Here is a 121,896-nt window from a genome sequence, read left to right on the forward strand (position 1 = left end):
GTAATTGAACTCTAAAGTCTCTTCCAAGTCCAACAGTTCTAGATTCTGAGGGCTTTCTAGCTATAATGTTAAGATTCTTTGATGATCCTTCAAAGAAAAACTTTGTTTTATAGTGAAGTAGCCACACATATACACCTCCCTCCCTCTTCCTCCCTTTCCCTCCCCCTCCTTCCTTCTTCCTCTCTCCCCCTCCCTCTCCCTTCCTCTTCCCCCCCCCCTCTCTCCCTTTCTCTCCCTCTCTCTCTCCCTCCCTCCCTGTCTCTTCTCTCTCTCTCTCTTTTATCTATCTAGTCATATATATCTATATCTATAGAGTAGATGCATATATCTATAGATATACAATGCTCATGGACTCGGTTACAAATTCTTGATCTGGTTTGACACCTGCATTTTATGGAGAAGGAACCTGAAACTCAGAGAAGGAAATTAACTAGGATCAGATAATTTATAAGTGGTAGAGCTAAAATTTGAATCTAGGCCTCTTGAATTAAAACCCAGTATTTTATCCACCCCTCTACACTATCCTAAATAACTTTAAAATATTGTGATTCTATAGCTTTTACTTGCTGCTAATGTAACCCCATTTTCAGGTAATATTAGTCATTGAAAACAGCTCAGGAATTGTGACAGGAGAGAGAAAACACACATTAATGGGGTTAATTAGACTGTTCTTTAATGAGTTTTAGCTTTGGTAAATCTGCCACTTTCCAGAAATGGCTGAGCCTATTGGATGGGACCCAGGACACCCATAATTGAATTCCTTTAGTCCAAGCTCATGCTAGAATGCTTTAACAGAATCCGTTAAGCTACAACTCAGCCAAACATTCCCCAAACTCAGTGACTTCACATGGTGTCACACCCATTGTGGGTCAGGAGGCCACTGCTGAAGTCAGTTGAAGATAAAATAATGTCAATAGAGAATATTCAGTATTGAATTATACAGATAGGATTTCCAGACTCATATGCAATGGAATAGACTTGAAACCCATATTATCTGGGGATACTTCACTATAAAACAGTTTTTCTTTGAAGGATCTCAAAGTTCTATAGAAACATTAGAGAATCTTAGCATGTTATAGCTAGAAAGTTTTTAGAATCTAGGACTGTTAGATTTGGAAGGTACCTTAGAAGTCAATTATCCAGACCAACCTTTGATTTTTACATAGGAGGACTGAGTCTCAGTGAGAAGAAGTGATATGGTCAAACTCACACAGTCAGAATTAGTTTCCTGGGTCCTCTGCCAATGTACTCTTCAAAATACCATCTCTCCTTCCTCTCCATCCCCACTTCCATATCCTATTACTCCTTCAGTTCCTTCAGACCTCCTGAATGCCTGCATGGATTTCAGTTCTTCCACTCTGCTTTGCCCTGAAGGACTTGTATCCTCTAAATTTCCAGTTATTTACTTGAATTTTTCTTCTGATGGTTTCCCCCAACTCCCACCCTTCCCCCAACATTGTCACATACTCTTTCCTCTGTCCTGGCTCTTCATCTCAATATTATGTTTCCCTCAATCTGCTGCCCCCCACTCCCACAGTCTGGCATGATATTTGTATAATGCCTACTCTTCTTTTCATCCAGCTCTCACCTGTGGCTCCAGAAGCTGTAATAGGGACAACGGCTCCATCCCAGTAAACTTTCTAGGCAGACAAACTAAACCAGGTTTAGGGTAACCAACAGACCCCAAAGCTATTGATGAGATAGATAGATGTCTCCCCGAAGTCTGTGAAGCCTCCCCTTTCCCTCTCCCTGATGTGGAAGGGCAGATGAAAACAACTTGTTCCAATAGCTATGAAGGTGGCTGAAACAGCACTTAGAGTTTGGTCATAAAGTGAAAACACCACAATCACAAACTGCATCCAGTTGCCTTGACTTTTGTCCTGCCACTGAACTTCAGTGATTCAGTAAGAAAGAGTGAGGCAAATAACTTTGTGCAACTCTTTCATAAATCCAATTCACCTGCACTTCAAGACATTATCCATGACGTCATTGATCCTCTTTGAAAAAGAAGGATGAGGGCAGCTATATGGCACAGTGGATAGAGCACCAACCCTGAAGTTCGGAAGACCTGAGTTCACATCTGGTCTTAAACATTTAATACTTAATGTTAGTTGTATGATCCTGGGCAAGTCCCAATTGCCTCTCAAAAAAAAACAAAAAAACAAAAAAACAAAAAAACAAAAACAAAAAAGAAGAAGAAGAAGAAAAGAAAAGAAAAAAAAAGAATGATGTACACCAAGCTTTAATCACAAGGTATAAAATGGAGGTAGGGCAATCTAGCAATGGAGATAAGAAGTCATAAGCTATTGCCAATAGATACTCCCCAACTCTGAAGAGCTGCTTATAGGGAGTATAAAAAATAATCTCAGTCTGAATCTTCAGACCCATTTTTACTATAATGGCATAACTGTGTGCATAGAAAGATAAGAATAAAGGAAGGAAGCAAGGAAGGAAGGAAGAGAGAGAAGAAGGGAAAAAAGGGAGAGAGGGAGGGAAAGTGGAAAGGAGGGAGAGAGGAAAGAAGGAAGAAGGAAGAAAAGGAAGGAAGGAGGGAGGGAGGGAAAGAGGAAGGGAAAACAGAGAAGCAGAGACAGAGAGAAAGAAGGTGGAGAGAAAGAGAGAGAGCTCTGTGATACCTTAATACAGTGAAGTTTTGGTAATGTGATGTTTTGGACATAGGAAACACTAGAGGAATGGGTGACAAAGCTTTTCTACCATATAATCAGTAAGAGTTACATCCTTGACAAAATTTTCCCTACTCAGGCAGATCTAAATTAAATATTGTAGAACTCTGTTTATCATAGGCCATAGAGCCCCCAAACTCCCTTTTTTCCATCTTGAATGTATCTCAAATAAACAAAATTACTGAAAATGAATAAAGTAGTAGTGGATACAAATGAATAAAAGAAGCATTTTTTTAGGCATTTAATATGTCCCCATATTGTTTAAGTAAAAGATAGCTTTCTTTGTCAAGAGTTCACATTCCAAGAGAAAAGACTATAAAAGAGATCAGCTACTAGAGAAGTGGAAAGATCCAGTGGTCCTAAGCATGTAGTGGCAAAGTAACTGATGGTAGGGATTAAAGGAGAGATGAGGAAAATGTACAAACACATCTTCTTTAGAGTCATTTTACATTTGAGGAAACTGAGACCCAGTGAGCTGGAATGACTTCTTCAAGTCAGAGGTGGAATTTTAATCTAAATCACTTGATTCTAGAGTCTGCGCTCTTTCTGCATTTGGCAAACTTCAAAATATTATATAAATGCTATATGTTGTTGTTGTTGTTGTTGTTGTTATATACCAATAGATGAGTTTGGGTAACAGTTTAAAAGTGAATCATGGAGACATGATAAGGCAATGATCATGAATATCAGTTAATCTGAACATCTGTTGGAGCTCTCTTTGCCAAACACAGCTGATAAATTCTTGGCTTGCATTAATAACAATTTCATCTTTTAAAACATGGAAGAAATAATAATAAGGGGAACTATCCATCTGGATCTGATGCAGATGTTTAAAGAAGAACTTGTTGCTGAAGGAGAAATGATGGGAATGTTGGGTGAAATTATCTGCTATAACTTAGAATTCCTAATAGGGAGGAGAAGGAAATTTGGACACAGTCTCACATGAACCCTAGATTTAGGGAGAGATATTTAGAGGTCATAGAAAGAATAGGTAGCATTTCACAGCATAAAATTTTATGAAAGGGATGTTCTCAAGGATGAAATTTTTTAGGTGCAAACTAGCAAGAAAAGGGACATAACCTAAAGAGACTGATAAGTATGCCCAGGGGATAAATCTCCCAACTTTGATTTGTTTTTAAGATGTGGAAAATGCAAGCAAGAGCAAGAAACATTGGACGGATGTAAAAATGTTATGGTCCAATGAGCACAATAAAGTTCAGAGGGAATTGAAGCTGGTAATGAATGCTAAGGTCAACAAAAATGACTTTTCAAAAAGAAACTTTGGGGGAAAGAGGCAGTTCAAAGAAAAAAGATAGCCTTTTTCCAATGGGAGACTGTAATGATAAAACAAGACATAAAAAGAAGAAAGGACAATGGAATTCTTCTCTTGTCCCTTTAAGTTCTGCAGATAAGAATTATCTTTGAACTGGAAAGGATAGAATAAAAAGGATATTCACGACCTGAAATCTAAGTGAGGGATAGAGATGGTAAAGACCATCTAGGTGTTTTTGATGAGGTCATGTTATCAAGTCTGGCCGAACTCAAAACAAGAATGGTGAAAGATTTGGAAGACATGATCACTGACCCACTCTTTATAATCTTTGAGAGTTTATGGATAACGAGAGAGGTTCCACAGGAATGGGGAAAGCTGAATGCTGTCTTGTTTCAAAAAAAAAAAGTGGGGGAATCAAACAGATTGCAAACTCTAGATCAGAGGATTTACCTTAAATTACTGGAAAAATCTCAGAATTTATCATTAAAGGGATAGTTTGCAAACATCTAAAACAAAGAAGTGGGAAACATTAAGAATCAGTATGGCTTCATCAAGAATACTTAGACTAGACTCACTTCATTCCCTTTTCAAAGAAGGGAACTATATTAGTTAGATGAGAAAGTTATTGATATTTTACTTGGATTTATCAAAGCATTTTTAAATTTTTATTGATTTCTTTGGACTTTATATTTTTTAAACTCCCAAATACAGTTTCCTTCTCCTGACCTCAGTCATCCATTGTAGCAAAAAAATTTAAAAAGAAAGGAAAAATAAATAATTTGATATAAAATAAAAAGATAAATCCAGACAATATATTAACAGAGCATTGGAATATATGCAATTTTTCATAGCCATACTCTGCTACCTCAGCTCAGAAAGGAGTAGATACATTTCCCCCGCTTTATTCTTAGGATCTAAGTTTATTCATTAGGATTACACAGTGCTCAGTTTTGTTTAATTTTCATTTTTTCCATTTACATTGTTGTATTCATTGATTTAATTGTTTTATGGTTAGAATTATTTCACTCTGCATTACATGTTTCTCTAATTTCTTTATATTCATAATTCCTTACAGTGCTGTAACAGTTTATTATATTCATATACCACAATTCTTTAGCCCTTCCTCAAAGGATAGGCCTTTATTTTATTTTCATACCACTGCTGACACAATCTTTCAGACATTAAATAGAATTGTTCATGTTATTTTTTGTGGACAAGATGGAGAGATGTGGTCAAGATAATATTACTTTTAATTGGGTTTGGAATTTTTTGCATGAATAGAGGCAAATTAGTCAATAATGAGTTAATATCAATTTAAAGAAATTATCTCTGGTGTCGAGGCTCTACACTGTCCAACATTTTCATTCAGGAAGTGGATGGAGGGATAAATAGAACATGGTACACTTATCAAATTTGCAAATAACACAACATTAGAAACCATCATTATTATACTAAGTGACAGAGGTATGCTCCAAAAGATCTTTGACAAATAGGAATATTAAATCGAATCTAATAAGAAAAAGTTCAGGAGAAATAAATTTAGTCTTATGCTTGGATTAAAAAAATCAATTCCATAAGTATAAGATAAAGGGGTATGATTAGATAGTGATGATAAGCAACCATTTATACAAGTCATTGATGAAAATATTGAACAATACAGAACCAAGCATGGAGTCCTTTCTTTACCAGAGATTTTCTTTTAAACTGCTATCAATCCAGTATTGACTTTTCTGGGTCTATTCATATAACAAATTCCAAACTCACCTTGATATGTAACATCATCTAGTCCATGTCTCTATATCTTGTCCCCAAAGATAGTGTAAGAAATTTTGTCAAATGCTTAAATATTGGGGATAGCAAAGATTTGGAATTTTTATTACATGAAAAAGATCTAGGGATTATGGCACATTACTGGCTCATTAGGAACCAAAAGTGAATCATGACAACCATTAAAGCTGATATAATTATACTGAGCTGAGAAACAGAGGACTGTCCAGATAAGAGAAGTGATAATTTTGTTGCATTCTGAAAGGTCAAGCTTTTTCATAAACAGTTCAGTTCCTCATATTATATTTTTTAATGAGTTTTCTGTGGGAAAAATGTATATACATGCACACAATAGATATACATACATATATACATATACAAAAAGACAGAGACAGAGATAGAGAGAAAGAGAGATAGACACAGAAAGACAAAGACAGAGAAAAGAAGCAGAGGCAAGGGAATTGTTCACTATCGTGTTCAGACATTGAACTACGATTACTACTAGGCTATGATTTTTCAATATTTTTACTGCATCCTTTAATGACCTTAGTGAAAGTATAATTAGCATTTTAGTATGGTCTGTAAATATTCATTCTTTCCTTGATCCTATCTAAGGCCTTTTAGAGATAATTAAATGTGCAACTCTATTAGAAAAAACTCTGTATTCTGTTGTGCACCCTAGTTTTCAGATTTTAAAAAGTTCAGAGGTAGGATCCAATGGTCTAATTTTGGGAGGGTTAAGTGACCTGCCCAGGGTCACACAGTTACTACATGTTTGAGTTTGGTCTTGAATTCAGGCGCTACTGACTCTAGGTTTGGTGCTTTAACTACTATACCATCTAGCTGCTGCTCAGTAATATGTTTTGAAGGGAAAGTTAGCATAGAAAGGATGGAAAGCATTTAAGACTGAAATGCTAATGACATAAACAGAAATTAGTCCATTCAGAATGAAGAAAAGCAAAGCTGCCAAAGGAGAGACAAGGGATTCAGATAAACTCCTATTTTAAAAGATATTATTAGGAAATGGAAGCAATTATAATTAATTAGGAATGACTATAAATGTAGTGCTGGAGGAATTGTGTCAGGAATGCTAAAATTCAGGATGATCTGCAGCTAATGAGGAATGCTGAGGGCAATAAGCATGGGGGATTTTGTTTTTTAAAACTATTAAAAGGAAGAACAAATAAGGTTGATTAAGGAGAGATTGATGGGGATGATGATAATTCATTGCAGTGAGAAGGGTGAAAAGGTTAATCCTTCTTTTACTTCTGTTTTTCTCCTCTAATAAGACTATTGTTTTTGTTCCAGGTATAAAATTAAAATAGTCAGGAGCAAACCCTGAGGGGTGAGACATCATCAGATTGTTTTTCAGTGGTCTACCATCAATCAATCAATCAAGTCTTTCAGTTAGTGAATGTTTGCACCTGCCAGTTATTGAAATAGTGCTTGGAATAGGAAGAAGGAAAAGACAGTTCCTATCCTCTAAAGAGGGGCACAGCATGCAAAGAATTATTTATAAACCAGCTACATATAAGACAAATAGGAAATAATCAACAGAGACAAGACATTCGAAGTGAAAGGGATTGGGGAAAAGTTTCCTGTAAAAAGGTGGAATTTAAACTGGGACCTGAATGAAGTCAAGGAAGTCAGAAAGCAAAGGTGAGGAAAGAGAGCCTTCCAGACATAAGGGACAATGAAAGTGCCTGGAATTGGGAAGTGCAATATTTATTAAAGTGAGAAGAATGTGAAATGATAGGGCCTATGCTTCAAAAGAATCCATTCATTTAAAAAAATGGAAAAAGATCCACATATATAAAAACGTTTATAGCAGTTCTCTTTATGGTGGCACAGAATTGGAAAATGAAGAGATACCCATAATTGGGGAATGGCTGAACTGGTTGTTGAACATGAATATAATAAAATACTGTTGTGCTATAAGAAGTGATAAGCAGGCAGATTTCAGAAAAATCTGGAAAGACTTATATGAACTGATGCTGAATGAAGCGAACAAACCAAGAGAACATTGTATACAGACACAGCAACATGGTATGATGATCAATTATGATAGAATTAGTTTTCTTTAGTAATGCAAAGTGAAAAGACAATCCAAAGTATCCATGATAGAAAACACTATCTATCTTCAGAGAAAGAACTATGAAGTCTAAATGCAGATAGAAGCATACTATTTTCACTTTTGTTTTCTTTCTTGTGTTTTTTCCTTATTGTTTGGATTTTTTTTCACATCATGATTAATGTGGGAAAATGTTTATACATGTATAAGTTATATCAGATTGCTTGGTGTCTTGGGGAGGGGGGGAGAGAAAAATGTGGAACTCAGAATCTTATAAAAGTGAATGCTAAAAACTTTATTTGCTTGTAATTGGAAAAAATAGAATTCTGTAAAATAGGATGGGGGAGAAAAATCCCTTTGGCAGCTGGTGGAGGATGGTAGAAGGTGGGGAGAAAATTGTGACAGACAAACCACCAATAGGCTATTATTGAGATGAGGACCTGTAGGCTATATGGATGAGGAGGGTGCAGGTTATATAAAAAAAACACTAAAAATGGTGAATATTGAGTTGATACACTTTTCCACAAACAGCAAATAGAAATTAGAGAAATTATACAGATTAGAATGTATTAGAAAATATATGAGTGAATGAGTTCTTTTATTTTTTTTTAAAGAGCAAGATGAGATATAAACTCAATCAAGAAAGAGGACTCAATCTCACCTGAGAGGAAATCCATAGTCTTTAAATGAGACAAAGTGGAAATCAGGGGAAGAGCCAGTTTCCCCTACTTACCTCTTACTTTCAAAACCTCCCTGTGCTATTTCTATTTACTCCTTTCTTCCTCTCCCTCCAGCTTTATTTTTATCTCCCCTCACCAAAAGAATACTCTCTTCTCCAAAGCTTTTACACCAATCCTACCTTTTCATACTCACACAACCTTATGTCAACATTCTCTTTACCAATCTAGAGGCATGTCTAAGTGACAGTATGCAAAATGCACCAGGATTAGCTGGAAACCAAAATGATATGAAGATGACACTTTCACCATCTGCCATCTTTTGTTACCAAAATACATCTTAGTACCTTTCAGGTACAACAATTTTGACTTAAAACAGATATATTTTACTGTCAGCATTATCCTTAGGTAAAAATTATATCTCTTACGTAAATTTCTGTAGGAATCTTAGGTTTTTGTACACTTTTGTACACTTCTCCATCTCTTTCTTTTCCATCTCATTCTCCTTTATCTTCTTCAAAATTCACTGAGCATCTCATATAGTCAGGCCCTACACTGAGTATACTCAAGGACCTTAGGGTCTAGTTGAGGGAAGCAGGCAGAGTGGGGACAAACTATACTTGAGCTCTGGACAAAGGCTGAAATTTGTGTCCTTTCTGTCCCCTGTGTCTTATAGTCCTCTGAAGGGCTTTGAAAAACTTTCACCTCAATACATGAGACTTTGCTTGTGCCAATATCTATCCCTAAAGGCCATGAAGAAGAGAATGTTCTGGCATGAAAATATGTGTAAGGGGGCCAGGGACTTTTTGCTGGGATAAAAGAAACACGGGGGCAAAGGCTACAATTCCTCTCCCTCTTCCTCCATGGTTGCTACATGCCTTCTTGAGCCTTATCAAAACATTAGGACAATTGGCATATACCCTGGTTCTAGGTGCCAAGGGCATGAAAGAGTCAAGAGGGGGTTAAAAATTAAGATATATGTGTGTATATTCCACACCCAGAAAGACATCCCAGAATGGGCATATAACCTAAACTCTGGGGAGGGGGAGAGGTCATTTAAAGTTATTACTTTTTTTGACCCAGTAAGGAGTGAAGGATGAAAACCTTTCTATGAGGAAGGTGCTTAAAAATAGGTTGGGTATAGTGTAAGTCTGGTTAACAAGTAACCTGAAAATATATTGATTAGCGCTAAGGCTTGTTGGTTGAGGATTATTTATGATGATATATTATTTATCAAAAATAGTCATCATATTCCTCCCTGGCCCAAGGAAGGAGAAACTGCCACAGAAGCAAATGACAGTTTAAGCAAGATAGCAACAGAAAATGGAAGCAGAGGGCTATGGGTGAAGGACAGAGCTTCAGTGAATGAATAACTGCCAAAGTAAGTTAGAGTCATAGTAGCAAAAGAGCAGATGAGTATGTCAAGGGAACTGTAAGAAACAAAATGGCAAAGTGATGCTACAAATGTATTTTAGATATTATGTAATACTCCCAAGCAGAAATTTCTCAAGAGATTGTTCCTTTCCTCATTGGCTTGGTGTTTCAGGAGAGATTACAGTATTTTTATGTTTTGAAAGAGGAGGATGAAATGATTTTAGTGACTGATTTTCTCTGCTATCCACTCTTAATGAAATGCATTGTTCTTTAGATTTATAAGAGTATTGCAATTTTGAACTATTTACACCTTTTTTTTTTCTCCCACTGGGAATAAGTTCCTCTAATCCATCTCATCAGAAAACTTGCTTTGAACATTCCTGGAGGAAAGATGACAAGCCACAGAACCAAACATCCCAGTTTTGTTCCAGACAACAAAATGGTCCTGTGACTCGTAGCTTGAGAGACAGAAGGAAAGCTCCAAATTCAGTTTAGCTCCGCCTTTTGGGACATCTATTCAAAATTAAGGAATCACGACTATCAGATTGTTTTTCAGTTTGACTTTGATCCCAACAGGAAAACCCCTGACCATTTTAGACCAGGGCTCAAACCTTGAACATTTTTATATTTCTATATCCTTAAACTAAATAGTGTTCTTTCTTCCTGTAGCCTCTGTTTATTAAGAACATTGATGATGCAGTTAAAGTAGGTCAGATTTTATCTTTAGTGAGACAGCTTTTAAAAGCAGTATTTAACAGCTCTTAAAAACATTATTTAAACAATTTTAAAGTACAGGAAAAGATCTGCATTATATAACCATCCTTTTGGACAGAAAGAAAAGAAAGATGGCACAAAGCTAATTTTCCGATTGAATGAATTCTCAGCCAGGGGTCAATTCATCAGTAACTGGACAATTCCCATACCGGCCATAGCTGTTCCTTCTGTCTTCTGGAAAAGGTGTTGGTTGCCTGGGCTCTCCTTTCTCAGTATAACATATTGCTCCATCAGAAAGACCCATGACACAATACAAAGAGTTTAAGGGGTCTCAAACTATGGCCCGTGGGTCAGATGCAGCAGTTGAGGACGTTTATCCCCCTCACCCAGGGCTGTGAAGTTTCTTTATTTAAAGGCCCACAAAACAAAGTTTTTGTTTTTACTATATTCTGGCCCTCCAGCAGTCTGAGGGACAGTGAACTGGCCCCCTACTTAAAAAGTTTGAGGACCCCTTGATCCTTTAAGCTTTATCTTGTAGAGCAGAGATTCTTAAACTGTTCCCATCTGCAACCCCTTTTCCCCTGAGAACTTTTTATGTGATCCTAGGTACATGGGTATATACAAATTATACAAATGAAATATTACCGGTTAAGAAATCACAATTTTAAGACCTCCACGTTCAGTTACGTGACCCCAACATGGAATCATGACCCAAAGTTTAAGAAACTAAATTGAAGAGCAATATTGTCAAATTCAAATAGAAACAGGGCCACTAAATGCTAAATAAGAATCTCTGATGGCCACACATTGACTTAAGAAAACCACATATTAACATTACGTATGCTTTGTTGTTTTTTAATTTATTTTTATTAAATATTTCCCAATTACATTTTTATCTGATATAAGTATACTGCAGAATACAATGGGTCTCTGTGGAAGACAATAGGAAGCCACCAAAGACTGAATAGGGAAGTAAGGTAGGTATAACAATTTTGCAGAAAGCAATTCTGACATTTGTGGGTAGAATGGATTATAGGATTATTGGGGGCAAGGAAACAATTTAGAAAGCTGCTACTTATTTAGTACAGGCCTTATGAAGAGAATGGGCAGCTAACTAACACAAGTGATAGAGCATTGGGCTTGGAATCAGAAAGACTTCTTTTTGTGAGCTCAAATCCAGCCTCACTTGCTAGCTGTGGGACCCTGGACAAGTCACTTAACCCTATTTGCGTCAGTTTCCTTTTTTTGTAAAATGAACTAGAGAAGAAAATGACAAACCAATCTAGTATTATTGTCAAGAAAGCCCCCAAATTGGGTCATGTGTGTGACCAAGTAGTTCTATTCTCTCTGTTAGGTTCCTCATCTACATCTGTCAATCAAAAAAAAAAATTAAGTTCCTACTATGTGCTAAGTTCTGTGTGCTGAACATTGGGGAATCAAAGAAAAGCAAAAAACAATTGCTGCCCTCAAGGAGATCCTGGTCTGATGAGCAAAACAACATGCAAACAAGCTACATACAGGCTACACTGGGGATAGTCAACAGAGGAAAGGTAGTACTAGCATTAAAGGAGAACAGAAAAGGCTTCCTGTATGATCTGGGACTTCAAGAAATCCAGGGAAGCCAGGAGACAGAGATAAGGAGGGAGAGAATTAATTCCAGGCACGAGGGACAACCAGTGAAAATGACCAGGCCTGGGAGATGGAGTGTGAAGAGCAACAAAGAAGCTCATTTTAATAGTTGAACAGAAAATGGATTGGATTAGGGAGAGACACAATGGGATTATTGTGAGGAAACACTTAAAGATCAATCCCAGAGAAGAAACTCCCTGTACCAATGGAAATTAGCATTTGCCTTGAAGCTTACAAGATCAATGTTCATAACTGGTATTATGAACCACTGACACTTTTTTACATATGTATATTTTTAATACAAGAAAATTTGGCTTTCCATGGCAAGTTGGCATATATCTGGTGTTGTCAAGTTGTATTATGCTTTGTTGGGAGAATATGGGTAGAGCTAAATTTATAATAGTGAAGAAAAGCAGGCTTAATCAAGAATGCATTTTGTCCATTGAATATTGTTCATTGTAGATACCTCAGCAAAATTACAGTGTTTTTTTTTTTTTTTTTTTCTGATGCCTTTCCCCAGTGTGCAGGATCTTCTTTCTCCCTTCACTTTTTAGACTTCCTTGTTTCCTTTAAAAGCAGCTCACTTTCAGAAGGGAAACTTTCCCACTTCATGCTCCCTCTCCACTTCCACTCTATAAGTGTACTAGCAGTTACTCAATATGTAATTTCTGTCCACACATGAAGTTGTATGTTGTCACCCTATTCAAATATAAGCACCTGGAGAGCAGGAACTGATTACTTTTTTTGCATTCTCTTTGCTAGATATAATATTTGATATATAATAAGCACTTAATACATGATTATTAATGAAATGATTGATAGTATCCCAAGATTATAAAGTCAGAATTAACTTTAGAGACCATAGAGTACAACTCTTCTGTTTTACAGATGAGGAAACTGAGGTTTCTGGATATTAAGTGGTTTGCCCAGAATTACACAGGTCTGAAGCAGAATTTGAATCCCACTTAATCCCAGAACTTCCATTTTAAAGCCTTCCCCCCAAGTCAGCCATTTTTATTCTATTTCTTTCTGAAGCCATTTCCTGACCCTTCAGAAGTATTTTCCCTCACTCTGCCTCCCAGTTTTGTATGTTACCTTACCCATTAGAAATTAAGTTCCTTGAGAAAATATTTTTTTTTGCTTCTGTTTCTATCCCTGAAGCATGTATAATATGTAATACAAAGTAAGTACTTCATAAATGCTTCTTATCTTGACTTGATGGCTTCTGTCTCTGGGTTCAGTGTTCTAGCTACTATATTACTTCAAAGTGCTATAAAATAAGCTATTCTTATCATCATTACTATTGCAATTCCTCTGTTCCTTTCAATGACTTGATTGATTGGTGTACACTGGTGTCCATGAGATCACAGCAGCTGTGGAGATCAACAGATGTCCACACTGAGTTCGAGTTTGCAAAGAGACCCCAGCCAGAGGCCTGGGGAATAAAATATCATTTGTCAAGTGGATTTTCAACTTAAAATAATGTGAGTCCAGTCTGGTCAAATCTGCAGAATCAAAGTATGAGAATTGTGCATTCATTTTACCACAAAAAATAAACACTTGAACTTTCCAACAAGCAGCTGAATAAATGTTTGTATCAAGAGCACAAAAATCTTTCCTACATTTAGATCTCTGAAGTCATGTTCTTCCGGCTCCAACTAAGTGGATTTTTTCCCCCTATATCTGAATTCACAGAGTTGGATTTATTTATTTATTTATTTTTGTTGGTGAGGTCAACTTTTTCTTGATTTCCTTCCTTCCCCCCCCTTCTCCCTTCCTCCTGTGAACCTTCACTGATCTCTGGGTCTGTCCTGTACTTTGTCCCTTCTCCCTCTATAATCTCTCCCCATGGTAAACTCATCTACTTTTATAAATTCAATCATCACCTCTAGGTATATCTACCTAGATATAACCTTAAGAGCCTCTGTTTCTAGAGCCAATCTCTCCATTCCACATCATTCACTGCCTGATGGGCATCTCCATTTCATGTTAATGTTTTAAATGACCAAAATGGAACCCAACTTCTTTCCTGACACAATTCCTACCCCTTAATTTCCCAGTTTCTGATGAATGTAATCTTTGATCCACAGTCTTAAAAAAAGTTTTCTCTCTCCATGACTGTCATCTCCAGCAATATTCAATAGATCCCGTAGTTTCTTTTCCCATAGTACTTTTCATATCTACAGTTTCTCCTCTACTCATGCAATAGGCTAAACCACTTAACATAGTGCTTGGCATATAGTAGGCATTTAATAATGTTTATTGACTGATTATTTGATTCACTAATTTCCTAAAAATATTTCACCAGCACCATAACAGGTCTCTTCCCTTGCCTATCTAACTGTTATAGTGTATAAGGTAATCTTCCCAAGGCCTTAGTTTGCATTAACTTCCCAGCTGTTTCTGAACTATGTTTAGATTCGCCAGCTTTCTAGTTTTGTAGATTTTTAGCTAACCTTATTTTTTTTTAAAGGTGAGAAATCCCAAAGCCTAAGAACTGTTTGGTGTTTATTAAACAAACGACTACTGTCTTGTTGGCTGGGTCTACAGAAATAATAACTAACATTTATAAAGCAACTATCATATGTCAGGTATTGTATGAAGCACTTTATATATAATAACTCATTTGCTCTCACAGCACCTTATGAAGAAAGTAGTATTATTATCAATCCTATTTTACAAATGAGAAAATGGATGAAAATGGAGCTTATGTGACTAGCCCAGCATCATAGAAATCCAAAGCCATAGTTGAACTTAAGACTTCCAGACTCTAGGTCATAGATGTGTGAGGCCGTATTTGAAAGCAAGAGTTCCTCACTCCAGAGCTATAGTTCTATACTCAAAATCACCTAGTTGCCTTGGAAAATGTACTAGATGGTCATCGTAAATTAGTGTGAAGTCTTTCACCAAAGGGACCTAGACCTACTTTATTGTATCTTGATTTCTCATAAAGTCATTAGCTTCCATTTGGCCAGTTTTGCTTTTTAAGGCATTCTTCTCCTTATTAATTTTTTGTATTTCCTTTTGCACCATTTTCAATTCTCTTCCTAGTTTTTCCTCTATCTCTCTTATTTTATTTTCAAAATCCATTTTGAGATCTTCCATAGCCTGAGCCTAATTCTTATTTTTCTTGAAGGCTTTAGATATAGGAGCTTTAACTTTGTTGTTATCTTCTTTTGAGTGTGTGTTTTGATCTTTCTTATCACTATGGTAACTTCCTATAATCAGAATCTTTTTCTGTTGTCTGCTTATTTTCCAGTCTATTACTTGACTTTTAACTCTTTGTTAAAGTAGAGCTCCATTTCCAGGGTGAAGAGTGCACTGTACCAAGTTTTAGGGGTTTTGTATAGCTGTTTAAAGAAATTCTTCAGGGACCTGACCACAAGCAGTACTCTTTTCTGTTCTGGAATTGTTAGCAGTGTCCCCACCCCACTGTATCTGTAAGATCTAGGGTGCTAAAGCAACAGGGACCTTCCTCCATTTTAGTAAAGAGACCTCCTGTGAGTTGAGGCCTCAAGAAGCTGCAATTGCCACCACTGTCCACACCAATCCTGGTAGGCTGGTTTCCCAAAGCTCTCTCATCCTACTGAGAAACCAGACCTTCCAAGTTGTCTTTGGTATCTCTGAGCGGAGAGGTTTGGAAGCCACCAGTACTGCTGCCTATTCAGAGGTCCCTAAACAACTCCCTGCTTTGCTGACACTGGAGCTGGGGCTGCCCTCCTTGGTGTAGCCTGCACTGGAATTGCATGCTGGACTCCCACCTCAGTGCCACAGATCTTTCCTGCTAATCTTCTATGTTGCTTCAGCTGGAAAATTGTTCTACTCTATGTTTTGTGTATTCTGATGCTCAAAATTTTGTTTAGAATTATTATTTAAAGGAATTTGTAGTGGTTTGGAAGAGAGCATAACAAGTTCCTGCCTTTACTCCACCATCTTGCCTTTACCTCAGGAATCTAGCTCTGAATCAGGAAGAGTTGTCAAATGGGAGAAAAGATGCAAATCCATCCTCCTTCTTGGGAAGTGGCAACCTCAGAACTGAGGTTTTGAAAGTGCAGAATGAGAAAGGCTTCTGCTAGTTGTAAACTAGAGTTTCTGCTTTTTCTGAATGAGCATTGTAGCATCCAGCTGAAAAATCATGGTAGAGTTCAGCACAGTATAAGCCTCAAGCTAGATATGGTGAAGACCATTGCTATTTGTCCAATATCAATTCCAAGGAGTCCAGTAGTTCAGCCTACCCAGCCAGGACTCTGTGCTTAGGAACAAGCTCAACCTAGCAGCAGAACAACTCCCCGATCTACAATATTGACTTCCTTTTCCCTTTTCCATCTCTTTCCTTCCTTCCCAGAAGGCCATGGATGCCACTAAGTTTCCTATCTGTGTATTACCTTGGCCACATATATTTTCTCACAGCAGAAAAGAAAGCTAACCATGAATTCTAGGAAGAACTAGCTCTAGCTCTCAAAAGTTAAACAGCAAAGAAGAACAGAGATGATTTGCTTATGGGGAAGAAAACGGGCACTTTTTGTGGAAAGAAAGGACATTAGGGTCCTGCAGTATCAATTGTGTAAGTTGCTGTGGTCATGTGTATTTTCTACATATATACCTTGGGACCATTTTATTCTGTGCTCATATGACCCACAGATGTATATTTGTGTATATATAATATATATTTATATATATATGTGTTCTAGATTTGGAGGGGGCATATTTTCTAACAGCTGTTCCTATTTTACCATCATCTCATGAAAAAGCATTGCTTTTTTGCTAATTACATTTGAATTAATTAAAGGTAATCTCACTGAGAAGTCTCATGAATTATAGTTTATGAGTACATATCTACAGGATACCTTAGAATTTATGAGAGTAAATCTCTCTCTCTCTCTCTCTCTCTCTGTCTCTCTCTCTCTCTCTCTCTCTCACACACACACACACACACACACACACACACAATCAGTCCTAATTTGGAGGAGTAACAGAGTTCTCTTTGTCTCTCTCTCTCTCTCTCTCTACATACACATATGTAGATGTACAGGAAGTCATGACTTTATATAAGTCTGTACTGTAAGGGTTCAGGATCCAAGGGATTTGGGGAGAGAAAAGAATGGGGACTGGAATCTAGAAGGTTTCTCTCTAGTGCTCTGTCAGTTTATTTAACTTAAGGAATAGCAGAGGTTAGGAAGTGATATTGAAAGTTCCCTTTCTCCATGCAAGTGGGCACATTGTTTGCAACTTGTAGTGGTATAGAATAGCTTTGATCACTGAGAGACTGAATGACTTCCCCAACATGTGTTAGAATCGGGATTGAAGCTAGCTCTCTATGGTATTGATGTTCCTGTGATACCATGGCTGACTGGGATAGCCTTATATGAGCTAAGTACAATATTACATGGAGAAGTCAATGGAATCTGAGAAAAATTTATTTGATGGATTTCTCTATATCCATAGATATGGAATCCTGCCAATCATAAGTCATGGAACTCCTTACTGGCTTCTTTCTTCTCTTTACTACCACCTGAAAAATCATTGACATATTCAGGTAGTGAATAATTATTTCCTGTACTGCTCTCTCCCCCATCCCTACCCATAAGCTAGCTACCAAGGGTCCTCAAACTTTTTAAATAGGGGGCCAGTTCACTGTCCCTCAGACTGTTGGAGGGCCGGACTATAGCAAAAACAAAAACTTTGTTTTGTGCGTCTTTAAATAAAGAAACTTCATAGCCCTGGGTGAAGTGAATAATAGTCCTCAGCTGCCTCATCTGGCCGCGGCCATAGTTCGAGGACCCCTGATACCCTGTGCCTTGCTTATGCTGACTAAATAGCGTAGTTATAAGATATATTTCTGTGGATGATAGCAGTGTCTTTTCAAATGGGATTCAATATGGAGACAAGAATCCCCCTTTTGATGCCTCCTTGTGATATGTCTATGTTGTTACTGTTTGTTCTTTATTCTCAAAGGGGATTTGATATCAAGAATATGATACAATGATTTTCAAGTGAGTTGAATTTGAGGGAGGAAGGATTGGGCAAAGTCATCAGTCTTACTCTCTCCTCTGAATCCATTTAGTTCCAGTGGCAAGATAGAGGTCCACAGAATACAAGCTTTTTCAAGTCCTACCAAACTGGAAATGCTAAAAAAAAAAAAAAAAAAAAAAGCTAGTGTTGGATTCGATTTGTTGTTCATGGACTAGCCTACCTTAGCATAGAGAGATTCATCACCAAAAACTGGCCACCAAGTGAAGTAACTTTTCAGCCAGAACAAGTAATGATAGCCACTCAATAAATCATGCCAGGGTTGGGATCTGTGTTTGGCAGGAAGCAGGGGAAAGTCTATACTAGAAAAATTACAAATTTTTGAAGTATTTAAAGAAAATAATAACTTTCAACTATAATTTACATTCAATTAGTATTAAAGCAGAAATAATCAGCATTTTCCCCCTTAGAAGTAAATGTTCTCTAGTACTTAAATAAAATGGGACTCTAAGGTAATAAATTTGAAAAAAAACATTATTTTAGATCAGCTTAGGAGCCAAGAAATGTGAAGAAAAGTGTGTTATTTTATGACTCATAAATGTTAACTGTGCTTTATTGGATGAAAGTTTTCAACTGAAAAGCATCACTGAACTCTAATTAATGACTGGTTTGTGCCTTCTGGCTCATAGGTTAATGGAATTGGGAGTGGGGAGACTGTACACAATAGATTTCAAAATCTCTGCTTTTAAAAAAAAATAAAGAAAAGTCTACTCCCTCTTTCATATGGCAACTTTTCAAATCCTTGAAGAAAAGCTATCATGTCCTCTATGAATCTTAGATTAAATGTCTTATTTTTTCAACTGGCTTTTCTAAAATATGAACTTATATAACCATCTTATTGCCCTTCCTTAGATCCTCTCCAATTTACCAATAACATTATTAAACTGTAGTGCCCAGAACTAAATCCAATATTCAAGAAGTAGTTTGACCAAAATCTAGAAGGATTATCACCACCTGGAGATGGTGGCCTTCTTACTGTAGTCCAGCACTGCTATATAATTACTGTAAAACACTGATGACCCATGTTGAGTTTGCAGTTCACTAATATGCCTAGATATTTTTTAAAAGCCTTCTGTATAACTATGTTCCCTCATTTTGTACTAATGATGTTTATTTTTTGAACCCACATATAAGGCTTTACATTTATTCCTATTAGGTATCATTTAATTCAATACATTTAATTCTCTAGTTTGTCAAAAATCATCTTGGATCTCCGACTTTCTCATCTATATTACTTATGTCTCCCAGATTCATGTTATCTGCAATTTGTTGAGCATTTCCAAGTCTCTGATAAAAGTGATTAAAAACTATAGAGCCACACATAGACCCCAGGGATACTCAGCCAGAGATTTCTTGCCTCAGTAACATTGAATATTTACAACTATACTTTAAATGAATCTATCAAATTATACTACCATCTAATTCATTTGTCTCTAGTTTCTCAATAAGAATGATAGGCAATCAGAAGTTTTTGCATAACTTAGGTAATCTAAATTAAGCAAAGAAATAATTTTAAGTGGGAATATGAAGGAAACCTTCATTGAAGAGGCAACATCTAAGTTGGGTCTGGAGGGAAGAAAAGAATTCAAAAGGAAGAGGTGTGAAAAGGATCTATTCAAGATGTGGGAGGGAATGGCATGTGAAAGGAAAAGAAGATTTTGAGGGAATATAAGTAAACGTGTTTTACTGGAATGGAAACCATATGAAAGGGAAATTTTTAAATGTAGATGTAGTAAGCTACATGACAAAATCTATTATTGTTAATAGATTCATAAAAGGTACCAGAAGACACACAGCAGATGAAAACATTAAGGGTTTTTTAAGTCATTAGTATCCTATCTCTCAAGCTTGTCTTCCTCTGTGTTTAGTTTGATGATTAATTAGTACTACTCTCTACTTTCCAGAGAGAGTCAAATGACTATCTTCTTGGTTTTCTGCTATGTAAAAACCAGGCCTAGTTAGATTTGTAGCACTGTGACTGACAAGATTTGTGTCTTCAAGATCCATCTCTGCATCTCTGGATGGCAAGAATTACCATGTGGTGGCTCATAAATAGCTGTGATTCCAAAATTACTCTAAAAGATGCCGCCAGCCACAAGTCACTCTGTGTGGAGAAGTGCTTGTGTCAAAGTACATCCAATCCTTCTCTCCCATCATGAACTTTTATGTCATACCTAAAAACCTCAGCTATCAGGGATGACTTAATTAAGATTATGTATACACCTACTCAGTCTCATTCCTTCTTCATCCATTCATTGAACAGAGTCATAAATAGCTGTGATTCCAAAATTACTCTAAAGGATGCTGTCAGCCACAAGCCACTCCATGTGGAGAGGTGCTTGTGTAAAAGTACATCCATCCCTTCTCTTCCAATACTTACTTTTATGTCATAGATAATGACCCTCAGCTATCAGGGATGGTTTAATTAGGATAGTGCATCTATATGTTCGGTTTCATTCATTTTTCATTCCTTTACTGAACAAGAGTCATAAAGGTCATGCTTGATTCAGACCCTGGGGTTGATGTCCTCAAAAGAAGTCTGATTTCATTGCTATGGTTCTCCTATTCACTGAAGATGATAAGCATAAACTTTTCTCAATTTCACTAGGCTAGTTCCTCCATGATGGACAATTAATCCCTCAAGAAGTCTGGGCTCAATTCAATTGAATTCATCATGTATTTATTAAGCACCTACCATGTCAGGAACTGCCTAGGAGTTGATCATAATGTTTGAAGCCTTTCCACCTTGACAGTATCTGATAGTTTATGCTCTGGCATAAGAATCAATTCTTTAGGCATTAGAATCAATTTTGAGCAGTAGCTAGAGGGGATATCAGTATAAGGTATAGTCCCTATTCTCATGGAATTTATAGTCTTAGAAGGAAGATAACACATGAACATAGACACATGAAAAGTAGAATATATTCAAGACTATGAAGAAAGCACAATGTATTGAAGGGAATCATAGGAGGGGAAGAGACAAGTCCTATCAAGGGGAATTGAAAGAATCTTCATGGAACAGGCAACATTTAATCTAGATCTGGAAGAAGGAAAATTGGGGAAGAGAAGATGTAAAATAAGGGCATTTTGAGTTGATGGAGTAGTGCAGTCTAAGGCAAATTATGCACAGAATACTTGGAGAAATTGGCAAATACTCTGTCTTGATAATAGATTTGTGAAGCTGATTCAACAAACATTTATTAAGTACTTACTATTAGGGATGGAGGGAGAGTGAGTGAACTTGACTCTCATCAGAATTGGCTCAAAGAGGGAATAACAAACACTCAATTGAGTATAGAAATCTATATTACCCAATAGGAAAATAGAAGGGGAAGGAGGTAATAGAAGAGGGAAAGATAAAAAGGAGGACAGATTGGAGAGGGGGTTAGACAGAAGCAAAATACTTTTGAAAAAGGACAAGGTGAAAGGAGAGAGGCAATAGAATAAACTATGGTATACAGGATGGAGGGAAACAAAGTTAGAAATATAAACTATGAAGCTTTTTTGATAAAGGCTTTGTTTCTCAAATATATAGAGAATTGAGTCAAATTTATTAAAAAAAAAAAACTAGAGCTATCCTTTTTGTAATGTAAAGGAACTGGAAACTTAGTAGATGCCCATTAATTGGAGAATGGTTGAATAAGTTATGATACATAAATGTTATGGAATATTATATAAGAAACAATCAGCAATGAATCAACAGTAGAATCAATGTTCTATAAGAAACAATCAGCAAGATGATTTTAGAATGGCCTGGAGAGACTTATAAGAACTTATGCTAAGTGAAGTAAATAGAACCAAGAGAACATTGTACACAGAAACAACAAGATTATGTGACAATCAACTCTGATGGACTTTGCTCTTTTCAACAATGAGTTGATTCAAACTAGTTTCAATAGACTTGTGATAGAAAAAGGCATCTGTATCCAGAAAGGGGGCTGTGGAGATTGAATATGGATCACAACATAGTATTTTCACTTTTTTGTTGTTATTTGCTTGCTTTTTTTCCCCTCATTTTTTTCCTTTTGATCTGATTTTTCTTGTGCAGCAGATAAATGTGGAAATATGTATAGAAGAATTGCACGTGTCTGACATATGTTGGATTGCTTGCTGTCTGGGGGAGGGAGTGGAGGAAAGGGAGAAAGAAATTTGCAACACAGGATTTTGCAGAAGTGAATGTTGAAAACTGTCTTTGCATATATTTTGAAAATCAAAAGCTATTATTAAAAAACACTAGAGCCATTCCCCAGTTGATAAATGATCAAAAGATATGAAATTTTCAGAAGAAGTAAATTAAAGCTATATTAAAAATATTCTAGCTTATTGGAGAAATTGATTAGAGGAATGCAAATTAAAACATTCTGCAGTATTCACTCATACCTATTAGTTTAGCTAATAGGACAGAAAAGGAAATGACAAGTGTTGGAGGGGATATGGGGGAAATGAGCCATTAATGCCCTGTTGGTAGTGTTGTGAATGGATTCAACCATTCTGTAGAGCAATGTGGAACTATGCCCAAAGGGCTATCAAAAAGAGTATGCATACCCTTTGATTTAGCAATACCACTCTAGTTCTATATCCTAAAAGAGATAAGTAAATAAAAAGGAAAAGGACCTATATGTACTAAAATGAACTCAGGCCTTCGTGACTCCAGGCTCTGTGTTATATTCACTGGATACCTCACTCCCTCATTCCAGGATGGTCTTCATGCCAGAAACAGTCCATCACCAAGCCTAGTTATGAAGCCTTTTTACCTTGGAAGAACCAGTCAGATTATGTTCTCCTACAGAGCCTTAAAGAAGTAAGGATCATCTCCATGACACAAAGACATTAGAGAGAGATTGGATGGAAAGAATAGTCAGAATTATTAAAAACATAATAGAAAGAACTGATTCATAAGTTTATGTATTCTCCATTCCATTAAGATTCAGTAGAAGATGAACACACTTGTTGGGGATATTATAAAAAGGATTTCTGTTCGAGAATAGGTCAGACTAGATGACCTCTGAATATCTATTCATTCAGTTCTGGTTTTCCTCGACTCTGATTTTCTGGATTTGGTTAACCTATACAAGCAGATCTGGACACGATCAGCTTTCATGGTGCTTTCTAGCAAATTTAGATATACTTGGCCTGATCAAGTTGAGACTCATTTTTATTTTTGCCCACAACATATGAGACTATCAATTTAGAAAGATCACTTTCACACATTCTATAAAACTATGAGGTAAAATTTGGAGAAAGAATGGAACATGTTCCAATAATCACATTAACAAATTTGAGTTGGTGTTGTGCCTTTCGATTTTAAGTATTTGGCAAGTAGTGAATTAGAGCCTCTTTGTATCTAACTCTCAGGTTCAGCCAGGAGGTTCCAGTTGATGGATTATTCTCATCGACTCCCATGTCTGTTGCTTAGGCACTTTATAAATATTTGGCTCTTTCTTTTTATTTTACATACTCAGCCTATAGAACTTGGTACAAACTCTGCTTCTGACTCTGACTAGTGTTGATACATCTGGTTAATCCATCTGTTCAAGAACTGCCTAAACTGGTTCAAAGCAAGGGTTATGCACTCAGGGAGGTCTTAGAAGTAGCATACACAAATGGAACACATAGCAAAGTGGACACACAGCACCTGTCACCCTCTAAAATATTAAGTCATTTAGTAAATGTTTTTTCAAATCCTTGTTTTTGGTTGCTATAGCATGGGTGTACTGATGCTATTTGATGATAAATCTATCAATCAGCTGGTATCAATCAGTGAATGATGTAAGAAAGAAGTACAATAATCACAGAATCTGGAACTGGAAGAACCTTTAGTTCCAGAAACTGCTTGGTACAGTAGAAAGAGCCCTGGGCTAGCAATTAGAAGGCTTGAGTTTTAGCTCTGCCATTAATTCCATGTTTAGTTTTGAGTACACCAATTGTTCCCTCAAAGATCTCAGCTTCCTTTTGCATAAAATTATATTTTAAGTAGAAAGCCTTTAAGGTTTCTTCTCACTTTGACAGACTTCTGTGTTAGAAGAACAAGCTCATTTATAGTGACCTTTTAAATAAAACTATCTAAAAGAGTAGTATTATCCTTTTTTCTGTCTGAGCTTATAATTGCATTGGAAAAGTAAGGAATCTCTTACCAATGAATTATTACCTTAGACCAGGAAAACCTTTAGATTTCTCAAATCTATTAAGACGCTTTAACATCTATCTCTGCATTCTTTATCTATTACTCCCTTAACTCACACAACACTACATGCAGATCATGGTTCCATCTGTCACAAAGTTACAGATCAATTACTAGTCTACTCTGGGCCTCAGTTTCCCCATCCATCAAATAAAGTTTCTATAGAGAAATGAGTTCTTAGGCTTTTTTTAGCTTTATGATTTCCACATCTGAAGAACACAATCACTGCAAAAGAGACTGGAAAGCTATGTGAGCTGCCATTCCCACACAACTAAGGGTCAATGAGTGTGTCGATCAATCAGTCAAGCACCATCTATTTATTAAGACCCTACCATATGCCAAACACTGGATACAAAAACACATATGAAACAATTCTTTTTCTCAAGGATCCTCCATTCTATTGAGGGAGACTATGTAATACATATGTGGGCAGCTAGGTGTCTCAATGGATAGAGTGTTGGGGTCAGAAAAGATCTGAGTTCAAATCCAGTTTCAGACACTCACTAGCTGTATGACCCTGGGAAATCACATAAACTCTGTTTGCCTTAATTCATTGAAGAAGAAAATGGAAAACCACTGCAGTATCTTTGCCAAGAAAACCCCATGGACAGCATTGGTGTGCTAAGATCCAAGAGGTCACAAAGTTTCAGACAGGACTGTATAACAACAATAATCAATGGTATGTATGTATGTATGTACGTATATGCAGAATAAATGCAAAATAAATATAAAATAATTTCAGAGGATATTAAAAGGCAGGAGTATTAGGAAAGGTTCTTATGCCCAAAAAGTTATCAAACTGTGCACATCCTTTGATCCAGCAGTGTTTCTACTGGGCTTATACCCCAAAGAGATACTAAAGAAGGGAAAGGGACCTGTATGTGCCAAAATGTTTGTGGCAGCCCTCTTTATAGTGGCCAGAAGCTGGAAAATGAATGGATGCCCATCAATTGGAGAATGGTTGAGTAAATTGTGGTATATGAATGTTATGGAATATTATTGTTCTGTACGAAATGACCAGTAGGACAAATACAGAGAGGCTTATAGAGACTTACATGAACTGATGCTGAGTGAAATGAGCAGAACCAGGAGGTCATTATATACCTCAACAACAATACTGTATGAGGATGTATTCTAATGGAAGTGGATTTCTTCAACAAAGAGAAGATCTAACTCAGTTTCAACTGATCAAGGATGGGCAGAAGCAGCTACACCCAAAGAAAGAACACTAGGAAATGAATGTAAACTGCTTGTATTTTTGTTCTCCTTCCCGGGTTATTTATACCTTCTAAATCCTATTCTCCCTGAGCAACAAGAGAACTGTTAGGTTCTGCGCACATATATTGTATCCAAGATCTACTGTAACCTATTTAACATGTATAGGACTGCTTGCCATCTTGGGGAGAGGGTGGAGGGAGGGAGGGGAAAAATCGGAACAGAAGTGACTGCAAGGGATAATGTTGTAAAAAATTACCCTGGGATGGGTTCTGTCAATAAAAAATTATTTAAAAAAGGATGGACAGATAGGAGAGATAAAAATAACTATGCAAGATGGAGGAAAATATTTAGCAATTGTTATCTGTGAAAAAAAATTGAAACATTTCTCTGATAAAGATTTTATTTCTCAAATAAAAAAAGGAAAGGTTCTGTGTAGAAGGTGGAATTTAACTCAAATCTAGAAGGAAGAAAGGAATCACAAGAGACAGGGGTAAAGAAGGAGAATTTTCTGAGGGTGGCAGTTAGCCCATATAAAGTCATTTGGGCTTTGGGAGATGGAGCAGGTAGAATATTAGACTTGGATTTAAGAAGGTATAAGTTCAAATCTTTCCTTGTGAGAACCCCAACAAGAGAATACAACATTTTAGAGAAGAATATTACACTTTTCAATGGTTTAGTGATCCAAGGCAATCCCAATAAACTTTGTATAAAAAAATTCCATCTTCATCCAGAAGGGAAATATGGAGATTGAATGTAAGTGAAGACATGCTATGTTCACTTTTTTTGTTGTTTTTTTCCCTCCTGTTATGATTTTTCTCTCCCAACATGATTCAAAAAGAAATGTACATTTAAAAAGTTAATATATACATGTAACCAGAAAAATAAAAGTTAATAAATGAAAAAAAGGGAAAAAATGATGGCATTGGACTGGATTGCTCCTAAGTTATTTTTCAGCTCTCAATCTTATATTGTGTGATCATCCTTCTTGCCCTCCCATTTTTTTTCCTCTTTCATTTCTAAACCTTATATCATATGATCATCCTCTCCTGGCTTCCCATTTTTCCCCCTTTCATTCAATGATAGTTATTCATTTTTCTACTTTTAATAAAAATTCTTCTCTGGTATTGTGAACCACATGTTTCAGGTGGGGAATCAGTCTTAAAATATTGGGGAATAAGTACCATGAAGATTTCCACAATTTTCTTTGGTAGACTTATCCACAAGAGAAATGGGAAAATCAAGGGAAGTAGATTTGGTCTGTTTGTGTTACTAAAGTCTGCCACAAAGATCAAACATATAAGATTCTGAGAAAGCAATAATTCCTATTTCTACATTGACTTACTTTTTTGATATTCTTTACAAGTGTTATTTCATTAGATACTAGACCAACTTTGGAGAAGGGAATAGTGCTCAGCCTGATAAGAATTATTATGCTGACTGTGAAGAAGCTGATGTCCAGAAAATAAAGACATTTGTACAAGGTCGCAAAGCTAGTATAAGTCAAACTCAAATGCTAACCTAGTTTTTTGCCTCCAAATCCACTCAATTTACTTTCTTAAGATGGTCTACTGGCTTTGTTATTAGTAAAAAAAAATTTTTCAGATTTCCAAAGTTGAATCCAGCATTTGGATGAAAGGAGGGGTGTTGGGTGGGAGGTTGCTTGCTGTTTACAGGGTGGTACCCAGCTTCATCCTCAGGAATGAGTCTTCATGAATTCCATACAGAGTAGCCATGCTCTGCCTCTTCCTTCCAAGAAGATGAGGAAATCACATAAATCTCCTCTCATAAATTATACTGGCTTCACAAATATGTAAGCAGTTTGTCAGCTTTCTCTAATCAGCAACTAACTCCTGTCTTTATCTTTGTGACTAATTCAGCAATATGAGGTGAAGACTTGAACATTTATCCAAGGGATTCATGTAGATATACAATCTGGCCAACATAAGCCCAAGTTCGTGGATTTTTCTTGACAACTGACTCAGCCTTGTCACATAAATTGCAAAGAATGAAAATCTGGGAGATATCCTAGAAGCACAGCAATCATTGTGGTTTGCCTCAATTAATTTCAATTCAAAAAACATTTATTAAAAATTTTATGTATCAAGCACTGTACAAAGCACTGAAAATAAAAATATGAAAATGAAAATAGTTCTTGTCTGCAAGGTGCTTAAAAGAGAAAAGTTTCCTATTGATAATGATTTCTCTGAATTTTTCTATTTTAGACAGCTAGGTGGCTCAGTGGATAGAGGGCCATCAGTCCTAGAGTCAGGAAGACCTGAGTTCCAATCCAGATGCAGATTGTGTACACTAATTGTGTAATCCTGAGCAAGTCACAATCCCATCAGTTTCCTCATCTGCAAAATAAACTGGAAAAAAAAATAGGAAACCACTCTAGTATCTTTACCAAGATAATCCCAAATGGTGCCATTAAGAGTTAAACACAACTAAGGCTAATAAATATCTTCTTATTTACAAATGACTCCACTTTTTCGGAACAGAATTATGATTTCATTAACCAACTCCCATTGAGGAAACTTCCTTGACTAAAGAAGATTGGTATTTGCTCAGAGAACAGATTGACTCTTTAAAGGTCACACAACCAGCAGGTATCAGTGCCAGCATTTGAACTGTCTTCCTGCCTCTGAGGATCTTTTCTCTCCAACACATTGCACTGGAGTGTGCCAAATAAATATATTAAGTATCAAGTTCTTCTCAATGAAATCAATAGTAATGAGAATGAAAATGCTGTAATTACAGAATTGCCATCAAATTCAACCAGTCGCTGAAAAAATATTCCTTAAAGAATACTTTTAAAAATTAGACAGTTTTTCTTGAGAGTATTCTTGGAAGGAAAGCATTTTGTTGGTCTTAAACTATAATGTAAACATAATTTTTAAAATTATTTTTCATAAGCCACTAAATGTACTCTTTTCTCCTCTCCACCCCACTGATATTAGCTTCTTCCAAAAGAGGCTAAGATATTCAGTGTTAGATATTTACTCTTTGCTTAAAGCAATATAATGTTCACAAGTCTCCTTCTCTAAGACAGATTTGAGTACTTTAAGGACCAGAAACAATTTTTATGAACCAGTAACACTTTGACATGAATTAGCTTGTTACTTGCCAGGTAAATTGAATCTAGGAGTTAGGAAGTCCAATGCCCTCTCTGATTATGACACTAAGTAGCTGCATTGAGTAGAATACTACTGTACCTTTGGGGTATAAGTTTCTTTATGTGTCTGTATTCTTCCTCTTCCTCAAGACATGGCTGAACAGGAGCCTGAAACTGGGCCCACAGGAGGATACTTCATTTTGAGGTTGGCACATGGACATGACATATTATCTTGGAAAGAACTGAGCTCTAACTATAGTGTGTTTCTAAATGTCTATTCAAGACTTGAGCAAACATTTAGTGGTTTTAGTGGACTGAGTCAACATTGTGATATGTGGGTCAAAAATGCTAATGTAATCTTAGGCTGTAAAAAGAGGGGTATGTAATGCAGACCCAGGGAGGTGAGAGTCCCACTGTGTTCTGCACTAGTGAGAGTACAACTAGAATGCTTGGTTCAGTTCTGAGTACCATATATTAAGAATAACAATATTAAATTATATAGTGTCAATTAACCCAGTCCAAAAGTAAAATGGCATCTCCCTTATGGTACTCTTCTTCCTTTGAGTTATATTCATACAAATTTATCACCTAGTCCAGATCTTAGCGGTCTTATCTACCAACTTCTAGAACATTGTCCTTCTAGGATACACTGTGACATATTTAACATGTATAGGAATGCTTGCCATCTGGGGGAGGGGATAGAGGGAGGGAGGGGAAAAGTCAGAACAGAAGTGAATGCAAGGGGTAATGTTGTAAAAAATTACTCAGTCATGGGTTCTGTCAACAAAAAGTTACAATTAAAAAAATAAAATAAGGGGGCTGTATTTGATGGCCTCTAAGGTTCTTTCCAGATTGAAATGATGCTTCTATATCCAAAATCCCCCCACTATTATCTATATATTAAGTTTAAAAGTTTTTGTACAAACAAAACCAATGCAGACAAGATTAGAAGGGAAGCAATACACTGAGGAAAAAATTTTACATCTAAGGGTTCTGATAAAGACCTCATTTCTTTTTTTCTTTTTTTTAAAATAACTTTTTATTGACAGAACATATGCCTGGGTAATTTTTTACATTAACCCTTGCACTGCCTTCTCTTCCATCCCCTCTCCTAGATGGCAGGCAGTCTTATACATGTTAAATATGTTATAGTATATACTAGATACAATATATGTGTGCAGAACTGAACAGTTCTGTTGTTGCACAGGGAGAGTTGGATTAAGAAGGTAAAAATAGCCTGGGAAGAAAAACAAAAATGCAAACAGTTTGCACTCATTTCCCAGTGTTCCTTCTCTGCATGATCTGCTGGATCAAAGGGTATGCACAGTTTGATATCGTTTTGGGCATAATTCCAGATTACTCTCCAGAATGGTTGGATTCATTCACAACTCCACCAACAATGCATCAGTGTCCCAGTTTTCCTGCATCCCCTCCAACATTCATCATTATTTTTTCCTGTCATCTTAGCCAATCTGACAGGTGTGTAGTGATATCTCAGATTTGTCTTAATTTGCATATCTCTGATCAATAGTGATTTGGAGCATTTTCATATGAGTGGAAATAATTTCAATTTCATCATCTGAAATTTGTCTGTTCATATCCTTTGACCATTTATCAATTGGAGAATGGCTTGATTTCTTATAGAGTCAATTCTCTCTATATTTTGGAAATGTAAGGTCCTCATTTCTATAACATAGAGAATTGACTCAAATTTGTAAGAATATAAGCCATTCTCCAATTGATAAATGGATAAAGGATATGAATGAAAAATCTTCAGGTGAAGAAATTAACACCATTTCTAGTCATATGAAAAAATACTCTAAATCACTATTGACCAGAGAAATGCATTTCTGAGATACTACTACATACCGCTCAGATTGAGTAAGGTGACAGGAAAAGATAATGATAGATGTTGGAGGGGATTGAGAAAACTGGGAAACTAATACACTGTTAGTGAAGTTGTGAACTGATCCAAACATTTTGGAGAGTTATATGGAATTATGGTCAAAAGGTTATCAAACTATGTATAACCTTTGGTCCAGCAGTGTTTCTGCTGGGCTTGTATCCCAAAGAGATCTTAAAGGACCCACATGTGCAAAAAAGTTTATAGCAGCCCTTTTTGTAGTGACAAGGAACTGAAAACTGAGTGGGTGCCCATCAGTGGGAGAATGAATAAGTTATGTTATATGAATGTTAGGGAATATTATTGTTCTGTAAGAAATGATCAACAAGATGATTTCAGAAAGGTCTGGGCAGAATTACATGAACTGATACTAAGTGAAATGAGTAGACCAAGAAAAAATTATTCACAGCAACAAAATCATGTGATGATCAATTCTGAGGTTCTGAGGAATTCAGGCCAATTCCAATTGACTTGTGATAGAGAAAGCCATCTGCTTTCAGAAAAAGGACTACGTTGTGAATGTGAATCACAACATAGTATTTTCACCTTTTCAGTGGTTTGCTTGTTTTTTTTTTTACTTTCTCAATTTTTCCCTTTTTGATCTGATTTCTCTTATGCAGCATGATAATTGTGGAAATATGTGTGGAAGAATTGCAATGTTTGACATATATTGGATTATTTGCTGTCTGTGGGAGGGGATGGAAGGAAGGGAGAGAGAAAAAAGTTGGAACACAAGGTTTTGCGGGGGTGAATGTTGAAAACTCCACATAAATTTTTAAAATAAAAAGGTAAAAAAAGAACTTATTATCTATCTCTGCCTTTGTTCAAGCCCTCCTTTTTGCCAAACTTCTCAATTGATGTTGAAGGTATCAGATTTTTCTTGGGTACCCAGGTTTGGAATCTTGATGGCAACCCAGATTCCTCATTCTTGCTTAACCCACATATCTTGCTTAACCCACCCAAATCTTGACTTGCCTACCTTCACAACATCTTTTTGTGTATTTTCTCCTCTCTTCTCCTATAGTTACTACTCTACTTCAGGCCCTCATCATTTCTCAAATTAATTACTGCAATAGTCTTCTATCTGGTCTGTTTATAGCAAGTCTTTTCTCATTCTAATCCATCCTTCTTCAGCTGCCAAGGTTATTTTTCTATAATATATGCCTGACCACATCACTTCTCCAATTAATAAACTCCATTTGCTCCTCTTTTTTACCTTCAGAATATAATATAAAATCCTCTATTTGGCAGTTAAAATTCCTCCCCCTCTTTCCAAACTTATTCCTCTTTACTCCCTCAAACTCAATTCAGGGTCAGTCAATCAACAAATATTAAGCATCTACTGTGTGCCAGGAACAGTGCCAAGTAAACATGCTGTATGCTAAGAAATATCCAGAAAATGGAATAAATTATTATAAAGCAACATGCTACTTATTGCCTGGGCCTCTGATCCCCTTGGTGCCACTTCCCTGATGGCTTGATTTAATTTTTCAGCTGAACTCTGCATATTTCATTGGGGTGGAAAAACCCCAGACTGGTTGGAGGTTTGGTTAAGATAATCATCCATATGTCTGCACACTTATCAAAAGCATATGAAAACTTTCTGAGGCTCCCTGGTCTCACTGTGTCCTGGAACCACATAGGTTCTGGTGGTTCTCCATGTCTGCTGACAAGAATCACGTTTGTCTTTTCCTTTCTGAGGTTACCCTTTCTATGGGAGAAGTCCTACCACTTTCTCTAGGGACTGAGATAGTTTTAATCCTGTGCTTTTGACCCAAAGTCCCTATTAAATTTTTAAAGTTTAAATTCTAACCAATGTTATTACATTGTTTTTTTTTTTTTTTTTTTTTGCTAATTGAAGAGGTAGAAAAGACAGGAATCTGGGAGGTATTCAAATTCATCTTAAAACTGTTCCTACTAAGGAAGGAAAAGATAGACAGACTCTAACATGTACCTTATGATAACAGACATTTTCATAGTGCTTGAAAATTTTCAAGGCAGTTTCTCATTTAAGCCTAACAGCAACTTTGTGAGATAGGTACTACAGATTTTAATACCTCTGTTTTATATAGATTAGGCAAGTTGTTACTTTGTGCGTTGTCATCCCCATTAGATTGGAAGCTCTTTGAGGGCAGAGATTGGCTTTCTTTTTCTTATTTGTAGCCTCAGTGCTTTATACAGTGCCTGACACAGGATAGGCTCTTAATAAATGTTTATTGAATTGAATCTATAGCCATGTAGTCAGTAAGTATCAAAGGTAGGATTTCTTCTTTTCTTTGGTGAGTCAATTGGGGTTAAGTGATTTGTCCAGGATCATATAACTAGTACGTGTTAAGTATCTGAGGTCAGATTTAAACTCAGGTCCCCCTGACTTCAGGACCGGTGCTCTGTCCATTGTACCATCTAGTTGCCCCAAAAGAGAGGATATCACCCCAGATCCTACCAGCCCCAGTTCTACTATTCTACCCACTAAACCATACTGGTTTTCCAATTGGGGAAAGCAAATTTCAGAGAGTTGTGAGTAAAGATTGGCAGGATCCAATATTTGACCTATTTTAATGAATTTTTATTGATGTATTTTTATATAATCTAAATTTCCCCTTGAATACTTCCCACCTTCAAAATCCCCCTCCTAGAGAGCCATTCCTTATAACACATAATTTTCAAAAATTAAAAAATTCAGCAAAACTAATCAATACATTAAAAATATGTTATGGGCAAATTTTTACATTTATAAACCTTTCACTCCTGCAAAGGAGAGAAGGGATGTGTCTTCTCATCTCCGGTCTATTTTTTAATAGAAGAACTTAGTTTAAAAGGGATGAGAACAGAGATGTGATGATAAATTTTCAAAAATCCCACAAGGCACTTTTAATTTTAGTCTGTATTATTAACATTTTTTCCTATCACTTTCTTGAACCTAGATAATCAAATATGTAATTCTGAGGAAAATTAAACTTCTTTTAACATTTAAATCATTGCTTCTCTGATAAATTGAATGTATTGATTATAACTAATTATATATCCATTATACATTATATATACATATAATTGATTGTAATATTGATGTACAGACTTTAGTAGCTCAAGGTCTCAGTTCAAAGCCCAGTTCTTCTGATCACGGCAATCATTCAAGAAAATTTCAAAGGACTTATGAAGAAAAATACTATCCACTTCCAGAGAAAGAACTATTAGAGACTGACTGCAGATTGCAACATAATTTTTTCATTTACTTTATTTTTCTTGTTTTTTTTTTCAACATGGCTGCTATGGAAATATATTTTACATAATTTTCATTTGTATAATTGATATCACATTTTTTGCCTTCACAATAGAAAAGGGGAAGGGTGGAAGGAAGGTAGAGAATTTGTAACTCAATTTTAAAAAAATGGTAAAATGAATAAATAAAATGAAAAAAATTCTTTTAAAAATATTTTTTTAATTGGAAGAGTTAAATAAGAATGGATGGTAAAGTGCTTTGAAAAATCCACCATATCATGCATACCTGCAAGGCATCAACACGAAGGATCTCACAATACTATTGTGAATAGTGATGATATCATGTCTGAAAAGAGGATGTATTCTTTGGAGCTGGGCCATTGTTTAGACTGAAACCATCATCCAAAAGAAAAAGGTAAACACACCTTAGTACCAAATTCTTACTTTTTTTATACAATTTGTCTAGAATTGACTTCATTCCTTCCTCAAAACATCCTGTAGCTACATTCAAGGGCCCATTTGGTTCTCTATAAACTGTATTATTCAAGAAATTTTTTAAAGATCCATTGTGAAATACACTCTGAAATTGCCTCCTTCAACATGTAGACCCCAGCTGCTCCCTCTCCAGTGGGCCTGCCTCTCTCAGGGCCATGTAAGTAAGGCCTGGGGATTTATAAGCCTCAACTAGGCAATATCCCAACTAGGCCAAGGGAGCAATGCTGTCAGTGAGTCAGTGTGGGCTATGTCATCACCCAGGCATTTCCTAAATACTCTGTACCTTGTACAGTTAATAGATGGACCCTATACTATTAGTGGGAAGAAGAAGAGGAAATGTCAAAGTTTGAGGCTTCTGATGATAGCTGAGGCTGGCTGATGGCAGAATTTCCTCCTGTCGAATAGGAGTCTTGGACTTGGCTTTCAGTCACCAAATGTGGTAGCTGAATTGAAAGTCAGAAATCTAAACCCAACATTGAAAAAAACTCCAATTAGAATTGCCAAGGCAAATAGTTATGTTATGGTAGAAAGTTATATTATAGTAGAAAGAACACTGCTTTTGCAATCCAAGGCCTGCACTCAAATCCTGGCTCTGTCATTTATAAGCTTGGCAGTTTCGGGCATGTCACAAACCTTCTCTAAGTGTGAGCCTTATTTTCTTCACACCAAATGAAGTGGAGCACACTGAAACCAGATCTAATTGGCCTATTCAAAGATGATAGTTAAATTTTCAGTGTAAACATTAACACCTTGAAAAATCAGCAAAGGCTACCAATCAGGATTTAATTTGTTGTTTTGTTGATTGTCTAGATTTAAGAAAGTGATGGAGAAAAATATTAATGATTTAGGGTTAAACATAAAAATGGATCATAAAAATATTTCTTTTCAGAGAGCCAGTTGTTAAACATTTATCTATTCCTAAACTAGAAGATCTCACTTAGCATTACTTGGAATAAGATAAATGTTTAAATACTTGTTTATTAATTAATGTCTGACTCCTCTTTGTAAAATTTAAATAAAAAGTATTGTTAGATTTTTTTCTATATTTAGGCAATGTGGAATGTTGGGAGACAATGAAGGGTTTAAAGTCACAGTACAAGGTTCATAACCTGACTAGATAGCTTCTGTGGAAGTTTTCTACCTGCTAGGGTCTCTTGATCCAAGGTTATTCCCATTTTGGCAGCATCTGAATGAAATAACTGGTCCCCAAATCCAGATCCTGAATTCAATAAAGATAATGTAATGATCTGCTCAAAGGGAAGAAAGATTATTTAATATTTAAGGTCTTCTATGATTTGCCCCCACATTTCACTGCTCCCCTTCATCCACACTGTCCTCCAGTCAACATGGATTACTCCCCATCTATAGAATAGCAGAAGCTCCAAGTTGGAATTTCAGAGGATATTTTGTTCAACTTATATAACTAATATCTATAGATCTGTAGACCTACATATAGATCTCCTCTAGATCATTAATGGTCAATGGCCACTAGTTATTGAACTCTAGAAACAGACAACTTACTACCTCCATTCCAGTTCTGGAGGAAGGAGGAAGGAAGCTTTTCCCCTCATGTCTTCCTCTCTATCATTTCTATTCCTATTATTCCTAGCTCTGCCCCAGAACAAAACTAATCTCTCTTTCCCTAACTCATTCCAAGCTCTTCCCCCACTTCATTTGTGTGCCCACTGTTCCTTCCACTTAGAATACATTTCTCCTATAGCCCCCCCTTATATTTCCATCCATGGACATCATATTTATGTTCCCATTCTTTGAAACCTAAATCAACAGCTACCTCCTCTATGAAGTGTTTATAATCATACCTACCCGCTACAGTTAGAAGTGTTCTCTCACCTATCTCTCTGATTGTTCCAAATCCAAGGAAAGCCTACTTTCCTAGGCAGAAAAGGCTAGAGGAGAACAGGATATGAAGAAGAGTCTCATTTATGTATCTGAAGGGATTAGTATGAGACAAGGCTGGAAAGGTATATTGAGGCTATTTTGAATGTCAATATCAGATTATGATTTATTCATCCATTTAATTCATCAGCAAGAACATTTTAAGCACCTGTAGTGTGAACATTGTACCTGGCCCTGAGAAATATACAAAGATGATTAAATCCCTGCTTTCAGAGATTTTAAAATCTAGTTAAGAAGATGTCTCCTATATAGGTTTCGATAACCATAAATAGAATGCAAAGGTGCCCCACTTATGCCACCCCGCATGCTTGGAATGAACTTTCCTCTATAACTCCACCTACTGAAATTTTCCTCTTCCTTCAAAACTCAGTTAAGGATCTCTATTCTACCTGAACATACTATCTCCTTTATTGAATCAATTTCTCAAATATCAGCTTACCTAGAACTGTCCTTTATACTCTTCTCACTATCTCTTATGTTATGATTATTTCTGTACATGCTTAACCTTCCCCCTAGTACATTAATTTGTTTATACATTCCCAGGCAAGGTCTGGGTTGAATCTTGATTGGGTACACAATATATTCTTAGCACATAGACATTTGTTAACATTTAACAAATGTTGACAGACATTTGTTGAATTTGATTAAATGAATTAATGTTATCTGTCACTGTCATTTTCATGTAATTCCTTTGATAATAAATAATACTGACCTAGTTCTAGTAGGTTAGAGCACATCTCTAAGGACTGTTGTAAGGATTGTTGTAGGATCATAGAATTAGAAGATAATTTAAAAAAAATTATAACTTTTTATTGACAGAACCCATGCCTGGGTAATTTTTTACAACATTATCCTTTGCACTCACTTCTGTTCTGACTTTTCCCCTCCCTCCCTCCACCCTCTCCCTGAGATGGCAAGCAGTCCTATACAAGTTAAATATGTCACGGTGTATCCTAGATACAATATATGTGTGCAGAACCGAACAGTTCTCTTGTTGCACAGGAAGAATTGGATTCAGAAGGTAAAAATAACCCGGAAAGAAAAACAAAAATGCAAACAGTTTACCTTCATTTCCCAGTGTTCTTTTTTTGGGTATAGCTGCTATCAGAAGATAATTTAAACACCCCTATGAAGAAACTGAAGCTTAAAGCAACTTGCATAAGTAATAAAAATCAGGATTTGTACCCATGGAGAAGGAAATGGCAACCATTCCAGTGTCTTTACCAAGAAAACCTAAATGAGGTCATGAAAAGTTGGAAAATGACTAAAGGGGGAAAAAACCCAACTTCTGTCAACTCTTTCTCTTTTCTATTGTATCACACACTGCTATGGACCAGAACTCTGAAACAAGGATTCTTACAAGATGTTAAGTCAGTGGAATTAATGATACAATGGTTGTCTAGTTTAGCATGGTGCCTAATAGTTCTCTAAGTTCAGTATGATTGATTTAATCTTACAACAACTAATGGTTTCCTAGTGATATAATGATTGGTTTATACTCAGTGTAGAGATTATAAGATGGGACTCAGAGCCAGAGAGGACAGGAGGAATGGAGGCAGGAGCTCAAGCTCTTGGAGCCAAGGAGAGCCAGATTCATTCACTCCATCTCACACCATGGTGGTGGCAGGCCTGTCCTACTTAGTTTATTCACTGAAACCAAGACTCCAGAAGGCCTCTAAGAAAACTAGCCGGGGTCCCAGGCAAGGAAACTAGATTGTGAAGGAGATAATAAAGGATTTGGACTTTAATACCTGGCTATTCTCATGGTGATTTCTCTGCTAAAAAGAAGGCTATGCCAGAAGTCTCTAGAAAACCCACCAAGAACATTATAACACACCACTTCTCAGTGGGTTGAAAAGAACATTTTTTTCTCTGTTAATTAGTGAATTATCTATCTCAGCAATTGCAGTTCTTATAGAGACTCACAAAGTAAGTATTGTAAAGCTATTCCTCTTCTCTCTGAACTATTCCCTTTCTTTAGAGTAGACAAAGATTGGCAAAAATCAAGATTGGCAAAAATCAGGAGTACCTAAAGTACAAGGAAGCCACTCATACCCAGTTCTCTCTCCCACATAGCCCTGACAGGAAAGTCCATGGACAATATCATTCCAGAAACCTTGTTTCTAATTGGAGGAACAGATTTCTGCTTGTTGTGATCATGAAATATATACTCTTAATTAGAAAGGAGATTTATCAATACTAGTCTTATGAGCTTCTATAAGAGTAATATCAAGTTTGAGAATTAGGGAAACTGGTTTTTAGAAAAGAGAAGAACTCTGATGAACTAACTCTTAAAGAGAAAAAAAAATCACCTAGGTGATAACCAATCCCTCTTTCCCATAGCTGAACTCAAATCATGATATGGGGGAACAAAAGATTTTGCTGTTCTGGATTCAGGGGAGAAAAATGGGTGCCAATTCCACCCTAACATTTTTTAGCTGAGTGTTCTGGCTAAATCATTTCATTTCTAGAGGTTTCAATTTCCTCGTCTTCAGACTAAGAGGACTGGATAAATAGTTTCTAAGATTCCTTCTAGGTCTCAATATAACCTATAGACCTATATTTGGTGATCTTATTATATTACTGAGAATTATTTACTCAACTTAGGAAAGAAGTCTATCTATGTACCACATCTAAAGTATGTTTTCATTCGAGAAGGATTCCAAACTTCCAGGTAGTAGGATGTATCTGGAGGAGACTACATGGAATCTATGGAAGAGATAGGGATTTACTCAAATGCCAAGGTATTGTTCCATTGGTGATCCCAAAATGTTTTCTTCTGAAGGGAATGTAAATCATAGAGTGATCTTGAGTTGGAAGGACTTAGAACCTTTGTGGAAAATGTCCTATACCAGAGAGGGAAGAGAAATAGATTGTTTATGGACAACTGTGAACAAGTGTTTTTTCTCTATCTGGGTTTTGGCTCTCATGAATCATTTTCAATTTTTTTTCCACAGTTTTTCCTGCAATATGAAGAGGTTGGACAGCATCTAAAGTCTATTTTAACTCTATGACCCACAATTTCCACAACGGTCCTTTGAAATATGATCTGGTCTGAAAGCATCTATAATGTGACATTATTAAAGGAATTCTTTATTAAAGAAATTACAGAAGATGACAGTGACAGATTAATAGACTAATTTAGTTAAGCAAATGTCTTTTGAGTACCTCCTGTGTGCTAGGTTTTTTGCAACAGTGCAATTTTTTGGAGTCAAAGAAAAACAATCCTTTGCATAATATGTATTTGTTACCTTAAGTGTTTATGTACAAACTTGAAACTGATACTTTTAGGAAAACGCGGAAATAGCTATAAGTAAATAACTAAATCTCCATATTTGGAGATTTCTCAAAGGAAATTGTGATGGAAGCATAACAGAGGGGAAAGAATTGGACTTTTTTTGAGGAGTTTCTCAAAATTTCACTCAACTCATGTAAATTCAGAATGTAGGATCTCATAAATCAAGTTTGCACTGAGGAAGGAAATGGAAAAGATATCCTATACAGAGAAGATCAGCCAAGTTAAAAATTGAATTGGTGATTAAGCTATATTGAAATAGATAGAATGAACTAAATGTGTTTAGTTTAGAGAAGACTTAATAAAAAACATGATATCTGTGTTCAAGTTTTTGAAAAACATTTTATATTTGTGCCTGTCAAAGATGGATTAGACTGGTTCTTCTTTACTCCAGAATATAGATGCCAAAGCAATTTGTAGATTCTATAGAAAGGTGCATTTTTGTAAAGAAATCTTTTTTAACAATTAGAGTTATCTAAGAATGGAGTGATTTATCCTAACAGGTTTGTGTTTCCCTTTAATTATGTCTTAATTATACTTTCTTCAAGATTCGATGAGCACTTGGAAATGTAGGAAAAAAAAAAGTTTTCTTAAGATATAGGTTGGACTAATCTAATTCAGATACTTTGATTCTGCCAAGAGTGGTGCTCTTTTTACCTCACCACACACTATAGTTTATTCAACTTCTCCCTAATTATTTCTTCCCCATTTACATCCACAAGGCTGAAAATATCAAGGAAGTATAAGTTAGACTGTGTATTTGATTTACATTTATTCTTTAGATCAACTTTCATTGGCTTTAGCTCTCACTATTGTGTACAGAACACTTTGGTTGGATTTCTCTGTCTTGGATCAGAAAAAGATATTTCCTGTGACTCTCAGCATGAATGAATTTTGTTCATATGTTATTTGAGATCTTATATTGGTATTTCTTTTTAAGCTTTGAGAAATCAGTCATTTCCGGATATACCCACCCAACTACCATTCATGAGGCTTCTCTTCCAACAAAGAAAAACAGTTAAGCAACTAACCAATTTATCTTTCCAAAGAAAAGGGGGTGGGTGGTACATTTCTTCACTTAAAGACTTTACCAAGATTGGTCATTACAATTACATGGTGTTTTGCTTTGATTTGGTGTAATTTTCATTTGCATTATTATAGTTATTGTATATATTGTTTTCTTGGTTCTGTTCCTCTCACTTTACATCAGCACATTCAAGTCTTCTCATATTTTTCTGAATTCCTCAATTTCATTGTTTCTATTTTTCTATCATTTATTTAGCAATTTATGGATATCCATTTTGCTTCCAGATTTTCATTACCACAAAAGAGCTGTTCTTAATATTTTAATATATGTGGGATCTTTCCATTATTGACTTCAGGATTCTTATAGATAACTGTTTCTAAAATTCTCAGCATATATATATGTATATATATGTATATATGTGTGTATGTATGTATACATATACACACATGTATACTTAAATGTATGTGTGTTTGTGTGTACTACATTCACAGGAGTCTTAAGGAGCATCGAGTTTAGATACTTCATTTTATTGGTGAGAAATTGAGATCCAGAGAGAGAAGTAACTTTCCCAGGATGATTGAGCAAACTCAGAATTTGAATGGAGGACCTCTGTTTCTTAGTCCAAAGTTCTTTCATGCTAATTTAGTTTTTACAGAGAACTGAATACAAATACAAAGATTTTATGATGTGATCTCCATAGAGATGAATCATTGTCATAGAAGGAATGGCTTACTGGATAGAAGAGACATTATAAGCTATTTTCATAGAAATGCTGAGCCACCAATCCTATCTTTTTTTTTTTTTTTTTTGCTAAGGCAACTGGGGTTAAGTGAGTTGCTCAGGGTCACACAGCTAGGAAGTGTCAAGTGTCTGAGGCCAGATTTGGGTCCTCCTGAGTTCAGGGCTGGTGCTCTACCCACTGTGCCACCTAGCTGCCCCATATCAATCCTATCTTGAGTAATTCTTTGCAAACATTGATTAAGCGTTATTTTTGGTTCAACAGAAATTGGAAATCAAAACCAGATGCTGAGGTTTGAGGGTCTTGTCATAGAAAATAACTCAGAACAGCAGGCTGATCATCTAAACACATTCAGTGCCCACATTTCCCCTTTTTAGAAACATAGAGCCCAAATATCTTATCCATTTCTAATCTAAGGAATTATCTCCTCAACATTCTCATCTAACCTTTGTTTGAAAGCTTTTAGTGACAGAGAACTCAATACCTGCTGAATCAGCTTGCTTTACTTTTGGGCAGTTATTACTAAGCCTGACTTACTTTTAACTTGATTAATGCCTAATAGCCACTCATCCTTCCTGTAATTTCTTAAGGCTTAGATAATGACTATATCATTTACCTGCACTAAAAATAAATATAGACAGATAGACAGATTGATGTATAGACAGAGAGATAGAGTGATAGATAGATAGATAGATAGATATAGATGTGTTTTTTTTTTTTTTTTTTTTTTTAATGCAAGGGCTTTCCATTTCCTGCAGGAGAAAATACAAATCTCTGTTTTAAAAGATCAAATATTCTAAATTTCTTGAAAGTCAGATATCCTTTTTATGCAACAGGAACAATAGAGGTTTCTGAATGACTAACCCTGCGTGAAGAAGTACACACTTATTCCACAGAGATTTCATTGTGACGATCAAACATGTGTTCTATTGGGGAAATTCCCAGCCTTATACAAACACAAAGATCCATAATAAATTAATTTCTATATGATAAAAATAGAATCCCTAACCATAACTTTAAATATGATGCACATAATTATTTATGAAATGAATATAGAAATGGATTGCCTCTCCCAAACCAAATGGTCCTATTCTGACATGAGACCACACAGACTTTCCCAAGTCTTAACAGGGAGAGAAACAGAGAGAAAAACAGAGCAGAAAAAAGAAAGACTAAGTTATTTGGTTCTGTACTCAACATATATACATATGTGTGTGTATGTGTGTGTGTATATATATATATATATATATTATACATAGTATACTTCTTACTTAGTATACTTAGTATACATAAACTACATATTCTTCCGGGATGTAGTGTTCAATTTTTGCTTCCCTTATGTTTTCTCTGCCAAGGAGGATGACTTATATACTAGAAATAACAGAACAAAAATAATTAAGGGGAAGTCAAAACCCATAAATAAAGAGATAGGAAGAAATCCTTGAACTGCCTTTGACTGGTTCAGACCTAGATGAAACAATAATAACAACAATAATAATAGTTAGTATTTGTATATCAATTTAAGTTTTGCAATTATGTAAGTGAACAATTTGTTCTAATGGCCATGAAGGCAGCTAAAACAGGTGCCATGGAGCATGAGATCAGTCAGACATTGAAGATATCAAGATCATTCACTGCATCCGAGATCAACTCAGTTGTCTTGATTTTTATCCTGTTATTGCACTTCACTGACTCTAGAAGAGAGAGTGATGCTGACAACTTTGTAAAATTCTGCCTCATTTAAATCCAGTTCACAAAAGAGTCAAGATATCATGTGAAATGTTAGTCCTTTCCAAAAACAAAGTTTGATCAACAAGTTTTGCAAAGTAATTTACAAATATTGTTTCATTTTATATTCACAACAACTCTGGGAGACGGAGGTTGTTATTAATTCTTATTTTACAGATAAGGAAATTGAGGCAGATAGTGTTTAAATATAGATAGAGGCAGATAGAGTATTCTTTTATTTTATCCAGGTCCAGTGCTCTATCCATTATACCACCTAGCTACCTTCAAGAACTTGGTTATTGGGGAAAACGAACACCAAAAAAAAGCCCAAAAGATGTGATTGAAGAGACACTAAAAACTGTTTTTGAAAGAATATGGAAAGCAGAAGTGCTACAAGTTTGGACAAGGGCAAATGTCCCAATTTTCAGAAAAACAAAATCTCAGAGACAGAATTTACAAACTATAATCCAACAAGCTTGACTCAATTCTTGGGAATATTTTGGAATGGATCATTACAGAAATGGACATTTCTGGAAAGGAAATGTGATTACAAAGACTCAGTGGGGCTTCATTAATAAGAGGTCATGCCAGACTAACCTGTTTTCTTATTTTGACAGGATTACTCAATAATTAAATGAAGGAAATGGTATGTAGTACTAGTATAGGTAAAGAAACTAGGTTTTAGGAAAGTTTTTTTAATCAGATATTTCATATTATTCTTGTAGAGAAGAAGAGATACAGATCAGATAATGACATTATAAGATAGATTCAGAATTGGCTAGATAGCCAGAATTCAAAGAAAACTACCTAATTTCAATGTCAACATGGTAATAAGTATCCAGTGTAGTATCTTAAGGGCCTATATTTGGTCTTATGCTGTGTAATGCTACTTTCGTTGGTGACTTGGATAAAGGAATAGACAGCACGTGTATCAGATCTATAGATGACACAAAGCTGAATGGAGTATATACTCCATACAGGATGTACAGGATGACAGAAAAAGGATACAAATAGAACTTGAAAGGCTAAAGAGTTAGGTTAAATCTAGTAGAATGAAGTTCAATAGGAATAACTGTAAAGTGTCATACTTGGGTATAAAAATAATTATTGTTAAAGGATAAAGTAAGGGCGGCATGGTTAGCAATTATTCTAAAAAAAAGTCTGAGAACTTTAATTATATTAGAACGTGTAAGTTAAATATTTATTTAATATAAAACCCACAAAACTAATATTCTTTTTATTTTCCTGAGTCAGTTGGGGTTAAGTGACCTGACCAGGGTCACACAGCTAGGAATTGTGAAGCATCTGAGGTCAGATTGGAAGTCAGGTCCTCCTGATTTCAGGGCTGGTGCTCTATCCCCTGCACCACCTAACTGCCCCAAAGCTATTATTCTTAAGGGAGGTATGACTTCCATCAATAAGGAGATGGTAATTCATCTGTCTTCAGTCTTTGTCCATCTGTTTTGGGCACCACAGTTTAAGAGTAGATACTGATAAGCTGGAAATTATTGAGAGGCCAACCAAGTTGGTGAAGGGCCTTGGGTCAATTTTAGACGAGTATCACTTGGAGGAATTGGGGATGGGGAATTGAAGACTCTGAATGTACACGATAGCTATTTACCACATGGAAGAAAGATTAGACTTCTCCTATGTGACCACAGGAACTATGGAGAAAAAAATTGCAAAGAGATCAATTTAGGCTTGATTTCAGAAAAGCTTCCTGACAATTAGAGTTGTCCAAAACTGTTAATGGCCTGATTTTGAGAATTAGTAAAATGCTAGATAGTCACTTTTGTGGATTAGATTAAATAACTACTGAAGCCCCTCTCAAATGTTGTGAGTTGGGGTGATTCTGAGTGAGATTCAAGAAATCAGACTGTCAGTAGAATAGAATACCAGAAGGGCAGTAATTTGAAAGGGAAACCAGATGAGATTAGGAAGTCTATAAAGACATACAAAAGAATTTGCATTTTATTCTTGAGGCAGAGAGCCACTAATGGTCTCTTAAGTAGGTGAGGAGACATAATTAAATGTAAACTTTAGGAAGATAATTTGGGCAGAACTCCCTAATGCCTTAGGGAGGCATTAAAGGCTGAAAAAGCAGAAGCAAGGAGACAATTACAAAATCACTGACATAGTCTAAGAAGGATGGAGGAACTGATCACTGGTGGAGGCTGGATAAGTGGAGAGAATATGAATGTGACAGATATGGTAGAAATACAATCCATGAATCTTGGCAATTTATGGGATGAAGAATAGGGCAAGAAAAAGTGAAAAATTGGGGAAGACAGAATGAAAATCTGGATAACCAGAATCAGATTGTTATACTCAAAAGAAATAAGGGAAGTTATGTAAGATTTTCTCTGTGCAGAACCTATTTCTTTGGACAGAAAGTCTTTGTATTGTATATACACATATGAATATGTATATATAATATGCAAAAGTACATATGTGCACATATATTTAATATGAAAATATATGATATTCCAAAAGTAAGCATAGTTTTAAGCTTTAATATAATACACATATACATATGTATACATATATATGTATATACAAATGTAAATATAAGGAAAGATATATTTTGGATTGCCAAGTGGCAAGTAGACAGCGTGCTGGACCCAAAGTCAGGAAAACTCATCTTCATGAATTCAAATCCAATCTCAGATACTTATGTGCTGTGTGAACCTGGGCAAGTCCTGTTTGCCTCAGTTTCCTCATCTGTAAAATGAGCAGGAGGAGATAACAAACTACATCAATATCTTTGCCAAAAAAAAAAAAAACCTCACATGAAGTCACAAGGAGTTAGATGAAACTAAAAAACAACTGAATAACAAATATGTATTGTATAGGGCAGCTAGATGTCATATTGGCTAGAGCCTGGAATTAGGAATTTAAGTTCAAATCTTTCCTCAGACACTTATTAGCTGTGTCACCCTGGGAAAATCACTTAACTCTTCCTCAGCTTCCTCATCTATAAAAAATGAGCTGAAGAAGGAAGAAAATGATAAACTATTCCAGCATAACTGCCAAGAAAACCCCAAATAGGATAATAAAGAGTCAGATATGCTGAAAAAGAACAATAAAAATGTACTTTATAATATACATATTAGACATATATATACTACCTAATACTATACCTATACCTGATGCTATAATATGTATACTATGTTATATACTATATATAGCTATATACCAAAAATACTATATAATAATGCTATAACTATATATTCTATATAATATATATACCATGTAATATATAGTGTGCATTATATATGATACTGTATATACTATGTAATATGTAATGCATGTATGTGTGTGTGTATGTATACACACATACACTTTACTAGGAAATTCAACTGAAGGCAATAATTTGTATTAGCAAAGTTGGAATTAACTAATTTTCATTCTATTAGCTTTGAACTCCAATAACATTTTTAAAATGTTTATTGTGTGCAACTCACTGTTTGCTGGAGATTAAAAAATTCAGGTAAGACATTTCCAGTGTCCTAAGATGTAGTTTGCCTAGACCCCATGACTTGAACTGATCAAAGGCATCTATATGCTCTTTAAATATGTTTTCATTTCTCTTGCATTGAAACTCCCTCTCCCCCCTTAACCCTCTTTATTCTATCCAAATCCTTTCTTTGCTCCTTCATAGCAAAGAAAACACTTTTTGAAAGAGAAGTCTCGATTTCCTCATTTGTAAAATGGGAACCATAATAATGCTGGCATTCTTTACCAGATGAAAATTGTTGGTTTCAAATAAGGAAATAGCTATAAAGGCATTATAGAAGTGTCAGCTACTACAGTTCTCATTATCTCATCTCATAACCTAATCTCTAAAAATCCAAGGACTCCACAAAAGTCTTTGCCAAGTGGGCAGAGTCTTGAGGGTCCAGCAGGAGAGTGATGTCACGGGAAGAAGGAGCAAAACCCAAGTACTTTGTGGTTTGGGAGAGCCAAGGAAAATCTAAATCTGTATGACAGAGCATCATAATGAGAGGTCAGTCTGCCAAGATTCATTTAACAAATTTATGCCATAGATTCATGAGCATAAATGGAAGCTCAGCATAGGCTGTTCTTCACAGAGCCAGAAAGAGAACCATATAGTGTTTTAGTTACCTCTTCTAACCCTCTCACAATTTCATCATTGTTAAGAAATCCCAGTGAGAAAACTACCTCTACCAATACAGCTTTCCTACAAGTTCTATATAATCTTAGAGAGTGCCTAGGGCAATTGAAATGTTATGTAACTTGTCCAGGGTCATACCATCAATAGTATCAGGCCTAAGACTTGAAATCGAGATTTTTTGGCCTTGAAAGTCTCTTTCCACTATGCTTATGTTGTCTTTAATTTTACAAAGGAGTAAACAAGACAGGCGAAAGGGGAAATGACTTGTCAAATAACTAAGAATTAGTGAGTGACAGAATCAAGTCTTCACATCTCATCTGGTGTAACCTATAGAGAATTCTATCATCTTCCCTTAAACATATAGCTGGCTCATATTAATCAATAACTATGTAGTGCTTTAAAGTTTATGAATCACTTTCTCTAGATTATCTCATTCACAAAGAAAACAATTTTTAAAGAAAAGCCATAATTTCCTCATTTGTAAAATGGGAACATAATACTGGCATCCTCTACCAGATGAAAATTGTCACAAAAACACTGTGGGGTAGATGCTATTTTTCCCACTTTACAGATAAGGAAATGGAGGTGGAGAGAAGTTAAGGGACTTGTTAAGGGCTCCATAGCTAGTAAAGTGTCTGAGTGAGAATTCAAACTCATGTCATTCAGTGCTCTACTCGTTATACCATCTCTTGGCTGAGACAAGTTGATCTAAATTAATTAATTAATTAAATTAATATAAATTAATTAAGCTGATTTATTTAATTATCTAATCTATTTTTTTTTTTTTTTTTTTTTTTTTTTTGCTGAGGCAATTGGGGTTAAGTGACTTGCTCAGGGTCACACATCTAGGAAGTGTTAAGTATTTGAGACCAGATTTGAACTCCTGAATTCAGGGCTGGTGCTCTATCCATTGCACCACCTAGCTGCCCATTCATTTACTTTTTTGACAGGGCAATTTGATTAGTAAATTGGGGGAAATTATGTAGATACTGAATCTCAGCCAAGCATTTGACATGTCTCATACTATACTTAAGGACAAGGCAGAGCGATATCTTCTACTTGGGTAAATTACTACATTCAATGTGTAGTCATTAATGGTTTGCCATCAACTAAGAGTGAGGTTTGGAGTATCTATTTTTTAAAAATTAAAAGATAGAGAAGATATGCTTTCTGATCTGCACAATTAAAACTGCAGGTGAAAAAATAGGATCTAAAAGGATATTAATGGTTTAAAACAATGGCTATATCAAATAAGATTAAATTTAATGATATGGATATAAAGCCATACCCTTGGGTTCAACTTTATGAATGGGAAAGGAATAGCTGGACAACAGCTCATGGGGAAAAGATCTGGAGGTCTTAATTGATTGCAAGTTTAACTTGTCTTAAATATGATATGACAGCCAGAGAGGCTAATACTGTCCATTGATGCCATTAAGAGTGAGAGAGGGACGTTGTTCAGCATTGGTGAGATAATGGAGCCTTTGTATTCTGCCTTGATTAGACCTCTGACTCCAGAGAGATTTACTTTGTTTGGTTCTGGGTGCCATAGTTTAGGAAGGCGATTGATAAACTGGGATGTATCCAGGTTACCAGGATGATAGATCAGAACTGGAGATAATGGCATATGAAGACTGCTGAAAGGAATAAGGAGATGTAAAATATAGAAGAGAAGCCTTCAGGGACATGAAAGTGATGTTCAGGATTATTATGTGGATGATGGATAGAACTTTTTTTTTTTTTTGACGTGGTATTAGTGATAGCTAGAGAGAGGCAGATCTAGGTTAATTATAAGAAAAATGTCCTAATGAACAAAGCTCACTGATTATCATGATTAATGTTCTTTCCCCTAAATCAAAGTTTTGCTAAGGACTGACTCTACTCCTCTCCAAGGACAGAGGCATCTTGTAAAATGAGATTCAACCTTTGAAATGAATAAAGCTTCAAACTTGAAGCAGTGATGGCTCTGTTTGCATAGTATAGGGACAGATCTGCAATCTGATCTCTGAATAGTTGGTGTCATATAGACAAAACAGATAGGACTAAGAGCTTGATTGATAGATATTTGGCAGATACTGCCTATATTAGTAGCAGAGAGTACTGTGCTGGACAAGTAACTTTAGTTTGGGTAGCTTCATCTTTATACTCATTCATTTATCCATTTGTGAAGTTATACATTAATTCATTCAATAAATATTTATAAAGAACTTACTATATATGATATAATATACTAGAAACTAAGAGGGATACCAAAATAAATTAGATATACTCCCTGATATTAAAGAATTTATAAGCTAGAGTTTTTTTTTTTGTTTGTTTGTTTTTGGTGCTCCTATTTAGGGTTTGTTTTTTTTTTGACAAAGATGTCCAAAATGGCAAAAATGGCAAATGTGTTTGCTACTTCCTTCCTTCTCTGCTTCATTTTACATTTGAGGAAACTGAAGTAAATAGGGTTAAGTGATATGTTCAGGATCACATGGCTAAGCAGGGTTTGAACTCAGGAAGATGAATTTTTCTGACTCCAGAGTTAGCATTCTAGTAGTTTCTTCTTAGAGATGATTAAAAATAGCTTGCTGAAGTCAGGTCTTCAAAGGTGAATAGGATGTTAAGATTATAAATCTAGGAAATAGCATGGATAAAGGTGGAGAGGTGGGAAAGAATAACATATGTATAGGACATGGGAAGTATTTCAGTTTGGCTGAAGGATAAGGTATGTTAAAGTGAATTGTTAAGGCTAAAAAGATAGATTAAAACTAGATTATGGAGGACCTTGAATGCTAGGTTGAGGGATCTGAATTTTTGATAATAACTAATAGAGAACCACAGAAGATTTTTGAGCAAGAGAATGATACGATCAGATCCATGCATTAAGAAACTTGATTGAGCAGCAATGTGTAGAATTGATTAAACAGAGAGAAAGTGGAGGCAGGAAGACCAGTTAGATGTGTATTGTAATTTTCTAGGAGAGATTGCTTGAATTCAGATAGCGGCTCTTATAGGAGGACACCAACATGAGGGATATTTTGAATCTATATGTGTAATAGATTTTATGTTCTGCCTTACTGTAAATTTTAACAATATAGAAAAATAGCTGAATGATGTGGTGGGGCTTATTATGAAGATTTTAGAAAAAAGGTCTTCTCTTCTGATCCCCTTTATGCCATGGAAGTGTCCTTTCAGTGTTAAAATATATATCATTGGAGGAGACACTCTGGTAGGTTGTACCAAACTATAATGATTTTTACTTGGAGCTATTAACTCACTGGTCCTTTTGGACCAACACCAGCCTCACCAAATGCAGCATCATCACCAGATGATCACCAGGCGGTGATTTTTTTTTGTCCTGGAAACTCAGGCTTATTTTCTCCTTAGGTAAAGGAATTAGCATCTGTATTGTTGGAGGGAATAAACAAAACGTTTAGGCTTTAAAGGTATAGCCCCAGAATTGGAGGGAAGGGAATTGAGTTTCAATCTGCCACTGACTTTCTGTATGATTACAGGCAAGGATAATAATATTGGCACTATAGAATGGTTTTGAGAGGTGGGGAGGGAGCAGAATTTTGTGAAATTTAATCTGCTATACAAATTTGAATTTTTATTATTACTCACACTGATGAAATCCCATAAGCCTGAAATTTTGAAGCAAGTGGCTGATGACATTCTTTGGACCAGAAGAATCCCAATCACTTCCAAGGAGTCTTTCCAGAATTGTATGGGATTTTTCACTCAGTAAATGAAAATCCATCTGAGCAGGTATTTATGGTTAACATGAGCAATGTTATGCTGACAGGCAAGACTTTTTTCCAAGGACCCAAAGCCAAATTCTGCATCTAAGTGATTTATACACTTAACTATTATTGCAGGGAGCTTTTCTAACATAGCAGTGACCTCATTCTGCTTTTTACTGTCCTCAAAGCCACTCGGAGAGAAACTGACATTGATATGAGAGAAAGCAGAGACCTAGCCACACATATTGACTCACACAATTACCAGCTCCTCCTTAAAGTCTTCTCTGATCCTCCCCTCTCCAACCCCTTCTTCAGGGAAAAGTCCCTTCTCCTTCATTGAAGGAAACTTCATCGAAGCCTCTTTCACTGATGGTCTTTCATAGCTCTCTCACTGCTATTTCTAGATTAATTTAATGGAAAAGGCACTAGATCTGATATTGGACAACTCTGCTACTCACTGCTGTAAGGGGCTACATGGTGCAGTAGTATTGGCCTTTGAGTCAAGAAAGTCTGAGTTTGGATTCTATCTCAGATACTTAGCAATCTGAGCAAATATGGACCCATAACTTCTACATTTTGAAGATCACTCCATTTTGTTCACATATTTATGTCTTTTCTCTCTTCTTGATTCTTGACATGCATCAAAGTGATCCGTGTGGGATATTTCATGGTGCCCAGTTGCTTAACCTGTTCTGGGAGACAGTCTTTTTCCCCCTTTCATTCTGTTGTGCAGAGAGCGCCTACCCTGAAATTGGGTGGAAGGATTATTATGTCCTTCCTATTATATCATATATGTATATATATGATTATAATATCCTATAATATCCTATATATCCTATATATTAGATCAGGACTTCCTAAACTTTTCCCACTAACAATACTTTTTCATCTGAAAAAATTTTACGTAACCTGAAGCATATAAAATAAATTTACAAATCAAATATTTACAGATAGTGAATCATAATTTTGCAGCCCTCACATTAATTTACACAACCTCACCCACACTTTAAGAAGTTTTGTACTTTATCAACCTCAAGCCCTAGCAACAGGGATGCTAACTAATCAATTTTTGCCCCATCCACCTATTCTATACCCCACTCCCTAAAAGTTACATGAACCTCATGTGTTGTTCATTCAGGGAGTCTTAATGAGGCTTCCCTACTGGCCAACTCAATACCTCCCTCTCATAATAGTTGTGAGGATAAAAAGAGATAATATTTGAAAAGTGCTTTGCAAATCTATATAAATGCTAGCTTTTGTAAGTATTACTCCCTGTGTGACTATAGAGCAAGGGACTTTCCCTCTATGGGTGTAAATTTCCTCATGTCTAAAATGATAATTTAGATATGATCTCTAAGGTAAGTTCTGCAAGCTCTAAATTCCATGTCCCCATGGTATGATCTCATTTGATCCACACAACAGCCCAGTGAGGTTGGCAGGGCCCATGGATATACGTTAAAAAAAAGAGGGAGAAAAAAAAGGATCACTTAATTGTGTACATCTGTATCTCTAATTCAGTCCTGACAAACAATAACTTTTCCATTGCCTTACTCTTTAGAATAAATGACTCCATGAAAATTGGCAACAGTTTTCAAAAACTGGTCACAAGAGAGACAAGAAGTATCTGGTCTCAGTGGTATTGATGTGTAAAAAAGGAATAGCCCTCTCCTAGAGATCAGTATCATCACCTTTGATGGCCTGTGGAAGCAAACCAGCAGATGGTGTGAAGGAGGATCTTGGTATCAGATATTCAAGAAGTCATTACTTAGAGGAAACTTAGCAATCATCCTTCTCTAATTTTATACCAGAGAAATCTGAGACTCAGTATGATTTGCTCAAGGGAGAGTTGGTGAGAGATCTGAGACTAAATAGCAGATTTCCTGACTTCTGGTCCAAGGTTAATTCTATGTTTCTTGATCCTGTAACATTACCTTAAAGCTCTGGGTAGTTTTCTGGTAGTTGTTATTGGGAGGGAAATGGCAATGACCAGTGGCCTGGTGCCATTTTCCAAAAAGAGAGAAAGTACCAAGCCTGTGAAGATCATCTCTAAATTCTTTATGTTCTTTCCAAACTAAGCATATCATGTGTTTACCCTTCCTCCTGCTGGTAACACTATAGTCTCCCTGTGGGAATTGGAGGTAAATTTACCTTCTGCATTTTGAGCTCAAAGCACAAGTCACTGGAAGTGTTATCAGCAATGGAATAGTTAATAAAAGACTAAGTTACCAGGAGGTCTGGGGTGAGAAGTTAACATGAATGAGAACCAAATCATACTCAAGACTGTCTCTTTAGTGAAACTACTGGTGTCATGGGAAAATAATCAGGTTTTCACAAATGATGTTGTACATAAACTCTTTACAGAGTTGGTCTTTATAGTCACAGGATTGTCAAAAATGTGGAGCAATAGATCGTAAACTGAGAGAATATAAGTTCCTTGAGGGCAGACACTGTTCCATTTTTTATTTATGTTCCCATCTACTAGCATAGTATAGATATTTGATAAATGTTGATTACTTGATTGAGATATAAGATTTCATGGCATTTATTGAGATTTTTTACAACAAAAAATTTTTGTAAGTATTAAAAAATGATTCACTAGAGTGAAATGCTTTTTAAAGGACCCTCCTCAAAGTATGCATTTCTTATTCATATGTTAAGGTCATATATAGGAACACAGATCTAGAGCTGGAAGGGACTTTGGCTGCCATCTAGTTTAATCAATAATTTTACAGTTAAGAAAATTGAGGTCCAGGGAGATTAAGTGATTTGCCCAAGATCAGATGTGTCATAAAAATGTCAGAAGGGCATTTTAAACTCAGGTTCTCTGACTCCAGAGTCATTGACCTTTCTACCAACCACTTTCATTTTGTAGATGTGGAAACTGAGACACAGAGGAAAATTTTTTCTCAATAGTATTTTATTTTCTCTAAATATATGTAGAGATAGTTTCCAACATTCATTTTTAAGACATTTGTTCCAAGTTTTTCTCCTTCCCTCCTTTATCTAGTCCCCTTCCCCAAGATAGCAAGCAATCTGATATAGGTTAAATATGTTCAATCCTTTTAAGTGTATTTCCATATTTGTCATATTGTATACAAATAATCAGTCTAAAAGGAAAAAAAAAACAAAAAAAAGAAAAAGAACAAAAAGGTGAAATTCGTATGTTTTGATCCACATTCAGTCTCCAACATTTTCTCTCTGGATGTGGATGGCATTTTCCATCCCAAATCTATAGCAATTGTCTTGAATCACTGGATTGTTGAAAAGAACCAAGTCTATCATAGTTGATCATCACATAATCTTGCTGTTACTATGTACAATATACTCCTTGTTCTGCTCATTTTATTTGGCATCAGTTCATGTAAGTCTTTCCAGGCTTTTCCAAAATTGCCCTGACAGAAGATTGTTTTGAAAGATACAACAATAAAGATAATTTTGTTTGTTGCCCCCTGTTTATCAAGTAACTCATAAATCAAGGAGATATATGCCTGCCAAAGTAGTTCATATTGTCCTGAAGGCTGTCTAGTACATAATCTAAATGAAAGATGAAGTTCCTATAAATAATGAGGTCTTATAAATGCTACTGTTTGCTGATAATATAGTATTGGTCACATCAATCCCCAGATCACGGCTCATTTCCTCAATTCCCAAATGAGATCTTTCACTGTTGTGTAATCATTCCATTCATGTTGTTGTGACTCTCTTTGGGTTTTCTTGGCAAATATACTGCCACGGGAGAATAGTCAGATTTTCACAAATGATTTGTACACTAACTAACATCTTTGCAGTCACAGGATTGTCAAAAATGTGGAGCAATAGATTGTAAAATTAGAGAATATAAGCTCTTTGAAAGCAGACACTGTTCATTTTTTTATGTTTCCAGCTGCTAGCATAGTGTAGATATGTAGTGGTTTGCCATTTTCTTCTTCAACTCATCTGCTAGATGAAAAAACTGAGACAAAAATGGTGAAGTGACTTGCCCAGGATCACAAAACTAGTAAATATCTGAGGCAAGATTCAAACTCAAGAACATGAGGCTTCCTGATTCCAAGCCCAGGAATTTATCTACTGTATCATTTAGATGTCCCAAATAAGATCTAAAATTACTCAAAAATATTGACTTAATTGTCCATGCAGGGAAAAAAGAATACCTCTTATTTATACTATGATATGTAATTGGTTGGGCATGACCATAAAGCTGCTCCATGAATCTGTTTATCTTGGATAAGTCAGAGTAAACTGAGAATAGAATTTAATTGGAAGAAGAGACTGGCTGAATTGCCTTTGCAGAATTATTTAGTACTATTAATGATCCTGAATCTCTTCTTGAAACCAAGGTCCATCTTTTTCATTCTATTATTCTTCCAATATGGCTGTACATTGTGGAATCCTATGGTCTCCAAAGAATTAAAGTTGTAGAAAAGCAAATAAAAAGAATAAGTAGGCTATATACCACATTACTTCCCCCCCCAAAAAAAAAAAAGTGTGCAAGTGAAATAGTACCCTGAATATCATCAGTGTTGTTTGATCAGAAAAGGTGGGTTGTTTATAGATTTATTACAGAGAATGGCTGGTCATCAGTTATTCTGATGGAATGATCAGAATAACTGATGACCAGCCTTCATGCTTCAGCGATATCCACTCAATGTGAAGAGATTCAGGTGTGCAGTACTTTGGAAGAACCATCATATGGAGGATTTATGGGAGAACATGAAAAAGTCATACCTGACAAAAAAACATAGGCTGATTGCATTGAAGGGAATATGTTCCCATATCTATGGGATCACAAATTGATGGAAGTTATTGAAGCATTTACTCAGTGATACAATATGGCTGTTATTCACGGAAAAATTAGACTTACCTGAGAGATATTGTAGGTTCAGTTCCAGACCTCCACAATAAAGCAAATTTTGCAATAAAACAAATCATATTAATTTTTTTTTTGTTTCCTGGTACATATAAAAGTTATGTTTATACTATACTGTAGTCTGTTGTGTATGCAATAAGATTATGACTAAAACAATGTACATAACTTAATTTAAAATGTATTATTGTTAAAAAATATTAATCATCTGCACTTTCAGTGAGTTGTAATCTTTTTTGTTGTTGGGGCAGCTAGATGGTGCAGTGAATAGATACTCCTTGTTCTGCTCATTTTATTTGGCATCAGTTCATGTCATGGTTTGGAATTAGGAAGACTCTAGCTCTGTGAGTCTGGGCAAGTCACTTAAACCTAACCCTGTTTGCCTCAGTTTCCTCATCTGGAAAATAAACTAGAGAAGGAAATGGCAAACCACTCTAGTATCTTTGCCAAAAAAAAAGAAAAGGAATTCATGAAGAATTGTACATGACTGAAAAATGACATAATAACAACAATCATTTTCTGTTGGAAGGTCTTGCCTCAAGATTGAAAGCTGCTGACAGGCCAAGATGGTGATTGTTGAAGATTAGGGTGGCTGTAGCAATTTCTTCAAATAATACAAAAATACAGCAAGCCACATGGATTGAGCCTTCCTTTTGCTTGGACACTTAGAGATTATTGCAGAACTAATAACTGGCTTAATTTCAATATTGTTGTGTCTCCGAGAACAGAGAAACTGGAGAAGAGGGAGAGAGACTGGAATGGCCTAAGGTGGATTGAATAGCCAGGTCATATACATTTTATCCATTAAGTTTGTCTTTTATATGGCTTTTATATAGCCCAAAACAATTTCAATAGTAACATCAAAGATCACTGATCACAGATCACCATAACAAATAGGACAATGAAAAAGCTTGAAATATTGTGAGAATTATTAAAATGTAACACTGTGACACAGTGTGAGCACTTGGTGTTGGAAAAATGGTGCCAGGAGACTTGCTCGATACAAGGTTGCCACAAACCTTCAATTTGTAAAACAAATAAAAACAAAACAATAATATCTATGAAGTGTAACAAAGTGAAACTCAATAAAACAAGATATGATTGTACTATAATCTCAAGGTAATGGAAGGAGACATAGTAAATACAAGAAGGCTGAAGTATATTACCCATGATAATCTGGGAAAAAAGAATAGCTCTAAAGACTGATCATCAAGGACCTGTATAACTAGAAAAGGAAGTATTGCTGGTAATGAAATGAGAGCAAGGAAATAGCATAACTGTTGTACTGCTATCTACAAAGCATTAGAAAACCTAGAGAAACGAATCTATCCAGCAAGGTGGAGACTTCCTCCCTGAGGAAGAACACAGACAAAACTTGTTGCAGATATAACTGAGCTCCCAAATGTTGAGATGACGATCCTGTAATTGGAGCATTGAAGCAATCCCAATAGTAAAATGGTAACAAAGTAGTTAAGATATTAGAACATTTGAGTACTGGGCAAATAATGTCTCACAGAGCCATTTTTAGCAAAAAGGAAATTATAGCTAAAATCTAGGTCAATGTTGCCCAGAATGGGAAATAAGATTGCCCTTGGACAATGGTAGGCCAAAACCCAAGAAACTGGCATTTCTCTCATGGAGAAGATGTTCCTCACAATTTCACTAGAACATATAGACTAGCATGAGCCATTAGCCATATCAACCACAGCATATTGAGAGTCCCAGTACCAATGTGACACATTACTAAGCACTTTGCACTCGAAGAAACGTGCCAGGACAAATAGGCTGGGCGCAGTGTCCCTAGCGGTATGATTCACTGTGTTCTCTGAAACTTAATGTTGCACATTTGGCTGGTGTTTTTCTTTGGCTACTTGCTTCTAACGACAAATTCATCTGGCTTGGGTGAGTTGGGTTCATGTTGCAATACCAGGTTTTTTGGTCTCAGTCATGGAGGACAGAAAATGAAGAGTTTTAATTAGGACATAAGATGCCCTTTGTGACTAAATTATTATTGCCATTTGGTACTTTTTTGTGCAATAAGTTTTTGAATCAGGACATCTCATAGAAGGAAAGATGACATATAGATCTGTTGACTATTACAGCTGAACAGAATCTAAAACTGTCAGAGGTATTCTCTCAGAATAGAATCTTAGACCTGGAAAGATCATTGGTGTATAGAACTAAGTGTAATTTATCTGGATTTTAGAATAGAATGTTTGAGTTGGAAGGACCTTTAGAACATAGAACATTATATGTTACTGAAGGAAAACTTAAAAGTATTTTAGTCATTCCTAGTGGGGAAGTGACTTGCTCAAAAACACACAGATGTTGAAGCAATCAATCAAATATTTATTAAGCGCCTCCTGTCATATGCCAAGTACAGCAGCTAACACCACGTTCAAATACCATGAAAATCTCTACTTGCATGGAGTTTGAATATTTGAAGTAGCTCTTTTCTGTTTCTCTCAAAAATAAAAAAAGAGGAATACTTGAAAAGAATGGGTCATTTCTTTTTTATACAAATGAAAATTAATTTTTCAATTGTTGGCCAATTAGCTTTATGGAAATTTATCTCTTTAGGTTTTTTTGTTTTGTTTTTGTTTTCTTAGCAACATAGTTTTTTAAGAACAGTTCTGAAAACCAGTATGTCCACCTTAAAAAAAATAAATAAAGGATTTGGCTCCCCCTTCCCCACACAAACATATTTCTAACTACTAGAGTCTTAGAGATGTTTCATAGTCAAAAGCTATCTGACTGTTCTTTGAAAGAGTAGGTGTGCTTCATTTCCAAATACCTCAAGGTTCCATCTGGAATGAGAAAGTGTGTTAATTGTTCCAAGGCTTCCCTTCTGGTGCATTTTCTAGTTTGCACTACATTGTCCAAGTAGAATTAGTTTATGGTGGGAAACAGAATATAGGGGGATACAGTAGGAAAAGCCCTTCAGTAAGAAAATTATAAATTATATATCCATATTATTTTCAAGTTTACAAAGCCCTTTCACATCTGTGATCTCATCTGAATTTTGCAATAGATCTGAGAATTCAAAAGGCTCATGCATTATTATCTTTACTATGTTGTTGTTTTCCAGTGGTTTCTCGGTCATGTCTGACTCCCTGTGATCCCATTTGGGGTTTCCTTGGCAAAAATGCTGGAGTGTTTTGCCATTTCCTTCTATAGCTCATTTTACAGATTAGTAAACTGAGGCAGACATGGTTAAGTAATTTGCTGAAGGTCACAGATCTAGTAAGTGTCTGAAGCCAGATTTGAACTCAGGAAGGTGGGGCTGCCTGATTCTCAGTCCAGTGCCCCATCTATTACACCACTGAGCTGTCACTACATAAATGAATAAACTGAATTTGAGATGATAGGTCCAAGAAGGCATCAAGCTATCCAATGGCAGAACCAGAATTTGAATGAAGAACTTGTGACTCCTGGTATTATAAGAACATAACAACAGCATTTCTTAAAGCCCTTAAAGAATTCTCTTGAAGTTACTCCAGCAAATCAGAAAGCTGAAAACTTCTAGAAAAGTGATTTTGTGGAATTTTCAGTGGGCTAGGTTGGGGGCAGGGAGGACTGAGAAGGAAAAGGCTATATATTAAGTAAGCCCATTTATTTGGCAGAAAAACAAATAATCAATCAACTGATGTTTGCCACAGGACTCAAATGTGGACTCTCCCTCCAAATAATTAGCATCCGGTGTCATCCTACAGTTTGGTGCCTTTAAATTGAGAGCACATGTTTAACATTATTTGCATAATGACTGACTCAGTTTGGCTTGGAATTGGAACCCAAGGAACATCATAAAAGGTAGTAATAAACCCCCTGTATTTATCTGATTGTCTGCTTTTCATTTCCGGGATGGAACAGCACTCCGGACTCTGCTGTGGATTTCTTCATAAATTGCTCCAAGTCCCCATCTGCTGGTTTGTTTTCCAGACTAAGTGAGATAGATGTGGGGTTGGAGGTGGGGTGGGGGTGGAGGTGGGGAGGTCTACTGTTCATCCCTGTGGGGTGAGGTGGCCCCCACCCATGCCATAAGCAGAGGAATTGGATATCTCAAGACCCTCTTCTTCTCCAGGTAGATTTTGAGAGTCTCTCAAATAATAAAAGAAGACAAGCTTTATATTCAAGGAAGAAACTCCTGAAGGAAATGAATCCATTCCCCTAGTGAACAACTGAAATGTCAAATGGACAAGGGGAGGGTTGGGTGGTGAAAAACCTAGGCTGAATTCCCAGGACCCATGCCTAGGAAGGGACTCAGACAAGCTGAGCTGGATGATCCAGTGGAAATCAACCAAGATGGTTGTTTGAGCTGGACAGGATGGAGTGTCCAGGAAATGAAGAAACAACTTCTGTTCTAGAATTTCCCTTTTTACCCTCCTGTATAGTCATCAAATTTATATTTTTTAAAAAGGCTTTTGCTTGAAATGTCTAGTCCAATTCCATTTTAAGTGCACTTATTAAGTGCATTATATATATGAGTTAGTGTGCATACATATAAAGGATGCAAAGACCAAAAATAGAAAGTTCTACCTCTCAAGGAACTGACATTCTATTGCTGAATTATGTTGGGGCAGGGTGGGGTTCAAGTAGAAGAGCAGGAAACCAGGAGGGAAAGAGCATTAACAATTGGGATATGAGAGAAAGCATCACTGAGAATCAGATTCAAGAGAAGGAAGCTGAGAAGAAACTATCTAGATTATCTCCCTCATTTAAGATTGCAGAAACTTTCTCCAATGCTTAACACAATATTTCCAATCCAGATAACTGAGGGAGAGAATTTCCTTGTGTGATTTTGTGTGTTTAAGTGTTTTAACTTAGCTCAAAATACACAAATTATGAATAACTTCATTGGATTTTATTATCTTAGTTTACTCATCTATAAAATAGAAATAATAATACCTGCCTGGACCAATTTGTTTTGTAAAGCTCAAAGAGTTCTAAAAATGTGAATTCTTTCTATTGTTCTTAGTGTAAAGATCACATGAAATAATAACTATGATCTTAAAGAGATAATAAAATATCAACTATTTATTGCTGTTGTTAATTGATCACTCTGCTTTTACTATCTCCCCTATCCATTCTATCCTTCATGTAGCTGCTAAATTGATATTTGAAACTGTGGGTTCTCCTGTTCCAGGGTAATAATAGGGTCTGAAGAAAGGGATGTTGTAAATTACTGTTTAATTATTTTTCAGTCATGTCCTACTCTTTGTGACCCCATTTGGGGCCATCATGGCAAAAATCCTTCTCCAACTCCTTTTACAGATGAGAAAATTGAAGTACCAAAGTTAAGGCCTTGTCCAGGATCACATAGTTAGTAAATATCTGAGGCCAGATTTGAACTAAGGAAGTTAAATCTTGTAACGCCATGTAAGACCAACACTATCCATTGTGCTAGCTAGCTGCCCTTGCTATTTATGATGGGAACATAAAAACCAGGTCAATATATCTGATTATATCTGACCTCTGTCTTCATGTCTGCCTACTGAAAACCTACCCATTGTTCAAAACTCAGTCCAATGCCACTTCTTCGAAGTAGCTGCAATTCCCTCTCTCTTGGTGTCTCTTGCAGAATTTTGAACTTTAGTTAAAATTTGCTTCAAATCCCAGTTTTGCTACTTACTCAGTAGACAATATTTTTATTCATCTTGTAGAATAAACCTTCTTAAACTCTTGGTTGCAACCCCATGTGGGGTTGCATAACTGAATGTGGGGGACATGAAATTATAATTTCATATCAGTAAATATTTGAATTGTATGCCTATTTTATATATCTATATACCCAGGGTCACAGAAAAATTTCTTGGGCAAAAAAGGTGTTGTGAGCGGGAAAAAAAAAGTTTAAGAAGCTTCGTTCTGGAACTCTGAACAATTTGAACAGTTTGATTTTTATTGAACAGTATGTTTTATTAAGTAGAATTATAGAGCTGACTTACTCATCAGTTCTCAATTAAATTAATTAGTGGCTAAAATTAATAAACAACTGAGAAGGAAAACTAATCTAGACTGATACCTTTATCAAATTTACTAGTTAAAATTAAGAATTTAGAGGACCATGAAAAGGTAATATGAAGTAATTAGAACCAGGGAAGCAAAATAAGTGATAACTACAACCTCAAATATATATATATATATATATATATATATATATATGTGTGTGTGTGTGTGTGTACATGTGTGCATGTATGTGTGAGATCCTCAAAGAACAAAAAACTCAATTAAATGCTGTGTAATTATAAAGATGAAGTTTATTCCCACTACCCCCAAAATGATGAAATATATATATCTTCTATTGGCATGGAACATTTCATATATTTTTCAGAATTTGTTGATGTATTTAGTAGTGAGTTTTACTGAATAATCTTTTCTCCCCATTCTCTTTTTTTATTCTTTCTCATAATGAATGGTTCTCTAGGCCAAGGAAGAGAAGAAACTTATTTGGAAATGAAGGTAACATAAAAATGAAATATATAAATTAAATGTTTAATGACATGAATTAAATGAAAAACTTGGGAAGACTTACATTAACTGATGCACATTAAGTAAGTGGAACCAGAAAAACAATCTCTACAATGATGATAGCAATATTTTTTTAAAAAGATAATTCTGTGTAATTATAAGGACCAATATGTTTCTACCCAAAAAAAGAATTTAGAAAATGTATTTGCCTGCTTTCTTTGAAGAGGTATATTTGGGAATGAAGTTGGGAGAAAAGGGTAGGAAGGACTATGGATGTGGAATACATAAAATACTGTCACATTCAATTGATGTATTGGTTGGTATTACTGTGAATTGGTTTTTTTTTTCTATTTTTTATTCTTTATTATTAAGAATAGTTTTTTAGGGGAGGGAAGGGACATTCCACATTGAAAGTAATATAAAAAGCTATTAATAAAAATAAAAAGAAAAAAAATAAGGGAATGTCTTAAATTTTTGCGCTGTGCTGAGAATTCTTCATTTTATTCCATGACCTTGCTAGTTATATTCCCTAATTTGAAGGCCTATCATGTGAAAGAGCAATTAGACTTATTCTTTTTGAATTAGATTTAATCTAGAAGAGGACTCAAAATAGGCTAAAATCTCCTACTATAACATTTCAAGTATTTATTTAGTTTCTCCTTAAATACTTCTATTCATAGGAAACTCATCTACCAAGGTAGCTGATCCATTTTTGAACAGCTCCAATTATCAAGAAGTTTGTCTTTATACTGAACTGAAATTTTTATCTTTGTTCCTAGTTCCCCAGCGATATGGAAATGAGAACAAAGATAAAAATTTCAGTTCAGTATAAAGACAAGCTTCCCTACAATAAGAACTGTTCAAAAATGAATGTCTAATTCAAAAAGAATAAGTCTAATTGCTCTTTCACATGATAGGCTTTCAAATTAGGGAATATAACTAGCAAGGTTGCTCCCTCTTCCCCCAGACTTCTTTTCTTCTTTCCAGATTTCCTTCAAGTAATCCTCAAAAAGCATGACTTTTTAATATCCTGTTCACTTTTCTCTAGAGACTTCTTCAGGTTACCAATGTTTCTCAAGGGTGGTCTTTATAACAGATCCAACTATTCTGAAGATCAATTTGGAATAATGCCCAAAGGACAATCAAGTTGTGTATACCTTTTGATCCAACAATGCCATTAACAGGTCTGTATCTCAAAGAGATTGAAAAAAAAAATAAAAAAGATGAGGGGAAGAAGAACCTAAATGCACAAAAATATTTTTAAGCAACAATTTGTGATAACAAAGAACTGGAAATCAAGGAAATACTCATCAATTGGGAAATGGCTGAATAAGTTGTTGTATATGAATGTAATGGAATACTATTGTGCAATAAGAAATGACGAATAGGAAGATTTCAGAAAAACCTGGCAAGTTAAACTGATGCAAAATGAAGTGAAAAGAACCAGGAGAACATCATATATAGTTTACAGCAATATTGTAACAGTAATCAATTGTGAAAGACTTAGCTTCTCTGACTAATCCAATGATTCAAGATAATTCCAAATGATAAAAAATTATATCCATATCCACAGAAAGAATTGATGGAGTCTGAAAGTAGATTGAAGCAAATTATTTTTACTTTATTTTTTGTGGGGTTTTTTCCCTTTTGTCAACTATTATTGTTACTTCTTCACATTGTGTCTAATATAGAACTATGTTTTGCATGATTGCACATATATAACCTATATCAAATTGCTTACTGTCTTAGGGAGGGGTAAGGAAAGGAAAAGAGGGAGAAAATCCAGAACTCAAATTTTTTTTAAAGTAAATGTTTAAAATTGTTTTTACATGTAATTGGAAAAATAAAATACTATTTTAAAAAGAGTGATTCTCAGAACTAAAAACAATACTCCAGATGTGTCCTGTCAAGGCAGAGTTCAGAAGGATTGACTACTACTTCCCTAGGCCTGGACACTATGATTCTCTTGATGCATCCTAAGATTGAATGAGCTTTCTTGAATAATACATCACACTACTGACTCATGGTAACCTTGCAGTCTACTTTATTTGAAGTAATTTTTGGCCGTTTTAAAAATAATAATAATTCCTTACTCAGTGGAAGATTTGTCACTGCTAAAGAAAGGAGAAAACACTGGAATTGGAGGCAGAAGACCTTGAATTGAATCTCCACTTTCAATACAGAATAGCTAAAAATACATTTTAAAATGTGAATGAATGTTAAAACTTATGCTACTAGAAATGGGTCATTAAGAGAAGTAGCCAGCAAGATAAAGTGCAGCTTTTATTTGATCAATATGTCAATTCCACTCCTACTCCAATTACCAAAGCAAAATTATTAAGATTGTCTCATTTCTAAATGTACAGACTCTCAGACCTGTACATTTTAGCCTAAGGAAGCATGTATTATGACTCTTTGACCCTTTGGAATGACTCTTCACACTATTCTCTCCTGATACAATCTTGTCTGTTTGAAATATTACTCTACAACTTAACCTTCTTTTAAAGATACACCAAATATTTATTTTGTTCCTGGAGAAATATACAAATATGAAAACATTTCAAAGTGACACAATGAGGCATCCCCCAAAATCCCTGCCTTCTGGAAGGTGGAGGTAAAAGAGAAAGAGAAGAAGGAAAATACATTTTAAAAATTTTACTTAAGGTCCAGGAGTAGAGTCAGGCAAATAGAAACCAAGATGTCCCAACAGGAACCACAGGCCCTGAAATAAACTACAATGATCATTCAATCAACTGCACAATCTCAGAGCTGAAAGAAACCTCTAGTATAATTAGACCTCGATGAGAATCCTCACTAAAACATACTTACCAGTGGTCATCTCAAGTGAGGAAGACTACTACTTCCTAAGGCAAACTATTCCACTCTGAGACAAAGTAAGAAGTGGCGCTCAGAGAACTAAGGGAAGTAAAGTTAAGAGGATAGAATGTTTAAAAAAAAAAAAGAGAGGCAAAAACAAAATTAGATGGGGAAGGATGGAGGGAAGAAAAAGCAGAAAAGAGGAAGAAAATGGAAGGGGTAGAGAACTAAGAAGAAAGGCGGGGTAGAGGGAAAGAACGTTAAGAGTTCAGAGTGGGGAAAGGGTGAAGATCAGGAGAGCTAGATTGAAGAGAAAGAGAACTATGGAAAGGCAAAGGAGGTGCAAGAGGAAGGAGGGGAGAGTGGAAGGTAAAGAAAAGGAAGAGGAGGATTGTAGTTAGGAGAGAGAAAAGGAAGAGGGAGATTAAGGGCTGGCATGAGGGAAGAGGTGCTGAGATTTGGCTCTCCGAGGAGGTGGGGTCTGGGCCGGAGGCAGGGCGCGCAGCTGGTCCCAGACGCCTCCTCCTAAAACAGCTGCAGCTGCCTCTAAGGCACAGCCCACATACATACCTCTTTGCGCTCTAGCTCAGGCTCCCGCAACCCTGCCTCCTCCCGCGGCAAGACTTCGGCTCCCCGATAATCCCTGGCTGCCGCGTCAAAGCTCGGCAGCCAGACTTGGGGAGTCCTCTCCACCTCACTCCCACCCCCACCCCCCCTTTTTCTTCCCCAGGGTGTGTGTTGAGGGGGTGGAGCATTGGATGCCTGGCTGGGCTTTAAAATCCGGCTCCGCGCTCCCCTTGCCAGCAGAGCAAGGGTAGAAGCCGCTTCCTTCACCCAGCGAGACGCCTAAGGGACCCTCGGCGCATTTTGCATGTGCCAGGAACATCTCTCCAGCCCAGGTCTCCCTTGAATTGAGCTTTTGCTAGAGCCCAGCTCCGTGTGTCAGGGCTCTGCCTCCTCCCAGCGCCCCCTGCCCAGCCCGCTAGAGGCTAGTGCTCCCTACGTTCTGGACCTCCGGAGAGGGATAAGCAAGCCGGCCGGCTCAGGGGCTGCTTCCTCTAGCTTTGGCTAAGCTGGCTTTGCAGTAAATCCCATTTGCCGTCCGCCGGCCGGTCCGCGCTCCTTTGGCGCCCCTGGTCTGCACGACTGGCGTGTCTGCCTTTGTTTCTCAGCCGTCCCACAGGGCTTCTGCAGGGGTCGTTTCAATTAGTTGCAGCTGCAGCAGTTAAGCCCCGAGATTAAGCGGAGAGGGGTCGCCATGCTTCAAAGTACCTTCCTGCTGTGTACCCTGGGGCTGCTGGCGCTGCCGCGCCCCGGCCGGGCAGAACCCCTGGCATGCCCCCCGCGCTGCGACGTCTCCAAGTGCCCCACTCCCAGCTGCCCAGGAGGCTACGTGCCCGACCGCTGTAACTGCTGCCTGGTGTGCGCCGCGGCCGAGGGCGATGCGTGCGGCAGAAAGGACGATCCCCCCTGTGGAGACAGCTTGGAGTGTGGCCACCCGGCGGGCAAGCGCTTCGCCAAGGGAGTCTGCCAGTGCAAGCTGACCTACCAGGTGTGCGGCAGCGACGGGCGAACCTACGACAACGTGTGCCGGCTGAAGGCTGCCAGCCGCAAAGCCCTTCAGCAGGGGCTGCCCGCTGTCATTCAGATCCAGAAGGGTGCCTGTGAATCGGGTAAGAGGGGCGCGGGCCCACTGTGCCCAGCTGGGGGTCAAGTCGACAAACACAATGATCTAGCTTGAAAGAGCTGGCATGACGACTGGCAGAGCTTTCGGGGACTTTAGAAGCCCAAAGTGTAAAAAGAGTTCCCAAAGAATTTCAGCTCCGGGCATTTTCTTTGGCTCTCTCCCAAACCTAGAATACCCTCCTACTCTCTTCCTACTGAACTCTGGCTTTAAAAAAAAAATCCCAGTTAAAATCCCATCTCCTACAGGAGACTTTCCCCCACCTCTCTTAATTCTAGTGCTCTTTCTCTCTCTAATTATTTTCCATTTATCCTGTGTAATACTTCTTTGTGTACATTTCTTTGTTTCTTTCTTCGGTTAGATTATGAGTTCCTCGAGAACAGGGACTCTGCTTATTTTTGGTATCTCCAACCTCTTCAGCTCAGTGCCTGGCGTTTAGTAGTGATGTAATAACTGTTTCTTGCTTGCTTAATTGACAGAAACTTAGAATTTTTAAGTGTCAGATTTGGGAGAATCCTAGAAAGGAACTTAGAATTTAGACAGCAAAATAATAGATCTGGAAGGGACCTTGTAATCTAGAACCTATAATGTCTGATTTGGGAAGAACTTTAAGGCTTAGAATATCAGAGATAAAGTCAAAGAATCAGAAATCTCTGACTTGGAAAGAATATCTAGTCCAAGCCATTATTCCACCATAACCCCCTTTTAAGACATCCAGGAGAAGTAATTATTTAATTTTTGCTTGAAGGTGGTTTCTAATAAAGAGAAATCTACTGCCTTCCCCAGGCTGCCCATTCTAGTTTGGATAGCCCTAAAATGGATCTCAAAACAGAATGTCTGAGCTAGTTTTAGAACTTGGACCCAGAAGATAATAGAACTAGAAGAGAAGTTAGAGATAATCGTTTTAAAAGTAAGGAAACTGGCCCAGAGAGGAAAAGTAATCCCAACACACATTTCTACTCCTAGCAATCCAAACTGTACTTTAGGGTCCAGAGAGTTACCAGAAATGTGAAGATTGGAACAATGTCACCTGATTCCTTGTCCAGGAATATTTGCAAAGCTGCTTCTCAGTGAACAGATGTGTTTTGATTGGGAAGCTGACTACAAAAGGGAATGGACCAGAGTGGGTTGCTACAAATATGGGAAAAATGCCAACTCATTGATACCTGTCCTGGGCCTTCCAACTGCAGAGTCCAATAGTTTAGGAAATAGTTAACAAAAAACTATAGGTTTATAGGATTACCACGTTATAGGTGGAAGGGATCTCAGAAATTCTCTTTCACTTGACTTTTCTGAATCCAGTTCCTTTTCTGTAAAATGGGGTTAAAATTTTCTTCTACACAGCATTATTATGAGAATCGAGTGAGAACATGTACAAAAAACACCTTGGAAAGTATTATAAAAATATGAACTCTTCTTACTACTTCAGTGTTTTTTTTAATTAATCAATCAATAAACATTTATTAAGTGTCTATTTTGTGCCAGGTACTATGCTAAGTACTGCAGATACAAAAGAGGCAAAAGATAGTTTTCTGACCTCAAGAAGCTATAATCTAATGGAATAAAACTACATGCAGACAAATATAGACAAAGCAAACTATTATACAGGATAAATAGGAAATAATGAACAGAGAGAAGATACTGGAATGAAAAGGGGGATGCAGAAGTCCTCCTGCAGAAAGTATGATTTTAGCTGGAACTTAGATCAAGCCAGGGAGGTCAATAGTCAGACTCAAAGGAAGGAAAGTATGCCAGGGAAAGCCCAAAGAATGTCCAGAGCCAAGAGATAGAATGTCTTGTTCATGGAACAGTTAAGATACCATGTCATTGGATTGAAGAGAATCGGTCCTTAATTTCTCCATCCATAAAGTCAGAAAATTGGACTAGATGATCTCCAAATTAGATGTGACTGGCAGCAGAAATGGGGATCCTTTTTCTTTACAACTCAGGAGAGTAGTTGCAAATCAGAGCATTATGGAGAAATCCTCTGCAATTGCTATCCCTATATATACTCAGCATTCTGTGGTTTTTAGCTCTTTCAGCCTGGAAAGTAGAGGTAGGGCTACTGACCCCAGGAACAGAATTAGTTGCTCTGATTTCCCAAAATCACAGGGTAAAGGTCACCAGGAGGCTTTCTACAGACCATTGGCTGTGTATCCCACAACATATCAGGTGCCATCTGAAATAATTTGCAAATTCCCCTTTCCTTTAAAATATAAATACTTATCTTTCCATATTACTCTCTCTTTCATTCGTACAACAATCTGCTAACTAGGTCTACTCGATATTTTCTAGTCCTTGTTCACAGATCACCATAAACAGCAAAAACACATACCCAAAACAGATCAAATCCAAATTCTGGAAGTTAGCTTGGTCAAGCCTAGTTGATCTGGTGCTAGACTTGGAATTAGGAGGATCTGAATTCAAATGCTATCTCAAGACATTTACTTAGCTGGGTGAAATTGGGTAAATCAAAAAAGGATCAAATGAAATAATATAGGTCAAGTGCTTTGCCAGCTTTGAAGCACTAAATAAATACCAACTATTATTATTAGTTACACTTCACCATATTGGAATACCCTTCTCCCCGATCCATTCCTACCAGCCGAAATCCTATCTATATTGAGTGGACAAACTCAAGTATCTTTTCTTCTATGAAGTCTTCTGACATTACTTACTACCATCCCCACCCCCCAAGCCCTTACTGAATAACCTTAGCATTTTGTTTATATCTCTCTTTCCCATCTTTGTGTCCTAAAGGGAAGACAGCCTGCTACAATTAAAGGAACAAAAGACTTGGATTTAGAATTCCTAGCTCTGACATTATCAAGATCTATAGCCTTTAACGATTCTTTTTCATCTGTGTGCCTCAGTTTCCCCATCTATTAAAATGAGGGGGTTGGTCCAGATGACCTTTGAGGTCCTTCTAGCTCTTATGATGCTATTAACCTGGCATGGAAAAATTTCCAACTAGCTATCCTTTCATCTTAGAAATTAATTTATGACCTGTGATTGCTTTCTTAGAGTCGTGTGGCTGCCAGTATCAAAGAATGTAACCGAATATAATAAATGGCCTTTTCAGGTACTCAATTTATTTCTGAGGGCACTTGATTATACTCATGGCTTGAGCTCAGTTGGAAAGGATTTCTAACCAAATCCCTCATAACACTTTATAAGGTTTTCATGGAGAAATGGCTCTGATATTTGCTTTAGTGGAAAGCGGACCAAAAGTTTCTGAGGATGCTTGCCAGCTCAAAAAAGAATTGATCTCTCTGTGGTTGTTGTTATTGTTGTTTTTAAAGTGCCTTTTTCATCTCAAACAACATGAGCACCTGATATTGCCTTCTTGATATATTCTGAACATGCCAATTAAATCAAGGATAGAACATGTGATCAATTCAGAATTATATATTCAAGGCAGCTTAAGATAAAGAATTTATCCATCCAATATTGGTCTACCTATGAAGAACAGGCTTTGACAGTTTCTTTCAGCTTTAATTATTTCAAGGTTAAAGGTACCTCATTTATTAAATCCTTTTTGCAGATTGTCTGAAGACTGGAATGTAGAATTTGGAATAATCATACAGATCACTTGGGTATATATGTATGTGTTTCTCCTCTCCCCAGGATACCATAGTTCAGATATAACATCTGGTTTTCAAGGACTTGTATTTGCTGCAGTCTCACATCTGGGTTGACAGGCATTGGGAAGCCAAGAAGCTTGGCCAAGGTAGAGTGAGCCAGAAACTCCACCAGTTAGGATGTTTAAAGACCAGAACATTTGACATCTGTAGCTGTTGCTTCCCAAACACAACCTTTTCAATACTTTTCTGGCCTCTGCCGTTTCCGAACAAAGAGAATCCCAAAACCCATATGACTGTTAGAAGGTTTACCCTCTGAGTTCCAACAGAGAGCACAAGTTTAAAGGAATAAATAAGAAGCTGTTCCAATGAGTCAGGTGGGAGTTTATGGCAGATGAACTTATGAGTGATCCTTGGGGATCCTGCCTTTCCTTTTGGCCAAGGATACAGCACTTAAAGGGAAAAAGTTGGCTTCTTGTGTGAAAGTAAGATGAGTGTTAGGGCTCATAGAATTTCAGAGCTGGAAGCAATCTCCAAAACCATCTAATTCAACCTTTTCATTTACAAATAAGCTAACTGAGACCCAGGGAAGACAACTGATTTGCCCAACAAAATACCAGTAGTAACTTTGAAGGGACTTCATAAACCCTCCAGTCTATTTTCTTCCCCTCAACTTTATACATAGATCTCTCTACAATATTCATAGATATCTCTTGAGGATTGAGCAACATTTGTTGTTTGGTCATTTAGTCACATGTGACTTTTTGCGACTCCATTTGGGGTTTTCTTGGCAAAGTTACTAAAGTGATTTACAATTTCCATCTCCAGCTCATTTAATAGATGAGGAAACTGAGGCAAACAAGGTTAAGTGACAAGGTAAGTGACTTGCCCAGAGTCACATAACTAGATTTGAACTCAGTTCTTCCTGACTCCAGGCCTTGAATCCATGCATCACCTGGCCCTACTGATCCCTTTTATTTTTTAGGCTCTGAGAGCAAAAGGCTAATCAAATCAGCAAAATACCGAAAGGTTCTAGAATTGTTTGGTAGCTTTGATTTTTCTCCAAAGGGCCAAGGGCCAATCCACTTTTGCAATCACTCTGTCTTTCATTGGCAAATAGGTTCATCTTGCTAACATATTTTTAGATTCTAATTCTTAGCAAGTGTATTCATTCACTTGTCTATCCTGACTTTGTCACCTGCAGAATAGGTAAGGCATGCCATTTGTGCCATTGAGAAAAATAATGAAGAGAACAGGACCAAGGACAGAGGTTTAAAGTACTTTACTGTAAACATTCTGCCCCCTCTTCCTTTCCATCTCTCTAAGTTGACTTGCCTCACAGAAATCAGACTATTATATAATATCAGTGAGCAAATAGCTCTAGATCTAGAAGGTATCTTAATCTGGTTCAACCCCACCCCCACTTCCTTTTACAGATGAGGAAATCATGTCCTAGAGAGATCTGTCCAAGGTCATAACATATTTTAAGTAGCACAATCAGGATTTAAACTCAGGAACTTGGACTTCTAATCCAGCATTTTCCCCTACTCTGTCTCATTATATAGGTGAATATCTATAAATCATGAGCTCATAAAAAGTAAACTTCTAATGTAAAATTTCCCTTTTCAAAAATAAAAGATGAAAAATGTTTCTCCACCCTATTTGGGGAGTTAATTAAGTTCTAATAATCCTTAAGGACAGTTTTAGAAATTTAAATATCTTTCTCTATTATAGCAGGTTTTTTTTCTTTGATTTGCTTCAGTAGACATTTGTAAGAACTTAAAAATCTCAAAATTTTCTTTGGATATATCAACTAGAATACAGGTACTTCTTGGTTTATAAATATCTAACTTAAAATACTACTATTAGATATGAAAATGAGGTCAGAATTACATTGTGGTTAAGAAGGGCTTTTTTGAGCCCCCAAAAAGCAAAGAATATTGCCATCTTTCTTAAGAAGCTGGTGAGCATAGAAGCTGAAGGTATACTATCAAAATATTATAACATTTCAGTATCTGAAGCCTACTTTAACTCAAACTGTGACTGGAAGGGTATTATATTTTTAAAAGCCTTTTTGGAACCCAGAAATAATATACTCTATTTTACAACGTGGGCTATTGAACTAACTTGGAAATCTATTATCATCACATTGTTTCCGTGAGACAATGCCTGCTCAATCCCTACTGGTCCTTCAAAGTTTACAAAGGATTTTGTTCATAAAGACTACATAAAATAGTGAATATCTTATTATCCTAGTTTTATAGGCTCAAAGAGATGGTAAGGAGTAATACATAGCTAACCAGTAGAAGGGATCAGAACTGAATCCACATCCTCAGATTTCAAAGCCAGAATATTTTCCTTAAATTATGTGTATGCTAGCATACAATTTATATTCTAGTTGGGAACAATCTCTATGTGCAGATAACCTGAAAGCCCATAAGAATAAGAGAAATATTATGGGGGCAGATTTTTCCAAAAATAGATATAAATACCTGTAGATAAATAGAGATTAAAAAAATAGATAGGTAGGTAGATCAAAACATAGATATTCACCAAAATTTCCCATTATCTTGTAGTATGGGCCTGACCTTGGGTAACTTACAGTCATACCAATGGAGTTCGATCAGTTAGCCTTACCAAGTTAGAAAGGCTTCTTCTACAATGGGATGAGTTATTTTATTTTTTGTTGGCAATTGCAGTTAAGTGACTTATTCAAGATCACACAACTAGTAAATGGTTTGAGTGCAAATTTGAATTCAGGTTCTCCTGAATCCAAGGCCAATACTCTACCCACTATGCCACCTAGGTGCCCCATTTTTTTTTGTTCTTTTTAAACATAATCTTTTGTTGACTCAATAAGCAGCTTAGCCAAGTCCAAAGAAGCTCTTTTCCAGGTTTGCTGCAAAATGATGATTGTTTAAAACTTTTTTTGGACAAAACAATTTTCCAAATGACAAATATACACATTATATAATGTATATATATTATATTTATGATGTGTTTATGTATTTAGATGTGTTATAATAAATGAATGACCAATTTTACATGTAAAGAAACTCAGACACATAGAGAATTTAAATGAATCGTAAAATCTGCCTAGAGTCAGTCTTAGAAGCCAGCCAGGCCATAAGATGGTATATATTCCTGCCATACTTTCTGCAGGCCTGGCAAAAGAAAATTTGTCTTAGTGATTCAAAGCATTCAGAGGGTCAAGTGATCTGAATGTTTAACAAACTAAGTTTTTAATTTGCAAAAGTGCTTCACTTTACAATCAAACAACTAATCATGGCAAAAATATGAAATTTTAGTGATACATGATATATTCGCAAATAGAATTCTTTTGCAGACAGATTCATGAATTTATAGACTTGTGAGGAACAGTATTCTCCATCTTTATGAGGATTGTTACTGAAGACCCAGAAAAGGTAACTTATCCAAAGAAACACAGTAGCTGAATCAGGATTATTTTAGGGATTTCCTTTGGCCTGACCTAGTGTTCTTTGTAGTATCATTTTCTCATCCTGTACTCATTTAGAGAGCCCCCTGAGAAATCTTTAGCTCCCATAATTGTCCTGGAAAAATTCAGGGCAGTATGTTCATAATTTCTTTGCTAAGGATGCTGAACTAGATCCACTGGAGGACTTCCCTGGGGTTGAGAAGTAGGATGGGGAAAGAGTATGGGAAAGACTGTGAAATCACATCATCTGAATATAATTTAAAGGAAATGGTCTTGTTTCTTTTTACTTTAGCTTAAAGTAGACAAATTTTAGGGGAAATATAATAGCTATCTTGAAGTCTAGGGACAATTAGACCTATTCTTCTTGGACCCAGGGATGAAAGTAGAGGGAAAGCGATTAGCCATCACTCTTTAAAGAAATTTCTAATAACTCCTGCTGACATTTACATAGCACTTAATACCTTTTCAAAGTATTTTGTCTGCACTTTCACATTTAAAACAATCCTATGTTGTGGCAGTAATCATATCAATAATAATAACAATAACAAGCATTTAAGATTTACTAAGCACATTACAAATATCATCCTATTTGATCCTCACAACAATCCTGGGAGGTAGGTACTGTTATTATCCCCATTTTACAGATGGAGTACCTGAGGTGCACAGAGGTAAAATGATTTGTCCAACTAAAAGTATCTGAGATCAGATTTGAGATCTGATTGCAGGTCCAGCACTCCATTCATTGTACCTTCTAGGTGCCTTTAAGTATTCTTAGTACCAAAATCCTTATGGTCATACATCTAATAGGTGTCAGAGATGGCATTCAAACCAGGGTTTTCCTGGCACAAAATTAAATATTCCATAGAATATAACATATTGACTCTTTTGCAACAAGCAGACTCAAGGATGGTTTCCTGTCACTCAAAGTCCTCAACTGAAGGCTGAATGACTTATCAAGGAAGTTATAGAGGGGGGGGGTTCATTCTTCAGGTAAGGCAGTGAACTAAATAGTCTCTAAGGTCCACATATATGCTGATCTAAACATCAGAAAGAAAGCAAATTAAAATAGAGTTATTATATGAGACAATGTTTATAAAGCACTGATTTTGGTGCCTAAAACATAAGTGCTTAATGAATGCTCCCCCTCCCCCCCCGCCTTTCCCTGCTTCAAAGTGGATGACTTTAAAAAAGTTATGATATTAACTTTGGAGCCTTCTGAGTCTCAAGACTACCATTCAATGAGAAAATATCCAGATGTGATCTTGTCTTCCATTTCCCTCTACACAAAGAATTTCAGATGAATAATGATGGAATGAAGGCAAGCTGAGCCAAGATTTTTTTTTATTGGGACTCAAGTCAGACAATAATCTGCTTTGATGAGACAACTTCTGTCTGTCTGACCTAAGACCTGCTTAACACAATTCCACAGTGGGAATACTCTGTTCCCATGTTGGTTCATGTATGAGACTTATTCAGCTAGTGCTTGAATGGATGAGCCAAAAAGTTATTTATTTTTTCTGATCAGGCTCTGAGATTAGTTTGGCATTCATCAGGAAAATTTGGTATTCAATTAAAATGAGCTGCAGAAGTTTTCAGAAAAGTTGCCAAGCAATAGATTTAGACAGAAACAAAAGGACTGAATTTTCTTCCCACTCTTTCTTTTCTTTAAAATGTGAATGGACTGGAGGGAAGATCCTGGACTCATATTTACCTGGTGTCTGATCCCAACTTTATTATTGATCAGTTTGTTTATCTTGAAAAAGTCACCTTTTCTTTCTAGACCTCAGTTTTCTCATTTAGGAAATAAAAGGCCTAGGGCCCCAATATCTCTTCTAGCTCTGAACTCACAAGTATATGAGAGACTCATTCTTAAAATGTGACGTTAGACACCAGATACATCACCAGATAGATGATTGCTATGGCTGGTTGACTTTTTGATATAAAGTGACAGAGAAAAATTTTACAAATTAAAATTTTGGTTATTTGATATCCTCCTTGACTATTTCCCTAAACTTGAACTTTTTGAATAGCATGATATTTAAAGTAGATAGTCATCTGTCAAAGACGTTACAGAAGAAACTTAAGCTTCATGCAAGGATTGGATTTATTGACCTGCAACGTCCCTTCCAACTCTAATATTCTGTGCTTCATTTCTTGGTGTCTGGGTTTTCTCAGGAATTATCCTACCCCTGTCTTCCTCACAAGGTATATGAAGATCAAATGAAGTGACTTAGGAAAAGTGCTTTGGAAACTATATATACCAATACTCACATATTTATACATGTACATATGTGTTTATAATATATACACACATTTACATATTAAACTATGTATATAGTATGTGTTTATACAGTATATGTATTATATACTATGTTTGTATATTATGCATGCATAAACATGTATTTGCATTTCTATAATAGACATGACCATACATGTGTTGCATGTGCATGTAAGATCTGTGTACTCACATGTGTATGTGTACATATATGTACAACAGATATGTGTACATACAAGTATGTAATGCGTGATATGCACATTATATAATATACATACTTTATAAATGTGTATACTTTATGTTTATATATATGTATGTGTATCTACATATATATGAGAGAGACACACACAGAGAGACAGAGAAAAACAGACAGACACAGAGAGAGGGATAAATAAAATATACATTCATAGATGCAGTAGTTGGGGTCTGTCTTTGTTTTTGATAGAAAATCCATAATTCTGAAATGCCATAGAAAAGAAATGTAGGATATGTCAGAGAGATGTCAACATGGCTTAATAGAAAAAAGCACTGAATATAGTCTGAAAAGAAAGGTTCAAATTTTGAATATGATTCTTATTAGGTTTCATCAATGTTTATTGACTTATTTTTTAGTATTTATTAGAAAAATGTAGTTGTTTACCAAACCTTATTGCATATGAGTTTCCTCATGTTTTAAACAAGGGTCAAGGGATTAGACTAAAAGACTCAAAGCCCCTTCATATCTTGAAATCCCTTGACCCTAGTAGGGCCATATGATAGCCAGATGACCAGAAGTCAAGAACTAGACTGTCCAAAAACTCAGATTTCTTGAGCCTAGGAAGTAAGACTTTACCATTGCCCTCTTCTCAGAAGAAAACATAAATAAATTTTCATCAACATTTTTAATGTTGGATCACTTCTACTGACTCGGCATTTGGAATGCAAATGATACAATGCCCAGTTTATCTGTGCTGTAGAGAATGGAAATCATTCCACCTTTATGCTTAAGGTTCTAGGTTACTCTGGCATTTTAGAGTATGATAAGATTTTGAGATGACCTAAAATTAATGAGACTAGGAGCTTTCAAGATTTTTGGTCTCCAAAAATTGCCATAGCCTCAATTCAGTATAAAAAGAAAAAAAATTTCTGGAGTTTATTATGAATACACATATATAGAAAAATAAAATTAAAGATATCAATTTTCATCAAGAAACTAGTTTAAAACAATCTTAAAATCATAAAGTTACTAAATGTTTATTAACATAACTTTTCATTAACAATACTATATACTTTTGGGATTTCTCAATAGGATAATAAAGTAATTTACCAAATTTTTTCATTGAGATATTTTGTTAAATGTTAAGGCTTTCATTTTACAAATGGGGAAATTGAGGTAAAGAGAGAGAGAGGAATTTTTTCAAGGGATAGTAAAGTAATGGGGGAATGATTTGAATTTTTTTTTACAATATCATTGCAGCCTCCTGATTAGAATAAGTGGAAAATTCTATGTCTATACAATAATAACTCAAAAAACGAGAAGCCTCCTGTCCTTTTCTTTTTTAGAAAAGAGAGTAAATCATAAACTAGGACAGTTTGCCCTGGTGTGTTTGAGTTCTGTGGAATTTTCAGCTGTGATTGCAGTTTTCAGTTAACTCCGACCTCCTATCCCATCCCCTACTTCAGTGACACAGTGACTGAATTTCAGCAGACCCAGTGGACTCGGTCAAATCTTACAGAAACCATTATATAGAAGTCACTGAGATTATTCTTGGCCCTGAGTGATGCTATTCAGTGAGGGAAGGTGCTGGGTTGGGGTGGGGGGTGTTTTAAAAGAAAGAGAGGCATTAAGAAGCCTGTTTCATGATATAATTTTAAAACCACTGGAGGGTAATTCTCAGAGTTTCAAAGAACCCATTTTAGAACATGAATTGGGAACTTTGAGGCAGTGGGATAGTGGCTGATGTTGTGGTCTCTTTCTCAGAGGGGTCTCTCTGAGGGCATCACTTAACTTCTGGATAGAACTCAACCTCTCTGTCTATTGAGAAGTTACTCACAGAGACTTTAGAGATCAAAACCAGAAAAAAAAATTTAAAGAAGAAATTAAAGACAGAATAGCTGGTTAGCATTTATAGAGCACATTCAATCACTTTTGATGTTCACAATGAAAGCCTGAAAGGAAGGTGAGATTATTGTTCCCATTTTATAGATGATTAAATAGAGGTAAACTGAGATTTAAGTGATTTGTTCAAGGTCACACAGTTAGTAAATGACTGAGTCAAGATTTGAATTCAGGTCTTCCTGATTGCAGTTCTACTTTACTTCTTCCAAGAGAACAAAGTTTTCGTTTTCTGAACTGCCCTAGAAAGGGAAAAGTGGCTTATCTAAAGTTATACAGGTGGTTTTGTGATTCCAAATCTAGGGTTCTTTGCATCGCACCACACTGCCTCCTAAACTCCTACTGATTTCAGAAACATCAGGGTGACTGCCAAAGAAAATATTTTCCTTCTTCTGGTCAGGAAATTCTGAATCTCTTTATTCCACTTGAAGGTATAGAAGTCTCTTTTCCTTCCAAATGAATGAAAATTTAGTCTCTCTCCATCCCTCCCACCCAAAAAGCAGCCATACAGGAATGTTTTAAGCTGTGGGAAAAGCTACAAATTCCTAACCGGTATAGCCTCCTGCCTCTCTCCAGCCCTGCTAAATTTCTTTCAAAGAAGTATACAATAGAGACCCCCATGGGGTTTACTTTATTGTTCCAAGGGACCAAAGTTTTTTGGGGAATTTATGGATCACTTTTTTGTGGGCAGAGAAAATTCCATCTAACTTGAGGGTTGACTTCAGAATGCTGGCTTGAAGACAGGAGCAACCCAGAGTGGTAATTATTTTCATTTTTGTTTTTAAATGTAGATCTTTTCAAACTGGTGTAGCATATAGAGGAAGCCTGGTTTGAGGGAATGTAAATCTCTTTACTTCTATCTCATTCTTTCATCTTAAGGATTCATCTGTGCCGATGGAAAGCATTTTAAAAATCTTGGATCTTCTTTCCTTCTCCACCCCAAAGTCCTTAGATTTCCTCCCCAGGATTCCATAGAGATAGAGCTGAGAGGCATCCATTGAAATATAAGCTTCTTGAGAGAAGAGATTGATTCTTTATTCATATTTACACTCCCAATTTCTATCACAATATCTAGCAAACAGCAGTCATTAATTGATTAACTGACCACAAAAATCCTCCAGTTCAAACTGAGCAAAGCAGGCATCCCTTCTGCAGCATTCCCAATGGGTGATCCCATTTTCCCTTTAAAGACTTAGAAGGATCATGGAATAGGAGTAGGATTAAAGTAAATGGTACATCAGATTTATAGATTCCGTACAAGGCTAATTAAGAGAGTCATGGTATCCAGGATGGAGACAGCCCCAGACTCCTGTTTTCTGCCCTCTGCCCTGTCCAGACATATTGGGACCATTATATTTCATTCTGGACACCATGTTTTTGGACAGATGGATGTTGACAACCAGTGGAAGGTCATAGAATGGTAACAGACCATGAACTCATGCCCCACAAAGATCATTTGGAGAAACTGGAGGGGGCAATGTGGTAACTGGCATTACAAATGCTTTCAAATCTCTTTAGTGAAGGGAGCATCACTTAACCTCAGGATGGGCTAGACTCTCTGTCTGTAGAGTGGTCACTGATCCAGACCACATAGGATCTTTGGGTCTAGAGTTGGCTAGAACTTCAGAAGACATTTAATCTGACCTCTTCCAGAAGAGAAAACTGAGGACCAGAGAAGTATTAATAGACTTGCTTAAACTCACTTGATAGTCTAGGTAGCAAATACCTCTAACTCCATGGTTTCCTCACTGTCCCATGCTTCCCCCATGGCTGTATGTGAAAAGTTCCTCCAGCTCCTAAACTTGATCGTTAGTAAATTGAGCTCATTCTGTAAAGCTATTCAACAAAGACACAAACAAATGAATCCTCGCCTCATGAATTATTTGTGACATGCAAATGAAAAAAAATTATTCCCACATTTTTTTTTCAGCTACACTCTGAGTGTACCCAAGAGTAATAGTCATCATAGCTGGACTTGCTAGGCTTTGCTTTCAACTAGAAGCTTATGTAAGCAAGAGGTTTTATTTCGTGTGCGTGCGTGTGTATGTGTTTGTGTGTGTATTTTAATAATTTTGGACTGACATAAAACCAAGTGGCAAACTTTAAATCTGCCAAATTGTCCCACTCTGTTTATTCTGTAGTAATCCATCAAAGAGATTTACTCCTGCTGGCTGCTAATGTAGAGACTTAAAAGAGCCTCCTGCTATTAAAACACAACCACATCTCATGACACTTTATTTATCCCCACCCATTCAACACTGACCTGTGCTCCAGGGCTAATTTGGTACAAGGGGACTTTGATTCTAGGCTTATAATCAGAGAGGTTCTGAAATAAACTGCTCTCGGAGGTTAGACTCCAGCTGTTTATCTGGGGAACAGGATACTATATCAGTATTAAGAGACAACATGAGCCTCCTCTACAGTGGACCACAAGGATCCAATAAGAGCTAAATCTAGGCAGAGAGGCAGGATTTCTGACCACCAGGTACATGGAGTGGGAGTGAGGAAGGACCTCACAGAAGAGGCAGTACAAAAAGCTCTGGAGGGACTCTCAAGTCCTGGTTTTGGGATAAACTACCTGAACAACACAGAAGTCATCCAACTTGTATGAGTATTCTGCTCTATCTATCTTCCTTCTCCAACTGATGGAGACTAGTGGAGAACAGAAGTTTTTAAATGGGACCCAAAAGAACCTATTCTCTAGTGGGGTACCAGCAACAGCTAAACTAAGTTCATCACCAATGTTTCTATCCTCCTTGAGTACCATCTGAAGTTTGTCCTTAATCAGAGCCTTCTGTATATCTCCTGAATTGGATCCTCTGTAGAATTCCGGGCTATTATCTTTTCCCTGAACTTTCTGACATTTATTAGAATAGTGTAAGGAATGAAGTAGTCTGGGAGTCTGGAAAAATTAGTTTCCCATTGTGCCTCTGAGATTATGGGCTATATGACTATAGATAACATCTCTGAAACTCAGCTGTATTTATATTTACTCTTTAGAGTTGTAATGAGCCCTAGATAATGTACCTAAAGTACTTTAAAAAATTCCAAGGCCCATATGAATATTAATAATTAATCACTGTCCTATTTAGGAAGAGGGTTCTTGGGTAGAATCCTGGGGTTTTAGAGAAATGTTTCCTTTCTCTTGAATATCAATTTACATCAAAAGGGATGTGATAGTCTACTGTTCTCTGTAGTCATCAGAGCTTTTCTAGAGTAGTGCCTTCCATTCCAGGTTACATACTTTAAAAGGAATATTAACAGTAAAGATAGAGAGGGCATCAGAGAACAGTTGAGGTGAACTGTGGATATTTAAATGGGAGACAAGATGACTTCAGAGCTTGATCACAGTCTGAAGAGAAAGGGAGGATTACATTTGTTCTGCTTGGCCCCAGATGGCAGAGTTAGAAGCAAAAGTATAAATCGCAGGAGGCAGATTATGGTTTACGATAAAGAACTTTTCACCTATGGATTTCTTGTGAAGTAGTAAGTTCAGCATCACTGAAGGTATTCAAATAAAGACTGTATAACATCTTGTTGTGGGAGATCTCATTCTTTTCTGTATCATAGATTCAAACAATTTAGAGCTAAAATGGGGAGACTAGACAATATGATCACTAAATTCACTATTATCTTTCCCAATCTCCCCACTTTACAGTCGAAGAAACTGAGGTCCAGAGAAATTAAATTGCATGCCCACGCAAATGTAGGTAGTAAATAAAACAGCTAGATTTTGGGATCTAGATTTTAAAGAAGTAGAACTCAGCTCTAAAGAGTTAAATTAAACAATTTTTGAGATCTTACCCAATTCTTGAGATTGCCTGCCTTCACAGCTGGACAGCAAAGCTAATTTTGAGCACCAAGCTTCATCTTTCATGTCAGGAGTTTGCTGGTAGATTGAATTCCAGTAACTTTTTTTCTTTTTTTTTTTCCCTTTTGGTAGGGGGAGTATATGAGTTTTTTTTTTAATTCAAGCCTTTCAAGGCAAACACTGAGCCTTGTTTGTTCCAAATTAAGTCAATACCTTCCACAGCTAAGTGGGAGACCTTGGCACACACTCATAAATGAAGAAAGAAAAGAAAAGCCAGTCATTTCTTAAATGCCTTTGGCTTGTTTGGTAACGGTGAATGAAATTCAATCCATCAAAAAAGTTTCATCAAAGTTCACGAACTGCCTGGCAAACCTGGGCCAAGGCAAAATTAAATGCTTCTCACTAAGCATAATTATTCATGTATACATTGTACTTTATACTTTACAAAGTACTTTTTTCAGGACCACTGCTGATGGCACGTAATACAGATGTTACTCCCATTTTACAGATGAGGAAACTGAGACTGAGTTGCATAATTTGTTAAGAGGCAAAGTCAAGATTTATACTCGGGTCTCCCAAGACCAACATTCTTTCTACTGCCTTTGGCTGACTTCATGCAAAATGAACATTCTTTAGTTGAAAACATGCTTTCATAATAGAAGCCTTGCCAGCATGAAAATCTATACAACTTGCTTAATTAGCACATTCATTTATCTTTCTGACCCTTTTCTCTAAGTCATTAATACACTTGCCATGGTAATGTTGTTTATTATAGTTATATTTCTTTTTTTCTTCTCTGTACTAGACTTGGATATTAGGAATACCCCATAAGTTCCTTGAAAACAAAAACCTGCATCTTTTTAAAAATTGTTTATTTTATTTAGTATTTTATTTTTCCCAGTTAGCTATAAAACCAACTTTTAAAATTATTTTAAAAACTTTGAGTTCCAAATTCTCTTTCTTCTTCCCTCTCCAGCTCTCCTCACTGAGGAGGCAAGCAATGTGATATAGGTTATGCCTGTGTAGTCATGTAAAATATTTCCATCATCATCAAGAAATCTGCATCTTACTTAGACTCTTTCCTCTCCCCTAAGACCTAATTCTGTACTCTGCATATAGAAGATTCATGGAATCACAGAGTTAGAGCCAGAGACCATCTAGACAAGATTTTTTTAAACCCTTATTTGTGTCATGAATCCCTTTGACAATCTAGTGAAATATATACATATATATCATTCATAATAATGCCCTTACATAATTAAATGAATTGCTAAGTTTCAGTTAAAGGTCAATGAAAATAAAGATATAATTTTCTTCCCATCTAAGCTTATGGACTTCATGATATTAATCCGAAGAGTTCTTGATGATCTCAACAACTCCTATGCTTTAAATGATCATCTCTATGCTGATGATTTTCAATCCACCATTCCTGCTCCAGTTTCTCTGCTGACCTTCAAACTTGCATTTCCAACTATCTTTCAGACATTTGGAAATGGATGTCTAGTAGACATCTTAAATTCAATATGCCCAAAACAAAACTCGTTATCTTCCCCCACCCCCAACCTTTCCCCACTTTTACCTTCCCTATTACTGTAGAAGGTAACACCATCTGCCTAGTCCCTCAGGCTTAAAATAGTCATCCTCTTCACTGTATCTCACTTTAGTTTTCCAAACTGTTGTCAAGGCTGCTGGTTTCTCCTTTGTCATGGTTGTTGTTTGTCCTTCATTCTGGAAGATGGCAATGACATCAAGGAGTTGATGCAAGTGAATTGAATTTGAATGAGGAACAACTGGTAAAATCACTAGGCTCGCTTTTCTTCTCCAAAGTCAGTGGCCAGGTATAGACCAGGATGGCTTTTTGGGGGTACATTGGGAGATCTGGACTTTTTAAAGTTAAGATTTTAAAAGTCTCAGTTTGACTGAGTCAACTTCCATTTGTTGACGAAGCTAGGTAAGAATCGATGCAAAGAATGGACTTTTTATACTTCCTCTTCTCTGACACTGCTGCCCCTCTGCTGTAAACCTTCATCTCTTCACAATTGGATTATTATAACAGCCAGTTGGTGAGTCTGTCTGCCTTCCACTCCAATCCATTTTTTATTCTATCACTTTAATGATTTTCCTAAAGTGAGATCTGATCATATTCCTACCCTGAAAATAAATTCAGTGGTTTTCTATTAACTTGAGCAGTCAACACAAAATCCTATGATGGTCATTCAAAGACCTTTATAGCTTAGTCCTCTCCTGTCTTCCCAGTTTATTCCCTGACCTATACTCCTGGCTATTCCATGAAAGAGACACTCCAAATCTCAGCTCTGGTTATTCTTTCTATTCCTGGAATATTCTCCTTCTGCTCTTGACTACAGACCTTCCTGGCTTCCTTTAAGCATTTACTAAAAGCCAATTTATTACTGGCCAGCTCCTAATTCAAGCATTTTCTCTATTAATTACTTTCCATATTCTATATGTAGTTTGTTTGCATATGTTTATTTGCTTATCTCTCCCATTTGGTTGTAACTTCTTGAAGGCAGGGATTGTTTTTTGGGTTGGTTTTTTTTTTTTTTTTTTGCCTTTTTTTGCTTTGTCCAGCATTTAACATAGTACCTGGCACATTGTAGGTACTAAATAAATGCTGCTAACACTCTCACTTTATAGATTAAGAAGCTGAGACTTAGCATGGTTAAATGAAGAACCCAAGGTAACATGGTAGACAGCAGGCTTTGAACTTTGTCTTTTTATGCTACCAAGCTTGAAAGAGCTAATTAGATATTTGTTGAATATTGGAGGGATATCTCCATAGATTTTAGAGGCCTTGTTAATGAGGAGGAGGTTTTTGTATTTGCTTGTTTATATTTTTCCATTTCTAGGTATTTGGGGTTATACGATTCTTTGTTTTAATCATGAATGACTCTAGATTTTAAAATGAGGGTGATGGTCTCAAAGGCCAGAAACATCATCATAGTTCCCATATCTAAAATCTGTTCAGTTTTACAATATTGTTTCCTTAAACTCCTGTCAGCAGTCAATAACAGCTAGCATTTGTCTAGAACTTTAAGATTTGCAAAGCATTTTATAAAGATTAACTCATATTATCCTCATAGCATCCTTAGAAAATAGGTGCTGTTATTATCCCCATTTTACAGATGAGAAAACTAAGGGACAAAAATTGAATGACTTGCCCATGGTAAGCTAGTAAGTTTCTGAGAGGCCTGATTTGAACTCAGTGTTTTATCTACTGAGCCTCCTCTACCCCTATTTTATAATGAAGATACTAAGTCTCAGAACAGTGATCGAATGTATGTGAAGCTTCGAACTCAGGTCATCCTGAAATCAAATCCAGTACTCTATCTGCTAGCCTGTGTTGATTCATAATACATATGTTGTTTTCCAAAGAGCCTGTACCCACCAAATGCAATTAAATCTCTCTTTAAGGCAGCTAAGTAGTATCAAGATATAAAGTGTTGCCTTGGAGTCAGAAAGACATGAATTCAAATCCTGGCTCAGGCTCTTACTAGGTATGTGATCCTAAGCAAAGTACAACCTCTGACTGCCTCAGTTTCCTTCCTCTGTAAAAATGGGGATGATGATGATGATGTTAATAATAATACTCCAAAGGGATGAAGATCAAATGTGATAACATGGAAAACACTTTATAAAACTTAAAAGCATTATATAAATGCTAGCTATATAATTTATTACTGCATAAAATAGATTGTATTATTATATGATTTTGAACAATAGACTATTTAATAATATATAATAATGATTTATAGTAGCATGGAATTTAGAATTGGAAGGAGGCTTCAAGTATAATCCCCTTAATTTATAGTAGTGTAAGCTGAGTCCAATAAAGGTAACTTGCCTATACTCACAAAGTAGTAATTGAACTGAAATTGGAACCAAATCTGTGTTTCAGAAAATCTCATATAAATCTTAAAAAAAAAAAAAAACTGAAAATTTAAACTTCCCATTGGAATCCAAAATGGGGATATTCTTGATACCTTTTCAAGTAAGGAGGTCATCTAGAAAGGGAATGATTGCTCCTGTCTCTGATTCATCTGTTGAGCAATCCCAGATTTTCCTATCTGTTTTGCTTAAGAAGTGACAAAGGAGAGAGCTTTGTCTTTATAGTCATTAAACTGATTAAAACCACAGAGAGCTCAGCTCTCCCACATCTATTTTTTCCTGCAGGTAAATCCCAAAAGCTGTATCTTCTTATTAAAATACCCAATTCTTTCTGCTAGTATAGGTCACCAACAGTTCACCAGCCCGAGGTACAAGTTTAACTTCATTGCGGATGTGGTGGAAAAGATTGCACCGGCAGTGGTTCACATTGAACTTTTTCTGAGGTAGGTAATTCTCTTATGTTTGCCACACCGATTTTCATCCATTCCACTCTAGTCCTCCTGTCTATTTTTTGTCCTTGGTCAATGATTCCCTTAATGGAAATAAAATCTAAATCCTCCCTGCCAATCCAGACAATTTTCTCCATGTCCATCTCCTCCCTTTCTCTCCCTTTCACCTTCAGTTTCCTATATCCTGCCTTTCTGACTTCCAAACCTTTATTCATGCTGCTCTCTCATACTCAAATGCTCTTTCTGGTTCCCTTTCTGCCAATCCAACTTCTTCATCTTTTTTAAAATAGCATTTTATTTTTCCAAATACATACAAAGATAGTTTTCAGCATTCACCTTTGCAAAACCTTGTTCTGAGTTTTTCTTCCTCTTCTCTAACCTTCCCCAAGATAGCAATCAATGCAATAGAAATAAAACATGTGCATTTCTTGTAAATATATTTCTATATGTCATGCTGTGCAAGAAAAATCAGATCAAAAGGGGGAAAAACACAAGAAGGAAAAAAAACAAACAAGAACAAAAAGGTGAAAACAATAATGGTGATCCACATTCAGTCTCTTTGTCTGGATGCGGATGGCTCTTTCCATCACAAGTCTATTGGAATTCTCTTCAATCACTTTATTGTTGAAAAGAACCAAGTCCATCATAGTTGATCATCACACAATCTTGTTGTGGCTGTGTACAATGTTCTGTTGGTTCTGCTCACTTCACTGAGCATCAGTTCATGTAAGTCTTTCCAGTTTTGCCAATCCAACTTCTAACCCTCCTCCAAACATTCCCAGTTCAAGTGATAACTAATTTCAGTCAATTCATTTCAATAAACATTTATGAAGCACTGAATATGTGCCAGCTCTATGCTAGACTTGAAAAATACAAAGACATTTTAAAAGAGCAAAATTATGCTTGTTCTCAAGGTGTTTACAATTTATTCACATGATGAGTTTATCATTCATTCAGTGGCTAGGACAGGTATCATCTTCACATAAATTCAACTTGTTTGCATGTCATGCTGTCACCTCCATGAAATCATGGTCCTCTTCAAGAATAAAGGACAAAGGATCAGATGTACACATGAACACCTTAAAAAGTAGAATATGAGAGAACCAAGGGAGCAAATCACTATTAATATTTTTTAATGATTCTTATCCCCTAATATAGGGCAGCTAGATGATACAGTGGTTAGAGCACTGAACTGGGACTCAGGAAGATCTGGATTAAAATCCAATCTCAGAAATTTGCTAACTGTGTGATCCTGGGCAAGCCACTTAACCCTGTTTGCCTTAGTTTCCTCATCTATAAAATGAGATGGAGAATGAAATGGCAAATCACTCCAGTATCTTTGCCAAAGAAAACACCAAATGAGGTCACAAAGAGTCAGACACAATTGAAAAACAACTCAACAAAGAGAAAATTGCCTTGAAGAGACTATAAATTCTCTGAGGTCAAGAATTAGCCTTTTATCTACTCCCATATAGTCTGGCCCAGGACCTTAGATATAGTGATAATCAGTCAATCAGCAAAACTTTATGGAATGTCTACTATGTGCTAAAGGGAAGAGGAAGAAGGGGTCAACCTGATTATAAATAAATACAAATTGTACAATTTACTTACAATATAGTTGTAAGTAAATATGAAATGTTTTTTAAGATAAACACATGGTGTGTGTGTGGGGGGGGGCGGTAATTAGGATCTAAGGCAGTATTTTAGTTGAACTTTGAAGGAAATTGGATCTGAGAGGAAGAGATTAAGAGGGAATACATTCCCAGATCGAGGGGCAGCCTGTGTGTAAAAAGACAGGGACTGTTAAATGGAAGACATGTGTAAGAAACAGCAAGACAATTGATTTGACTGAACAGTTGAGTGTATAAAAAGGATTAATGTGTACAACTCTGGAAAAAATCACTTAAAGTCAAATGGTGAAGACCATGGATCAACATGATTGACAGACTAATGGAATGGCCATCATTTCTATGTTCAAAGCAGGAAGATTATTTTTCAAATTCAACAAAGTTGATCAAGATCCTATGACCAGTTCCAGGGAAGAAATGATGAAAAATAAGATTGTAAAGGTTCAGTGCTTTATTACCTCCCATTGCTTAGAAAGATTCTTTTAAGACCTGAGGGTTGAGCTTGATGAATGGCCACTCTATTAAAATTATTCTTGGCAATAAAGAGTTAATTTATGTTAGGAAGGTAAACAACTTATTCTTTAATTATCACAGGAATGAGCCCCATTTATTTTAATTACCAACTAAAGAACCCTGTTTACAAAGACCCTTTTATTAAATGATCACATTAAACTCTGAAATTCAATTATTTGTTTTTATTTCTTGTGGAAGAGATTTCAGTCTGGTGACAGTCAGATGGTGGGTTATGCACCAAAGAATCAAAAGACTTTAGAAGTAAGAAAACATAACCTCTTTTGCTGTCAATTAGAAAGAAGGTCTCTACCCTCAAAGAGATTACATTTTAATGGGGGAAGGCAATACTTATAAGTGATTCAGAAAACTGGCAGTAAGAGATGATATAGGAACAAGGCAAAAAAATATTGCAATTTGCCAAAAAGAAATGGCCAAGTTAGATTAATAGAAGTAGTTTCCTCAGTGAGAATTTCCTATACCAATGAAATTGACAATAACAACAAAAAATTGCATTCAAAGACACACAAAGTACTTTCCTCATAACAACCCAGTGAGGAGGAAGTATAAAATTTTAGAGCTGTAGAAACAGACTTAAAGAGTTTAAATGGCACATTTTAGGGTCACCCAGCCAATAATTAGAATCTGGCACTCTTGATTCCAGGTTTAATGCTCTTTTCACTATTCCATATAGACATCTGATGATGATGGTGATGATGAGGAGGAGTAAATAATATAATTTGTTGTTCAGTCTTTTTTTAATCCTAGCTGACTCTTAATGACCCCATCCGAAGTTTTTTTCCCCCGGAGGCAATTGGGATTAAGTGACTTGCTCAGGGTCACATAGCTAGGAAGTGTTAAGTGTCTGAGGTCAGATTTTAACTCAGGTCCTCCTGACTTCAGGGCTGATGTTATATCCACTGCACCACCTAGCAGTCCCCCCATCTGGAGTTTTGTTGAGATACTAGTTTGCCATTTTCTTCTATAGCTCAATTTACAGATGAAGAAACTGAGGCAAACAGGGTTAAATGACTTGCATATGGACACATAGCTAGTACATATCCAAGACCATATTTGAACTCATGTCTTCCTGACTCCAGATGCAGTGTTCTATCAACTGTGCCATCTAGCTGTCCAATAATTATAGCTGATGTTAATGTCACTTAACTTTTGCATTTTTGAAACATTTTCATATGTTTTATTTTGATCTTAAAATCCTGTGAAGACAATTATTATTATTCCATTTTACAAATGAAGAAACTGAGACCCTATGAAATGCTTGCTCAGGGTTACTCAGTTAGTGATGGAGCCCATACTGGACACAAAGTCTGCTTATTCTTAGGCACTAGCTTTTTGCCCAGATTATACTGACAAAATGACCTGACTGCCTTTTTTACTGGTCCATGCTGATAAAAATGATCCAATAAACAAAATATAATGATCAGTCAAAAAACATTCATTGACCTTCCACAGAGTTCACAGAACTTGACATAGGTGCCTGGGGTATATGCTGACAGACAAATATAGTCCTCACCCTGAGGGAGTCTGCTGTCTGAAAGGTGAGACAAAACATATGTAATCAGCAGGAATTTGCAGGTACTCCACAAAGGCAGATAAGCTACTGAGCTGACAGGTTTCAGATGGGGCAACAGATTGGCTTAGTCAGCTAATAAAATGAATTTCTGTAAAAGAGTCTGTGTTGACTCATAGACTATTGAAGGCAGAAGGGAACATAGGACAAATAATATCAGAACATAGAAGTTTAAATTGGAGCATGTCAGGTGGTAGGGGTCACAGGAGCACAAACCTCAGAGATTATCTAGCTCAACAGTTTTATTTACAGATGAGGAAACTGAGGCTCAGGGAAATTAAGTAATTTGGAAATTACTCACAATAAAAGGAGTGTCTTTGACCACCCCCTTCTTTAATAGAGGGGGAAACTGAGAGATGAGGAGGCTTGTCTGAGTTCACATAGTAGAATAATTGTGATCTAGCACAAACACCCAAGTCTCCTCATTGCTTAGAAGGAATCCTTCCAAACTCAGTCATTTAACTTGATATATGGCTGCACTATGTAGTCTAAGTGTTATGTTCTTGGCACTAAAGAGTTAATTTACATCAAGAAAGTAAACAAGTTATTCCTTAATCATCACAGAACTGAGCCCCATTTAGTTTAATTACCCTTTTATTAAGCAGCCACATCAAAACTCTGAAATCCAATTACTTGGACTTGTGGGTAGGGGATGGTAGAATTATAGTATCTTACTTGGTTGCTAGATATCTCAGATGGTTGGGGAATGAATTCTTCAAAGTGAACTTTATAAAATTGGTCTCTCTTCTGACCCTGTATTGCTAGGAGGCTCAGAGTTAGAGTTCTAGCTTAGGATCAAGAAGACTCATTTTTATGATTTCAAATTCAGTCTCAGATACTTATGCGACCCTGAGCAAACCACTTAACCCTGTTTGCCTCAGTTTCCTCCTTTGTAAAATGAGCTGAAGAAGGAAATATAAACCACTCTCATATCTTTGCCAAGAAAACCCTAAATGGGACCTACAAAGAGTGGGATGTAACTGAAAAAGCAAGATCAACTTCTACCCATTTCTCCCTCGAGGCCAGTTAGCATTCCTGCTCTGCTTGGTAGTCCTTTGAATATCTAAAAACGCTATCATGTTCCCAAGGATCCCTTTCTTTGGTTTTTTCCTCAACAGCCTAAAGAAACCTTTTCCTTCAATCATTCATTGATTGAAATAAACTGTCTGAGTTATTCAGCTGGTAAAACAGTTTCTCATGAAGACTAGTGACTTCCCTTTGAAATGATCACCAAGACCATTCTCTGCTTCATTACTTATCTAGCCTTAATCACTGAATGGGTGTTGCCTCAGTCAAATTGGGATCTGTTAAAGTTCAGCTTAAAAAGACCAAGGGTTTCCCACTGCATTCAGAGTCACATCCAGTCATCCTTATCTGGCCACTGGACTCAGATGGCCCTGGAGGGGAAAGTGAGGCAGGAGGTAAACTTACACAGTTCTCCCTCACTTAAATCCAATTTACTTGTGTGTCATGCCATCACCTCTCTGATGATGATGAGGGCTGGGGCTAGCTGTTTTTTGCCTTTCTTTATACTCTCAGTATTTAGCACAGAATCTGGAACATGTGAGGAATTTAATAAATAATTCTTTATAATTTGCTTTTGTGGTGTAAAGCTAAGAGAACTAGAACTGAAATCAAGTGAGCTAGGCTTCAGATTTAGTATCTAATATCTATGTGGCTTTAGGCAAGTTATTTACCTTCTTTGGACCTCAGTTTCCCCAACTGTAGAATGATGAAATTCAATAAGATCATATCTAGTCCCCTTCTAATTGTAATATCACTGTGTTCTAGGGCTTCTTCTGAGTCTGGCATTTATGCTCTGTGTTCTAAGGTTCCATTCAGCTCTAACTTTCTATGTCCTACATTCTACAGTGCTATTCTACTCTCACTATCTATGATCCCATATGCTATTGATGAACTTTGGATTCATAAATTATTGATGGATTGATAAACTCCGAGCCACTGCCACACAATCTACAAAGATCTCTGTTTTTGCTTGCTTTCCCACAGGCATCCTCTCTTTGGGCGAAATGTGCCTTTGTCCAGTGGGTCTGGATTCATCATTTCAGAATCTGGCTTAATTGTGACCAATGCCCACGTAGTGTCAAGCACTAATGCCATTTCTGGACGACAGCAGTTGAAAGTTCAGCTGCAGAGCGGGGACACCTATGAGGCGACAATCAAAGACATTGACAAGAAGTCTGATATCGCCACGATCAAAATTAATCCCAAGGTAAGTAAGTAGAGAAGGTAGTGTCCTCATTAGGCAGAAAATGATTTGAATTTTTTAATTTTTCAAGGGCATCATAGGCTCATGGGATGTCAGAAACAGAAGAAAACATATGTGGGGATGAAAATCGTCCATCCTATAATAAAATAAAAGCGACTGAGGGAGATCTCTGAACCGATAGCACTTTATTAAAGGATCCCAAGATCCTTTTATTAAAATGGACTTCATAACATCTTCATGATCTGCCATGTCTTTTTCTTCCAGAGCCTTGTATTTATAAAGTTTGAGGCCTGCATTTACAAAAGAAGTCTAAAATATAGAATCTCACTGGTTGATAGACCTTGTTTTTGAGGGCCAATAATCACATATTAACAAGAGGGCAGGGTGGTCAAAGATTGGGTGAAATATGGAGCATCTCCCCTGGCTAAGTGATCACAATATGGACATAAGATGTTCCAGAGGTACAAAAATAAATTGAGGGACTTTCCAAAGCATCAAGACATCCCCCACGTGCTGGATTGGGATGTGGAATTTGAGTAAAACAGGATGAAGATAAGCTGACAAAGATCAGCATTCTCAGGGTTGTGCAACTAAGTCTCATGACTTGATAAACAAGTAATGAACCATTTCATTAAAATTTGAACTCCAGTATAAGAACCTATCAATCCCTATGTGATTTGGGTAGGATATTTCATGTTTTGTCTTTCCTCATTAGATTCCTCCTTCAATGTAGAGACTGTTTTTTACCTCTTTTTGTATCCCTGGCACTTAGCACTGTGTCTCATAGGTAATAGGTGCTTAGTAAATATTTTTGATTGATGGATGGAATTCTAAAAAGAAGAGACTAGGCTAGAATGCTTTTAAGTTCTCTTCTCGAGGTAATCTTTTAGATCGAAGTTACCAGGGGCCTACAAATAGAAGAATGGATGGAGAAAGAGGCAAAAAAAGCAGCTGAGAGGGATAGTGCTACTGAGAATAAGATAAAGCATCCCATAATCTCAGAAAAGAAGTCACCCATCAGCCAAGCAGGGTCTCAGGGAAAGGGTTTTTCTAGGATGACGAATAAAGAGCAGAAAAATTCAAATAAATGAGTCCAGACAAGAGTTAAGTGAAGCCTGGCTGGGGTCCTAGCTAAAATGGTAGTCCTAGGGAGAGACTCTGCAATTAGGAAGGCAAGGTCTCATTTTTCTCACTTATAAAATTAAAGGGTGAGATGGATAATCTCTAAGGTTCCTTTCAGCTCTAAATTTTTTTTCCAGCTAAATTTCCTGTTTACTTATTAAAATTTGACCTCCAGACAACCTGTGGGAGGGTGTGGATAAGTACATATTATTATTTTACAAATATCAGTTTTAGGCTCAGAGACTGACTTAGGTCATGAAATTAAAACTTTAGGAAATAGACTCCCTGTCTCCTAATTCATAGGTCAACCAAAGCACTTGCTTCCCAGTAATAATAGTCCTAATAAAGTCTGGAATGATCATCTAAAAAAGTTGAAAGGGCCTCTCATCTCACCAAATCCATGTAGGAAGGACTCAGGGTGTTGTAGTTTCCATTTAATATTTGAGGGCAAAGGATTAGGACCAACAGGATCATAGGACTTGAAGAGATGTTAGAAGTGATTTAGCCTTCCCTTACTCATTTTACAAATTAGAAATCTGTGGCTTAGGATAGAGAAATGAAACAAGGTTTGATTTTGAACCCTTATGAAAGGATGGAGTAAGAGGTTTGGTCTAATTTTGTAAATGTCCAAGCAACTTGAAACTCCCTCTTTGATACTTAAGAGAAAGTCTTATTGGATAAAGAGAAAGTATCACATTTCTAAGCTTTACCTCTTTACCTCCCATGCAAATTTGAGTTTTCACAATTGAGATCTGCACAAAGAGGAGTGTATCAACATTGGACGTAGCATTTCAGAGCTGAAAGAGACCTTAAAGATATCTGGTCTAACGCTCCCATTTTACAGAGGGAGGAAATGGAGACCCAGGGAATAAGAGAGATAAGCATATGAACAATGTTGTTGTTTTTTATTTCCAGTGTTAAAATAAAAGGTTTTTCTTAGAGAACACCTAGCCCCTTCCAGCTTTTATTTGCCCAAGGCATAGTGAATTAATAAGAGGCCAGAGTTCTTTCCACTACACTGGGCTGTCTTTCATCCAGAAACAGTTTATATTTGGCTCTGGTATGCATTGTGTGACTTTTATAGATAGGTACTATAATTAGACTTTGCTTGGGCTCAAACTCAAATTAGTTTGCATTCCCCCAACTCAGCTGGGTGAAAGAGAGAGCTGGCGTAGGAGGGAATTTTACCATGAGTTAGATGGGACCTTGAGATTATCATTCTTGAGGATGAAAGCTTTGGAAATATTAAGGATTGAGTGAATTTTGCCTTTGGGTCTCAGTTTCCAATTTATTAGGAAGATCATAGGATAGATGAGCTAGAAATGGGAGGGATCTTAACGGTCATCCCCATCCCTATTTTTATAGGTAAAAAACTGAAGCCCAGTGTCTCATCCAAGATTGTTCAAGTACAATATGTGTTAAAGACAGGTTTTTAAACCTAAAGCCCAAGTTCTTTCTACCATACCACTGCTTCTGTAGATCAAAAACACTTTACAGAGTGCCATGAATCATAATAATAACAGTAATTCATGTTTCTATGCTACTTTAAAGTTTTGTGATTGGTGTTCAAACATTTCAATAGCATTTGACTTTTAATGACCTCACTTGGAGTTTTCTTGGAAAGATACTAAAGTGATTTGCCATTTCCTTCTCCAGCTCATTTTACAGATAAGAAAACTGAGGCAAACAGGATTAAGTGCCTTGCCCAGGCTCACCTGGCTAGTCAGTGTCTGAGGCTGGATTTGAACTGGCTCCAGGCCCTGCAGTTTATCCATCATGGCCCCACCTAGCTGCCCATTTTTTTGCCCTACTTTAAGGTTTACAACACACTTTCTCCATGAGGTACTGAGTGAAAGTATTGCAGTCATTTTACAGATAAGGAAACTGACCTGGAGACATAAAACAGCTCATCCATGGCTAGGTAGCTGTTTGGTATTTTTGCTGGTATTGGACCCAGATTTCTCCTGATGCCAAAATAATAATGATAATAATAATAGTAACAATAACTCCATATAAAGCTCTGATGCCATGATAGAATGGTGAGCTTAGAATCAAGATCTGAGTTCTAATTCTGTCTGACATTTACTAATTGTGTGACTTCAGGCAAGTCACTTAACCTCAGTCTACCTCAGTTTCCCCATCTGCAAAGACAAGATAATAGCAGCATTTTGTTGTGAAGATCAGATGAGAAAATATTTCTAAAGCACTTGGCCAACTTTAAAGTACCTCATAAATGTTAGTGATTATTATCTGGAAACCAAAATATAACCTTATTATTATTGTTGTACCTATTAATATTAATGGGCAAAAGTTTATTACTTTTACCTTTCATTAAAAGCATGATTAACTAGATAGAAAACTGACCTCAGGCTCCAGAAGTCTTGGGCTCAAGTCCAGTCTCAGCCACATGCTGTTTCTATGGCTGTACAGAAGTGTGTTTGCACCTCAGTATCCCTGGACAATTAATTCTCTAAGATAATAAGATGCAGAGCTTTGATTGATGGGCTTTGGAAAAGGAAGTCCTTCATTGGGAGCCCACATTTATAAAACCATAAATACAAATGAAAGTAACTCATTATTTTCTTCCTGAGAAATACAACTAATGTATTTGTTAAATGCATGGACAAATTTTGGTATTCATCTTCCTTTGTTCAATTTTCTCTTCTTTAGAAAAAACTACCTGTGTTACTGCTGGGACATTCAGCAGACCTGAGGCCAGGAGAATTTGTGGTGGCTATTGGGAGTCCTTTTGCCTTACAAAACACAGTCACCACAGGGATTGTCAGCACAGCCCAGCGAGATGGGAAGGAATTGGGTCTTAAAGACTCTGACATGGACTACATTCAAACAGATGCCATCATCAATGTAAGTCATGCCCTTAGCTTAATAATATTGTTGATGTATGTGAGCTGTCCAACAGCATTATAATTTGCAGGTGGACAGAGTAATTTGTAGATGGGCTGGTTTCTGTTTATGGCTCTGAACATGTATATGTGGATCTTAGAGGACGTGGATGGGAGGGAGGGAAGAAGTGTTTATTAAGCACCTACTATGCGTCAGACATTTGCTAAGAGCTTTACAAATGTCAGTTACTTAATATCCTTCACATCCTGTGAGATGTCATATTATCATCTTCGTTTTACAGATGAAATGTATTTTACATATATATATAAACATTAACATATATGTATATGTGTACATACACACATATATAACATATCTGTATGGAAGAGCTAAGGACCAATGCCACCAATAAGAATTTTAATGCCTGGGGCAAACCTCATAAATTCTGCTCAGAATTAACAACATAAAAGCCTGCCTGGGAAGAGGAAGCTAGGAGAGAAAGCTAGGCAAGAAAAGAGCTCATTTATTATTTTCTTGTTTTGACTGATTATTTTTGCTAACTAGTGTTGAACTGTGTTGCTTCTGCCTTGCTGAAGGGCTGAAAGCACTGTCAGTATCATCTAAATTCAGCATCCTGGGGCAAAGTCATTTTACCTTACTTATTTGGCTCACATCATTAAAATTTCACATTTATTAAGGCTTCTAGCCTGGTAATGAATTAAATGACTGTTTATCTTTCCAAAAGAAAAGATATTGTGAAATAGTACTAAATTCCTTGAGTGGATACGGATATGGGTTTATTCTAAATAAATTGACTTCTTCCATTTTATAACTATGGACTATGCTTTACATAAGACAGGGATTATGCTCTTCATTTAGTAGTTGATGAAACTAAAGTCAATAAAGAGATTATTAAAGGATCTCAGTTCACCTTTCCAACACATCTACAGCAAATGATCATCTATTCTCTGCTTGGACAGTCAGGAATCATGAGGAACTCACCATATGAGGCAGGAGGAAGTCTATTTTATAACTCTAATGGCTAAACAAGTTCTTTCTTATATTATCATCTATTTGCTATTTTCTGTAGAGAGTAACTAATCCTTCTTCCATGGGGCAATCCATCAAATATATAAAGATAGCCTTCATGTCTCCCCTAAGACACCAAACTAAATTTCTTCATTTCCTTTAACTAATTATCATATGCCATGCCATAATTTCCAGTCCCCTCATAATCCTGGTCACTCTCCCCTGTACTTAATCCAATATATCAATGTCCCTTCTAAAATATCAACCCAAAATGAATGTAATATTCCAGATGTTGTCCAATTTAAGCAGAAAGATGCTTTTTGTTGCAGTTTGGTTTTTTTTGTGTTTTTTTTTTTTATTTAATAGCCTTTTATTTACAGGATATATGCATGGGTAACTTTACAGCATTAACAATTGCCAAACCTCTTGTTCCAATTTTTCACCTCTTACCCCCCCACCCCCTCCCCTAGATGGCAGGATGACCAGTAGATATTAAATATATTAAAATATAAATTAGATACACAATAAGTATACATGACCAAAACGTTATTTTGCTGTACAAAAAGAATCAGACTCTGAAATATTGTACAATTAGCTTGTGAAGGAAATCAAAAATGCAGGTGTGCATAAATATAGGGATTGGGAATTCAATGTAATGGTTTTTAGTCATCTCCCAGAGTTCTTTTTCTGGGCATAGCTGGTTCAGTTCATTACTGCTCCATTAGAAATGATTTGGTTGATCTCGTTGCTGAGGATGGCCTGGTCCATCAGAACTGGTCATCATATAGTATTGTTGTTGAAGCATATAATGATCTCCTGGTCCTGCTCATTTCACTCAGCATCAGTTCGTTTAAGTCTCTCCAGGCCTTTCTGAAATCATCCTGTTGGTCATTTCTTACAGAACAGTAATATTCCATAATATTCATATACCACAATTTATTCAGCCATTCTCCAACTGATGGACATCCATTCAGTTTCCAGTTTTTAGCCACTACATAAAGGGCTGCCACAAACATTCGTGCACATACAGGTCCCTTTCCCTTCTTTATAATCTCTTTGTTGCAGTTTGTATAGAAAATCAGCATTTAAAAAAATCTTCCTTGTTGTTTTTGTCATTGTTTTGGACTTGTTAATTCAGCTGGGAAGATGCCTCCTACCTTGGAGTTCAAAAAGTTTCAACCTTTTTCCTCATGGGAATAGGGAGTGAATGATGAATGGATGTTTCTTACCAAAGTGCCGATCCAATTTAAGCAACACTCAAATCATTTATAGGTTTGTGAAAAAGTGAGAAGGGTTTTCACTGATTCAGAAGAACTAATGAGTACAGAATTATTAGAGTGTCACTGAACAAAACGCACACACACACACACACACACACACACACACAGAACCTAAAACAAAATAAAAGACAACTTCATGAGAGGTGTAGTATATATACACACACCTATATATGTATAACTTTAAAAAACAAATTCTCTGCTACAGAAATTTCATCTGTAATCCTTCCTTCTTCTTTGTTTGAAAGTTTGGGATTGTAGATGATTATGTTCATAGTAAAAAAAAAAGTTTTAAAAATGATGTGGTTCAGATACTTTCCTCCAGACAATTTTATGTCTAAACCATACTCCTCTTCATACCTTAGGACAAATGAACCATAGGGAGTTGCTAGTGTTTAAAAAAGGCTAGAGAAAAGAGATGCAAATGATTTTTTTTATTGCATTAGGAAAACATTCCTCCAGTCAGATATTTCCTGTGACACAGATATCACTACTGCATTCTTGAGTCATCATATAGAGCTTTAATGTTTTTCTGTGGGTGCTTCTACACGAATAATAATCCACATTTATATAGTTCTTTATAACTGATTTTTAAGATTTTTAAGGGCCATTGCAAACATGGCCCACCAAGATGGGTTGTAATCATGTACAAAAAAATAGCTATGACCTAATGAGACTGTACCTTTTAACAAATAGACCAAAAATTCATCTGTTTAAAAGTTTTTCTCTTCAAAAGTTGATCACCTTGGGAGTTTGTACACCTTTATCAGTGAATCTACCATTTAGTAAGAATATTTTAGGAGCTCCCTTTTGAAAACTGGGCAATAAAGTAGACTTGTTTCATGCCCAGCTCTGCCATTGATCAGCTGTGTGATTTTGAGCAAGTTAACTCTGAAGAGGGGGGTTCTTTCAGCTCTGAGTTTATGTTTTAATATTGCTTCTAGCTCTACTGAAGATCCTTTCAAGTTTTATTTACTGTGTCCTCGATGCCTTCCAACTATAATCACTCCTTAAATGAGCATTTATTAAACATACTGCAGGAAGAAAAGCACAAATCAGTACCTGCCTTCAAGAAGCTTACCTTCTACTTAGGGAGACAATACCATTAGAAGATGATTAGAAACTGTGCTATAGTCCCAAAGTTCCTTCCAGCTTCAATGCTTTATGTAACTTCTTTGAACTATATTTTCAATACAGACAAGTTTTTTTCCCTTAAGACTGAAAATATAATAGTTGTCTTTTACTCTCTTTTTACAGTATGGAAACTCAGGTGGACCTTTGGTTAATCTGGTAAGTACCTGCTTAAAAACTGATTTTAGTTCAAAAATCTCAATTTCCAGGAATTTCCTGTTAGCAATCCTCGACATGACTATCAAGAAGAGCAGGATGGAAGAGCAAAGGGCCCAGGCAATCCACAAGTGGATCATTAGTCTTTCCACAAAACAAGATTAAGTCTCCAATTTCAGATAGTATTACTGCTCAGTGGAGAACACTTAGGAGCTTTGGCTTTAGATATTTCTAAGAAGTCTGTCTGTGGGATATTTAGAATCCTGCTTGATTTCCCCAAGTCTTCCACTGAAGGAGAACTCTCAACCTCCTTATATCTCATGTAACTTCAGGATCAATCAATGTGAGATTGACATGTTCTTCTCCAAAATTTCTTTAAGTGTATCTTGGAACTGATCAGTTACTGTTAATCAGTTAGCCAGATTGGAAGGAACATTGAAAGTAGAAATGTAAGATATAAAGGGACATTCATTATTGGAAAATTTCTTCTTTCAAATATAGGAATGAAGTATTTATTAAGCACTTATTGTTTGCGAAGCATTAGGGATAAAATGAAAAAAGCAAGATAGTCTCAGCTATCCAGGAATTCACCTTCTAAAATGGGAGAGAAAATATATGGGAGGTTTCAGCTTCAAATAAGATGGAAAAATCCCATTGTCTTTAGGATTCATCAGCAAAGTATAATGCTCTTTCTCTAAGGTCATGTCAACTGATAAAATTATATCAGTTTCTGATATGGAACATCAGACAGTACTAAGGATTTTAGCATCCTTAAGTTAAATTAAATCATTAAAGAAATAATTTCTTTTCTCTAAGTCATAGTTTCTGAATCTGTAAATAAGGAGTTTGGACCAGGAGATCTCTGAAAGAAAATAATCTATTTAATAATCTATGATCTTTGTTCAAGCTCTGACATTCTATATGCTAAAAATCATTCCAGAATTGTATGGTTCTAAGCATTAAAAATATGCCACAAAGATAAAAAGGACTCAGGAATATATGAAGTAGTTGGTTCATTTATGATTCTTGCAAGAAGCAGATGATCTGTCCAAGGCAGGATTTGCACCTATAAATACCAAAATGAGCATTTTTATTTCCTTTTCTGACGTGCAAGGTCCCTCTCTCATTACCCCATTGTTTGGGGTGGACAAAGTCAACAGATTTCCTGGTCCTCCCATTACATATTCCTCTTTGACATGTTTCCTCTCCTTCATCATACAACCCATGTTCAGAAATGACAGAAAACTTCTTTGGGGAGAATTTAATGTAAATTAATTCATTAAGCATTCTTGCTCAGTGCTTACAGTTACGTTTCATCCATTTCTTCTTTGGGGTGATTTTTATTAGTTTCTCATTATTCATTATTCATTTCAGTGGTTCAATACCTTGTTTTCTTTACCTAATTTGAGCCAGCTGATGTGACCTTTCTTTAAGCCTTTGTTCCTGTGTGGAGATACATGGATTTTTTAGAAATTAGTGTGGATGATGGAAGAAAAAGTATGAAAGCTTCTAGCAGTGTAATAGTAAACAAACCATTTAACTGTGGATCTCCATTTCCTTACCTGTAAAATGCATGTCTAAGGAAAACATTCCCATTTTTTTTTCTTTGAGTCTCTTGAAAAGCCCACTCAAGCATTTTCAGGCTTATTCAGCTCTTCCTTGAGTTTGGAAAAAATAAAATGGGAAATTAGTGAAAATAAAATGAGGAATTGGTGAAAACAAAATGGGAAATTGGCCATTGTAAGTGAAGCAATTGGCCTTAAAGGGATACTTTGGGGAAGTGTTTCGAGTGAGACATTTTACAATGACTGGGCAGCTGTTCCTTTTAGAAATCTGGGCTAATTTTATCTTTCTTTTTTAAAGTTGTGGGCAATGTGGCTTGCTTTATTGTCCTCTAGTGACCACTTAATCCACTTTCTCTACACAGGATGGAGAAGTCATTGGAATAAACACATTAAAAGTGGCAGCTGGGATCTCTTTTGCTATTCCTTCAGATCGTATCACACGCTTCCTTACCGAGTCCTATGACAAGCAAAACAAAGGTAAAGTCCCTGCCTGGAGACCTTAGAAAAACCAACCCTCAGAAGATTGAAAAAACAAAAGCAAAAAATAATTCTCCCTGTAAAATGCCCACTGCCCCTGAAGAGTGAGGCTTCAGCTTCAGCCAGTTAACTTGGAGATGCAAACAGAGGCTGGTATCTGAGAATAAAGCACAGGAGCCAGCCCTGGACCAGGGACAAGTCAGTGCCAAACCCGACAACTCTCTTCTTATAGAGAGCCAAAGCAGAAGAAAATAGTCCTTTGGCCTTGGATCAAAGCAATGTGTTGTGAAGATGTTGCTTGTCTTGCCTTCTGGTACTAGTTTCGATCCTTTTCCTTGGGAGGTTTTGCAAAGATTGGAGACATTGAGTCATCTCCAGCTTCTCTTCTCTCTCCTGTGTCCCCTCACTCACCTCACTGCACTCAGGTAGTTTCCATGCCCAGCTTCTTCCTTTCCTAATCTCAACAGGAAACATCTCATTTCATAACATCATAAGATTTAGAACTTTAGAAGATCATCTAGTCCAGGGACATTTAACCTGATAGGTTGGGGGAAGGTGTCTTTAAACTTGTTTGTTTTAAAAAATATATATATTTGATAACTGTATTTAAATTGTTTTCATTTGTAATCCTAAATATTTTATATTGTATGTGTGTATACACACACAGACACACACACACACAGACACACACACACATACATATTTTGCTGAGGAATTGGGGTTAAGTGACTTGCCCAGGGTCACACAGCCAGGATGTGTTAAATGTCTGAAGTCAGATTTGAACTTCTTCTCCTGACTTCAGAGCTGGTGCTCTATCCACTACACTGGCTAGCTGCCCCTGTATTGTACATTTTAAAACATGAAAGGATACATTCTACCAAACTGCCAAAGGGATCCATAGCACAAAAGATGTTAAGATCCCTTGCTCTATTCCAACTCGTTCATTTTACAGAAAAGCAAACTGAGTCCAGAAATGGGGAAGTAGCTTGCTCAATATATCTTGAACAGTAAAGTGGGGGAGAAGGTTAAAACTCAGATCCGAAGCTGCATTCTTTCCACTATCATACATTCCTGTCATCATTAGTTCCTAATTCAAATCCTTAATATCTCATGGCTAGGTATTTATCATCCCTTATTCCCTGATTTCAATATTTTCCCTTTTCTTGTTAGCAATGAACATTTTCATCACCTACAGAAGGGAAGAAGGATTGTTGCTTTATTCTTTATTCTTCCTCTGACTCTGTAATCTTGGTAGGCTCATTCCTACTTCTTTGGGTCTCTTCAGTACCTACCTAATAGGTCTATTGGGAGAAATATTGAAATGGTGGATGTTAGAGAGCCCAGAGAATGGTAAAGCATTAAAGTAGAGTGAGGAATGATTATGGCACCCCTTAATAAAATCAGTGGTGTCCAATAATGTTCCATCTTGAATTTGGGCGGCTGACCTTTCTTATACAGAATCATCTCTGATCCCATTACATTTCTCTTCTTTCTACTGAGTTTTCATCTCCTGATCTAATCTCCTCCACAGTTTTACCTGTTCATTTCTTGGAAATGGGAATATCTGAGGCCCGTCTCTGACACTAACTCTATTACTTTAAGCAAGGCATTTAACCTATCTAAGCCTCTGTCTCTTCATCTGTGAATTGGGGTTAATAATACCTATCCATAGAGTTGCTGTGAGGATTGAATGAGGTGACATTTATAATGGGCTTCAAAAAATTTAAAGTACCATCAAAGTCAGTTGTTGATTTTTTTGTTGTTGCCATTTTCCCATTGCCACCTCTTTAAAACTGAATCTGTAAGTTTCTAAAACAGCTGCTAAAACTTCAGTTCAGATGTCATCATAATCATCTGGAAAAGAGAAGATATCAACTATAATCACTTTTCCCTTTGACCCTACCATCTAAGGAAACTGAACCTCATGGTCGAGTGTGGTTACATTATGGTCACTTCCATTTTGGTTTTCTTATTCTCATATTCTCTTCAGGAGAATCTGAACTAAAGGGAGGACTAAGAAATCACTAACTCTCCTCCCACTGCAGAAATCTCTTCTAAATTATTCTAATAGGTGCCTTTCCAACATCATCTTGGACACTGCAAGGGAGCACCTCACCTCACAAAGTGCCTGTTGCACTTTTGGATAGTTTTATTGTTAGAAAATTCTTCCTTATACTGTGCTAAAATGTATTTAGCCTTTTGTCTTCCTCTGGAATTTCACAAATCCCTCTTCTATATAATAACTTGTCATATATTTGAAGGTAACTATAATTCCCTTTTTATTCCTATCCCACCCCAAATTTTCTCTTCTCAAAGTTCAATATCTCCAGTTCCTTTAATCACTATATGACCTTGTTTCTGATTGTCATCCGATTGTCCTTCATTGGTGATTCTAGCTTATCAGCATCTTTCAACAACATGAACTCCAAAACTGAACAGTTTCCCAATATGGTCTAACCAGAGAGAAGACCGAGGAACTGTTACTTCTCTATATGTTTATGCTACAAAGGACCAGCAAAGTAGATGGGTGTCTGTCTGCACTTATATTTAAGAACATAATCTCTTAGAAGAAAGATACTGTTCTGTACAGTGTCTACGATCTCACCTGCCAGTGAAAGAAAATACTTTCCAATACTGTAATTCTTCAGAATACAGCCAAAGTTTAAGCCATTTTCCATTTACCAAAAAAGATGCACAGGTTTGGTTCCCCAGCTGATCCCAAAGGTCTGATATTTCCTCTAATAAAAGCACTAGATAATCCAAACTCTGTTAATCTAAAGTCCTTTTATCTCTGCATTTTAAATTAAAGACCCTCTAATGTTTCCATTTGTCGTAATCCTCACCAAGAATTTTGGGGCAAATATAACTGGTATAAAGTTTTCGTTGGATGTTTACAGTGTGAATAATTAATGCCACTTTTTTTAAATCCTTGAAGCCCCATGACATGTGTGGAAATTGACCAATGTTGACAACAGTCATCTGTAAGCACTGAGCACATGGAAATGGGAGTCGCTCTGAGACAGGCTGTGGATTTGTTCCCAGCTGGTTCCTCTGGCTTCTCAGGTGTAACATCTGGCCCTTGAAGTGGAAACCATTTGGTCATTCCAAAGCTCATGCCAGGTTCTAGTCTGTTGGCCTGCAGGATAGTCGCAATATGAAATTTAATTTGGCTGATGAAAGAACGTGGCAGGAGACTCATTGTCAATGGAGTGAAAAGAGCTAAGGGACGTGGGTCCTAATTATGGAATTATGGAAGTATGTGCGTGGGTCACTTTGTCATACTACCTCAGTTTCCACATCTGTAAAATGAAGGTATTCCTCTCCATCACCTCTCCAAAACCTGTATAGCTATAATACCCCATCTACACAGACTCATTTATTTTGTATTTAATTTGCATCTAATCAATACATAATCTCAAGAACCTGTAATTAGACAGAAATCCCCTCTACAAAATCCCTGACAAGCAACCATCCAGACTTTACTCAAAGACCTCTGGGGATAGAAGAATCATTATTTTCCAAGTCAAGCAGCCAATTCCACTGTTATAGAAGTATAATAATTAAGAACTCTTAGCCTGAGTTGAAATCTTCCTTTCTATTACCATTGCTCCCATTTCTATCTTCTGTGACTAGGCAGGGTCTCTAATCAATAACCAATCAATAAACATTTATTAAGTTTTTGTTATGAAGCAGTGCTGAGTGATGGGGATACGAAAAGAGCAAGAAGCCTACAATTTAATGGGGAACACAACATGCAAATATATATAAACTAAGCAAGTTTATTACCTATTATATTCATGGGTTCCTTTTTTTTGACCAGTTTTGTCAAAAGAATATAGTAATCCTTTAACTGCCTACCTCATAGCACTGTTGTGAGGATGATTTTGTGTATGCTGGGGAAAATATTTGTAGCCATAAAGTTCTATATAAATGTCAAATATTGTATTTTTATTAATAATAATAATTATCCTTTAAACATTCTAGAGAATAGAGTGCCTTTTTGAGCGCCATTTTGGGTAATTTTCACCAAAGTCCATGTGATGGCAGCGAATCCATCCCTACCAATCTCTATAAAACATGCTGAAACCAAACCTTCTCTGGTCCTTTTTTAGATAATTTCAATTGGTGTTGGAAACTGTGAGAAGGGAAACTCCCTTTACTGGGGCTAATGGTCAGGTTTACTACAACTTGTGATTCTTATAAATTTTTCTTCCTGAGACCTTCTGAGAAGTCCTAATCCTAAGGTAGTGACTTGTCCAGAATTACATGGCTACAATGTATCAGAGGCAACTCTTATACCTAATCTTCTTGACTCAAGGCTAGCCCTCTACTTCTTACCTAGTGATTTAAATGCCATCAATTTATTTTCTAGTGGATCAGAAAAGTTAGAACTAAAAGGAATTTTTGGAATAATTAAGCACAACCTCTTCCTTCTTCATGGTACAGTTGAGGAAAGTGAGATTAAAAGCAATGAAATCACTTACTCAAATTTATACAAGAAGTAAGGAGAAATAAGATGTAAATCTGAGTCTTCCAATTATGAATTTAGTTCCCAGCTGTTGTTCCCCTGCCCTGGCCAAGTTTTGTAGAGTAATTAATTCACATTTCTATAGCCCTTTGTAGTCTACCATATATTTTATATCCCCAATCTAATACATTACATCATTCTGAATAACTGAAGTTTAAGCAATATTAGTAATATTGGTCCCATTTTACATATGGAAAACAATCTTAGAGAGGTGAATGACTTGCTCAGAATCACAGAGCTAGAAAAGAGCAATTCCTGGGATTCAGACCCAATCTTTACTCCCAATCCCAATATCTATGAGGTCTACCATACCAAGCTGCCTCTGATCCACAGTCAACAGATATCAGTTGTTCACTATGTGCTAGGTACTGTGTGACTATCCAAAGGTCTGTCTGTACTGCTACCATCCAAATTAGAAATCAGAATAACTTTGGAATGAAAACCTTATCAATTGGGGATCAACTGATCCCAGATAGACTTTGTTGCAAGGTGACCATTCTAAGTTAATGAGTTGGAGACGTCCAATACTTTAGATATAACCATCTGAACTACAACTGCAGAGAAACAAATAAATGGGGTTCACTCTCAGGAGAAATTGCTAAGAGTTGTAATTAGAAAACTGACTTCTACATTGTAGCTCCATCTTCTGGAATTTCTGCAATCGCTGCCCTGGGACCTAATAGGACCTAATGTATATAGAGTAATAATCTTGTGTACCTACCTACAAAATTATAATACTCAAAATTCCCTGTGTTCAGCATATATTTACTAAAATAAGGAATAGTGATTAAACATGAATTTTCAAATCACTTTCATATCCATTGTGTCATTTCATCTACACACCTTTGAGGTATGTAGGGCTAGAAGCAATATTCCCATATTATAAAGAAACTGAGATTCAGTGAAAACTGAATGGGCTAATAAAGAGAGGTAGAACTGAAATCCAGAACCATTGTCTCAGTACTCTTTTCACCACACAGTCATGTCTTATTTTTCATGACCCATTTGGGGTTTTCTTGTCACTTGTCTAGCTCATTTTACAGTTGAGAAAACTGAGGTAAACCAATTAAGAGACTTTGCTTCTGGTCACATGGTTAAGTAACTGAGACCAGAACTCAGGAAGATGAGTTTTCTTGACTCCTGTTGGGTGCTCTATCCCTTGAGCCACTTAGCTGCTCATCTTATATCCTTTATAAAGAGATTTTTCAACAGAGAGAAACAAAAATTACCTAGTTGATCCTTTATTAATTAGAAAACATATCCAATTAGCCTAAATGTTCTCTTTTCCTTAAGTATACCGTGATTATTTTTTTAAGTGTACTTTGGTGTTTGAAATAGCTAGGAGCCTACATAGTAGGTTAACATTAATTTTCCCACACTGATCTCATATAGTAGGACTTTTTTTTTGCATCATTCAATGCACTTATCAAGTCACAGAGTATAATGTATAATGAGCCTTGGCAAGACTAATACTTTGCTCAGAGCTACATAGGTAGTTAATAACAGAGCTGACATTCAAATCCAGACCTTCTGACTCCCAAATCCAATGTTTGTTATTGTTGTTAGTTACCCAATAGTTGTCAACACTGAGAGGGGGTGGAGACTTAGTTACCAAAATTTTATGGTCCCATTTATCCCTAAAGATCTTACAGATGAACTATAATTCTAAGAAAAAAATCTGTCCACAAAGAACTGATTCATTGGCTAAAATATGTTTGCAACTGACGGCACATTACTATTATTTCTTTAAGAAGAAGTGATTAGAATTAATGTGTAAAATGACATGTCAGATCAACAGAAGGCAGGAGTGGGACCAATGAGTGGAAGATAGGAACCAGATTTTTCTTTGATATAAGATAAAATTTGTTAACAATTAGAACATAAATATGTCTTTCCTTCCTCTTCTTCCTGGAATTGAATGGGCCACCCCAAGAAGTAGTGAATCCTCATCCATGGACATATTTGAGGAGATGGGATAACCATATATCTGGGCCATTAAGCTTTGGATAAGTAGACTGAAGGACTTCTAGGACATTTTTAATTTTGCAATTCTGTTTATTGAGAATCTATGCCAAAGATCTGGAAACTGGAAAGATTCAGAGATGACAAGAACATGTTTCCTTGCCTACACAAAGTTTATAATCAAGTAACCTAAAATATAAAACAGGGTATAGACTTGCCATAGTACTAACAGCAGGGAGTAACAGAAAAGTTGGGTTAAAAATCTGAATGAGCTCACTCCAAACACAAGATGATTTCTCAAAGTCATATGCCTAGTTGGAATTGATATTATCTATGTCTTTATAATAAAAAAACTCACACAATCCTGATTAAGAAATCTTTTTTTTAAAAAAATAGCCCAATGAGACTGGTATTTAAGGTTTATAACATGAAAAACTGGTTCATATTTGTTACCTTATTTGATCCTCCATTAAAACTCTAATTTATCCCCATTGATCAATGGAAAGAATGGAACCCAGACTCTACTATACTTGCTCAAGGACTGTCCATGATGGTGCTATGACTAAAAGTTTCCCTTTGTTTCTTGATCTAACATTCCTTCTGTTGCATTAAGTTGCCTTAATGCAGGGTGCCTCAAAAGTCTTAGAGTGGTTTTAAGCAATTAAACTTTAGAATTTATTAAATTATTTAAAGATATTAATTGAATTAATAAGAGAATTAATAATTATTAAAGCTTTATTGCCTAAAATTACACTGACTTTTGAGGCATCCTCTATATTTGGTGACTGTACAGTTGTTCTTAAGATAGAAAATAAAGCTATATTACCCAAATTGTGTGTTTAAAATTTTTTTGATTGTAAATATAATTTAAATCGTTATGTGTTCCTTTGTATTTTTCTAATCCTCAGTAGTTAGGCTCAAGAGCACTAGGTCTGGAGTGAGGCAGATTCTCTTAACATTGTACCTCTTAACATGTTTACTACATGAATAATTGGCCAATTTCCTGTTCAAATCATTGAGGGTATGAAGGAGGGATGTGAATGTTGGGGGAGCTCTGCTAGGATCATTATCTCAAAGCAGAAACTAATCACCTGAAACTCACAATATCCCACCATTTCTTTTCCAGATGTGAAAAAGCGCTTCATTGGTATACGGATGCGAACCATTACTCCAGTGTAGGTGTCTGAAGGGGCTGGGGATCCCATAATATGTTAAGTACTGTTACAGTTGCCTTTGTATATTCATTTTCTTTCTCACGACTAATCTGACTCATGATAAAATTATAATGTGGCAGTCAGACTTGGAAGGGGCTTTAGAGCATAGTATGTCAGAGCTGAAAGGGATTTAAGAACATAGAATGTCAGAGATGTAAGGCATATTGGAACAAATTATGTCAGTGCTGGAAGGGGCGTTAGAGCAATGGTTCTCAAAGTATGGTCCATTGAATCCTTGGGGTCTCTGAAATCTTTTCAGGAAATCTACGAATCCAAAATTTGTTTGTTTTTTTCCAGTATGGCAAATGTCTATATATATAACCCACATAAAAACCTTTTGGACAGATATTCAAAATAAACAAACACACAAACCCAAAAAACAAAAGTTTTGAGAATCACTGCTTTAGAGTACAGAATGTCAGAGTTGGAAGGGGTTTAAGAACATAGAACATCAGAGCTTTAAGAGATCTTAGAACAAAAAAATGTCAGAAATGATAAGAGACTTAAGAACACTGAATGTCAGAGCTGAAAAAGGGAGCGGTGTAGGAAAAGTGTCTAGACAAGTGATCTTTCTACTACATCCTTGTCACTTTACTACTTGCCTGAGCAATCTAAGGCAAGTGCTTTATTATTATGGTCTGAGATTTCTCAGGTGGATTTTAAGATAAACAATGATTTTTTTTCATCTCTTTTCAGTTTGGTGGAAGAACTGAAGGATAACAATCCTGATTTTCCTGATGTCAGCAGTGGGATTTATGTGCATGAAGTAGTCCCAAATTCGCCATCTCAAAGGTGAGCAAGCAAGTAGTTTTGAGTCCAAAAGACATCATTTAAGCAGTTGAAACCTATTAAAATTTATATTTATTATTTAAATCATGTTTTATAATTATTAAAGATAAAGAGTCGTAGGATATGATTTTTGTTTTAACTTTTCACGATAAACCAAAGGAAATGCTAAATTGGGGCATTTGTTGACCACTCTGGTCACTTATTTGGAAGAAGCTATGTAGAGTAATGAAAAGCATATTGATCTGGGAATTAAGAGATTTTTGAGTCAGGGATTTGGAGTCATGCTTGAATCTCAGCTCTACCATTTACTAGCCAAGTGACCCTCATAAGTCTTAAGTTCACTGGGATTCAGTTTCCTCATTTGGCCTAAATTCCTTCTAAGGCCTTTCCAGCTCTAACATCTTATGAACTTCCTGACCCAATTCAGGAGGGAAATATGTGAAAAGGGAGTATTATAAAATGAGGTTAAATTCTATAAGGCCTTCAATTCCAAATAAAACAGTTTGCATTTTGTTCTAGAGGCAAAGAGTAGTCATTTACATCTTTTGAGCAAGAGAATGATATGATCAGGTCTATTACATTAGAAAAGGTGGTTAGGTATCTAAATGGATAGAATACTAGATCTGAAGTCAGGAAGACTTATCTTCCTGAATTTAAATATGGCCTCAGATACTTACTAGTTGTGTGTCTAGTCTAACTGTGACTAGTATGACTCATGACTGGGGAAGGAAATGGCAAACCACTCTAATATTTCTGCCAAGAAAACCTGAAAATGGGTTCACAAAGAGTCAGACATGACTGAAATGACTAAATTGATATATAATATGTATTAATATTATATAATATATTATTATTCATTATTGATATTGTATATATAAATTATACATATATATATTAAAAAGAGTAATGTTCAAACTGTGTGAAGGATGAATTGGAGAAAAGAAAGACTAGAATCTGAGAAATTAATTTGGAGATTATTAAAATATTTCAAACCAAAAGAGATGAAACCTAAATTAGGGTAGTTATATTTAATGTTTCTAACATACCGTATTGTGTTTCCCAGGCAAGATAAAGTAGCAACAGTATAATATCAAGTTTACCCTCTCTAACTCCATCAAAGTAAGCATAAGTAACCTCAGCCACAGGTGAACACCTGACCTTAAGCCACTTGTGACTTACATCTGTGTAATTATTCTAACTGATCTCTTTTGCAGAGGAGGAATCAAAGATGGAGACATTATTGTTAAAGTTAATGGCCGTCCCTTGAAAAACTCCAGCGAACTACAGGAAGCTGTGATGAAGGAATCACCCCTATTACTTGAAGTTCGAAGAGGAAATGATGATTTGCTCTTTAATATTGAGCCTGAAGTGGTCATGTAGAGGAAGGCTTCCCTATACGCTCTTGTCAACTTCTTGGATTCTGGAATATTGGATACCTCTTCTTCAAACTAATCCCATATCCTGTTGACTAATGACAAGGTGGCCTAAAATGTGTGAGCCTGAGCCATTTCTGTACAGGGACAATCGATTCTAATGTCACAGAATTAAAACGAAGGACCAAATTTTGCCTTTAGTGGAGCCCAAAATACCTTTTATTGGTGTTGCTCTAAGGCAAAATTGGACCCAATGGTTCTGAATTTTAGTGCTAGAGTATTTTAAAATTATCTGTTGTATTAGAAAAAAAGTAGAGAGTCACAATATTTTCCTTGTACAGAAGCTTCTGAGTGTCACCCAAGAAAGAGCCAGACTATCCAGGAACCCTATTCTAAAGGGGAGGTCCCATCAGATTGGTTAAGATCCAAATCTCCGTGCTGTAGCACGAAGCTCTTTGGATGGAAAGCTGTGCTTTTCATGTCCTCTTGAATGTGAAATCATATTTGGAAACAGTTTCCCCACTTTGAGTTAATATAAGGCTGTAGTGGAGAGATTTGTGTCAGAATCATAGGCTTGTAGAGTTGACAAGGACCTTGGAGACGATCTGATGTGATGGCCCCATTCTCCAGATGAGGAAGCCAAGGCCCAGGATGGGGACTTGGGACTTGCCCAAAGTCTCACAGTTGGTGGCAAAGTGGTGGGTGAGAACTTAGGTTATCCGACTCCTAATTTAATCCATTTGCTGCCATGCAGTCTCACCCTTCTCATGACCCTCAGAAGGAACAAATGTGGTAATTGGCTGCAGCAGCTGACACCTAGGTCATGCAGTGCTGGAAGAGAGTAAATGATTCTTATAGAATTAATACCATATATATGAGGAAAAAAACAAGCAGATGATGTGAAAAAATAATATGCTTTTTTTTTTTTACATTTTGGGTATAGATTTAGTTTTTACATTATATTGGCAGGCTTTACTGTAAAATGAATACTCAGTGTAGCTTGTTCTGTATGTTTCTACTGTAAGAAAATATTAAAGTTTACAAGCAAATTGTTCTTACACCTGTGCCAGAAGCTTATTTTTTTTCTCTGAGCTTTCTCAACTTATGCTTCCTTTCCTAGGGATCTCTACCCAACACAATGCCATGCAGAAAGTAGATGAGTTGTTTTTAATAGATATATACTATATCCAAATTGGCTGATACATAGATTATAAAATGTCAGAGCTGAAAGGGGCAATAGAAAATAAAACACAGGGTTTGGGAGAGCTGGGAGGGATCTTAGAACTTAAAATGGCAGAGCTACAAGGGACCATGGAACACAGAACATCGGAGTTGGGAGGCCTTAGAAAGACCTGGGAAGGACCTCAAAACATAAAACATCAGAGCTGGGAGGGACCTTGGAACATAAAATAGACTTTCCAAGAGATCTTAGAAACTATTCTTTAAATAATTAAAGAAACCAAGGCACCCAAAAGAAACAATTTGTCCAACAGCACCCAGTTAGTTAATTGTAATTACAGGTTTAAGTCTCAGCTCATCTGATTCCTACTGAAAGATACTTCTCACTACATAATACTTTATTTCCTTTAAGATTGTTCTATATTATATTTGGATTTCATTTAGTTTTTAAAATGTTAATAATTAGTAAGTAGACACTAAATTTATGCTGGGTTTTTTATTAAAGAATTGTAATTACAGAAAAAAGAACAAATGTATAAACCATATTATCCCAGTAATTCATTGATTCATGGGCAAACTGCGAGGGAGATTTTCCTTGTCAAAAATCAGGTTACATTATCAGCCTGGTAGAAGGTTTATGAATTACAGATGTTAGGCTTATAAGAAAATAAATGTTCTCTTTAAGTTTGTTCAAGCAAATCCAAAAATTATAAGAGACCAGAAAATATCACTAAGCCTGATCTAATCAGTTAGTCAACAAAGATTTGTTAAGAATTTACTATGTTTAGGCACTGTGCTAATCAGGGAGATTCAGGAAAAAGACTACATGACCCCTGCCCTCAACGAGTTCATATTCTAATGATAGAACATGCAATGACTATGTAGATATGTGTTATAAATCTACATACATATCTATATTTTATATGTCAAATCAACAGGAGGTAATCTCAGATAGAAGGCCTTAGCGGTAGAGAGGAACATGAAAGGCCCTCCTGAAGAAAGTGGAACTTCAGGTAAGTGCTGAAAACTGGACCAGGAGAGACAAAATATGGGATGAAGCCTGGAAAGAAATAAATTGTTATTGCTCAGACTCTCTTGCCCAAATCAGACCAACCAATGGGCAACACAATTCAATCCAGGCAGTCAATAAGCATTTTTTAAACACCTGCTATGTACAAGGCACTGTAGTAGGCCGAGGATAAGCATTTATTAAGTCTCCTATCATCTATACAAGGTAATGACAATAATATTAATCATTATTAATATGGCTCTTTACATTTTATGGAGCACTTTGTATACATAATTACCTCATTTGAGTCTCACAACAACCTGGGTAGCAGGCACTGTGGTCCCCATTTTCACACATGAGGAAACTGAGGCAAAGAGATTAAATAACTCCTAGGAAATTTCTAAGGCAGAATCTAAATTAGGTTTCCTGACTCCAAGTACATGCTCTAGGGACTTGGGCTTCTTAAACTTTTCCCACTCACAACCCCCTTTTCACCCGAGAAATCTTTATGTGGCTCTGGGTATATAAGGATATAAAATGTGTATACAAATCAAACACCTAATGTTAATAAATCATAATTTTGTGATCCCTCACTTTGTGGGGAAACCCATCTATAGTTCTCATTTAAGAAGCTAGACTGTATGAAGTGTCCCTAGCAGCATAAGCATTGTGCTGAAGATGGAAAGACAAAAGCAAAAAACAAATCTCCAATTAGTGGCTATGTGACCTATATAAATCACTCAATCTCTTTGTACCCCAGTTTCTATAGCTGAAAAAATGGAGTTTTCATTCTGCTGAAAGAGTACATAAAGTCACAAAAAGTCATTTCAGGAGGTAGAAACAGCAGAGGGAAGAGTAGGGGTTAAAAATCTGGAAATGTCTCTGGAAAGCTAATGGCCTTGACCACAATAAACTTTCATAAGGGGAAAGTTCCCTAAACCTACACAATATGAGCTAACACATAAGCACAATCTGATGGCAACTGTTCATCTGCCCCTTGTTTAGAGGAGAAAATTTAAAAGTTTATTACAGTTATAGTCATGACATTAATAATTACAAATATTTTTAAAACACATTTTAAGAAATAGTGGTTGTTATATAAAAATAATTTAGCTAAAATACCCAGAATATTGAAGCAGTCAATACAGGATACATTAGAATACAAAGTATAGTTAACAGCTCAGAATATAAAGTATATGGTATTCATCTCAATATTTAAAAATTTAAAAATTAATATTTTAGTTCCAGCAAAAAGGGTTCTGAACCAATAATAAATAAAAATAAAATAACTTTAAATTGTTTATCTCACTTTTATGTATCTCACCAATAAGAAATAAAAAATAACTACAAATTGTTTATCTCATCTTTTTATCTGAATATGTTTCACAATGTAGCACATAATTACAGTGGTACATGCATAGAATTTATAAACTTTTTTTTAAGTGATGGGGTATATTGTCAAAATAGTTGGGAGAACACTTCTGTACAATTCTAAGAGTTTCAGTGATTTTTCTATGATCATACAGCTAACATATCAGGGGCCACCCACTTTAAGACAAGATGCTTTTCAAAGCTACCTATAATGAGCTGAAATCTGTCTCTTAACAGATTAAACTCATTACTTCAAGTCTCCATCCACCCACCACCCACCACGCAATCCAAACCGCACAGAGTGAAAAATGTGTTTTCAGATCCAAATACTCTATTTCCAAGGTTTTGAAGATAATGCTTGAAAGGGCTACCTAAGTTTAAATTCTGCCTGGCTGACCTTGGGCAAGACACTTAGCTTCTATCTGCCTCAGTTTCCTCACCTGTAAAAGAGGGATTATAATAGCACCTTCTCAGGGTTGTTGTGAGGATTAAATAAGATAATAAATATAAAGTGCTTTGCAGTGTTATATAAATGCTAGCTATTATTGTGTCTCCACTATACTTACTCCCATCCCATGGCATTTTGGGATGGAAGAGAAAGACTCATTAGAGCAAGAACATGATATGGACAAGCTACTCTTGAAGCTACTCCTTCATTCTGCTATTTGTGAGAAGATCATGGTGCTTTTGCCTCTTTTCCCCATCAATGCAGAATCCCTTAGGAAGCTATCTCCATAGCATTTTGGGCCAGTGGGGCGGCTCCATACAGCACCAAGGCAATTCCCAAATGGCCCCAGGGCTATTAGGACAATCAGAAAAAGTACATGGAAGCAAGGGCTGTTGATCTAGTCCTCATTACTTCTTCTCCAGGCACGGCACCATGGCTGGAGGACACTCCTACGGCCTAATTCTGGTCCATCCGAGCCCGAGGGCTCTGGGATGCTCAGAATTAAGCATTCCACTATCTTGAGTGTCTGTGGCAAGTCAAATTAAACACAATGTGATAAGCTTCCAACTTATTTCTTGATGAAACTGGCAGTGGAGAGCTCACACTGGGTATTGAACTGAGTTTATCACAGGCACAAAGTAGCCAGATCAGTCTCACCTACTCATCGAGAGCTTTTCTCCCTTAACAGTCTTATTCCAAAACCAACCGAGAGTTTGGAACAACAAGGATGGGTGTATTTAAGACCATTTTATATAAATAAGGAAATATTCATTTGGTTGTATTATTTTTTTTTTCAGCATTTTACTTTTGTTTTCCTTTTTTTTTTTTTTTGTCAAGGGTTAAGTGACTTGACTATGGTCACATAGGTAATACATATCAAATATCTGAGAACAGACGAATTCAGATCCTCCTGATTCCAGAGCCAGCACCTAGCTGTCTCATATTTCACTTTTACCTTAACAAATTTTGTTTCTGTGATAAGTGGGAATCTCAAAAACTGGGAGGTATCCCAAGGGCAGTAATGATCCTTAGGAGAAATAGCACAAGCTGCTTCTTTTTGCATCTATTTATCCTAGAATGATTTAAGGAGAAGAAGCCTAGGAAAATGGAAACCCCAGAATAGAAAGTGTCCCAACACTTGTATTTATATGTGGACAGCTGAAAGAGAGGGGAAACAGGATTCAAAGAAGTGCGTGGGATTGTAAGTGGTGAGGGATGAGAATGGGGATTGATCAGGACTAGATGAGTTCAGCTATTGTAATTACACTAAAGGTGAACCTCATCTGCCTACCTCACCACTTTACATATGCCCACAGAGAATGATGCCCAACCAAGAAGGTATCATGCGCACTTCTTTCTACAAATTTGGAACAAAACTGAATGAAAATAATTCATAGAACTTTGGATCATAAAGCTAAGTTGGGAAGGAACTTCAGACACCTCTTAGACCAGCCCCCTCATTTTTACAATGAGAAAACGAAAGCTCGGACAGATGAGTGATTCACACTTGGTTACACAGGTAGTTACAACAGAGATGGGACATGAATACAGGTCTTGTGATTCCAGAGTGAGTACTTCCTTAGTACCTGAAATATTCATGATGTAGCTGGAAAAATTCTCATACTATTTATTGAGTTAGTGACAGGCAGCCAAGAGGTATAGGGCAAAATTGAACATTGTAGAAATAGCCATGAACTTGGATCATATAACTAAGTGGGATCTTACAGAAACTGAGAACTCTCATAAATGAAAAGAGTCTCAACATTATTTATTGAGCAAAGCAAAGAGAAACTGGGCAGATAAAACTGATTTATCAGGTGAAGAACTCCTGAGTAGGCATTTAAATGTATTTAGATATTAATATTTATGTTCTTAAATCCACCAGACACTTAGCAAACTTACTACCATTGATGTTACTTCCACTAAAGCACTATAACAATTCAGCGTCATCTTAATATAAGATGAACTTAAGAATGATGCATTCTGAAAAGACAAGAAAATCCTATAGCTCATAAAACTATGAACTTTTATCAGTGAGAACTCTACCCTCATTAGATTAGAAAATCTCTTATCCTTTCCACTATGCCAGAAAATGTTAGTCTTATAACCCTATGCTCATTCTTTAATCTAGATAAACATGTTTGGATCTTCAAATCAATCTTCCATTATGAGTCTAAAACACAAAACTTTGGCTTCCCTCTTGATCTTCCTCCATCCAGAATTTATCTCTTCTTCTTCTGCTTAACACTTCCTTGCCTTCCTATCCTTCCTTACTCAGCTTCTTCCTTCTTCTCTTCCTTCTCCTCCCTTCTCCTCCCTTCCTTCCTTTCTCCTCCTCCTTCCTTCTTCCTCCCTCCTCCTTCCTCCTCCTTCCTTCCTTTCTCCTCCCTCCTTCCTTCTTCCTTCCTCTCCCTCCCTCCTTCCTTCTTCCTTCCTTCCTTCCTTCCTCCCTCCCTCCCTTCCTCCCTTCCTTCTTCCTTCCTTCTTTCCTTCCTTCCCTCCTTCCTTCCTTCCTTCCTCCCTCCCTTCCTCCCTCCCTTCCTTCCTTTCTCCCTCCCTCCCTTCCTTCTTCCTCCCTCCCTCCCTTCCTCCCTCCCTTCCTTCCTTTCTCCCTCCCTCCCTTCCTTCTTTCCTCCCTCCCTCCCTTCCTTCCCTTCCTTCCTTCCTTCCTTCCTTCCTTCCTTCCCTCCCTCCCTTCCTCCCTTCCTTCCTTCCTTCCTTCTTCCTTCCTCTCCCTCCCTCCCTTCCTCCTTCCTTCCTTCCTTCCTTCTTTTCCTTCCTCCCTCCCTCCTTCCTCCTTCCCTTCCTTCCTCTCTCCTTCCTTCCCTTCCTTCTTTCCTTCCTTCCTCCCTCCTTCCCTCCCTCCTTCCTTCCTTCCTTCCTTCCTTCCTTCCTCCCTTCCTTCCTTCCTTCCTTCCTTCCTTCCTTCCTTCCTCCCTCCCTTCCTTCCTTCCTTCCTTCCTTTCTCCTTCCCTCCTCCCTTCCTTCCTCCCTCCCTTCCTCTCTTCCTTCCTTCCCTCCTTTCTTCCTTTCTTTCTTTGTTTGTTTCTTTCTTTCTTGTTCTTTCTTTTCTGTCTTTCTTCCCTCCTTCTTCCATCCCATTTCCTCTCCCTTCTCTCCCTTCCTTCCTTTTTTTCTATTTTACTTCTTTCTTTCCTTCCTTCCTTCTTTCCTTGCTCTCTCCTCCTCTGCCTCCCTACCCCCCAATCTCTCTCAAAATATTTTGTTGATGCCTTTGCTCCCCTCAATTTTATCTACCTGCTGTCTCTTAACCTGGGTGGGAAGTCCAGCCTTTAGTGACATGTGTTTACCTTTGATTTGTATGTAATTTTCCATGTACTGCCAACCGCATATTCTATTTTTAAAATATTGCTAAGTGGTCAGTGTTTGTGCTCAGATGTTTTGAGAAGATCTCTTTTGATTTCAAAAGAAAAGACAAATGTTGTCAGAATGTGTACTAACTCTTCTAGGTAACCCCACTTTTGCCAAACTGTGCTCCCTTTTGTGCTTTGAAGCCATATCCAGGGTGAAGTCTGAGGTTAAGCTGTCCAAGTTGCACCAATATGATGAGATAAAAAAATGTGATAAAGAAATTCATAAGAGCTTGTCTTACAAGCTCCCTAGGGGAAAGTAAACATCTCAGGGAGTACAAAGAAGGAGGCTCACTACTGAAGGTCAGACTTGAGAGAGATCTCATCTCTTAGAGGAAATGAGGAAGGGGACAGTCTGGGAAAACTTTAAAGAGGTGGTAACATTTGAGTTGGACCTTGAAAGATGAGGCCAGTTATTAATAGGCAGAAAGAATAAGGAAAGCATTTCAGACACAGGGCATAGGAATAGAAACTAACCCTGAGATTGATTCAGAGATCTCCCAAATAAGACTTCCTTTACTAAGACTAAAGATGTCAACTTCTCTGGAACTAAAAATGCTAATTATTGGAATTATAACACTAGAGGCAGCTAGGTGATACAGTGTATAGAGACTCACAATGGAGTCAGTAGGACCTGAGTTCAAATCCAACCTCAGTACTAGTTGTGTTTCTCTGGGCAAATTGCTTAACTCCAATTGCCCCACACATACATACACAGACACACACATATACATACACATGTGCATGTATGTATGCAAATAATTATAACTAATATATATTATATAGTTTTTATAAATATTATAATTATGTTAATCAGCATTTATGTAAAGCTTTACAGTTTTTAAAATGCCATATGTTAATCCTTTTGATTCTTAAAGCCACCCTATGAGAGATAGTATTAATATTTCCCTTTTTCAGATAAGGAAACTGAATCTGAAAGGGTGACTTAAATTCTTAACCTCTTGTGGGCTCACAAAGATTATAAATGTTTGAGACAGAGTTTGAATCCAGGTCTTTCCAATATCCAGATCTTTCTAATACCAAGACCGGAATTCTATCCTTGGCCATCAATCTGTCTTAGAAAGTTGCCTGGACTAGTACTGAGAAGTTAATTGACTTTCCCAACATTACACACAAAAAGTATGTACCAAAGGCAGAATTTGACCACCAGTCTCCCTAATTCTGAGGCCAGTTGATAATCAATGAGAGGTAAAAGATATCCACAGTTTATTGGTTAAGATGCTCGCTTTCTATGCACTATGGAATATCATGAGAAAAGGAACAAAAGTGCGAAAGCACAGAGTGTGCGTGTTGGGGAGGGAGGTGCAATCTGGAGAGGAGGGCAAGATTCTAAGAATTGAGAAAGATAGGCCAGAGAAAGAACTGGCAGGGGAATGGGTGTAGGATCCACATATCTTATGTAGAAAGTCATGGAAATAGCCTAATTTGCTTACATAGTCAGCGATAATTGTATTTGACAAGTCAAGAGAAACAGTGGTTTAAAATAAGCCATCAAGTAACCCTAATCCTGCCATAATAATGAAAACTTATATTTAGGTGGAAAGATGCATAACATTTAGGAGTATCTGATGACCAAAACACAGAATATGAGGGTTGTTAGAGATTTCAAGGACCATTAAAGGAATCATCTCATAAGTGGTTATCTAATCTCTGATTGATAACCCATCTTACTTTTCTATACAGCTTTAAGTTTTAGGAAGTTTTTCTAACTTCTAACTCCCATACACCAACCCTCATTCTAATATAAGCTTTCAAATTTTACACAAAGCTATCATATGCCCCCTGAGTCTTTTCCATATTAAATTCACCCAATTCTTTCAAATGATCCTCATGTGACATGGATTCAAAGTTCTTTACCACCTTTCTTGGTGGCCCTCCTCGGACTTTGTCCAGTTTAGCAATGCTTTTGTTAAGCCACGTTTCCCGGAATTGAACAACACAATCCAGATGAAGTCTAACGAGGGTAGAATATAGTGGACTCTTACCTCTGCATCCATGAAAACTATGCCTTTCTTAATGAAGTCCAACATCACACTCAATTTTTTTTGGCTGTCACATCACTCTACTAGCAGTCTACTAAAATCCCCAGATGTTTTTCATCTATCTTGTATTATGCAGCTGATTTTTTTGGTACCCAATCACAAGACTTCTTGTTTATCCCTGTTGGATTTCACCTTATTAATTCATCTCAATACTCTTAAACAACTCATTGACTTCCAGCACAGAGAGGTGAGACTCCTGTGGGGAACTGGGAAAAGCTGGATAAATGTCCAAGCTTAAACAATAGTTACAGATAAGAAAATGAGGGGAAAGCAAAAGGGGTGTATAAAGAATAAAACAACTTATCATGGAATAGAGATTCAACAGTGAAAAGACCAATGGGCTAGAAGCCAGTAGACCTATGTTCCAAGCCAGTTTCCAACATTTCCTGATTATGTGACCATGGACAAATCTGAGCCTCAGTTTCTTTATCTGTAAAATGGAGTCATTTCTCAGGATTATTGGGAAGAAAACATTTTATAAAATGTAGAAGACCACAGAAGTGCTTGTTGATGTGAGTACAATTATGGAAGCATGTTGTAATGTGTCCAAGATCCTCTTTCTTTGAGTCATGGGTGGGGGCATGGAGTGTTCTGGATGAAGCAAGAATGGCTGCATTCCACCTTCTCCTTATTTAAGTGGGCCAGAGGGAGATTCGGTTTTCTTTTTCTTATGTCCTGGGAAAAAACAAGTTCTTCAGAAAGCTGGGGG

At 36.6% G+C, this 121,896-nt stretch overlaps 1 protein-coding gene across 1 annotated transcript; it reads left to right on the forward strand.

Moving 5' to 3' along the window:
• The first annotated feature begins 65,601 nt into the window (after positions 1 to 65,601).
• Positions 65,602 to 112,806, forward strand: HTRA3 (HtrA serine peptidase 3). The gene is made up of 9 exons (XM_003773409.4): positions 65,602 to 66,735; positions 86,215 to 86,314; positions 92,060 to 92,282; positions 96,072 to 96,266; positions 99,809 to 99,841; positions 101,766 to 101,880; positions 109,497 to 109,545; positions 110,281 to 110,376; positions 111,588 to 112,806. Exons 1-9 carry the CDS (start codon positions 66,321 to 66,323, stop codon positions 111,751 to 111,753), a joined length of 1,392 nt encoding a protein of 463 aa, XP_003773457.1. The 5' UTR covers positions 65,602 to 66,320; the 3' UTR covers positions 111,754 to 112,806.
• The last annotated feature ends 9,090 nt before the right edge of the window (positions 112,807 to 121,896 follow it).

This window comes from Sarcophilus harrisii, chromosome 6 (assembly GCF_902635505.1).
Source record: "Sarcophilus harrisii chromosome 6, mSarHar1.11, whole genome shotgun sequence".
In the NCBI taxonomy this organism is placed as follows: domain Eukaryota; kingdom Metazoa; phylum Chordata; class Mammalia; order Dasyuromorphia; family Dasyuridae; genus Sarcophilus; species Sarcophilus harrisii.

Coding starts and splice junctions, on each gene's coding strand:
- HTRA3 (XM_003773409.4), top strand. CDS start 66,321: ATGCTTCAAAGTACCTTCCTGCTGTGTACCCTGGGGCTGCTGGCGCTG. Junction 99,842..101,765: donor GTGGACCTTTGGTTAATCTG/GTAAGTACCTGC, acceptor TTCTCTACACAG/GATGGAGAAGTCATTGGAAT. Junction 101,881..109,496: donor CTATGACAAGCAAAACAAAG/GTAAAGTCCCTG, acceptor TTTCTTTTCCAG/ATGTGAAAAAGCGCTTCATT.